Genomic DNA, 143,048 nt, shown 5'->3' on the forward strand with positions numbered 1-143,048 from the left:
TACTACCGAAGTGGCCCAAACTGTAGCATTTCACCCCTGGTTTGATGGCTAATAACACCATTTGTTTTTGGAGTTTCAAGATAATCATATTCCACTGCTGGAATGGCCTGGGAATACCCCAGATCTTAACCCAATTGAAAATCTATGGAGCCAACTAAAGAAAACTTATTAAGTCAGAAGCGACCCAGCAATAAAACCCAGTTAATAGAAGCATTCATTCAATCTTAGTTTCACATCTGCAGAAAAGACTTGGTTCACTCAATGGGAAGACGCTGTAAGACAGTAATTCATACTAAAGATTACTCAACTAAGAATTAACTGACATGGTAATAATTTTTGTATAGCTCATTTTTTCTATGGTGATAATTTTTGTATATCTCGTTTTTTCTACGTGTTTCACTTTTCTTCTTTATACTGTAACTGCTATTCTAATAGCAAATCCTTCATAAAAGTTATTGCATTACATTCTTGATTAAATCTTTCCATTGATATATAATGGAAACAAAACAAAAAGTGGTGTTATTAGCTAGTTTTAGAAAATAGTTTTCCTAAAAGGTTTCCACAATTTTGGCCACTACTGTATCCATCCATCCATCCATTCATCCATCCATCCGTCTGTCTGTCTGTGAATCAGTTACTATCTATCCATTGGCATCCTTTAGCACACCAATTCAGTACTGAATTTCAGAGAGCATTTCAAAGACTTCCCTTGTTTTTCCATGTCTATTTCCGTCCTTAATGTCTTTACAGATGAAATTGTAATACGGTGTCTAACTCTTTTAACAGTTCTCTGAAACTCTTTGTTAACTTCTTTCTGAGATTTTTGTCTTTTTTGGCGTTGATCTTTATTTTCTATCCATGTGATTTTTTTTGGTAAAAATATATGGATCGTTGTATTTGTTCATTCACAAGTCAAGTTAAAAACTAACATGACATATGAACTAAGAACCTAGAAAATATAATTTAGAGCTTTTATTCCAAAACTTTGTTATTCAGGTTCCATGGTTTCATCTATGTATGCATCATGCATGTCTTTGTAAGCCGCCTTGAGTCTCCATGTGCGAGTAGGCGGCAATATAAATTTTCTAAATAAATAATAAAATAAAAAATCTGGACTTTGAAGCCTGGCAGAGTTCTGCTACACCATAAATCATTGTTTATAATCTGTTGGGTGTATGTTTATGTCCATGTTTGCATCAATTGTGGCTCCTGGAAACTACATGGACAAGTCCCTACAATTTTCTTGGCAACATTTTCAGAAGTGGTTACATATATTGTGCTGGGCCAAAATCAAATCATGTTATTAATGCATAGTATGATATGCAATGTTACTGTATTCAGCCACCGATACCCTTTTAGGGTCAATATATTCTAATGATTTTCCACTGCCTTCCACACTTTTATTACATTGAGTTGCATCTCCAGCATTGTTCCAGACAATCCTGATTTATTGGAAACACAAGTGTACCAGGGTGGGATATGCATATTTCCTATTGGTTTAACTTGCGAGATAAAAAAAGTCACCACTGAAAATCAGCATTATTGTTATATTATTTTCTACATGTTACTGGTGCTGCATCCTGTTGAGTATTGCTGCCAATTATCCATGAGTGCTTATTCAACATGCTCTTAGTTGTATTAAATGGCCATTCTGCTATCTGCAGTCTGTTGGACACCAGACAGACTGTACCTGACAACCTAAAAGACAGCAAACTCTGGTAGGAGACAGAACTAAAAGAAATGATATGTGAAACAGGCCATACGCAAGGTGATCAGAGCAGAGCTGTAGCATAGGACCTGGTTATTTAAGTGGGGGGGGGGCTGCCTGTCTCCTATAGCATCTGCTTGGCTGGTCAGGATTGAAGCGGTCCAGGGTCCATGCTCCTTCAATTAAACAATGCCATCCATTGGGAGTCCGGAAACATGCTTTTTCTATACCAAATGAAATGAGGTGCTTCCAAAATTCAAATGGCCCTGAAGATCTGGTTCTACACCCAGGCCTTTGGCAAGCATGACTAAAGCTCCTTTTTCTCTTTAGTTCTGTCTGGTTTCATCATTTCCGCTGTCTGTTTTGTTTTTTGTAGTTTCTTTGTTTTTCACGTTTTTAACAAATTTGCAAACCACAGGGGGTAGTGGGAGTCATGTGGCATATACATTTAATTCATATTTTATTATTAATAATACTTTCTAATTAATCTCACCTTTATTATTACTCCCTGCAGCAAACCAATACTTCATCCAAATGACACACATGGGAGCATCGTAACAAAATCCTCTCCTTATAAGTAGCAATTTTTGAGGCACATTTCATCCCTTTCCCACCCCTATCCATGCATATGGCACAGAGTGTGACCTTTATTAGTTGAGTTGGAAAATATATAGAAAAGTCGATGTTTTAGCTGCCAGAGGCCCCGCGGGCTAGATTTAAGCACCCTGTGGGCAGCTACATTTCCAACATATAAAAATATAAAAAACATATAAAAATCAGTTTTTCCCAGCCCATAAAGGTTAGAATTATGATCCTCTTATAACAAGGAGCCCTAGATAAATCCACTGCGAGCATCAGAGGTAGATAAATTGCAGCATTTATGCAGGCCTCAATTTTGACATCTTTTGAGCAGCTGCATGTACTGACCCTTGTACTATATACTGTGTTGGCTAAGCAGGCAATCGTGTCTTTTCTTTTTAATGACCAAAAAAACACGTTTTTAGGCAAGGTGACCCAACCCACGGGTATACTTTGTTTTGCAATGTGAATTCTATGTTGGAAAAGCACATCTGGGGACAGGAAGGAAACAGGACTGCTCTTCTCTAAACCTTGTAAACTCCTGAACGGGGTAATGCTGGGAATACTATAGGCGCTTCCAAGTTCTGTTAAACGAGGGACAAGAAATCCACGCGTGCTTTTCTGTTCATATTTTTGGGTCCGTTCCCCCCCCCCAGCCCGCAGATGTGCGCACTTGGCAACCACTTCCAGCAGGCTTCACATTGCAAAACAAAATACACCCGCCGGAGCAGGGAGCCTGCGTGGGCGCCGCCGGCCCAATGCCGGGTTGGGCTTCTTTTGCCTTTCAGGAGTTTCACTCCAGCCCCCGCGCAGAGCCGGAGGATGAAAGAGCTGCGAAAAACGGGCGGGTCCCCACGACTGCAACCAACCCCCAACCCCCTACACACATTTGTAACCTGAGCTAAGCAGCCCGAGCCCTTCCGTCCTGCAGGGGGCGCGGGAGAGACGAAGCCCCGGAGCCGCCAAGGGCAACAGAGAGAGCGAGAGCGAGTCAGCGCCTCCGCGCGGATCTTCTGGCAAGAGTGCCAAGCACGTGGAGGAGGGGCTGGACGCGCAGGAGAGGCCGGCCTGGGCCGAAGGGCGGAGCTGGGAGGGCGGGCGGCTCGCGGGTTGCCCGCTCGGATGGGAACCCGAAAGGGGGAAATCCGTGGTGGGGGACAGAGAGGAAGGAGCTAGTTGGAGCTCCGGGCAGCTGTCCCTTGCTGGAATCCGGATCTGTCGGGTGGTGGGACAGAGCAAAGGCTGGACCGAGAAATAAGAGGATGGAGCCCGTAACCAAGTGGAATCCTAAGCAAGTTGTGGAGTGGACCAAGGGTAAGAAAGAGGACGCCGGCTGCTCCTCCCCGCTTGGATCTTTCTCCGGCGCAGCTGTTTGCTTAGGACGCTTCCAGCCCTGCTTCTGCTTCTCTCCAAACTTTCTCTGCTAACTTCCCATCTTTGTTCCTTCTTTTCCCCGGGTCTCTCGATCTCTCCTGGCAGCTCCCCCCCCCTCCCGCCTTGCTCCCGACTCCCGGGTTCTGCCGAGGAGGACGGTAGATCACGGAGGGATCGTGCCTGCCGTAGTTTGTCGCTCTTAATCTGAGAAGGGCTTCTGCAAAACCTCAGTTCCTTGGCTACGAGCAAAACACACGCGCGCACATAGTCGCCTGTCTCTAGCAGACGAGCTGGCCTCCCGCGCGGGTAAACAAACAAGCCTAACTCTCCGCGGCCCTGAGCGCCTTATGGCAGTTTGGGATGAAGGCTTGGGCTCCGGGAGCCGATCGCGAGAGTTCACTGCTTTCCAGCTTTTGATGTTCACGCAAAAAAAAAAAAAAAAGGCACACTCAGCCAAGCGTTGGCCAGAGTTAGTGGAGAACACATAACGCGTGTCCCTTGCGCTCTTGAAGGATAATAATGGGCCGTAGCGATTCATTCAAGGCGAAGATCTCAATCTAAAGGGACCCCTCTCCCCCACCTACGAGTTGCCCATTTAATGCTTGAAGCGAACCAGGGTTCAAAATGGCCCGGAACCACAGAAGATGTGCGTCATTGGAGCCTGAGAAATATGCCAGATTCCAGAGCTTCCCTTTTGAACGGATGTCCTGTTAGCAATTGAGGGTGTTTAAAGAAATAAATAATAAGTTATCTTGCATATGACTGCTAAATGTTGAGGTGGTAGGTTTTGCAAGCACCTCCTAGGTAAAATGCCAGTCTGAACGCAGCCCGATGTGCTTCTGCCCAAACATGCAGTGCTCCAGAACATTTCAACTTTAGGCGCCACTTGATTCTAAGAGAAAAGTGAATCCTAAGGGTGCATTAGTTGGTTGGCAGCATTCCCGAACCTTTATAAACACTCATCCCCCATCCCAAATAATGCACCATCTGTCTGTTTAGATCAGGCTGATATAGCTGGATGTGCAGAACCACACCACTTCCATGATTTTGAGATATCGTAGCTGTCAGAGTGGCCCTGTTGGAGTGGAGATAATGGGGAATGTATCAGTTTGGGGAAGACTGCTAGGCAGCACAGCATAGGTTAAGGATGAGTGCAATCCTGATATTGCAGAAATGCTTTTTAGGACTTCGGCTTTTTTGATAAGCTGTTTTCTTTGATCTGTAAAGCTTCTAGGATATTTGGTTAAGGATATTTATCAACTACTTGGTATTGTCAAAGATCTTCATTAATGATCAACAATCTTGAGTTGTGCTGTAGAGCCTTCCTAGTTTTTCCTCCACTATTTTCTAACTTAATCTTCATGAATATTGGATATTCAGTACATTGGGATAATTAATTTGTTTCCAGAACGTTTAAAAATAATAGAATGCCATTTCAACGGAAGATAAATTTAGTCTGGTGCCTGCAAATAAGAATCCTCAAAGGTCACTGTAGAAGAAACACCTGAGTTAAAAGAGTACTATAATTTTAATTATTTGCGTGAAGTTGTTATTTTGAAAACTTGGAAAGGAAAACATGAAAGGATATGTATGCCAGTCAGAAACCATTATCTGTGGCTCTTTCTGTGTTTTTGTTACATGATTTTACTCTTCTGGCTCATGGGCTTTAGTGGAGGTTACCACTAAAACATCTTTTATATTTCATTCAGATTGAATTGAATGTTAATCCTTTCTTTTCCCTTTGCACTTGTACACCACTTATGCCTGGGCTGTTAAAAGAGAAAATGCGATACTTTCAGTGATCCTGTTCATTTAAAGTGTCTTTCAGATATGTGAAAATACATGTAAATGTGGCTGAGTTATTTCACTCTGACTAGATGATCTGAAAACTTTTAAAATTTGTTTTTGTAAATGGAGTCTTGGAATATTTATCTAGCTCCTGTATCATTACTGGCTACAACAAATGGTAAAAATTGCCATAGCTTGCATGAAAATGGATGTTATGGCTCTGAAAACGCTTGTGCTTATTTTGTGGCTTTATCCCTTGCCTCATATGTCAGAGGTCCCTTTTAGAGCTTCCTGGTTTTCTGTGCATATCTTTCTTTTTCTGGGGAAAAAAAAAACTTCTTCAAAAGAAGAAATTATGGAAGGCTTTTAAAGGAGGGTCGAAGGAATAAAGAGGGAAATAAGAGGTGATTGGATGGAGGATCTTTCTGTATAGAAGGGAAATGTGGCTGTTTTGTCATGCTGCTTTAAAAAGGGAATTGAATATTTCACAGCTGATCTTGTATCAGGCTAGACAACAATGCAGGCAGCTGCATCCCAACAGAAGAAATCTGATTTTCTGAGCTGCCATTAGTGCAACAGCTCCTACCATAGGAAAGGTACCATCACTTTGGATGGGTTATAGTTCAGCTAAGGAATAAGATCTCAATATGCCCAAGGTTTGCTGGCCTGCATTGTCACAAGTCCCTCAGCCACTTTGATTCTTTATAGAAAAGTCATGTCAGAAGAACAGGTTAACATTTGGCCTAGTGCAATGTTTCCAGTGGATTGCATGAACCAATCTGTTGTGGATTATAAATAATGTTTTAGTGTGATATGTGAAATCAGTCTGTGGCTGGGTTGATGCAACAGACTAAGCCAAAGTTGTTTGCATCTTAGCATACTGCATGAATCAATATTTATGTTTCAGATTGTTACATATACAGGTAGTCCTTGATTTATGCCCACAATTGAGCCCAAAATTTCTGTTCTTAAATGAGAGATTGTTAAGTGAGTTTTGTCCCATTTTATGACTTTTCTTGCCACAGTTGTTAAGGGAATCACTGCAGTTGTTAAGTTAGTAACACCGTTGTTAAGTGAATCTGGCTTCCCCATTGATTTTGCTTGTGAAAAGGTTGCAAACGGTGATTACATGACTTTGGGACACAGACATGGTCCTAAGTATGAACCAGTTGCCAAGCATCTGAATTTTGACCACATGATTATGGGGCTGCTACAAAGGTCATAAGTAAAAAAAGGGCCATGTCACTTCAGCACCATTGTAACTTTGAACAGTCACTAAATGAACTGTTGTAACTTGAGGACCACCTGTACATAGTTAATTGTAGTTTTATTTAGTGAACTGTAGTTTATCTGGCCAAGCAAGTTGTGTGAATTCAGCTTTTTTTATATGTACAGTTGTTAATATTCCAAAATGGGGAATCTGGTGTTTTTTTTAACAGCATTAAACTCATTACAATGTTATTTCCTTATTAAAAAAATTCTAGGTGCTCTTTCAGTAGCTGGGGTCTGTATCATATTAAGTCATGATGGGTTTTAATCATAGTTTATTGAATGAACAATAGTAATGTTTCAGTTGTATTTTTAACAACGTTTTGCAGACAGTGGCTGGGTTCACCCTATTGTAACAATACTTCAGCCACAGAGATGGCATCAGCGTTTCTGGTTGGAAAAGTTTCCACCCACTTAGGAATCATACAGTCACCAAAGCATACTTAGAGCCTTTTCAGGGTGGGAGTTCATTTGTAATCCCGAAAATAGTTCAGCTGGATAACTCAGGGCATGGAAGGGAGGCTTCAGTCTTCTCTCTGCATTGTTAGTTAAATAAACTACACAAGTAGTTTGTTTAACTACAAGGTCACAGCAGCTTTGACTTGATTTATCCCTTATACAAACCAAAATGAATGAAACCCATCAAATTATATTATTAGCACATTGTGAACTCAGACATTGAGTGGAAGAATTATTTTAATAGTTGTAGCTATCTTTACATTTTCAGTATCTGACCAACATTGTGTGCTAGTTTATTTATTTATTTATTTATTTATTGTTTAAATTTATATACCGCCCTATCTCCCAAAGGACTCACACACAGTGATCACACAGTGTCAGTTTAAAAAAAAAATCCAAATTATTTCATGGAGAAACACTGCGATATATGCAGAATACATTCAGAATGTTCAAATTTGAAATTATACATACCCATAAATTATTGTTTAATGATTAAAACATAATTTTGATTTTTTTTTTAGACCACATTCTGACATCAGCAAGCCAGAAAACATACAATATGGATGTTAAAAGCATGAATTATGCAAATGTTACTGGTCCAGTTAGATAGTGATCTGTTTATACAAGAGCCGCGTTCAATGGCTTATTTAAGTGTCACTGTAACAAGATAAGATATCTGTTCCGATTACAAAATAATTCAATAACACAAAAAGACTTGGGCACTTCAGCCAGGGCATTCTCAGTTTAAGTTTCACTGAAGTCATGAGACTTAGTAAGTCACCTCTGGCTACTTTTATTTTTTTATAGTCTTGTAGTTTCTCCTTGTTATCCTTTCTGCAAAATGGCGATATTTACTGTTCATATACTCCATTAGGGCATGATCAAATGTCCTCTGGCTACTCCAAAGTAGATCTCCATTATTCTAAATTGGGGAGAATTATGGGAAATGTACAATTTGAAGGACTTCAGGATTCCTTTCTTCTGAGCAATTCTGAAAACTGATTTCTTCACTCTGGTGCTTCTGGGATATGGACCCACAACTCTTTGTCACCCCTAGCCAGCCCAGAGAGCAATTCATTATTGGCAGGATAAATTTGCATACATAAGATGTACAATTTAAAATAAAAAAGATTTGGAAGAGAAATGGAATCTGAGAGTTAGGACGAAAATTTGAGAACTACAGTTTGTATCCCCCTCTTCAAAAGCTAAGAAAGGAAAAGAAACTTAATCCTTACTTAAGCTTCATACCTTGAGATCCAAAACTGTATCTTTGACTGAACATATTGGAAGTTGCAATCCTTAAAACCCAAGGAACTCCAATCAGAATAAAACAGGGCAACCTGTCTGCGTCTGAAGGTGCTGTAGCCTCAGAGATAAGCTTCAGTGTCCTTATCTGTAAGCAGACTTCCACTTTCACCATAATGTAAGTATGAATCCTCTTGCAGATCTCCACTATAGATGCAATAACTCCATGCAGGTTCTTGCATCATCGGCAGTCTTAGCTACTTGCCCCAAAGTTTGTTATTTCTCCTAATAGAGAGAGCCATTTTGGTGTAGTGGTTAAGGTGCTGGCCTAGAAACGGGAAGATCTAGTTCTAGTCCCACCTGAGGCATCAAAACTGGCTGGTGACCTTGGGCCAGTCATTCTCTCTAAACTCAACCTACCTCATAGAGTTATTGTGGGGGGAAAGAGGAGTAGGAGCACTGTGTATGTTTGTTGTTTTGCATTATTTAGACAAGTAATAGAAGCTGAAACAAAACCCAATAAATAAAATAAGATGGGTAATATATCCTTAACATTGTTGCTGGACTGCAGTAACCATCTCTCTCTGATAGTAGCCATGCTGGGTAAGGTTAATGAAAATTACAGCTTAGGAAGGCCAACAAAAACTTGCAGTATCAATCAATTTTGGTCACCACACTACAAAAAAAATGTTGAAACTTTGGAAAAAATGCAAAGGAGAGCAAGTAAGATTAAAGGCCTGGAGACAAAAATATATGAAAAACGGTTGCAGGAATTGGGTACGGCCAGTCTAGAAGAAAAAAACTAGGGGTGACATGATAAGAGTATTCTAGTATTTGAGGGGCTGCCACAAAGAAGAGGGGATCAACTTATTTTCTAAAGCACTATAGAAGGCAAGACAAGAAAAAGTGGATGGAAACTAATTAAGGGGAGAAAAGCAACCTGGAATTATGGAAAAACAATAGTGAGGACAGTTAATCAGTGGAACAGCTTGCCTCCAGAAGTTGTAGGTGTTTCATCACTAGAGGTTTTTAAGAAAAGACTGGAAAGCCACCTGTCTGAAATGATATAGATTAGAATCTCCTGCTTGAGTAGGAGGTTGGATTAGAAGATCTCCAAGATCCCTTCCAGCTGTATTCTGATTGAACCTCTGTCCTACAGGGAAAAAACCCTTTATATTTGTTGTAATATGTACTTCAACTTGCTTTCTTCTGCTGTTTATTTAAACTGAATTTCCACCAATTAATCAAGGCTGGGATTAACTACATTGCATGATTTTATTTCATTGCTTTTGGGTTTCATAGGAGTCATTTAAAACCAAGTCAACAGCTGGTTAAATACACTGGTGTTAAGTTACATTTTAAATTGTTTAAGTTAAGAAAAACTGGGTATTATCTCAGCTTTGATTTCCTTCTACAGTTCTTAGATTTTCATTATATTTGGCCAAAGTGAATGCTATACATGAATGTTACTGGGGTTTTTTTTTAAATGAGAAGTAGCATTCTTGGTAATACAAAGTACAAAGCAATTATTATTTTGAAGTGGCGTTTAAGAGTAAAGAAGAAAACACTTTGTAGGTTGGAGGGAAGCAGTTGGCTCATACCTTAAGCTAAACCATTATGTGGTTTGTTTGGTTTTGGATTTTGGTGGTGTACAAAGTGACCCATTAGTACTTAATCTAAAGGACAGATTGACACCCCCCCCTCCTTGTTCAACAAATAAAGGTTTATTCATCCAATGTTAGAAATTCCGTGTTAAAAATCCCAGATTAGTATTATGGTGTTTCACAGCCTTTTGTAAGGGGCAAAAGAGCAGGACCACACATGAAGTTAAATTGATTTGTTAGTCATGTCTATGCACGGGAATCTACTCAACTAACCGTTAAGGTACTTAACTAATAGTTAGCTCTATTTTGGTGGCTAGATAAGCGTCAACAGCATTCAAGAGGTGTTGGAGTTCCATTGTGATTACCTAAAGCTTCTAGGCTGATTCTTCTTTTTACTCCACCCCCAGGTTCTGCCACTCGTTCTTCTACACTGTTCTAGATAATTGAATGTGTCTTGTTGAAGAATGTGTAACAGTTCCTACTAAACGTCACTTGCTGGGTTAGTGCCTACCAGGTTGTTCTGTGAAAGCTTTCCCTAAATTCTAAAGGTTTATTGGCTCAGGTTCCTGGCACGGCACCTGGAATGAAAAAAGTGTCTATCACTATGTCCCTTTCTGTCTGCCAAGGATACCGTCCTACTCAAATTTACCTTTTAAAGGTCTTTTTAGAGCTTTGCATGCATTGAAAATGATTCACAAGGACTTTAATCCTCATCCGAGGGCAGCAACTCTATGCAACTTTTTTTTCCAGACACTCCCAGGAAAAAAAGGGATTGCCTTAATGAATATATACTGTGCTTCTGTGAAGTCAGAAACACTCCTTGCAGATTATTTTTGAAGCCCACCTACCCTTCCCCCGTATAAAAATAAATGGTGGTTCAGATCTAGCATGAGTATACTTACTATATGTGCGAGCAACTGGATTTTTTTCCTGGGCTCTTTTGATAGCCAGGAATATACATGCTTCTGAATTGAGGGATAAGGCATGTTCTTAACTCATTTTTTTCTGTGGACTGTGAGCCCTGGAACCAGGGGGTGGGCTGCTGGGGTTCGCAGGGGTTCGGGAGAACCTCTAGCTAAGATTCTGTACAGTTCGGAGAACCTCCAAATTCCACTCCTGGCTGTTCCCGTCTACCCCTTTCCTCTCAGGAGTCCCCACCTGGCCCCTTTTGGATGCAGGTAAGTGTAGGATGTGCCCAGAGGCTCGGGGAGGGCAAAAAGTGGGCCTACCAGAAGTTCAGGAAGGCCGGAAATGAGCCCTTTTCCAGCCTTCAGATAGCCTCCGGAGCCTGGGGGGGGCGTTTTCACCCTCCTGGAGGCTTAAGGAAAGCCTCTGGAGTCCGGGGAGGGCAAAAATGCCCCCTCCCCCTGCTGTAGTGCAGGAGGCCAACTAGGCCACGCCCACCCTAGCAACCAAGCAGAGAACCCCTTGCTAAAATTTTTGAAGCCCACCCCTGCCTGGAACCACACAAGTTCTGAAGCATTTTTCCTGCTTTGGATCTCAGAAGCTCACATTCCTAGAAAATAGCAAATTTTAGAGCAGAACACTGAAATAAAAACTTGTATTTCCAACAGTGCAGAACCAGTTATCAGTCTATATTCCCATAGACTGATAACTGGTACCCTTTGTAGAAAATGAAGTGGTAAGTGGCAACAAAGACTCTTGTCTTCTGCTTTATAATTGGTCAGACTTGCCTTGGCACTCATTTTGGGAGAGTGCTTATGACATGCTGTCAAAATCCAAATGTGTTTCTCTCCCATGTTTTTATCAGTCATCCCTGATTTAGTCCCCTCTAGAGAAATCTGGATTGTATCTTCAGTCTCGATATGGTTTCCCCTCCTGTTCTTGATGGGCATTATAATCTATCTTCTTCTTGTTGTTGTTGTTGTGATTTATTTATTTTTTAAAAATATAGCTTCTTAAATTTTTGTAGAAGTTCAAACATAAAGCACAAACGAAGGAATTAGGAAGGGGGAAAATCAGGAAGGGGATAGTGCAAAGGAATAAGGGCGGGGGGGAGAAAACTTCACCATTCTTTCTTCCATTGTGAGAACCTAAGTGTTTCTATCACTGTGCATAAGACATCGGCTTGGGGAAGGTTGTTCAAAGAATTATAGGATTCCAAAACTAACGGCCAATAGAAAGTCCAGACTAAATTGGGATTAGAAAGTGAAATGCCCTTTTAGACTCATCATGTGTACACCCAGAAACATAATGATGTATTATTAAAAAGTCCCTTCTGCTGTCTTTCAGAAGTGATAAAGAGAAACCTTATCCACCTGTATAGCCCAAGATCTCAGAAGCTCACATTCCTTACGAGACCATCCTAACACTATGAGTATCCCCTCAGAAAGGCTCAGTTCACACCCTAAGGATTCTCTTGAGAATTTTGGGATGGAGAGTGGGCTAGACCAGAGTTGTGCAGTACAAGATGAAAATACTTTAGGAATGTATCAGCTAAAGGAAATGTAGGGAGTGACTATGTTCATTTTTGTGTTGTGGAACAACTAAAATGAGAGCTGCTAAAGCCCATCTTCTTTTAAGGTTTTTTTTTTTTTTAGATGTGCCAAAACATGCTATCCTTTGAAACCTGTTTGTTTCAAAAGCATTCAAACAAGCATTGTTGAATCAATAATTTGGGAAAAAAATTATATTGTTTGCTTTCTAAGCAAATGTAACAAAGGTTGGAAATTTTAAATTTTGAGAAAGTTTATATTGGCCTATTTTTCTAAGACACACAAATGGACATTCTGCAAAAATGTCTATTTGTGTGTCTTAAAAATAAGCCTTAATGGCTTCAGATTGTAAGTTACTATAACATTCCTTTCATGATGCATATGGAAAATGATATTTCATTACAACCATCTTGCAAATGAGCACATCCTGGACTCCAACTCCCAGAATTCCCAGCAGAACTTCTGAGTGTTCGGATTTAGCACATCTGGAAGACACCAGTTTGGGAAAGACTAATTAACAGTAATTGCTTTGAATAAGTTTTTGCATTTGCAGTTGCTAATCTGCAGCATATGTTTTTAAAGGGTGGCCAGACTTGTTTGCCAATCCTTTTCCCTGATTGATACCATATGGGTGGGTTGAGATTTCTTCTGGATAAAGAGATTAATCTGTATGTTTTTGTCACATTAACATCATTCACAACCAAAGATGGTAAAAGTTAGGTATTAATAAGACTTGAGTGCTTGCCAAAGGACGTTTTATATGTGAACTAAGACGAGAAGAGTATTTGATGGCGCTACAACACTTACATCTTGGTGTGTCATCAGTTGTTGGTAGCCTTAAATATCCAGTTAAATCTGGGGCATGGACAAAGTTTTTATTTTAACTTTTACTTAATAGCAATAGCACTTAGACTTTTGTACCACTTCACAGTGCTTTACAACCCTCTCTAAGCAGTTTACAGAGTCAGCATATTGCCCCTAACAATTTGGGTCCTCATTTTACCAATCTCAGAAAGCTTGAGTCAATCTTGAGCCAGTCAGAATTGAACTGTCAAACTGCTGGTAGTCAGCAGTTGTCAGAATTAGACTGCAGTACTGCATTCTAAACACTGTGCATCTCAAAATGAACAGTTTAATGTGAAATGGAATGGAATGGAATGGAATAGAATAGAATAGAATAGAATAACAGAGTTGAAAGGGACCTTGGAGGTCTTCTAGTCCAACCCCCTGCTTAGGCAGGAAGCCCTACACTACTTCAGACAAATAGTTATTCAATCTCTTCTTAAAAACTTCCAGTGTTGGAGCATTTACAACTTCTGGAGACAAGTTGTTCCACTTATTAATTGTTCTAACTGTCAGGAAATTTCTCCTTAGTTCTAGGTTGCTTCTCTCCTTGATTAGTTTCCACCCATTGCTTCTTGTCCTACCCTCAAGTGCTTTGGAGAATAGCTGGACTCGCTCGTCTTTGTGGCAGCCCCTGAGATATTGGAACACTGCTATCATGTCACACCTAGTCCTTCTTTTTATTAAACTAGACATACCCAATTCCAGCAACCGTTCTTTACATGTTTTAGCCTCTAGCCTCCAAATCATCTTTGTTGTTCTTCTTTGCATTTTTCTAGAGCAGGGGTGTGGTCTGGATGGATGAATGAACGGATGGCTAGATAGAAGGAAGATAGATAGATAGATAGATAGATAGATAGATAGATAGATGTTGTTGTTAGTTGCAAAATCGTGTCTGACCCACCGCGACCCCATGGACAACGTTCCTCCAAGCCTTCCTGTCCTCTACCATCCTCTGGAGTCCATTTAAGCTCATGCCTACTGCTTCAGTGACTTCATCCAGCCCCCTTGTTCTCTGTCATCCCTTTCTTCTTTTGCCCTCAATCTTTCCCAGCATTAGGCTCTTCTCCAGTGAGTCCTTCCTTCTCATTAGATGGCCCAGGTATTTGAGTTTCATCTTCAAGATTTGGCCTTCTAAGGAACAGTCAGGGTTGATCTCTAGGACTGACCGGTTTGATCATCTTGCAGTCCAAGGGACTCGCAGGAGTCTTCTCCAGCACCATAGTTCAAAGGCCTCAATTCTTTGGCACTCAGCCTTTCTATGGTCTATACAGCCAGACATTGCAACTGGGAAAACCATATGCACTTTTGTTGACAGGGTGATGTCCCTGCTTTTTAGTATGCTGAGATAGATAGATAAATAGAACCAAATTGAAATTGATGCATTCCCTGCTGTTACAGCTTTTCATAATTGTTTGATGGTATTTTAATATTATACTATTATTTTTCAATGCAGGCTAGCAAATAGATTTGACCTTGTGGTTCATTGAGAGTGTCTTGGAGAACCTCAGAAATCATAGGACCACAGTTTAAGAAATACTGCCCCGGGCCATATTATAACTTGTTTAGATTTTAACTGATGTGGTTTGTAAACCATAGTTTATGTCCGACTTTGACAAAACATTAAAGTAAAAAATGTGAAGCAAGTCATAAATTTCTATGGGTTGCACATTGTATTACATGCATGAAGCATGATTAGGAGTTGTTTAAAGAATTATTGGTAAGCAGTGAAGTCTAAAAAAAAAAGAATGCAGAAAGCACGGTGATAAACTGTGGTTATTTATGAAACCTGGCTGTGATATATTCTTGCATTAATGAAGGTTGACATTCCCAACATTTCTATTTGAGGGATGGGAGGGTTGTACACTAGCCTGTTTGTCTAATGCAATAGGATATTACTGGCAAATGATAATATATACATCTTGGGAAATAGGCAGAAGGACAATCCCCTGATGTTACAAAAGGTATAATTAGGTCCTACAAGAGTCTTAACTAAATAAATTAGTTGTGAAACTGCATCTGGGCCAGCTGTGTGGTTTAATTCTTATGTTTCTAACTGAGCTCACACAGGGTGCTAAGCCATCGTTTCTTTAACCACACGTTAAACAATAATTGGCTGGATCACAATCAAAGAAACTTCAATATGGAAATTAATGGGAAATGTGAATTCAGCCTGTATCTCTATGAGAGAGCTTGTTGTACTTACCTGCATTAAATAACTGCAGAAACGATTGTTATTGGTGCCTTGCTTTGGAATGAATTCTGCTAATGAAAAAAAGCTATAGATGTTAGTGTAGTCGGAGGTATCTATTAGGATGCTTTATTCAAAACAGCTCTTTCATATATGGATGAGATATTATGACATGTGATATACGACACGATATACAAAGAATGGAGCTTGCAGTATGATTCTACAATAGTGCCTTAGTGCCTTTATCATTTCCTTCTCCAATCCCTTTCCTTCCCACCTCTGGTCTTCATTTGACCTTTCAGAGATAAGGTTGGTTAAGGTACAAGCCAAATTTAGATGATAATCAGTCTGACATCCATAAGCTGCCCATACTCATTGGCTGTCAACCTGTGAACAAGAATATATTTCACTGTCCCCCTCTTTTTTTCCTATTGGATGTGGATATCTTGAAGAATAGTGGAATAAATACTTAGAACAAACATTGGGCCAAATGAAACGGTGACTGGATTCAGCACATGGGCTAGCAGTTTATTATGCCTATTTTTTGAATTTCCTATTTTATTGCCAGAAATGTGTTTATAATATAATTGGGCTAAGTGAGGTAAAGTAGTGGATCCTAAAAAGTAACAAATAAAATAGTAATAATTCACAATAAAAATCTGTTGGATAATATGAAGTGGGAAGAACTAAAGATAAAATATGTTCTTTTCTCTAAAATACTTTTTCAATTAAATATAAATTTAATATATGCAAACAACTTAAAGTCTACACGTTAGTTATCTGTTTTCTCAGACACATTCAAGTAAAGGCTCCTACCCCCTTTTCAGCAAAAATGGCCAGATGGGCAATATTTGAATCAAGCATTTTAGATATTTAAGAAGATAGTATGCATGCTTACGGGACCGCCTGCTGCTACCGAATACCTCTCACCGACCCGTGCGCTCTCACAGGGAGGGACTCCTCAGGGTGCCGTCGGCGCGACAGTGTCGTCTGGCGACACCCAGGGGAAGGGCCTTCTCTGTGGGGGCTCCCGCCCTCTGGAACGAACTCCCCAGGACTTCGTCAACTTCGGACCTCGAACCTTTCGCATGAGCTTAAAACTTACTTATTTATCTGCGCTGGCCTGGGGTAGTTTTTAAGTTTATAGGTATTTTAATGGGTTTTAGTCTCAAATTTTAATTGTGGCCAATTTTAATAAGTTTTTTAATTGTATTTTAATTGTATTTATATTGTATTGTCTATTTTACTTGGCTGTGAACCGCCCTGAGTCCTTCGGGAGAAGGGCGGTATACAAATTTAATAAATAAATAAATAAATAAATAAATGTATTTCTTAGTGAGCAAATTGTTCTTCTTTGTCAATCAAAGGACACTATTTACAACACAGATACAAGATTCCTTTTTTGGCTTTGTCTGCATGAATCTGCACATATATTTTTAGGTGTATAACAATTTATTGGGATTGCTCAGATGGCATTTGTGAGATCCTTTTCTTTCCTTTTCACAAACAATCCAGCAAGGAAACTTAAATCAATTAATCTGAGGTTATCCAGTGAGGTTCTGGATAAAGGATTTGAAGACAAATCTAATATTTTTTAATTAAAGAGTCGGTATGCTGCTTCAACTCAACAGTTCAAAATTAGGACTGTGCAGTGCTTTGAATTCAAAGGGAAAAAGCTGCTTTGGAGCACTTGAAAGGGTGTTTTTGTAGTATTTATTAGCACTTTCTTAAACCAAATGTGCTTTATGGTTGCACTGCAGCTATAGAAAGAAAAAATACAGGCTGCTCCAAAGCATCTCTTTCCCTTTGATTTTGAACCACTGCATAGTCCTAACTAAAGACCTTTTCTTCCTTTTTAACTTTATCTAACTAGAAACCCACTCAAAAACTCCCCTAAAGTAAGCATATTTTACCATAAACGTACAAAGTTGCACAGATGGATAGTTAGCGTTTACTGCCTCCTTTCTTTGAGACAATTACATCATAGTTTTTTCTTCCAAAAAGTTGCGAAATTTATATAGGACAAAGATATATTTTTTAAATTCCCTTGCATTCTGCATCATGTTTAACTTGTGTTCCCAATTTGTGGGGGGAACACTTTCATACACACTGAAAATTGGAGAGTTTCTTTTCCATCTTTTTGACACTGAAAGCTAGCTCTGTTTCAGTTCTGCTGTAGAGAATTTCCTTTGTTTTCTTGAGTTCTCTTTCCCCCCCCTTAAAAATATACTGAATATATCTTTGCATCATCAAACAGGAAAACTGCTGATGGATAGGAGGCTATCTACTTCTGTTCTCCAAAGGCCTAATCTGACCAATGAAAGTCAGATTGATATGTTTAACAATTGAAATGAAATCAAGATAGAAGTTGGGTGTTCTTTCACAATTACATTTTTTTAAATTGTATTTTACTTTTACATTTATTTTCTATTACATTTATTTTGTTCAGTCACTATCCATTTTCTATTCTTGAAATAAAGTAACTATTTTTTAGTGCAGGGGAAGAATAATTTGTATCTTAACCATTTGGGTGTTGCTTAAGACTTGTGTCATAAAACAGATCTCAGGATGGGAAAAATTATACCTTGCTTTCTTTGTTAAGGAGTTCTTTCAGATCCTTATATTTCATCCTATAAAAGGTTGTTACATTTCATTAATTATTTTTGTGGCAGGAAGAAAATTGAATGAATGAATGGAAAACACAGGTTATCAGATATTGTAAAACCTTGTTTTAACCAACCAAAGGTGAGGGAAGGTATCACATTTGAATGTTGTGATATTCAAATGTATATAATTTATTTGCATAATTATACCATCACCATTTATGTTATTTGAAACACTTTATAGCATCTAGGCATGAAAATAGTGTAAAAATTGTGGTAGTATATATTTTATTCTTGTAGACTTCATAGACAAGTCTCCAGGCAAATCAACAGTCTTTTGCATATTGCTTTAAGTTCTCTAAAATGTGAATGGTTTAGTTGCTTGGACCATCCAGTTCTTTTTGGCTATCAAGTAGAAGGCCCATAAGAAAAATGGCGGGAGCAACATCCTCAAGCACTGGAGAGCTTTTCTTCTTTACGTAGATATATTTCTCTATTACTAATAAAGAATAAGAAAAGTAGTATAGGTTTGTAATGGAATTTATTTGCATTAATGGCTTATGCATGCTTTTAAGATGCAAACCTTTAATTACAGTAGATAAGACACAGTATAATGGCAGTACTCAGATAATACATTTAGTGAAGTCAATTAAAAGTATTAGATACAACATGGTAAGCTTTGTTGGTTTTGAGATTAGCTTTCTTTTATGATCGCTCATGTTTAAATCAATGCATTTGGAAGACTTTTGTGTGTTTAATCACACTTGGCCAAATAAAGGAATAGAGTAGAGTAGTGAGTAGAGTAATGAGTAGAGTAGAGTAACGAATAGACTACACTAGACTAGACTAAAGAGTTGGAAGGGATCTTAGGTCTTTTAATCAAACCTCCTGCTCAGGCAGGAAATCCTATACCATTTCAGACAAATGGTTCAGACAAAAAGATTAAGATTATGGTTCAACATATTGTGAAAAATCCAGAAAAATAGCTGTATTAAGAATGTTGTATTAGTATGGGCAATGTATATCTGCTTACTACAAACCCAGCAGATCCTCCAGATGTATTAGGTCTGCTATTCTCAGAATTCCCAGCAACTGTAGCCTTTGCTGGCTGAGAAACCTTTGACTTAATTCCCAACACATATGAAAGAAAGAATAGATATCTGTCAAACTATTGTAGTGTATTGATAAAGTACTGTGGCTCAGTATACTTCATGGGCAATAGCCATCCTTCACTAGGGTACAACAGCAAAGCTGGCTGAGGAACTCTGGGAGTTGAAGTCAACAAGTCTTAAAGTTGTCAAGGTTTGGAGACCCCGTCCTTAGAACATGACCCCTATTCGCTTGGGACATGTTTGTACCCTGAGAAAATACTAAGTGGTTGTCTTACTATTCTGGCTCCAGTTTTGCAAATATAGGATTGTCATGCATAGTGTTGAAACTAACCATATGTTGAAATGACAGATTGCTGCCAGCTTGTTATCTATATTTTCCTTGGATCTTTATTGTATGGTTTCAGATTTATTAGTGAAGGACTGCAGTATGTGTCTTTCAACTATTTTAATTCTGTTTGGTGAAAGAGAAATGGGATTTATTTTTTTCCTTCCTAAAGATAAGAAAAATTTGCTGGAATTTTCATGAGTGAGGTGGAAGGCTCTTCACTTGGTTATATAAGGTGGGCAGAATGTATGTAAACGTCCTTATAATTAAATAATCCTTTCATTTCTGGCTTTCCACAGTTCAACTAAATTGTAAGAACACATGATGAGGGCATTCCATATATAGGTCTTTCTGTTCAGGAAGCATGCAGCTACCAATAACATCAGAGGGATGGAAAGATTTGTGACAAACACCAACAGAACTAATCTTATCCCTGATAATCTCTTATCAGTTTATAGTAATCAGAGACAGGTAAGAAATGTCTTTTACATTCCAGATCAACCTGAGATGAATAAAAATAAAATCTATTTTGTCAGTGAAGAAAACATTCGAGAATTTGGAAGACAGATTTGTCATGCTATTAATGTTATTGATGCAAAGGAGAAAGGATGATTGGTTTCAGATAGTCAAATAGTCAGTGCTCTCATTGTTGCATTGTGTTTTGTCCTAGGATATTCAGAAGCTCCTTATCACCGTGGGAAAATAAAGCACCCACAAATATGATCTCTGATCTGCATTTCATTGGATCCTCTGTGTCTGCATGTACAGATAGGCAGATAGTCTTGTGAGGCTGTCATGAGTCTATCAGTCTCAGTGGTTTGATGGATGTTGCAGTTAACTGAAAGGCTTCTGTCAATTTACCAATATTGTAGAACTTTTTAGTTAACTAACCCCATAATATTCAACCTTGGCTGTCCATGGAATGATCATAAACAAGGGAGATTTTGGGAAGAGGGGAAGGTCAATAAAGTCTACCATGACTTTTTAATCTATATGAACAATATATGGGATCTGTAGCAATGACTGCATGGTAACTTAATCTCTCCCTAAAATGCCTTGCCTTTGGTGGGATTAATTAAGATTTAATACTTTTTAAAAATGTGTATCCATTTATTTATTTGCATCCTGCCTTTATTACTTTAACAAATAAGTCAAGGCAGCAAAAATATCCAGCACACCTTTGGTCCGCCTGTTTTTCCCACAACAACAACCCTGTGAGGTGAGTTGGGCTGAGAAAGAATGGCCCAAGATCAACCAGTCAGTTTGCATGGCTAAGGTGGAACTTGGACTCACAATCTCATGTTTTCTAGTCTAATGTCTTCACCATTAATTGGCAGACAGCTGTAGATCCTGAATGAGGATGACATCCTTAGAGAGCTTAACCCAGTGCTGTCATGAAAACCATGTATAAGTGGGAGCTTTTGTCATTGTTTGTTACCTCCTTCGCCAGAAGAGTGTTGTGAGTAGAACAAGTTGAGGCATGCCTAAAGAATGTAAATTAGAAACAAATCTGTCACCAGTAGCAGACAGTTTGTAAGAGACAGAAATATTTAGGGGGAAAAAAAGCAATGGGGTTGGATTAGCTTCATTAGAAATATTTTAAAAGGAAATGGAACATTTCCGTCAAGTCATATGGTCACCTGCTTTAATCCCACTGAATATCATATGATCTGTGAATGTACATAAATATGAGTTCCATTCCTCCTAAAAAGTTGTATAGAATAATACTTTTTTTTTACATTGATGTGAAGCATTTAGTTTTTATTGTTGACACAGATTCAAGGATTTCTTAATAAGAATGGATGCTTGACGTTTACTAAATAAGAGAGAAAGTTGATTTTTTAAAATACTTCAATGTGAATAACTTGGAGATATAAAGTTGAAGATTTGATGTTCGGTGCAAGAATATTTAGTGCCCACATTGAATAATTGCTGAGTTGTCTGCTATGTGTAGGGTGGGGTGTATACAATACTACAGTAAAGTAACTTTTCCTGAGAAGAAGTGCAGGCTGCATATGATGAGCTGAATAGAGACAAGTCTGGTTTTTCTACTAAACCTAACATGAAGCTGGGATTGTTCTTCAAGAGAATTTCTGAAGTCAGAAATTGGTTTTTCTGACATTGAGAGGTTGAAAAAGCAAGGGAGCAAATAAAGAGCTTCTTCCTTTATCTGCAATTAGATTTCTATGTAATTCATGGGTATCTATGAAATTCCTGGCAGCTCCAGCCAGTAATAATAAATGCTAGGAGTTGTCATACAGCAACATCTGTAAGCAGCAGTTCTTCCCGCTGATATCCAGAATAAAATAAATACCAATTGAAGGGAGTAGGGTGACATTGGGATAATAAAATAGGAGGTTTATATGCCATGTAGGACACTAAAGAACTAAATGATAGTTTTCAAGTATGGTCAGTTGGTGGCCCTCCAGATGTTTACTTACTTTAACTTCCAGGAACCCTGGTTTATTAGGTATGTTGAGGACTATTCTGAAACATCTAGAGGCCCATGCAGTGCTTACACTTAATTCAAAGTTAGAGCAGCATGGAAGGGAAAATGTAAAGCATGGAAGAGGAAAATAGACTTATTTTGCACAAATGCATTTGGTATTTCTAAATTAGTATATACAAAGTCATTCTCTTGTGGGTTAGTTTTAGGTTCTTGGCAATCTGAGAAACTATTTGTGGAATGCACAATGATTTCCAAGTTCTCAAATTTATCTTCTTGGAAATTTAATCCATATAACTAATCTGGCAAGCTTTTCTTCGAAAAAAATTAGTAGGCTTTAAGGCAGTAATGGAGGTCTTTCTTGAACTGTAACTACCACCTTTAGCTTTGTCTGTTAAAGTTATTGAGAAAATTAATTCCTCATGACACACTCTCTTCCATGGCTACGGGTGGATTTAGACCTGAGGCTTTCCAGTCTTAGCCCAGCACTTTAACCACTAGACCAGGGGTCTCCAACCTTGGCAACTTTAAGACTTGTGGACTTCAACTCCCAGAATTCCTCAGCCAGCTTTGCTTGGAGTTGAAGTCTACAAGTCTTAAAGTTGCCAAGGTTGAAGACCCCTGCACTAGACTACACTATCTCTTGTTGCCTGCATTTTATTTTAAAGAGTATTTTATGGTACAACATTCTCTTGAAGTAAGCACAAATACTCAACAAACTGATGGCTGAAAATATTCTTAAGCCTTAAGTATGCCAAACTACTTTTCTTTCTGATTATTGTAAACTTAACAAAACGTCGCCAAGACACTTCCAATTTTACGCGGGAGAAAACCCGAATAACCAAAGATCTACACACACACACACATATATATATGAGAATAAATGCACGCATAGCAGAACACAAGATTGCAGTCAGAAAAGAAGAAAAAACTTCATCTCTTTTCCAGCACCTTAAAGCAACAGGACATGACATTGATTTTGAAGGAACCAAATTAATCTCCAAAACTGAACACTACCACAAGAAAATAATTATGGAAGCCATAGAAATAGAGAAACACCCCCATAACATGAATAAACATGATGATACCTCCCACTTACCAAACATCTGGAAACTAGCCCTAGTCAAGAAACGAATCCCAGCTACAAAAATTGACACCAACACACGACAGGACCTTGAACTTGAAACCAGACCAGGGCCCAAAATGCTACTTCCCACACAAACATCAACACATGACAAGATCTCAAACTCGGAACCAGACCAGGGCCCAAAATGCTACTCCCCACACAAACATCAACACATAACAGGACCTCGAACTCGGAACCAGACCAGGGCCCAAAATGCTACTTCCCACACAAACATCAACCCCATTAACCAATTAGCAACACAGCCAACCAATCAGCCTGCAGCAGCTAGGCCAGCAATTTAAAAAACTCCCATTAACCAATCAATATGTAGCAACACAGCCAACCAATCAGCTTGCAACTGACGTTTCGCTTCAGAAGCTTCTTGGATGAGAAGTGAAACGTCTTCAAAGAAAAACCAGAAAGTCCAGTTGCCTCTTGAAAAAAAACATCTTTGGGATTTCAAGAAAGCATCTGTTTTGCCACCGTGTGGTAAAGCAGGGAGGTCGCTTCACTTCTCTGAATTAGCTGAAGTTGCTGCTTTGGTTCGTTCTTTTCTGCAGCAGCTTCTGGCAACTGCCCATCCAACCAAGGTTCTGTGAATGCCCTAGCTTGGAAAGAGGAACTACATTCTTCTTTTGCAAATTGTGTAAGAAGGCAGATGGTGTTGCCACAACATGGTGAACGACATTATTTATTAGCATGAAGCACCATTCCGAATGGGAGTTACCTTATGTAGGCTAAATTGCAACTATTGCATCTCTTTGATCCCTCGCCTCCTTTTCATGACTTTGAATCTATATTGACTCCTAGAACTGCCTGAATGAATCTACTTTCTTGGCATGGTTCTGGAACTAGTTTGCCATTGCTTTCTTCCTAGGACTCAAAGACCTTGGGTAATTGGCCCTAGGTCACCCAGCTGGCTTTGTGCCCAAGGCAGGACTAGAGCTCCCAATCTCCTGGTTTCTAGGCGCCTTTAATATCTACACCAAACTGGCTCATTTTCACACACATAATATGGCTAAGAGGTGCTCTGAAGTGTGGCCCCATCCGTGATTCCCCGCCCTCTAATCAGTTGCTTCCAAAGGTGTACAAATCTTGCATTGTTAAGCTGCTCATTGACTTATTTAGGCAGATTTAATAGGAGCATGGTGGGGTGATAGCTGTATTTTCCTGCAGATTTTTAACCAAGCAGAAATTGTGCTTGCATAAAATTAAAGTATAATTGGAGAAGAATGTTAACTCCCCATAATAATGTCCCATAACTGGCACACCAGGTCTTTTATTTACCTCTCATTCACTTCCCACAACTTTCTTGAGAACCTAATGATTTATGCTTGCATTAATGGAGCTTGCATAAATGCAAGCACTTAAATTGCTTCAGTGAGCAATTTAACAGGCCATGTTCTGTTAAATATAAAGTGTAGTTCATCCAGTAATTCTTTTTGCAGGAAATAAGAATGGGGTTGAAATTGATTGAAAATTATATGTCTATTGCAGGTTAGGAAAACTAGATTGAGTGGGATGAAATATTACATTTAAGCATTAGTTTTAACTATGATTGATGGAACTGTAATTTGTGGCCTGGTGTATATCTTACACTCATATCTCATACTAAGGCAGAACTACAATATCTGGCTGAGGATGAATATATATTCACATATACAAGTTTTGGACTCAGCATGGTGGTGAAATGGTAATATTGAAGGATTCAGAGCTTGTAAATGCTCATTATAGGTAGTTCTTGGCTTATAACCACAATTTAGCTCAAAATTTCTATTGCTAAGCAAGACAGTTGTTAAGTGAGTCATGCACTATTTTATGACCGTTTTGCCACAGTTCTTAAGTGAATCATGTGGTCATTAAGCAAATCTTCCCTCATTGACTTTGCTTGTCAAAACCAACTGGGAATATTAGAAATTGTGATCACATGATCCTGGGACACTTCAACCATCATAAATATGAGTCAGTGGCCAAGTGCCCAAATTTTCATCCTGTGACCACAGGGATGCTGCAATGGTCATAAGTAGGAAAATCAGTCATAAGTCACTTTTTTCAGTGCTGTTGTAACTTTGAATGGTCAATAAACGAATGGTTGTAAGTCAAAGACTGCTTGCATTAGTGTATTCTAAGGGTTTCATCTCCAAAAGGAGCTTTGGACCATGAAGGGCTGCGGAATGTATACAGTATTTCACCTTGAAAGAACCCTGGAAAAAGATGGATTTTTGCTTTAAGGTGCTATAGACAGGTGTTTTTCACAGACCTACTTAGTGCATCTATTTTGCATGGGTTTTTTTCCCCCCTTTGATTTCAAAATCATTACATGCAAATGTGCACTTCCTATGGCGCTCTTCTGACTTGTTTATTGGTATTACCACAGTTTTCTGTGGGCACTCATACATATGTGCATAATCTGCAATCACATCAAATTGGGAAGGCAGACATTACGGCGATTCGAACAATTCTTCTGTTGCAATCTTCCAAACTTGTGTCACGCTGCAGGAGTAGACATCCTATACCAACCCAGGTGTTTCCTCATGTCAAGTAACATTGCAACATAGCTTCCTGATTTCGTTACGGGAATAAGTGCCTACCTATATTCATTATTAGAGTTCAGCCAAAGGAGTCCTCGTGATTCATAAACAAGTCTTGTTATATCCACTCTCAATGGCAGGCCGCATAGGTATCTTGAAAGATAGGGTGTGATCCTTCAACTCTAAGCAGGATATGTTTGGTGATACCCAACTCTCATATGAATGAAGTACAAATAGCAGCTTGTAATACGATAAACAAATCTCTGCTGTTGCTGTTAAACATTAAAATAAACTTGGGCTTGACCAGCAAAAATATAGAACATTCGTTGACTTAACAGATGTTTGCTTGGAATGCTATAAATAAAAGTCTAATTGGAAAGGTTGAACCTGGTCTTCCTGGATGCCACTAGTGAAACTCAAATGTTTCATAGGCAACTCCAGAAATAAACAAAAGCATTTAAAAAGAGTGACTGACTGACTGGTTTTTTATCTTTTTTCAAAATCTGGTAGTTCCTTAAAACAGTTTTCAACAAAACAAGATTAAATTACTCAGGATTATTTTCTAAATGATGTATTCCACATCAAAAAACCTTGTTTCCAAAGTCATATTTTTTTCTTAATTTTCAAAGAGATCATCTTTTTTTATCCTGTTGCAGCAAAAATGAGCCACAAGGTACCTTGTGGCATGTTAAAATATGGCATTAAAAAAAAGATGACATAATCCTTCATGGATTAATCTGTTTGTACTTCTGTATTTGGATTTAAACAAAAAACATATGGATATAGAAATGTACACTGAAAAATTGCTGTGTGGACATTTGAGTATGTTTACTTTTCTGTTTCTGTATGCAGCATTTCCAGATTCTTGACCCATAGACTAGTCCAAAGTATAATAGATCTAAATCTCCTAGAATCTAAATATTGAATATTGGTTTCAACATTTCAGGCTGGGTGGGACTGGATTATTTTGTGGGAAAAATGGTGGTAATGTAGGCAGCAAAGGTGGGGATGCTCTGTTTTGTTTTTTTTTTAAAAAAATACTTCACTTCCTCTTTGGTCACCCCAGCTGAGTAATAATTCAAACCACATTAATGTTTATAAACAAAAGTATACTGGAGGAGCTTTCAAATACTGAAGTTAGGAGTGTTGGTCTGATTTGAAGGAGGGAGGTTCCCGAAATTCTGCTAGTGTGCAAACATTAAATTGGTACCAGCAGGACAAAGTTGCATTTTCTTTTTCTAGAACATTTAAATTTGCTTGTCAATTAAAATGATGTGCTAAATAGAGTTTAGGGATGAGAGGCATTATGTATATAGAATCAGTTCTAAAGATACTTCACTGGAGCTTGGCTCTACAGCAGTTGAGTAGGGCATTGCTACAAGACTCTAACCTTTTTTCTTTGCTCTTTAATATCTAAATGAAGCTACTTGATGAAAGTACAGGTAATCCTGAAGTTGCAACAGTTCATTTAGTGACCATTCAAAGTTACAATAGCACTGGAAAAAGTGACGTATGACTATTTTTCACACTTATACCCAGCATCCCCATAGTCACATGATCAAAATTCAGATCTTAGCAACTGACTCATATTTACGACGGTTGCAGTGTCCCAGGATCACCTTTTGCAGCCTACTGATAAGCAAAGTCAATGGGGAAGCCAGATTCACTTAACAGCTGTGTTACTAACTTAATAACTGCAGTGATTCACTTAACAATGGCGGCAAGAAAGACTGTAAAATGGGGCTAAACTCATTTAACAACTGTCTCGCTTAGCAACAAAAACTTGGGGCTCAATTGTGGTAATACGTTGAGGACTACGTGTATCACTGTTTAGAATAGAAAGCCAGTATCAATAAAATATTTGAGGCTTTATAAATGCTGGATTGTGCAATAGACAATTTAATGATCTGGATGAAAGCCTTGAAGTTTTCAAAACAGTCTAAGCCATGGATTCTTAAATAAGTCATAGTTGGCTATGGGTTCTCATCATACATCCAGTCAAAGTCAAACAACATTATGGCTTAGCCTGATATGTGAGTCTAGGCTTTAACTGGCTTAACAGGATCAGGACCGATCCTGAACTAATTTTTTTAGTTTAAAACAACTGAGAGCCGGGATATTTGAGAGCTAGGCTCTCCACCTACCCATATACAGGTAGTCTTTGTTTAGCAACTACCTTGGATAATGACTGTTTGCGGTTATAACGGTGATGAAAATATAACTTTGTTACCAGTGCCCACATTTATCATTTTTGCAGGCCTGTAAAACAAAGAGAAGCTTGAAGTAAGATTGTAAGCATTGTCACAGTTTTATTTAATGACTGCTTTGCTTAGTGACTGCGTTACCAGTCCCAGTTGTGGTCGCTGAAGGAGAACTCTACATGTATTACGCGGTGGCGCAGTGGTTAGAGTGCAGTACTGCAGGCTTCTTCTGCTGACTGCCGGCTGTCTGCAGTTTGGCAGTTCAAATCTCACCAGGCTGAAAGTTGACTCAGCCTTCCATCCTTCTGAGGTGGTTAAAATGAGGACCCAGATTGTTGGGGGCAACATGCTGACTCTGTAAACTGCTTAGAGAGGGCTGTAAAGCAGCCCTTAAGTGCTATTGCTATTATAATTTGTCAGAGAGAGGCTCTTTTACCTCCCATTGTTGAGAGTGCTACATTATGTGGCACTGAGTAAAGGAATGCTCTTTCTTTGGAGGTTGGTGCCAATGTGGCTGTTCGCTCAATCATAATGTGGTTCTTTATGAGCAGTAATGTTGCATGGTGAGGTTTCTGCCAAGTTGGGTTTAGTGTGCTGTGTTGTACTGTTGAGCCATTGTGGTTTGTAAGTTATGGCTTAGTTTTTACCTGCTAGTTTATACTTGCTTTGACTGATTTTATTGAGTCTTCAGATTCTTCTTGTGCTTCAAATATTTCAACGGATATCTTTCTTTTCACTACAAAATGCAAGAGGTAAAATTAAACCACATTTTCTCCTGAATGATACAGAATGAGGAATTTGAAGTATTTTTCCCCCCGAATTTGCCTGTTCTCTTTTTTTCAAGAAATCCTGAAAGAATGGAAGCTACTAGTTTGGGATCTTTTTCTGACAAGGCAACATTTAGCTTTAAATGGGTGTCATATTTCAGCAATACCCATCCAGATGGTTTTGTGGTGGCACAAAACACTGCCCAGACTTGCTTCTCTGGGCAGGTGTTTCTTTAGTTCAGTTGATACTGCATCTGATAGTTGCAAGCCACCAGCCTTTGTATATGCTTTTGTTGAAACTTGAAATACCAGGTGTCTGCAAAAAAAATCGGTGAATGTGCTTTTGTTTCCATTTTGTTTGTTCAACTCCAGCTCATGTGCCATGCTGAAAGATTATGTTTTGGGCAAATATGGTAGGTTGGTGAACTGTTCCTAATCTTGCAATTACTACAGAAGTGTACTTCCAAAGCTCACTTTATTAAGTAAACCAGGAGTCAAAATCACAATCATAACAGGCTTTATTCAGCTCCCATTTACGTCCCTTGTTACTCTGGGATCACATTGCAAGTACGGGGCACATGCATCCTACAAATGGTGCTGATTTACATTTCCCAGCAGCCTTAATATTAACATCAATTATTGTTGTATTATAAATGTCTTATTATAATAAGGAATGGTAAGAGTTATAGCAACATCTGGATGGCTGTGACCATTCAAAGTGACAACGGCACGGGGGAAAAAGACTTCTGACCATTTTTCGCACTTCTGACCGTTATAGTATCCCCACGGTTATGTGATTTACATTTAGATGCTTGACAACTGGTTCATATTTATGACGGTTGCAGTGTCCTGGGGTCGTGTGATCCCCTTTTGCAACCTTCTGACAAGCAAAGTCAGTGGGGAAGCCAGGTTCACTTAACAACTGTGTTATTAATTTAACAACTGCAGTGGTTCACTTAAAGAATGTGACAAGGAAAGTCATAAAATGGGGCAAAAGTCACTCAACAAATTTCTCACTTAACAGCATAAATTTTGGGCTCCGTTGCGGTCCTAACTTGACGACTGCCTGTAATTTCTCTTTTGTTTATTCCTAGAATTGATGTATAGTTAGGCCTTTTCGAAGAATACGCCTCAGTCCTGCTTTAGGCGGGTGAGTGGGTGTCACAATTTTAAATGACCTTGGGTGAGAGAGATAAGAAGAGAAGGACATTTCTTGTCCAAGATTTTATTGCAGAAAGGTATTAATTATAAATGGTTGATTCCAGAGGGCCTGTTCTTTACCTGGCAGCAGCAAAAGTTTAGAATAGATTCATTAGACAAAGCCAAAGAATTTTATGCTGAATACTTCAAAGAAAAGGATGTCAACACGAGTGGAGAAACTATTTTGGTTGAATTACAGGAGTCCAAGCTATTGGCAATGATTCGTATCGGGGGAGAGATAGAAGTTAAATCACAACGTGAACCAAGATCGACAAGAGCGAAAAATCCTAATTATAGAGTATGAGAATGGAAGAGAGAAAATGGATAACAATAAATATTAATGGACTTAATTCGGCTATTAAAAGAAGGAAAATATTTCATAAATTAGAGAAATTGAAATTGGATATAATTTGTTTGCAAGAAGTTCATATTAAAAAACAACATGAACAATTATTAATTAGACCAATTTTAAATGACCTCATTGGGTTTCCAAATAAATATATGTACATGAGCTCATCGTTTCTTAGTCAAAAGTGATACTAATGTCCGTTTCAGCGGCACAATCCTTATACATAGTAATAGCTATAATATTAGTAACAACAACCAATTTGCCTCTGTGTAAATTGTTGAGTTAGAAAACACATTTTTTTCTGCTTTCGAATAATCAAATAGGAAGTTTTTTTCCCAGTCATTTGACATTGTAATTTACATGACCTAACTAATCTGGCATTGTTGAATGATAATTTCCCTCCAGCAAAGGGAGTTGCACATGGAGGCTACTAGAATTTATGAAACATCAGCCTTCTCACTTTTAAAATTAGTCTGCTGCTACCAGTTTCTTTCAGTTTTGTTGGTGAGAAAGCTCAGATGACATTTTCAGCTGTTACTCATTGAGGAACTAGCACACTGGATCAGCAGTGGTTTCATGACCTGTTCCTTTAAATCTGTTATGTTAGTGTAGTCTGGTTCAGTCATAGAAATTACTCAGACGTTAGAATTCCATTTGGGTTACCCTGTGCTTTCAACTGTCTCATTCAGACATAACAAGCTATGCTTTGAAAGCCATAGTCTTTGGCTTAGCATGATTTATGGACTCAGCCAGTAAAATAAATCATGATTAGCGAAGCTTCCTGACACAGCACAGTGTTTAAACCCTGTTGTTTTATCAATCCTATATATGCACTGGTCCATCACAACAATGATGTGTAAGTGATGGCAAAAAAGTGTGATTCAGTATATGTTGGACTTGAATGCATGCACATTCATTCATTCAGTTTATGTGATTGCAGCAATATTATAGTAGGCATGATTTTAATGTGCATTTGGATTCTGAACATCTCAATTTAGATTTCTTTGCAGAGATCCATTCAGTTTCCTCAAAAGAGTACCCTGAATATTAGAAGCAAAGCAGGTCTTTCTGTGTTAACATCCTCCTCAAAACACACATCTGTGAATTAGCGTTAGTGTAAATTATTCCTGTAACAAGATTTACTTTAAAAATGAGTGATCAAACAGATTTCCCCCCCCCTCTCTTCTTTTGGTGTTTGTTTATATGGAACATGATGGTTTAATTTAGTTTAGTGAGGGTTGTTGTTGTTTTTTTGTATAGCCCTGGAAGCAATTGTGTTGTTAATTCAGCTACAGTGCAAAAGGTGGTTTTTGCAGTCCTTTTGTAAAGCAACATTTTACAATGCACTGCATTTTAATGAAAAAATCTAGGATGGTAATTCCCCTTTACTTAGCACTTGGATGAGATATGATTTCTTCCATACACACCTGTTTGAGGATGATGTACCCGAGTTTATATTCAGTACTTATACTGTACTGAAAACCAGAGTTCTGGATTTTTGTGTCTCCCACATATATTGTATAACTTGCCTAAGAATTAAAGCTGGTTACTTGGTTTTTGCTGAACTAAACTGTTGAAAGATTCTTTGTTAGGTGGCCTATTTTGATTATCTGATTGTTGCCCTCGAAAAGAATTTTGTTCAGACAAAGAAGCTTTTAGCACATTGAACTAATGGATTAATAACAGTTGCATTGTTTTCTTTGGCATTCCAGAGTTTCATTTTATCCCATTTCTTCGTTATCTGTAGGGTGCTAAATGAAATAAGGCACAAACTCCTGCACTTTTAAAGACTGATAACTAATCCAAAGTTTTATGTAACTATTCAGGGTTCACACAATTTGACCTTCAGAGCAGAAGTACCTATTTCCCCCAAAATAAGACATCCCCTTATAATAAGCCCAATTGGGCTTTTGAGCGCATGGCAATAAGGCCAAGAGCTTATTTCAGGGTTCAAAAAAATATATAAGACAGGGTCTTATTTTCGGGGAAACATGATAATAAATTGGATGGCAATAGTTGCCAAAACTATTGTGTTCAACCAATGTTCATTATAGAGAATTTTAGATAAGATTTGTGTGTGTGTGTGTGTGTGTGTGTGTAGGATCAGTTTATATTTAAAAAAAAAAAAAACCAAAGACAAAAGCAAAACTTGATGGTTGGAATGGCCTATTAGCTGGAAGGAAGGATGGATGGATGGATGGATGGATGAAGAACTTTACTCCATGGGTAGAAGACATATTAAGGCTGCAGATAGTGTCTGAATACCTTTTTTGTTTTCTCCAGGGCTTTCCCAATCCTAGCTGTAAAAATTAACCATACAATATTGTGGCGGTAAGTTTATATTTTAAAAAAAAAAAAAACCAAAGACAAAAGCAAAACTTGATGGTTGGAATGGCCTATTAGCTGGAAGGAAGGAAGGAAGGAAGGATGGATGGATGGATGGATGGATGGATGGATGAAGAACTTTACTCCATGGGTAGAAGACATATTAGGGCTGCAGATAGTGTCTGAATACCTTTTTTGTTTTCTCCAGGGCTTTCCCAACCCTAGCTGTAAAAATTAACCATACAATATTGTGGCGGTAAGTTCATGAAAGTTGCACTATAAATGCTTAAAAAAATCATTTAGAAAACCTCCTTTTTGAACCCAGTGGAGGAATAAAAAAATAATGGTTTTGCTCTGGTGCATAGACCAAATCCTTTCCATATTACTTTCAGATTTTGTATCCTATTGTCTTTTTGGTGCTATTCTCCAGGCACCAAATAGTTGTGCATTTGTAGAATCTGCCTTTTGCACAGGCACCTGATGTGATGAAGTCACAAAACTATTCACAAGCAACCCAGTTCAGGTCCCTAACTGAAATCTTCCTGTTTTATTAGCATACTTAATTTGGGGAAGAGAATGCCAGCTATCAGCTCTTTCTTAAATCCCATCACAGTTCACTTCCCTCTAGTTTCCTTATGAGTGAGAATGCTGTGGTCACCTGGCCCCTTGGGTGACCAGAAAAATTGGATGTTCTATTCTGACCTTGGTATTGTTGGTATTAAAAATTAAAAATTCAGTCTGTAATAACAGCAGGGATGAAGGTTGTTTCTTGCCAACTTTGGAAAATGGAAATTAAGTGTTACTCTGTCCCTCTCATTACTTTCCATCATAACACATCACTAAAACTAGGACCAGACAGAGAAGTCCTCATGTCATGATCTGTGCAAGTTGATTGTAATACAGGTAGATCTCAATTTATTTATTTTTATTTATTTTTCACATTTATATACCGCCCTATCTCCCTAGGGACTCAGGGCAGTTCACAGGCAAGTAAAAAGTACATATAAATACAGACTAAAATAACAATTAAAAAACTTATTCTACATAGCCGAATTATTAAAAAACAATATAAATAATAAAACCCATTAAAACCAGTAAATTTAAAATCTAATCCAGTCCTGCGCCGATGAATAAGTGTGTTTTAAGCTTGCAACGGAAGGTTCAGAGGTCCGGAAGTTGACGAAGTCCTGGAGGGAGTTCGTTCCAGAGGGTGGGAGCCCCCACAGAGAAGGCCCTTCCCCTGGGTGTCGCCAGACGGCACTGCCTAGCTGACGGCACCCTGAGGAGTTCCTCTCTGTGAGAGCACACGGGTCGGTGAGAGGTATTCGGTAGCAGTAGGCGGTCCCGTAAGTAGCCCGGCCCTATGCCATGGAGCGCTTTAAAGATGGTTATCAAAACCTTGAAGCGCACCCGGAAGGCCACAGGTAGCCAGTGCAGTCTGCGCAGGATAGGTGTCACACGGGAGCCACGAGGGGCTCCCTCTATCACCCGCGCAGCCGCGTTCTGGACTAACTGAAGCCTCCGGATGCCCCTCAAGGGGAGCCCCATGTAGAGAGCATTGCAGTAATCCAGACGAGACGTCACGAGGGCGTGAGTGACCGTGCATAAGGCATCCCGGTCTAGAAAGGGGCGCAACTGGCGCACCAGGCGAACCTGGTGGAAAGCTCTCCTGGAGACGGCCGTCAAATGATCTTCAAAAGACAGCCGTTCATCCAGGAGGACGCCCAAGTTGCGCACCCTCTCCATCGGGGCCAATGACTCGCCCCCAACAGTCAGCTGTGGACTCAGCTGACTGTACCGGGATGCCGGCATCCACAGCCACTCTGTCTTGGAAGGATTGAGCTTGAGCCTGTTTCTCCCCATCCAGACCCGTACGGCTTCCAAACACCGGGACAGCACTTCGATAGCTTCGTTGGGGTGGCCCGGTGTGGAAAAGTACAGCTGGGTGTCATCAGCGTACATCAGCGTGCAGCTGGTACCTCACACATTTATGACCACAGTTGAGCCCCAAATTTCCGTTGCTAAGCAAGACAGCTGTTAAGTGAGTTTTGACCCCATGGTATGACCTTTCTTTCCACAGATTTTAAATGAATCGCTGCAGGAATTAAGTTAGGAACACAGTTGTTAAGTAAATCTGGCTTCCCCATTGACTTTGCTTGTTAGAAGGTCACAAAAGGTGATCACAGGACCCTAGGATACTCCCATCGTAATAAATACATGCCACTTGCCAAGCGTTCAAATTTTGATCACGTGGCCTTTTTTTTTTAATTTGAATTTATATCCCGCCCTTCTCTGAAGACTCATGGCGGCTTACACAGCGTTAAGCAATAGTCTTCATCCATTTGTATATTATATACAAAGTCAACTTTTATTGCCCCCATTTTACCTACCTTATAAAGGATGGAAGGCTGAGTCAACCTTGGGCCTGGTGGGACTTGAACTTGCAGCAGCTGTGTTAATAACAGACAGACTTAGTCTGCTGAGCCACCATGAGGATGCTGTAATGGCTGTGTGGAGAGAAAAAAAATCTTTTTTCAGTTCTGTTGTAATTTTGAATGGTCACTAAATGAATGGTTGTAAGTCGAAGACTACCTGTATATGAAAGTAGTGGAGGTAGATGTAGAAGTGATATAAAATGGAGACAAAGGAAAGGTGCAGGGCTATGTGACTATGGGTCACTTAGAGCAGGGGTCTCCGACCCTGGCAGCTTTAAGACTTGTGGACTTCAACTCCCAGAATTCCTCAGCCAGCTTTGGCTTTTTTGAAGTCCACAAGTCTTAAAGTTGGCAGAGTTGGAGACCCCTGACTTAGAGAATTATCCAACAAGGTTATCCCAAGTAAGCTTTTTTTTTTTCCCCAAAAGAACATTTGTATTCAAAAATACTGTGTTTCTCTGCTTTCGTGATTTTCTTTTGCCTTTCCTGCTTTCATTTTTAAATTGTTTTTAATTTGACATAAGAGGTGCATGGAATGTTTTATTTAGGCAATATTAACCAGGGTAAGAGTTGTGTGGATATTTAATGTACATGATTTTAAATTAAAACTAAATAAAGAAATACAATTACATCGGCTCTGTTTTTTGGTTTTTTTTAATGTAGGTCTGGATGATTGTCTTCAGCAATATGTCCAAAAGTTTGAACGCGAGAAGATAAATGGTTCTCAGCTGTTACAGATTTCCCATCAGGATCTTGAAGAACTGGGGGTCACCCGGATTGGACACCAAGAGCTTGTTTTAGAGGCTGTGGATCTCCTCTGTGCACTGGTCAGTTGATAAAATCAATGTCGAGATGCATTGTTGACCTTCTCATCCTTTCTCATTTTTGTCAGCTTGAATAATACTTGTCAGAAGAGAGATACTGATTGCGTTGAGAAAGGTTGAGCAACTTTGCCAAATCCTTTCTCAATGCAGTCAGTATATATATCTCTTTTACATTTAGACCGGTATTATGGTTGCAAGTGGATTAACTAGATGGAGAAGTTGTTATACATGTGTTATCCAGTCATTCTGATTTTAATTCATCTTGCCTCCTCCAATGCTTCCCATTCAAATCAAAGAAGATGGCCATGGAAAACCTTGAGTTTTCTGTGGGGTGCATAGCAAGGGTGGCTAACAGGCCTCCAAATATTACCTTTCCAGCATTTTTCAGCTGGCCTAATGGTGAGGGATGATAGGGATTGTGATTTGGTCATATCTTGTTTGTCATACCTTGTTCATCTATTATAAAGGGGCTATCCTGTTGATTCCAGGCATGGAATCCTGTTGCATTCCATGTTCTAAGTAATGCGTGAGTGAGAGGGCCCAGAGTTTTTTTTTCCTGGGAAGTGTTTATATGGGGAATTGTGTATTTTGAGGATTGGGAAGGATCATTTTCTTTTCCTGGAAAGGGTTTAGAGCTTTTCAGCTCGTATGACAAAGCAAGTTCATCGAAAAGGGAACTCTTTCATGGATGACTTTTTCACCTCTTCCCCTCATGCAAAAATATATATTATACAGGGTTGTCTCTAACTATTTAAAGTAAGATGCTTTCCTCCAGCCCCCACCCTTTTCATTAACGGCTGTTGTGCTTGTGCAGTTTATTTCACAGTAGGAATACATTTGGATGAAATGCTTGTTCAATCCTGTGAGCCAGTGCCAAAAGCATATACTGTTTCACCAGTGAGAATGGTGGGAAAGAATTTTTTGTCACACTTTTGCCCTTAACCGGCTGCATTCCATTTATTATGTAACACCTCTTGCATTTAAGTGTATTCTTAAAATGGGCAGAGCTTTGGATTCCCTTTGCAAATCGCATTCAGAGGACTAGGACAGAAATAATTTGCAGTTGATCAACTGGAAGCTTTGAAATGCTTTTTGTTCTGTAACAGATCCATTAGACTTGCAACTAGGGACTTAAATCAGTCCTATTCCTTGCAATTATACAATTCCAGATAATTTGGGTTAAAGGATGTTAAGGAAACATATTTAATCTGGCAATTTTCCATAAATACAACTCTCCATTTGGAGTAAGGGAGTTTAGGGTTATACAATTAAACATGCCTGTCATACTGAAATTATTGAATACCATCTTGTTTTGAATAATATCTATGGCATCCATCTAAGGCAGGGGTGTCAAACTCGATTTCATTGAGGGCCGCATCAGGGTTGTGTTTGACCTTGGGGGGCCATGGTGGGCGTGGCTAGCTTGACATCACTAGTGTTGGGGGCGCCTGTGGCGGCCTGAGCACTCTGCCAGCAAAAATTCCCTGGCAGAGGCACTGCAGGCCAGTCCTTTGCTTTTCCAGGGCGGCCCCACAGACCAGATCTAAGTATCCTGTGGGCCGGATCCGGCCCTCAAGCCTTGAGTTGACACCCCTGATCTAAGGACATTCTTCTGTTCTATTTTTAATCAGGGATATAGATTGAAAAGAGTCCAGCATTTGTCAAAGTAGTGTCCTTCTTCAGTTTGGCCCTTCAACTTAATCTTTCTTGCTTAATGCATTAGGCAGAATTAGTTGAAATGCCATTCCATCTCCTGTGGAAAGCAGAATTCATGAGCTATATGCATATATATGTACATATACATATATAGAATAGACTAGATAGAATAGAATTTTTATTGGCCAAGTGTGATTGGACACACAAGGAATTTGTCTTGGTGCATATGCTCTCATAAAAGAAAAGATACCTTCATCAAGGTACAACAATTACAACACTTAATGATAGTCATAGGGTACAAATTTAACACTTAATGATACAACACTTAATGATAGTCATAGGCTACAAATAAGCAATCAGGAAACAATATCAGTATAAATCGTAAGGATATACATATCCTTACGATTTATATCCATGATTTCCTTAACTTTTGTTTATTGAACAAATCATAGTGCCCCAAGCCATAAACCATGGTTTTTGTATTACAGAGGCTGAGTTGAACCCTCAATGTAAGCCACAAACAAAGAAGCCATGCTATAACCTGGTGTGGTATAACTTAGTCATTTTGTATTACTTCAGAGGCAGACAATTATTTTGAGATGGAGACGGGCCTGAAATTTTTTAGCTCTCCTGGGTACCCTCATAAAATGGCTGCTATTGGGGTTGAGGTTTGCTCATTTTCAGAAGAACTGGTCTAGTTGGCATGGGCAGTCACAAAATGCTCATTTACCAGAAGACAAATGGATTCTTGTTTCATTCTAGCTCACTCCTCCCTCTTCTTCCTTCTTTTTTTTCCAGAGTTGGTAGGCTATAATCACATTCCATTTTTGTTTTCTAGAAATTTATGATGAAGAACATCTAAATTGATAAAAAGTCAGAGGTAGAGAGCCTGATGAGCACATAAACAAATGTCTGTGGGCCAACTCCTGTTCATTCAAGAGTCCTTGTTCTGTTGTAATGCTCCTTTTAGAAGTACTAGAAAATGACAAGACACCTAGCACTCCCATATACTATAGTCTGAACTGGGTTTCCTTTTCGGAATCATTGTAATTAAACACATTTTGTCCACGTTTGGATGATGAGAAGCTACCATTAATCTAAAACAGAAAGGAGCCTTTTATAAAGGCTCTTCTCTTGAAATACTAATCCAGAGTTTCTCAACCATTGCATCTTCAAGATGTGTGGACTTCAACTTCTAGACTTCCCCCAGCCAGCTTGAAGTCGACACACTCTTAACGTTGCAGGAATTGAGAAACACTGTGTTAAACTTACGGTTACTATTAGGTCAAACCCACTCTGTGATTCATATTCCTTGTGTTAGCAAGAAAGACCAGCTCCCAAAAAATTTCTAGACAATTAGAAATGTTCTTATCTCCTGCTCAGAACACACTGGGGTTGGTGCCACACAAATCATTGGAAATGTGTTCTGTGAGTGATAAATCAGTTTTGGTAGAAGTATTATCAAATGTTATCCATGAACAAGATGTCCTGTTCATCTGTTTTGAAGGTGGTTCAATAATTGATATCGTTTAGGTTAAATCTATCTAATATGCGTAGAGAAATTCTGCATTTTTTCTTATGAATGGTCATTCAATCTGGAGAAACAGAATTTCAGAAAAATAAACAGTGATCTTGGATTTAGTTAGTTATGAGATGGTAAAGAGCTTGTGTTGATGTCCTGCCATTCGTTCTACGGTCGCCTCTCCAGCAGAGCGTGGCTTACCTGCCTCCCTGGCTTGGAAGATACTAAGATGTACAGTGGTTCTTCTCATTGGACTTTTCACTGGTGGGGTTACTATTTATTTATTTATTTATTTATTTATTTATTTATTTATTTATTTATTTATTTTGATTTTTATACCGCCCTTCTCCCGAAGGACTCAGGGCGGTGTACAGGCAGAATAAAACGAACAATACAAAATACAATTAAAACGGAATTTAAAAAACTTATTTAAATTAGCCTGAGAATTTAAAAATTTACCATATACTAAAACCCCTTTTAAAATTAATACTATCCTCACTAAAGGGGCATCTTCTCCCCTTGTAGAAATTCAAAGAAATCATCTATTCAATTTCTCAGCCCAAAAATTGCATAGGCCACTCCTGCCCAGCTTCAACTCTATTCCATCTGCTGAACAATTGAAAAAGTGAGTATATATTAAGATAGATGGCTTGGTGTAGTGCTTAAGGCACTAGACTATAAATCAGGAGACTGTGTTTTCTGCTTTTGCCTTAGACTCAAAGCCAGCTGGGTGACCTTGGCCCAATCCTTTTTTCTTAGCCCAAGATAGAAGGCAAAATCTTGCCAAGGAGATTTAAGAGACTGTCTAGGCAGTTGATAGAGAATCAGCTTGAAGGTAATTGATGTGTGCGTGGGTGGGTAGGTTGATAGATAGACAGACAGAATTCAGAGCCACGTAACTCTCCCTACCTTCTAAGAGCCTCTATGAGAAATTTAAGAGGATTGGAGTGTTAGCTGGTTAATCCCTACTTACTCACAGATGGCCTTAAGGGAAAATTAGTTTCATTCCCTTGAGAGGAGAGAGTGGAAATAATAGCAATACACTGATGGCTGGTTGACTGTTATAAGGCTGACTATAATACAAACTGCTGAGTTAAGCCTGCAGCTTTGAAATGCCGCGTAAGTGCTAAATAATAATAATAATAATAATAATAATAATAATAATAATAATAATAATAATAATAATAATAATAATAATAATAATAATAATATCACACAGGGTGCAGGTTGTTTTTCCTGGCTATCTTTTAAAACACTGAATACTAAAAGGCAATGTCCACTTTTCACTGTCCTGTCTGGTAAGGTGCATCAGATACATGCGTTACAGCCCTCTGCATTATGCCCGGGTAAATTCTAATAAGCTTTACGGAAACCCTGTCAAACGCAACTTGATCCACAGTTACTTGGATTAATGATTAACAAGACAGGAATGTTTGACCTTGGTGTGTTCCCAGTGATGTGTGTGTTTTTCTCCGTGTGATGAAAAGGTGTATTGAGCTTCTGAGATGTGCTATGCAACTGCCCACATAAATAAGGGGGGTGGGGAGAAATATTTCTAGAAATTGCAAATTTTGCATAGAGTGGATTGAGGACATGCATATAAACTCCATTTTATACTCTGCCGATTTTTCACCATGAAAAGGATGAAGTTCAGCATGAGCATGAAGTTCTCTGTTGAGCAAAGAGATATTTTAAGGGCTTGTTTCACACATTATTCCTGTCTGAATGCTACAGTTTCTTCCTTCTCTCAACCACCACTTATTTATTATATTAATATAATGAATATGCCTGCTTCAAAACAGCTCGATATAGTAGTGTGCACAAAACTAAACTAAAAAATAAAACCATAAAGGAACAAGAGCCTAAACCTAAACTTAAGCAGCTACGACATTCCAAAGAGGAAGCCTACAGAAAAGGTGATAAAATGCTGTACAATCAGGCCAGAAATGCACTAACAAGGGAGATAAGAGCAGCAAAAAGAAGCTACTCTGAAAAGCTAAAGAATCAATTTTCAGCAAATGAACCAGCAAACATGTGGAAAACTCTTAAAAATATCACCGGCTATGGCAAACCTCCTTCCCAGGCTGAAGGTAATCAACAACTGGCAGATGACCTGAATGAGTTTTACTGCAGGTTTGAAAGGAAACTACAGCCACCTATCTCCACAACCCCCATCTCAGACACACCAACAACAGCCAAGCCTCCTACAACTGACCCCATTTCATTGGGTTCACAACCCCTAGTGATCACAGAAAAGGAAGTGCAGGACCTATTTCACAGACAAAAGCCAGGAAAAGCTCCAGGCCCAGACAAGATAACTCCTTCTTGCTTAAAAGTCTGTGCTGACCAATTGGCACCCATCTTCACACATATTTTCAATAAATCACTAGAGATGTGCTATGTTCCTTCTTGCTTCAAACGCTCTACCATCATCCCAGTGCCAAAGAAGCCCACCATCAAGGAACTGAATGACTACAGACCAGTTGCTCTAACATCTGTAGTCATGAAAACCTTTGAAAGGCTAGTGCTTTCCTACCTGAAAACCATCACGAATCCGCTCTTAGACCCCTTGCAATTTGCATACCGAGCAAATAGATCAACAGATGATGCTGTTAATATGGCTCTGCACTACATCCTACAACATCTTGAGTCTCCAAAGACCTATGCAAGGGTCCTTTTTGTAGACTTTAGTTCAGCATTCAATACCATCATTCCAGACATTCTTCTAACTAAGCTAAACCAGCTACAGGTACCGGAACAGACTTGTAAGTGGATCACAAGCTTCCTAACAAACAGGAAGCAGCAGGTGAAGCTAAGCAAGATCACATCAAATACCTGTACAATTAGCACAGGGGCCCCCCAAGGCTGTGTGCCCTCCCCACTTCTCTTCTCTCTGTATACCAATGACTGCATCTCCAATGATCCATTTGTTAAGCTACTGAAGTTCGCAGATGACACAACAGTGATTGGTCTCATTCGAGACAATGACGAATCCGCATATAGACGAGAGGTCGAGCGACTAGCCTTGTGGTGCAACCAAAACAATCTGGAACTGAACACACTCAAAACCGTAGAAATGGTGGTAGACTTTAGGAAAAACCCTTCCATACTTCCACCTCTCACAATACTTGACAACACAGTATCAACAGTAGAAACCTGCAAATTTCTGGGTTCTATCATATCGCAAGATCTCAAATGGACAGCTAACATCAAAACATCATTAAAAAGGACAACAAAGAATGTTCTTTCTGCGCCAACTCAGTAAGCTCAAACTGCCCAAGGAGCTGCTGATCCAATTCTACAGAGGAATTATTGAGTCTGTCATTTGCACCTCTATAACTGTCTGGTTCGGTTCTGCAACCCAACAAGAAAAACACAGACTTCAGAGGATAATTAGAACTGCAGAAAAACTAATTGCTACCAACTTGCCTTCCATTGAGGACCTGTATACTGCACGAATCAAGAAGAGGGCCGTGAAAATATTTGCAGATCCCTCGCATCCTGGACATAAACTGTTTCAACTCCTACCCTCAAAGCAGCTATAGAGCACTGCACACCAGAACAACTAGACACAAGAACAGTTTTTTCCCGAAGGCCATCACTCTGCTAAACAAATAATTCCCTCAACACTGTCAGACTATTTACTGAATCTGCACTACTATTAATCGTTTCATAGCTCCCATCACCAATCTCTTTCCACTTATGACTGTATGACTATAACTTGTTGCTGGCAATCCTTATGATTTATATTGATATATTGATCATCAATTGTGTTGTAAATGTTGTACCTTGATGAACGTATCTTTTCTTTTATGTAACACTGAGAGCATATGCACCAAGACAAATTCCTTGTGTGTCCAATCACACTTGGCCAATAAAATTCTATTCTATTCTTCTATTCTTCTAACAATTACCAATATAGCCCAGTTTCATAGTTCATACCAAGAACCTGTCTGAACAGGACGGTTTTAACTGCATTATGAAGTACAAATAAAGCTGGATCCCCTTGTATTTCAGGGAGTAAGGTATAGAGGGGTTGTCTTTGGATTCTATGCTTTTTAACTCACACGAGTTGGAGACCTGGAGTGCCCTTCTCAGGACACGTACATAGGATGAGCTGATTCTTGACCAGCGATTCTTATCGAGGTGACTCTGCTAAAACACAGGTTCTAATCCCTTTAATGCTTTAGAAGTTAAACTCAGTCCTTTAAATTGATTCAGAAGCCTGTTCGTAATCAATGACTTCAGTATGGCTGCATCTCCTAATCAAGCCACTGAGTTTTGAATCAATTGTAGCTTCTCGGCCACTTCTTCAAAAGTAGCCTCATGTAGAGACTGTTGCAATAATCTAACCTTGAAGTGATGAGAACATGAATAAATCCTACGGAGTCTTCATCCAGAAAAAACACACACAGTTGCTCAAGCGATAACTGCAGGTACAGGAGGGCCCCCAAAGCAAGGATCTTTTCTTTCAAGGTTAGGGCAACCTCGTCTAGAACTGATTTAGGGATCAAGATGAAACCTGTTTGATCACCTACAGGCAGTACTTCCTCCTTTTAGGGTTTCAATCTGATTTTGGTTTGTCTTACGTAGACTCAAACTATCACCTTGCAGAGTCAAGATCTCTATATAATCCCAGGTTTGTCTGTAGTTGAAGACCAGCATACCGATGTTATTATACTCCTGAAGTATCAATCCTGAAATTTCATACAGATATTGAATAACATGAATGAAATTACAGAGCCCTGGCTCAGTGGCCAAGTGGTGGTGCAGGTGGTTAGTATTGCAGGCTGATTCTGCCTGGAGTTCGATCCTGACCAGCTGAAAGTTGACTCAGCATTCCATCTTTTCTGAGGTCAGTAAAATGAAGACCTAGATAGTTGGGGGCAATATACTGATGTTGCAAACTGCCCAGAGAATGCTGTAAATCATTATGAAGTAGTATGTAAGTCTAAATGCTATTGCTATACTGCAGGCCCAATAAAAATGAAGAAATAAATCTGCTTCACTGCTGTTATTGCCATGATTCCATGGTGCAACCATTCATTCACTATTTGTTTTCTGCAAATGTCATTCTAGGTGGGCTGTTTCCATTGCTGATGCTCCTGAGATAGCTAGGGAGTTCCCTCTGAGTGTGGGGCCAGCAGTCAGGAATGGAATGGGTTAACTCTGTCATCTGATTCAGGACTGAATCTGCAAGATGTTAAGCTCCTCCTCTTCCTCTTGCTTCCTAGCTTTCAGACTTAGTCGATCTGTAGGAGATGCTATTAGGGACAATGGTGCCTAGTCATCTTTTAATTCCAAAGAACTAAGTGCACAATGAGACAGCAGATCTGATCATTGGAAAAGGCTTCCAGTATCTTCCGGCAATAATGTTAATTTAGACCATTTTGTACCTAAGTTACTCCATCTTAATTAATTATCATTGGTGTGGAGGTCAAGCAAGCAAGACAATGATTGACATGTGAACCAGAAAGTGATCCAATAGATCAGTGGTAGGTTTCAAAAATGTTTACTACCGGTTCTGTGGGTGTGGCTTGGTGGACGTGGTGTGGCTTGGTGGGCGTGGCAGGGGAAAGATACTATAAAATCTCCATTCCCTCCCCAATCCAGGGGAAGGTTACTGCAAAATTTCCATTTCCTCCCGATCAGCTGGGACTTGGAAGACAGAGAATAGATGAGGGCGGGGCCAGTCAGAATTTTTACTACCGGTTCTCCAAACTACTCAAAATTTCCGCTACCGGTTCTCCAAAACTGGTCAGAACCTTCTGAAACCCACCTCTGCAATTGAGGTCTGATGAACTACCATCAGAGAATTTGATTAGGTAGAGGATTGGAGGTTGTGGTCAATCCAGTTTGGGGGGTTTTTATTGCTTAATCCACAACAGCCTGGGCACACTTGGCTGATACAGAAAAAAGCTAAGCAGTATAATTTGCTTATTATTTGGATGTGAGACCACCCACGAGACCCAAATCTGCAGGCTGTCCTGGGAAGTTGTAAACAACTTTCTAGAAGATGGTAATAGCACACTACTTCCAAATTGATACCAAGCAAACTTCATGGACATATCTGTAAGGTAACAAGTAACTGACGTGACTCAAGGGACCCTTTACCTTTTATTGCTCTTTAATTCGTACCCTGAAGAAAGAAAACCTAGTTTTAGAAAGCATGACTAGTAATAAAGAGAAATGAAAATGATGGAAGATTATATACACAAGCAAATGTGAGCCTCAGATCTAAACCTCTCTACGTGTGTAGTTGTGTTTGTTTTTTACTTATTACTTAGACTTTAACAAATGCATTTGCCAGTACATGTGCACATAACAAACAAACAATAAGATCAAACTCGGTAGTAAAGATATTCTGCCAAAGGGTATAGAGGCAACTTCTGTTTGGCCATACATAGTCATGGTGGTGAAGTGGTTGGAATGTAGTATTGCAGGCTAATTCTGCTGATTGCCAGCTCAAGGTTGACTCAGCCTTCCATCCTTCTGAAGGCTGTAAAATGGTAAAATGAGGATCCAGATTGTTGGGGGCAATATGCTGACTCTGTAAACAGCTTAGACAGGGCTGTAAAGCGGTATATAAGTCTAAGTGCTATTACTATATAGTTAACCCCTAGTGCCTAACTGCTCCTTGGTGCAATTATTAATAGTTGGAGTGGGTACCTGTAGATTAACCTACTGCTTCAGCCCACATGCCCCAGATGTTTTTAAAACTACCATAGGTTTAAGGTAGTTTTTCTAGTGTTTTTTAGTGTTTGCACTTGAGAATGCATAGTTGAGAGTGAATAGTTTGGTAGAAAAAAAACGTAAGTATTACTTTTTCTCTTTAACATATTCCTGAACTTTTTTTCATTTTTCATGGAGGCCCATATTGTAGTTTGAGACAAAATATTTTGGGTGACAGAATTGTCGTGCTGATTTTGAACTAATAACCATTATTTTAATCCCCCTAAGAGGATTACATTCACCCTCGAGGGATGAATTTAAACATATGTAAGTGTCTGAAGCAATGTGCGTTGATCAATCAATCAAATGTCATATATGAAATGCAGCTTAATTATGGTCAAACAGATGAACAAAAACTGATTGAAAGCACTGTGAAATTATTTAAATCAAGTTCTCTGATTTAAAAGGTCGTTTAAATATAATGCTGAGACAAGTATAAATTATTTAGTTTCCTCTTTAAACTGAATGCCTGAGTATTACATACAACTGGGTTTTTTTTAAATGTTATTTTTATTTTTAAAAAGAAAAGCAAGAATACAGTGTCTTTTTGGGGGGCAACAGGAGGGAATTTGTGATTAATCTATGTCTATAAATCTGAGAACATTCTATCCAAAATATTATCCATTAATTGGCATTCCTGCTTCCGAAAAGTTTTAGCACTAAACTAGCTTTGGTTGCTTGTGTTTAGCTGTCTTTGTGAGCATCTTTTGATGTGAGCATAAAAATATTTAGATGTAATAATATGTATGGGGACATGCAGTAATAGAGTTGAATTGCATATATTATTATTCACTTGTAAAAATGAATTTTGTCTGTGAAATGACCTATTTCACAGACAAAAGCCAGGAAAAGCGCCAGGCCCAGACAAGATAACTCCTTCTTGCTTAAAAGTCTGTGCTGACCAATTGGCCCCCATCTTCACCCATATTTTCAATAAATCACTAGAGATGTGCTATGTTCCTTCTTGCTTCAAACGCTCTACCATCATCCCAGTGCCAAAGAAGCCCACCATCAAGGAACTGAATGACTACAGACCAGTTGCTCTAACATCTGTAGTCATGAAAACCTTTGAAAGGCTAGTGCTTTCCTACCTGAAAACCATCACGAATCCGCTTTTAGACCCCTTGCAATTTGCATACCGAGCAAATAGATCAACAGATGATGCTGTTAATATGGCTCTGCACTACATCCTACAACATCTTGAGTCTCCAAAGACCTATGCAAGGGTCCTTTTGTAGACTTTAGTTCAGCATTCAATACCATCATTCCAGACATTCTTCTAACTAAGCTAAACCAGCTACAGGTACCGGAACAGACTTGTAAGTGGATCACAAGCTTCCTAACAAACAGGAAGCAGCAGGTGAAGCTAAGCAAGATCACATCAAATACCTGTACAATTAGCACAGGGGCCCCCAAGGCTGTGTGCTCTCCCCACTTCTCTTCTCTCTGTATACCAATGACTGCATCTCCAATGATCCATTTGTTAAGCTACTGAAGTTCGCAGATGACACAACAGTGATTGGTCTCATTCGAGACAATGACGAATCCGCATATAGACGAGAGGTCGAACGACTAGCCTTGTGGTGCAACCAAAACAATCTGGAACTGAACACACTCAAAACCGTAGAAATGGTGGTAGATTTTAGGAAAAACCCTTCCATACTTCCACCTCTCACAATACTTGACAACACAGTATCAACAGTAGAAACCTTCAAATTTCTGGGTTCTATCATATCGCAAGATCTCAAATGGACAGCTAACATCAAAACCATCATTAAAAAGGACAACAAAGAATGTTCTTTCTCGCCAACTCAGTAAGCTCAAACTGCCCAAGGAGCTGCTGATCCAATTCTACAGAGGAATTATTGAGTCTGTCATTTGCACCTCTATAACTGTCTGGTTCGGTTCTGCAACCCAACAAGAAAAACACAGACTTCAGAGGATAATTAGAACTGCAGAAAAAATAATTGCTACCAACTTGCCTTCCATTGAGGACCTGTATACTGCACGAATCAAGAAGAGGGCCGTGAAAATATTTGCAGATCCCTCGCATCCTGGACATAAACTGTTTCAACTCCTACCCTCAAAGCAGCTATAGAGCACTGCACACCAGAACAACTAGACACAAGAACAGTTTTTTCCCGAAGGCCATCACTCTGCTAAACAAATAATTCCCTCAACACTGTCAGACCATTTACTGAATCTGCAGTAATTAATTTAATTTAATTAATTTAATTAATCGTTTCATAGTTCCCATCACCAATCTCTTTCCACTTATGACTGTATGACTATAACTTGTTGCTGGCAATCCTTATGATTTATATTGATATATTATCATCAATTGTGTTGTAAATGTTGTACCTTGATGAACGTATCTTTTCTTTTATGTACACTGAGAGCATATGCACCAAGACAAATTCCTTGTGTGTCCAATCACACTTGGCCAATAAAATTCTATTCTATTCTAAAAGACTTAATACGACAGTGTTTGGAATAGCATATACTGGAAATGAAAAGTATGAGTTTAGTTAACTTATTAAAACTAGTATTTCTAGTATTGATAATTTTCAACTGCTGACTTGGCAGGATGATCCTATTCATAACTGTTTAGAAGTGAGTCCTATTCAGTTCAGAGGAGTTTTCTTCCAAGAAAGTAGATATTAGATTACTAGCTTTAAAATGTCAAAATAAACCATTTAGAACAGGGGTGTCAAACTCAAGGCCCGTGGGCTGGATCCGGACCCGCAGGGCCGCCCTAGAAACAGTGAAGGACTGGCCCACAGTGCCTCTGTCAGCAAAAGCTGAGCTCAGGAGGGCGGCCCACTGGGCCTCCTGGGCTTCGTTTTCACTGGCAGAGGGCAGCAGGAGGCCATTGCAGCTGAAAACGGAGCCCAGGAGGACCGTGCGCAGGCTGTAGGATGTTGAGCTGGCCATAGCCGCCCTGGCCACACCCGAGGTCAAACACAACCCTGATGTGGCCCTGAGATGCTTGGCCCCCCGAAGTCAAACACAACCCTGATGTGGCCCTGAGATGCAGAAGGGCTGAAAATACATGGTTTTAAGTTTGATTACCAGCTTATGCAATGGTTTTGAGTATGGGCTGTGCAGTGCTTTGGTTTCAAAGGCTAAATGGTATTTCACAGTGTCTTAAGGGGTGGCCGCATGGTACCTTAACACATCTGCATCTCTCCTGTAAATCCTGCATCTGTGCTTTCCCTTCCCCACAGCTGTAGTGACATCATTGGAAAAGATGTGTACCACTTCAGGAGTTGCACTCAGATAATACAGGTAGTCCTCAACTTACGATCACGATTGAGCCCAAAATTTGTGTTCCTAAGTGAAACTGTTGTTAAGTGAATTTTGCCCCATTTTATGGCCTTTCTTGCCAGAAGAAAGTTAAGTGAATCACTGCACTTGATAACCCATTTGTTAAGTGAATCTGGCTTCTCCGTTGCCTTTGCTTATCAGAAGGTCACAAAAACTGATCACATGACTCTGGAACGCTGCAACCGTCATATTTATGAGTCAGTTGCCAAGCATCTGAATTTTGATCATCTGACCATGGCGATACTGCAATGGTTGTAAGCAGGGGTGAAATTCAAAAATTTTCCCTACCTGTTCTGTGGGCGTGGCTTGGTGGGCGTGGCAGGGAAGGATTCCGCAAAATCTCCATTCCCACCCCACTCCAGGGAAAGGATATTGCAAAATCTCCATTCCCACTCCACTCTGGGGCCAGCCAGAGGTGGCATTTTCTGGTTCTCCAGACTACTCAAAATTCCCGCTGCCGGTTCTCCAGAACCTGTCAGAACCTGCTGAATTTCACCCCTGGTTGTAAGTGTGAAAAAATGGTCATAAGTCACTTTTTCAGTGCCATTGTAACTTTGAACGTTCACTAAATGAACTGTTGCAAGTTCAAGACTACTTTGTATGCAGGTATATGGAGCATGATAGGTGACTCCCAATAATCTACCTTTGCTTCCACCTTGGAAACACAGTGAATATTTTGAGAGACCAGGACACTCATTTTAAAAAATATTCTCTTTTCTGTAGAATTATGGCCTTGAAACAGACAACATGAAGAACTTGATTCTTAAGTTACGAGCTGCATCCAACAACCTGCAAAACTACATTGGTACCCGGAGGAAAAGTTCAAACTACGATGGAAATAGCTCACGCAAACCTCCTAATGAATTCCTTACCTCTGTGGTAGAACTCATTGGTGCTGCTAAGGCTCTGCTGACATGGCTGGACAGGTAGGAGTCTGTATCCTGTTAAACTCAGCAAACAAGGAGGTAATTCATGTGTTTAGGGGTGATCAATTCCTGGCTTATTAGTAATGTTTTTTCCCCCCCTCTTTGCCCATCTTTTTGCCAAGGCAGATATTTGAGTGAGCCAACAAAAGTACTTTTAAAAATATCTGCCTTTTTATATGAAACATTTCCAGTTAACACAGTTAACTGTGACCAAAATCCTTATGATGGTTACTAGGCTGGCTTTACATTTTGCAATTGATTCTTAAACAGCCATATGGGAATATTCAGAAGGCAGTATGATTGTGTGCAGTAGGGATTGTTCCCAGGTGAGAAGATGCAAGATTGTAGCCTGGATTGCCTAATTCCTCACCAAGGCATGAAAGGAAACCAAGTCAGAGGCCTAAAAAGAAATATATTAAGAGAAATATCTACTTTCTAGCTAATATTATGGATTACAGCAGGGTTCCTCAAACTTTTTAAACGGGGCCAATTCACGGTCCCTCAGACTGTTGGAGGGCCGGACCTGCTGGGTGGGTGTGTCTGGGTGGTCATGTGACTGGGTGGGTGTGGCTAGGTGGGTGTGGCTAGGTGGTCATGAGACTGGGTGGGTGTGGCTAGGTGGTCATGAGACTGGGTGGGTGTGGCCAATTCAGCAGTCCATTAAACATTAGACACAAATTAAACTTCAATATGTTATGCTCCTGGGGGTGGAAAGCAGGTTAGTAACGGGCTGTAGCTGCCTTGGGGGGGCAAGGAACTTCTGTTTTTGTGTGTGTGTGTGTGTCTGTGGAGGCTCCACACGTTCTGTTTTTTAGCCTCCTTGGCCTCCAGAAAGCAGTTGTCCTGTGCTGTCGGGTAGGTGGGACGATGTGAGCAGGGCAGCTTTGTCCTGCGCGAGCCGGATTAATGGCTTCGGGGGACCATATCCGGCCCACGGGCCATAGTTTGAGGACCCCGGATTACAGTGTAGTGACAACTGCAATGGAAGATGGCAAGTATCTTGAGAAGATCCTGCTAGCGTCTGAGATTTGGAGATAGCACAGAACATCTTGCATTTTTCCAGCTTGTGAGACAGGAAATATAGAGGAGAGACATTCTGAGAGAAACTTCAGGGTGTCCTTCAGTTGGACTTCATTCCCAGACTTGGGTCATATTTGTTGTTCCTTCCTTTCTACCTGTCTGTCTACTTACATACCTGCCTGTCTGTCTACTTACGTACCTTCTAGAAGGCTGAAATGTCCTTTTGCAAGCAGAGAAGTACGCTTGCATTTTTGTGATTGCAAACTACATTCAAAGATTAGACCTAACCAAACAAGGACAAAAGAGTTAACATTCAGTACAACCATTGGGGTGCAATATTTGGAGGTGAAGCAGCCAATGGTACTTCAGATCTGGCGTCAGTTCTCTTACCTTACCTGTTAGCTATCCTTCAAGGAACTGCTTCTTTTTCCTTAATCATCAGCTGTGAAAACTTAGGAAAATAGTTCAGTTCAGGAATATTCTTAACTCAAACATTTTCTGGAGCCCAAACCTTACCAGCCCAGGAAAGGTTATGACTCTTTCAAGGAGCTGCAAAAAAAGCAAGGGACAGCAAGGGACTCAGTCCTAACCCTTAGCACTTTGATTGCTTCAAATCCAAACTCTGCTCATATCATTTTTGTCCTCTCAAGAGCCTTCTGAAGCAATTTATGCTGCTGAGAGAAAAACGTCCTGCATCAGATCCTTTGGTGCAGGGGTCTCCAACCTTGGCAACTTTAAGCCCGGAGGACTTCAATTCCCAGAATTCCCCAGCCAGCTGGCTGGGGAATTCTGGGAGTTGAAGTCCTCCGGGCTTAAAGTTGCCAAGGTTGGAGACCCCTGCTTTGGTGAACTTCACAGATGAATGAAAAGGTGATCCTGGGTCTTCCAAGTTGTAATCCATCAGTTTTGCAGGGATCCCATTCAGTTTCTCACTCACATAAAATTGCTGTTTGAGTACAAAGGGGCTACAGGGAAATAGCTTTACCTTTGCATTTTGCGGTATATTCTTTTTTTTCTGTGTATACACATGCACACAAACACACACACATCAGTAGGGAGTGGCAGGGCAAGTTAACTATATATATATATGTGGAGCAAACCTCACACTCATCAGCACTGATGATGTTACATAGTTGGATAACTTTATTTATTCATTACATTTATAGGCCACCCGTCTCACCAATAAAGTGACTCTGGGTAGCTTCCAAAATAGTAAAAATATAAATATAAAAAGAGATACGATCAAGACTTAATTTAACTAAAATGAAGGGGGCAGATGGCATGGGGTTCTTCCTTACAAGCAAGCAACCAAACTCAGAGAGCACTACAGAGTCCATGTTGCTCTTTCTCCAGATTTCAGAGCAGCCGTTTCTAGCAGGATAACCGCTACATCAGAGCAGACTCCCCACTCCAGTTTAGCGTGTTGGAGGCTTCCTGGTACAATTGTTTCCCCTGGATTTATCAAGAGAGAGATGTTTCTGCAGGATGAAAGGCAGCTCATATACCATCGCTACCTCCCAGGCTGATTTTGTCTCTGCCTTGACCTCTCCTGCAGATACTGAGAGAATCAGGTGACTGGCTCTCTAAAAGGGCTTTTGTTTTCCAAAGCAATTCTATTTTAGAATGAGATTAAATACAAATATTATCTTTAAAAAGTAACTTTGTATTTTAATACAGGACCTTGCGTTTCTGTGGGCTGTTCATAAATTGCTATGAGAATTGACTTTCAAACCAAACACGTTCAGTGGATGTTGTCGTTCATTAATTTGTATCCTTTGGTTTTGCTGCCAAGAGATAAGTGATGTTTTCGTCTCTAGCCTAGCCAAGCGTTCATCTTTGTTTACTTTCTCCCACAGATCAGTCAGAATCATTTGTTCCTATGTGAAAAAGTGGAGTGAGGGGCAATTGATAATGCTATGGCAGCGGGAGCATTTTTAGCTACTTTTAATGCCTAATTTGGGAGCAAATAATCACTGGATCCGGGGTTAGAAAGTACTTCTCTTTGAGGTCTCTGCTGCTCTCTGAGCTTGGTTGTTTTCTTGCAGATGTTTCATTACCCAAATGTAACATCATCAGTGCTGCACATCAATTAATGTGCAGCACTGGGTTGCTACCAGTTCGCCCTTGATCTTGAATTACTGACAGCAGATCCAGCTGAAGAGAATTCAAAGTGGGAGGATCCTCGCTTCTGGAGATCTGAGAGGCAACGCCAGCAGAAGGAAGGGAGGGGCAGGCCTGGATAAATGCTGAGTCATGGAACCACACCCCACAGCCTATATAAAGGACCTGCTTTTGGCATTCCAACCTTGAGTTAAGCAAAGTCTCATCTAGTTTGCTGATATCGGACTCTATCGCTGAAGTCACAACTTGGACTCCTGCCTGCCCTGAGAAACCTCGAAGGAATTTGGCAAACTGCAGAGGCTTCGTTGCCACGTTTTAGCTGCTTTTAAAGCCTAATTTGGGAGCAAATAATCACTGGATCCGGGGTTAGAAAGTACTTCTCTTTGAGGTCTCTGCTGCTCTCTGAGCTTGGTTGTTTTCTTGCAGATGTTTCATTACCCAAATGTAACATCATCAGTGCTGCACATCAATTAATGTGCAGCATTAATGCAACAATCAGTAATGAAACGTCTGTAAGAAAACAACCAAGCTCAGAGGACCTCTCATTTCAACCCTAGACTGCAAATATTCTCCTTTATTATAGTTCACTTGTTTTTCACCCATGCCAACTTGGAGATGTGTGGACTTCAACTTCCAGCATGCTGTCTGGGGAATTCTGGGAGTTGAAGTTCATACCAGTGGTGGGTTGCTACCAGTTCGCCCTTGATCGGGCGAACCAACAGCATTGGGTGGCTGTTGTGCCTCGTCCTCCCTCCTCTCCTCAGCCGGGCCTCTCCCCAGCCAGGCCTCTCCCGTCTCCACCCGGGCCTGTTATCAGACTCGGAGTCTGATAATGAAGATGAACAGCCTGTTATGCGTCCAGCCCCTGGCCCTGGCCCCATGCCCGGAGAGGATGTCAGGAGTGAACAGAGAAGCCCGAGAAACTTCACTCCTACAGCATGTGAGCAGGAAGCCAGCCACGTGCTGGAATTACTGTCAGCAGATCCAGCTGAAGAGAATTCAAAGTGGGAGGATTCTCGCTTCCGGAGATCTGAGAGGCGACGCCAGCAGAAGGAAGGGAGGGGCAGGCCTGGATAAATGCTGAGTCATGGAGCCACACCCCACAGCCTATATAAAGGACCTGCTTTTGGCATTCCAACCTTGAGTTAAGCAAAGTCTCATCTAGTTTGCTGATATATCGGACTCTATCGCTGAAGTCACAACTTGGACTCCTGCCTGCCCTGAGAAACCTCGAAGGAATTTGGCAAACTGCAGAGGCTTCATTGCCACGTTTTAGCTGCCTTTAATGCCTAATTTGGGAGCAAATAATCACTGGATCCGGGGTTAGAAAGTACTTCTCTTTGAGGTCTCTGCTGCTCTCTGAGCTTGGTTGTTTTCTTGCAGATGTTTCATTACCCAAATGTAACATCATCAGTGCTGCACATCAATTAATGTGCAGCATTAATGCAACAATCAGTAATGAAACATCTGTAAGAAAAAAACCAAGCTCAGAGGACCTCTCATTTTGACCCTAGACTGCAAATATTCTCCTTTATTATAGTTCACTTGTTTTTCACCCATGCCAACTTGGAGATGTGTGGACTTCAACTTCCAGCATGCTGTCTGGGGAATTCTGGGAGTTGAAGTTCATACCAGTGGTGGGTTGCTACCAGTTCGTCCTTGATCGGGCGAACCAACAGCATTGGGTGGCTGTTGTGCCTCGTCCTCCCTCCTCTCCTCAGCCGGGCCTCTCCCGTCTCCACCCGGGCCTATTATCAGACTCTGAGTCTGATAATGAAGATGAACAGCCTGTTATGCCTCCAGCCCCTGGCCCTGGCCCCATGCCCGGAGAGGATGTCAGGAGTGAACAGAGAAGCCCGAGAAACTTCACTCCTACAGCGTGTGAGCAGGAAGCCAGCCACATGCTGGAATTACTGACAGCAGATCCAGCTGAAGAGAATTCAAAGTGGGAGGATCCTCGCTTCCGGAGATCTGAGAGGCAACGCCAGCAGAAGGAAGGGAGGGGCAGGCCTGGATAAATGCTGAGTCATGGAGCCACACCCCACAGCCTATATAAAGGACCTGCTTTTGGCATTCCAACCTTGAGTTAAGCAAAGTCTCATCTAATTTGCTGATATATTGCTGAAGTCACAACTTGGACTCCTGCCTGCCCTGAGAAACCTCGAAGGAATTTGGCAAACTGCAGAGGCTTCATTGCCACGTTTGATACGGACTTCCTTGACCCGGTCATCGGAGGGGGAGTGAGATACGACAGTGGCTCTGCCCATTTGCCCATGTGAGTGCGAGCGCGCCCATGAGCGAACCAGTAGCAACAGGTTTTGAAACCCATTACTGGTTCATAAATCTTATAATCGACAAGATTGAGAAACACCGCCTTACAGAAACAAATGAAATACACCAGATATATTACTGGCAGGGAAGCACTTGTTAGAACATTAAAGAACCCTGCAAGATGGAGAGATTACTGACTTACTTTGTAGATTCCCAATTATAGTAGGCTCAAGGACTCTTGTTGGTGGACAACAAGATCATTGTATCATTAAGCCATCCAGTTGAGCTGATATTATATACCATGTCATGATAGCCATGAAATGACCATAAAAAGAGATTGTAACTGAGTAAACAGACATGTACTACAAATACCTACTGTTTTCTGCTGGATTCCCTTTTTTCCCATTTTTCTGTCTCTCTTTTTTCTTCTTCTCTTGATCAGTATTGGCTGTCTGTTGTAAACATAGCTGCTTCTCCTTTTTCACTGAGTTGCAATGTATCCAGCTTTGTGCCACAAGCTGTAATGCAGCCTCTATAGAATCTTCATTCTTTCAAAGGTTGTTGTTGTTCAGTATGTGTCTTTGCTGACTGGCAACACCTCTTTAGGGTTCTCAGTTTCAGCAAGTGGTCCCACATTTGAATCTGGAATTGCTGAGGATAAAATGTGCTATATAAATAAGGTTCTCTTTCATTAACGAGATGTTCAGCCTCAGGAAATTGTGTATGGACTAGAAAATGGAGAGGAATTTGGTTTGTGAAATGTGTCACTCCTTCCAAATACTCTCCTGTCAGTTGGATTCGTATCACGATAATAGCTGTTTTTGGTGGGCTACCTCCAAAGTAAATCTTTTTTGATTCTTGTGTTTTTTGTGTCTTAAGAACGGTGGATTTTGATTTATTCAGTCAAGTGTATTGATTTCCTAACAGGCATTGCAATAGCCAATGTGAACTAACTGAAGGCACACACAGATAGGCCTGGAGTAATATTTAAATGGGAAGAGGCTATAATTCATTGGAAGATTGTAGTGGGAGTTTATCTCAGATCAGAAAGCCATAATCAGTGAGAATAGACAGTATTGACTCAAGATGTATCCTGTGGTGGTGGGTTTCAAAATTTTTTACTACTGGTTCTGTGGATATGGTTGGTAGGCGTGGCATGTCTTGGTGGGTGTAGCTTGGTGGGCATGGCAGGGGAAGGATACTGTAAAATCTCCATTCCCTCCCCACTCCAGAGGAAGATTACCCCAAAATCCCCATCAGCTGGGACTTGGGAGGCAGAGAATAGACGGGCGGGGCCAGTCAGAATTTTTACTGCCGGTTCTCCAAACTACTCAAAATTTCCGCTACCGGTTTTCCAGAACTGTCAGAACCTGCTGAAACCCACATCTGCTGTAGGTAGACTTCTTCAACTTAGGCTCAACTGTTGGTGACCTCATGGGCATTTCCAAATAGGTAGTAATATGGAAATAGTTTGTCACTCTCTTCTGGATTTTTTTTTTTGGGGGGGAGGGTGGGTTGTATTTCAGTTCCTTCCCAGTTTAAACATTAATAACCCTGGGATTTCTTTGTAGTCTCTTATCCAGCCGTTAACAAAGTCCAGTATTGCTTAGCTTCCAACCTCAAGACAGATACCATCCATGTGAATGTTTTATGTTTGTAAGAAAGCTATTCCCTGTTCAGCTGCTGGGGTCAAGGATGATGGGGAGATCTGTTCCCAGTCAGAGGTCTCTGCTGCTCAAAACACCCCGTTACAGATTGCGTTTATAACTTGTTCTAACCAGGGTGAAAAAATACCTTTCTTTTCCCCTGGGTGGCATCAATACTTTCTTGGTATTATGTGTTAGCTTAGTTTTAAAAATAACTGTTAAATTTGGACTGAAGTTTGCATTTTAACAAGCTTAGCTTTTAGGGAGTAATTACATACTTAGAACAATTGCTTCTATTTTTGTTTTTCCCTATTCGCCTATGGAAATTCCTTGTCATGCCTCATAAGTTTTGATCAGTGGTTCACGGATCTGGTAGCATATTACTAGGAGTAAGCTCCATTCTCTTTCACCACACATAATATAGGTGGTTCTCAATTTACAACCATTCGCTTAGTGACCATTTGAAGTTACAATAGCACTGAAAAAAAGTTGACTTAGAATGGTTTTTCACACTTACAGCCATTGCGGCATTCTCATGGTCATGTGATCAAAATTCGGACGCTTGACAACTGGTCCATATTTATGATGGTTGCATTGTCCCGGGGTCATGTGATCACCTTTTGCGACCTTCTGACAAGCAAAGTCAGTGGAGAAACCAGATTCATTTAACAACTTGGTTACTAATTTAACAACTGCAGTGATTCACTTAATAAACAAGATTGTAAAATGGGGCAAAAGTCATTTAACCTCTGTCTTGCTTAGCAGCGGGAATTTTGGGCTTAATTATGGTCATAAGTTGAGGACTATCGGTACCTGTATGAGGGTTGGTCTCTTGAGCTTGCAATGGCATAAGGAAGGTCATCTTTAACCCTTAATGTAGGCTTTGGAAAGGCCTACAAGAGGAGCGTATCCTTTCCAATGCGCAACTCCACAAATATGGACGTTAGGGGAAAGAATTAGAATTAGAACTTGTGCCCTTTCGTTTCTTCTGAACTACTCGGTTTCTGCACAAAAGATACTTTAGTTGGAAAACTACAGTAAAATAGACCTTGCCTTTTCCCAGATGTAGTAATCTTCAGCAAATCCCCAAAACTCTGATTATAAGTTATTGTAAATAGTCATGAAGTGTGATATGATGACCCTGCACAAACCAATATATGACAATCAACACATAGTAGCACTGCAGGGGTGAGTTCTACTTACCTTTACTACTGGTTCGCAGTGGGATACGCGCAGAAGCTTCCTGATGATGTCGGGGTCAGTGGGCGGAGCCTCTCCCGGTTTTACTACCCGTTCGCAAGAACCGGTCTGAACTGGGGGCAACCCACCACTGTAGCACTGTCATACAAAGTAAGATTCTAGTAATGACTGTTGTTGTGTGGCCTCTTCTTTCCTTAAAGGCTCATTCTTGTCTTGCCACAGGACTCCATTTACTGGGATAGCTGACTTTTCTGTGACAAAGAATAAAATCATTCAGCTGTGTTTGGATCTTACCACCACTGTTCAGAAGGTCAGTTTAAGAGAGTGTGTATGTCTGTTCTCTTTCTCCGCTGTTATTCTTCCTAAATTTCCCAAAGGAATGCAGAACAGTAGATATACAGAAATAATTGTAATATAATTTAATGAGCAGCTTAGTGATACATGTGAGTTTTGGATTTTGTATGATCAGATCAAGCAGCTTTGGTTCAAACTGTTCCCTGTTATTATTGTTTTGGTCTCCCAAAGCTAATACTATTATTTTAACAAGGATTTTTTTTAATTAACTAGTTACTTAGGAATTATAAGTTCATTAGATTTTTAATTCTAACAGTATCTTTGTAGCAGCTGTTCGTTGCTAACTGCCACTGTTAGAATCTATAAAAACATAAGGCCTTAACATATAATTTTCTCCAGGTTTTTACTGGTAATACCTCGTAATTTTTTTGAAAAGGCCAGAATAGTAGGAGGCATTCCATAAAGCAAAGCAGTTACAGCCCTGAGTAATTTATACACAGCAGCTCATTTTTGCTAGCGATCACCATGCCTCTGCAGCAACAGGCGGGCCAGGGCCACCTTGCCCGCCTACACCACCTCCGTGTGTTGTGCATGGAAGGGGCCTCTGCCGCTCTCGCCACCCTCCCTTCCCACTTGGCTGCAGACGTCCGGCTGCCAGAAGCAACCTCCCAAAGCAACCCCACCACAGTTCGCTTTCGTTCCATGGTGCGAGAAGGAAGAAAGTGAACGGCAGAGCCGGGATGGTGCTCCAGGAGGGCAGACAGGCCGTGGATGTCCTGGGGCTGCTGCACATGCACATGCACACGTGCATGTACCGCACCTCTGCCGTTAGATTTCTTCCTTCTCCCACCACAAAACGAAAATGAATGGCAGCACGGCCAGTGCACATGTGCAGCAGCCCCAGGACGTCCGTACAAGTGCAGTGACCTGCTCTTAGTCAAGATGAAGGGTTACCCGCACTGGCCCACTTGGGTAAGCACTGTCGCCCAGGCCAAAGAGAAAGTGCTGTGGGATCCGCAGTGGTGTGGCTGGGCCTGGCCCTCTCCCATACGGGGGGGCTGCTGCCCCGCCGGCCACCACCAGCTTCCACCCCTCTTGCTCTACTTCTCCGCCGCTGGGAAGCGTTGCCACAGCTGAGCCTCCTTCCCTCAGAGCGCCGGACTTCATGGGCCGAGTTCCCAGAGTGGCGCTGGCAGGCAGGTGGCTGGGTGGGAATCCAGTGGGCTGCTTCCGAGCCCCAAGCCCTGTGGAGCCGGCCCGGGTGGAAGGCGGCCTTTTCCGCAGCATCCCCCTCCCCTCTTTGGATCACCCTGTGAGGGGGCAACGGCTCTGCCTTTGCAGAAACGGTGCGGGATGAGTGAGTGGCAACTGAGGGCGTGATCAGCCAGTGATCGCTGGCAGTTTGGTGACCCAAGCCACATGTCCACTACCGAACCGGTCCGGTAGCGGAGTCCGAACTGGTAGCATTTCACCCCCGGAATGACGTCGAGCTGGCCACGTCCATCCCAACTCCCCCAACACAACCCTGATGCAGCCCTCAGTGAAATCGAGTTTGACACCCTTGAAATAAGAGATGCATTCAAATGTAGAAACAGTTTAAAGTCAGACTAAACATAACAGCTGAAAGATCCAATAAATATTTTAACTCATGGCTCATGGCTGGGTCTAAAAACCTCTCTCTGAATGTATAGGGCTTATGGGCGGCAGTAGCTTCACTCTATTCAGTGGCTGCTAATATTTGTTTTTTCTCCAGCCACCCTTGCCTTTATTGTCACTTTCTACAGTAGACACACACAGGATTAAAAAGACTATGCTCTAAATATAGGTGTGATTATAGCTATTTTCAGCTGAAGCCAACTTTCCAGGACTGCGCATTTTAGGGTCTTTTCTTTTCCCAATAATGGCATGGTCATTTCTTCTTGCTTGGATCAAGATGAATTATTTTAAGCTGTAACCAATTGAGGTGACTGCTGACAGAGAGCCATCAGGTGATCCAGGTGAGATTTTTGCCAGTGGAACAAGAAGTAAAGACTATTTTTATCTCCTTAACTCCCATATCTGTTGTGCAGAATTATCTGTGCAGTAGGGAGAGGAAAATAGCTCCCCCTCCCAAAAATCCAAAAATCCATTTTCCTCTTCCAGTGACAGGAATCTCTGATGGTTATCTGATGTTATCTGCTGTTGAAGACTCTGGGATGCAGCACTTAATTGGATACTACCTTAAAATCTTGTGCTTGCTAGCATGTCTACTTTGCCATTCTGGCTCAGATAGTTCCTTAAAAGGAGAAGAAAGTGAAATCTTCTAATTCTTCATTGCTCCTGTTGAATAAATGATACCTTGTATCAGGGATGAAATGTAAAATTTTGATACTACCGGTTCTGTGGGCGTGGCTTGAGGGGTAATGTGATTGGGTGGGCTTAGCCAACTTTTTAAAAAAACTTTTAAAAGCATTTTTTTCTACAACCTTTTCGGCTGAAGAGGTTGTAAAAAAATGCTTTTAAAAGCTTCTGGTGATCAGGCAACTCAGCTGGGATCGCCAGAACCCTTTAAAAGCATTTTTACAGCCTCTTTGACTGAAGAGGTCTGAAAAGGTTGACTGAAGAGGTTGTAGAAAAAATGCTTTTAAAGGGTTCTGACGATCCCAGCTGAGTTGCCGGATCATCAGAACCCTTTAAAGGCATTTTTTTTAACAGCCTCTTCAGCCGAAGAGACTGGTAAAAAAAATACTTTTAAAGGGTTCTGATGATCCCAGGTGAGTAGCGCGCTCATCAGAGGCTTTTTTTACTTTTAAAAGAAAAAATGCTTTTAAAAGTTAAAAAAAACCACCTCTGATGATCACATGGCTCATCTGGGCATGCCGGGATTGATTTGACAATGAATCACTAAAGCTGCTGCCCATTATTTTTAAGTGGATGGATGATTTGCCCATAAGAAGCCCTTATTTCGATGAAAATCATTGTTTTACATTACTTTTTTTTACATTGTGTGTTCGGAAGATGGACTGGCGTTATTGTAGTTGTAGAGCACATGCCTGACATGTTAGATTGAGTGCCTTGTTCCATTGTCCTGATTCTTCCTTAGCATCTCTGGTTAGAATTGGGAAATAGTTGCTTCTGAAGCCCTGGAATATTACCTAGTTTGGGTTATGGAACATCTGCAAGAAAACATCCAAGCTCAGAGACCATCAAGGACCACTCATTTCAGCCCTGAGTTTTTAAGTATTCTCCTTTATTGATGCTTCCCTTTTCTCTGACTTACAGCAATGTTTTTCATCCGTGTCAATTTAAAGAGGTGTGGATTTCCAGCATGCTGTCGGAAGAATTCTGGGAGCTGAAGTCCATACTTCAAGTTGAAGTCAAGGTTGATTTTAAGCTGCCAGTCTATTGAGGAACTAATAGTTCAACTTTATGCTTCCTTTAACCAACTATTTTATTTTATGCGAGGCTTTGACTAAATGGCTTATAAAAACATTTTGAAACCAACAGTTAGGATTCTTGCTGAAGCTTCTGCAGAGAATTAGATTTTTGGTTCATTGTTAAAAAAACTTCTGCATTGTCAATCTCTTATGCTGCAGACATATTTTAGTGACTATCAAGTCAAAATTACAGTTTGATGCTATATAAGGATCTTCCAGTAATAGAATACATTCTTTTCTTTTTAAAGGACTGCCTCATAGCTGAAATGGAAGATAAAGTTCTCAATGTAGTAAGTATAAATGTTTATGTTTAATTCATTTTTTGAATTCCTTTCTGTTAAGGACTTTTTTATGATTGAAAGCAGCTTTACTTATTATGAAGCTCAATAGGAAGAGCAGGCATCTATGGCTCCTTATTGCATAGTTTCCAGGCTTATCTAATCGCCTAAAATGAGAAAGTCCAAACTATTTTTGGATCCAAAAGTTTTGATATGTAGCTTGCCTAGTTGAAGGCTAAAAATGGGACAAAGTGGAGGCTACATTCAAACATTTTCCTATATTCTTTCATGGTTTTCATCTGCTCTGAAATGCAAATACAAGTCTGCACATTATTCTGGATTCTCAGTTGATAGCATTTTTTGTTTTTCAAAGAAACACATAACGACTCCTATCCTGTCATTGCAAGACTCATGACTAAATACACCAAGGTTGAATATAAAGGATATTGGCCCATCGAATGGGGAGTTTATATTCCTTTTCTGTGTGAGCAGAGAAATTTCAGGACAGGAAATAGAAAACAACGGAAGCTGCTTGTAATGTGACCCACAGAGCAAGCAAATGAAAGATCCTTGTCCAGTTGCATTGTTTCTGCTCTCCCTTCAATCTACTCAACCCTGCTGAGTTTCAGGAGAGCTTGTCAAACCTGGCTCTTTAATAGAACCATGGATCTGTTGTAAGTTGGGGACCTCCTGCCTAGGTTGTATGGATGCTTACTTATGGTTCTTTATGGTTCTTTGTAATTCTTTTTCCTGCTGTGGCTCTTTTGTCATATGGCTTTATTGTTTTAAACGTCTTACTGAAAGAAGAGGATACTACACATTCAGAATCTCACTGGACCGCAGTGGCATATAAATCCCAAGGAATAGTATTATTAATGTAATATAGATGGAAAGGATTTCTGTTCTTTTTTTTTCTTTTAGTCACTGCCTTGCATACAATTACTGGTGCAAAGGGATGCTGGCGTGATAGCGTGGCAGTGTGTTTTGAGGTCTCCAATGGAGGAAGGAGGGGAACAGTTTTGCTTCCACAGAGCTCAGAACTGTTCTGGGAATGGAAGTTTAAGGGGATCACACAACAATACATTAGAACAGTAGAAAAATGCTCTTTTGAATCAGAAGTGATGTGAAAGGAGAATTTTTCAAATACATTTGAGGCAGTCTTGTGACTGGAATAGGGATGCAGTGACCTGCATTCAATATTTTGTAATGGTTAATCATTGCTTCCTCCTTTTGACATGAATCAGGCTGTGTTCTTTGATAAGACCTTCCGCCTGCCAGAGAGATGGGGAGGAATTCACAGCATCTAAAAATACTCACACCTCCATTCAAAACAGAACAATTGTTGATTACCCTCCATAAAGAAAATCCACACGCCCTTCTATTTATGCATTATGGTTCTTTCAATACTCTTACTTTTTATAGTAACATTGTTTGGTGTGTGTCTGTGTGTAAGCGTAATTGCTTTCAGCAACTGTGTTCTAACAACATGAGAAGCTTACAATGCATGTCTATCTGGCTCACTGGCTCCTTTTCATTGGCCCATATCCCTTTCTGGTCTAGTAGTCATGATTGTTTCATTAGTGTCATAGTGTGTGTTGGGTTGGAGTTTTAGACCCTGACATGCGTCCTGTATCAGTAGCAGGGTGGATTTGATTTAAATCAAGTCGATTTAAATCAAGATTTAAATCACAATTTAGATCAGGATTTAAATCAGTATTAGAAAGGCTTGATTTAAATCAACTCAATTTAAATCATATTTTTTATGTCATCTCTTCCACAGAGGCTCCTCCTCTGACCTGCTGTTGACTCACTGACAGTCCCATTCACTTTAATGGGACAGCTGGTGATGCGGCAGTGACACAACAAGGTGAGGAACGTGGCAGGCAGCAGGTGAGTGGATGCCTGCTGCCATGATGGATCTGAAATGACAGATGCTCTTTAATGTTACATATACGAGTTGCTTAAGGTTCCACTTTCATTTTTACTGCTTGCCCTTCCTTCTCACACTTAGAGCCTGGTGGTACAGATGCATTTCTCTTCAAACAATCATACAGTTTGTAGTGTACATAGATTTGCAAAACAATGGGATAAAGGAATATTCCTGAATTTTGTTTTATGATTTATCTCATGGTTATTATGAAATTGTGTGAATGCATCAATGCAGGACATGTTATCTCAGCTTGCAGAGCTTGGATTCATTGAATAAGTTTATCAAAAATTAACTATTGCAGAATATACAGCTTCATGCTACATAGCTAAGCTTCATTTCATGCTGAATAAACTAAATTATTAATGTATTAAATAGAAAACTAACTTTAGAAAGATTTTTACTCCAAAAGCATTTTATTAAAATAAATGTGATTTAAATAAAAAAAAATCCAATTTAAATAAAATCCGATATTTTTGATTTTTAAAAAATCATCGATTTTTATCCACCCTGATCGGTAGTAACATCACCACAAGGGAGATGTGTTTTGGCTTTGGGGCAATTTTCCGAAATAGTAGGTAAGAGTCAACTTACTAGTCAAATTCCAATGTTTGTATACACTGTTCCTGGCTTTTGCAATATGAGGTGGCAGGAGTGAATATTACTGAGGCTGTAATTGTTTGTACTAGATGCAAGACACAGATAAATGCTGTTTCTCTAATAAATTATGGAAGTGGAACTTGCAACAATACAGTGTATTGTTATATATGTACGTATTGGTGAATAAGGATAAAAGCTGGGCACTGATTGCAAGGAGAAGCTGGAAGTACAAGGCTGAATAGGTATTAGATAAGTATTGGAGAATTACAGTTGATTGATTATTGGGATTAATAGATTATTCTGACTGACAGTGGAGATGCACATGTAGGGTGATTGCATTCATTTGTTATAGTGGGCTGTAAATAAAAGCATCTTTTCTTTAATTTTTGGGATGTTTGTATTTATAAACTCAGCAGATCTCAAAACTGATTCCTCTTCTTGATTATTCCTTGATTTTCTGAAATAATGTTTCACAAGGGTCTTTGAAGTTTGTTCTGTTGATTTCATCTTTTTTTGCCTCATATATATATGACATTTGCATCCTTTTAAAATGTGAGATGATGTGGAAACAATTCTGACTGTTTATTATTCAGGGAAAACATTGTAGACATTGATTGTGCAAAGATGCATTCCTTTGAAAAGATTGTCTCTTGGTCTTTCCTTCCTGAACCTTCTACAATTGTGTCAACATCTTTCCACTTCCCTGTTTGCTGCTGCCTTCATGTAACCATACTCTTGGCTAGCAATAGCACTTAGACTTTTGTACCACTCCATAATGCTTTACAACCCTCTTTAAGCAGTTTACAGAGTCAGCCTATTGCCCCCAACAATCTGAGTCCTCATTTTACTGAAGGATAAGAGGCTGAGTCAACCTTGAGCTGGTCAGAATCCACACCTCATTTCGGACATTAATACAATTGAGCGTGTCCAGAAATATTTTGCAAGAAGAGTTCTCCACTCCTCTGATCACAACAAAATACCTTATGCCACCAGACTTGAAATCCTGGGTTTAGAAAATTTAGAACTCTGCCGCCTTCGGCATGACCTGAGTATAACTCATAAAATCATCCGCTTCAATGTCCTTCCTGTCGAAGACTACTTCAGCTTCAATTGCAACAATACACAAGCACACAATAGATTTAAACTTAATGTTAACCACTCCAATCTTGATTGCAGAAAATATGACTTCAGTAACAGAGTTGTTAAAACTTGGAACACACTACCTGACTCTGTGGTCTCTTCCCAAAATCCCCAAAGCTTTAACCAAAAACTGTCTACTATTGACCTCACCCCATTCCTAAGAGGTCTGTAAGGGGCGTGCATAAGAGCACCAGCGTGTCTACCGTTCCTGTCCTAATGTTCCCTTTGATTGTATCCAATTCGTATGGTTATTTCATGCTTATACTTATATATACTGTTGTGTTTGACAAATAAATAAATAAAAATAAAATAAATAAAAAAGAATCGAATTGCTGGCAGTCAGCAGAGTTAGCCTGCAATACTGCATTCTAACCACCAAATCACCGCTGTGGCTGTTTTTCCTTATTATTTGACAGGAGGAAAACTCTTCTTGGATCCTTCAGTTGAGCATTCTATGATTGTTAATATTCTCTCAAATTACTTTGGGAGAACTTTTTAGTTCAGAAGGAAACACAAGTGTCTAGAAGAAAGAATCATATATTAATAGCCATTCAATATATGTACAGAGTAGGGAAGAGAAGAGATTTTTCTCTATGATCTTGATCTGTGGTTATGTATTTTTTTAAAAAGAAAGTTGTACACTATGCATTTGATGGAAGAGAGAAGTTTGACTTTTTTCTCTCCCATTTCATGCTGTAAATATCCTGCTGAAGCGAGGTAAATAGCAACTGAGAAGCAGGGATCACAATAGCAAAATTCCACAATGGGAAGACTTTGTTCTTCAACGCCTTTCTAAATCTGCTTCTCCTTGCCCAGCTTCAGTTTGCTCTAATTTTGATTCCCCCCCCTCCGTATTGTTAAATTTGCATCTCCAAGCCAAAAGTTTGGGATTCCAAACAATTCCAAAGCAATAAAATGTACTTTTCATTTGAAATATGCATCCATATTTGGGAATCCAAGGCAACTAATCTCATTATTTTTGAAATAAGTAAATACTATAAATGTTAAAACCTAAATATTAACATTGCCAACTCAAACAGAAATACATTTAAATTTTATTTAAATGTGCATTAAATGATTAATGTTGGATTTTCTTGGCGTATTCTATAATTTGATAACCACTAACATAATTAGACTAACTTTTTTTTCTTTAGAAAAAATCAGGTTTTTGGTTAATGTTGGTGACCAAACTTTTGGAAAATGTTCTCCTCTAACTTGATTTTCTGGGTATGTGATGAGATTGTAAATCTAGTAATTCCAGCTCTTGTCCGTCCTGATTGGAAATTTGCAGTACATCTGATGGGTATAGATGAGGGAAAGCTGATTTAGATATAGGAGAGGAGAATCTCCTGGTTAATTCAGGGTTTTCAGGTTAATTGGACTCGGCCTATATGTTATCATTTGTCCCAGAGGATTGCCAGTAAATATTATTTACTATCTTCCAGGCTTGTGAATGATAAACAGTTATAGCCATTTTGGATCATTTGTGTCCAAAATTAAAAAAGGACTTGAATTATGACTATATAATTTTTAGTTTGAAATAAAGTACCACAGCTTTATTACCAATGAAGTTAATGAAAGTTAACTTTGAGCAGATGATGTATCCTATGAATCTGGAACTAGCACTAAAGCTATTCTTAATTTAGGTTGCTATTTTCTTTTTTGGAGGGGCTGTGCATGAGACCAGCACCCCACCTCCTGAAATAATGTGTAAATCATGTTATTTTTTTTCTAGGCTAAGGTTTTGAATGGAATCTGTGATAAGACAATCAGGTCAACAACTGATCCGTTGATGAGTCAGGGTGCCTGTCTCGAAGAAGTTCACTTAAACAATATCAAACCTGGAGAAGGCTTGGTAAGAATATTTGCATTTCCTTGCTCTTCTAAATTGCTCACAGCTACTACTATAAAGTTTATTTAAAATAACGAAGTCTACTTTATTTTCTCAAAGCAGGAAGGGTAAAAAGAAAGTCAACATGGAGGCTATAATTGCACAATAGAAATCCTGCCCATTTTTTATATGTATCTTGTCCACAACATGTATGCACATATGAAAAGGAGTGGGCCATTATCTTGACATTTCTCTTTCACTGTCTGCCTCTTACACACATATAAACAAACAAACACAGAGACAGACAGACCAACAGACAGACAGACAGACCCGTGGACACACCTACTTAATTAGTTTGAATAATTCGTTTACATTGCAATCTGAAATATAAAAGTTGTAATTCTTCATGTCCAGGACTTTAAATTTTTTCCAATAGGGATTCCCACATGAAGTATCTTACTATATACAAGAGAACAGAGAAACACTTAAAAACAGAGTATTGGCCCTGAAAGGTCATTATGGAGTCCTATTAAGATTTGTCATTGCTAAAAATGTGAATATCAAGAGAGGATTGTGTGATTAATATTAAAGACTAATTATATTAAAATTGATTTGTTTTAGAGGAACATTTGAAATATTACGAACCTCTTGGTGGTCTATGCTCTCGCTTAGAAAACAATATTAAAAAGCTAAATTTGACAACCAGCATGTACTCTATTTTTTGGACTATAAAATGCTCCAAAGTATAAGATGCACCAAGCTTTTGGGGAGAAAACAAGAAAAAAAAATCTTTCTCCAGCAGGGCGGGACCAGCAGCCAGGCATGGGGAGTGACTCGGTCTGTATCCAATGGGATCGAGTCTGCTAGTTGAAAAGCACCTCCTCCTCCTGGTGCCTTCCAGCTTTCAGACTCGATCTGATTGGGAACAGACGCACTTCGGAGCTGCTTCCCTTTGAATTCTTCCCAAAGTAAGCTTTTCTTAAGTAATTAGGAGGGCGATTCAGCCCTATTTATTCCTTCCCAGCTGCTGGTATAGGGGTTGAGGCTCCCATTGTAGGTGAGCTCTCCCCCTCCCCAGCGAGAAAGGGCGATTCAGCCCGATACCGCTGGGGACAGCATAAGAAGCTGCTGGAAGAACGGGGAGGCTGTTAGGCCTCTATTACGCCTCCCGTGGCTGGCAAATTCGGCTGCCGATTTAAAACACAGCCGCGTGGCGGCTTTAATTAATATTAAGTTTGGGCGCTCCGGGTGCTTCCCGATCGCCTCGGCCTACCCATAAAGGGTCTAGGCCGCCAGCCTGCCCTTACCTGAGCTCTGGGCGTCTTTAATCAGGCCATTGATGGGCCTATTTTCCAGTCACCGGATCTTCGTGGGCGCTCCGGGCTTCATTCGATCGCTTGGTGACTCAGCAGGGCCTCTGCATCGATCTTGACTGGCTCTCCGGCCACTCACTGAGGCCTTCAGTCTGTGAGTATGATTACCCTTTTAGCCACCTCCGGTTTTACTAGCCACGTGGCAAAATACCTAGTAGGCCCTAGAGAATGGAAAAATTTCCCCACTGAATTTTTATTTAAATGGTAATTTAATTATAATTTGTCCTAGGTCATTTCTGTAATAGGCCTTGGCTTGGGCCTCTAAAGGCTCATAGGCCTCGCATCCAGGCCTTGTCCACGTGGGGTTTGAGGCCTAACTATCGGTTAGGCCTTTCAAGATGGCCGCCGTTCCTCCAGTCCGGCCTAGTAAAGGAAGCAACATCAGACCAGTCCAAGCCCAGGGCCTAGTGCTTGAGCTCTCATGCACCCACAAGGTCAGAGACACTTCAATCCTCCATTTCTAAGCCCCAAAAGGCTATTTCTAAGACTTCTGAAAGAAGGCCCTCCAACGCCAGAAGGCTATGGATAGGGCCATTGCTAGGGCAGTGAGGGAATCTGCTGATACTATACAGGAACAGCAATCCACCTCCTTACCAGTTCAGCCTCCTGTGCAGTCTCCTGGGGCTCCATTAACTTTATCTCCTGATATATCTGTAGACTCATCCCAACCTCTGCCCAATTCTGATTTATTCTGTCCTATTTCTGTATCTGAAATGGAGGTTTTACCTGCAGCCCGCCAGTACTTGAGTCAGCAGAGGTTCCTTCTAGTGCCACTATTCCAATGGGGCCTGTGAGTCACCAGGCAGTTGCCCCAGTGGCTAATGACCCTGCAGTTATGGCAGAAATGATTGCAGCTGCTGTTCAGAGGGTATTACTGCTTCCAGGCAGACAAGAACCCATTCATGGGTTTCAGAATATGTAGCATCCCAAACTAGTCACGATTTGGTGCAGGACTACTCCACACCTCAAGCTGAAGATTTCCAGGCTCATTCTCCATCTCGGGCCTCACTGGGGGATGAAGGGGACCTTAGGGATGAGAACCTCTCTGAGGATGAGGATTTGGTTCCAGACCAACCCTCCTTTGTGGGTCTCTTCAACCCACAATTATTTCGGTCTTTGCTACACAAGGCCAAGGTCACTACCCGGCTGGGAGTGGCCCGACCGGCCCCAATTCCCACCTCAGAGACCACTGATCCACCCATGGACTTGTTTTCAGTTCCGGTGGTCGAGTCAGAAGAGGTGCCTGCCCCCAAGCTCTTTGTGGAAGTAGTCGATAGGCAATGGAACACTCCTATAACTGGTCCTAATCCTAATGCCTTGGACCGTCGCTTGTATAATTTGGAACCTAACTTCCTTAAATTACTGCAAATCCCCACAGTTGATGCCCCAGTAGTTGCATTAGCAGGGCCATCTGTGGTCACAGGTCCTCCAGAGGAAACCCTTCGCCCGGAAGACAAACGGGCCGAACAAACCCTGATTAAGAGTCATCAGGCGGCTGCCTGGGCCGTTAGGGCCTCTTCCTCGGCCTCTTTCTTTAATAGAGCGGCCCTTTTATGGTTAAAACAGTTGCGGGACCGTTTACCAGTCACTGACTCCCGGTCACATCAGGACTTAAACAAGATTATAGCTGCCATCGAATACTCAGCCGATGCCACCCTGAATGCTTCTCGATTTGCTGCCAAATCGATTGGTTCCACAGTATCCTCACGCCGCCTTCTCTGGCTTAGGCGTTGGCAAGCCGACGCCAAAAACAAATGGAGGTTGGCCTCAGCCCCTTATTCGGGGACCTCACTCTTTGGAGCAGCCTTGGATCCTTTACTTATAGAGACCAAGGACAAGCGCAAAATCCTTCCAAGCATGTCCCGTTCAGACTCCAGACCAACCCCATATTTTCGTCCCTTCAGGCGGCTGATTCTAACTTTGGAAACTCCAGAACCCAAAGACCCTTCTCCCCAGACAGGGTAGACAGGATAGGCAGGATAGACAGGCAGGTCAAGGTCAGAGGGTTCCTTCAAGCGGCCCTTTCGGGAGAGGTCGCCCATTCAGGCGCTCACGTTGACTGCTTGCCCGTCCCTCCCATTGGGGGCAGACTGGCGCTCTTCGCCAGCCAATGGGAGGAGTCCACCTCGGACTCCTGGGTCAGGAGACAATCAGGTTCGGTCTATCCTGGAATTCCTCTCCACCCCCGGGCCATTTCGTCAGGTGCCCGTTATCTTGCAACCCGACGAACGGCTGCTCGTGGCATCGGCCATAAAACATCTTCTCTCAATTCAGGCCATCCAAAGCGGTGCCACGAGATCAGCACGGTCGGGGTTTTACTCCCGACTGTTCATAGTTCCAAAGCCCTCGGGGGGATGGAGAGCAATCCTCGACCTGAAGGCTCTGAACCGCCACATAGTCTACAGGCGGTTCAAGATGCAGTCACTCCAGTCCATCTTGGAGAGCATCAGGAGGGACTTCCTCACGTCAGTAGACCTGACGGAGGCATACTTACACGTCCCTATCCTTCCGGCTCACAGACGATTCCTCCGCTTATGCCACGGGGGTCTCCATTACCAATATTGTGCCCTTCCATTCGGGCTCTCCTCGGCCCCAGGGTCTTCTCAAAGCTAATGGCCGCTCTCACAGCGCATCTCCGGGCTATTCAATCAGAATCCAGGCTTATCTGGACGATCTCCTTATTCAATCTCGATCAGAGACCCTGGCGGCAGCGGATTTGTCCACAACCATTCAGGTTCTAGAAGCCCACGGCTTCTCGATCAACAAGGCCAAAAGTCACTTACATCCTACGAATCGAATCCAACACTTAGGGGCCATCATAGACACGATGAGGGCCGGGTCTATCTGTCACAGGAGCGTCTCACCAATTTACAGAATCTAGTCAGGGGTAACCAAGAGACGCCTTATTCCTTTAAAGACCCTTTCCCAACTCTTGGGAAACTGGTCTCCTGCATCGGCATTGTACCTTGGGCTCGTCTCACTGCAGGACACTGCAGTGGTTTCTACTCCCCTATCAAAAGGCACACACAGCTACGTCACCAATACTTGTCCAACTTCCACAACAAGTCAGACACTCTCTTTTATGGTGGATCTCCCCAGCCCTGTCAAAGGGCAGAGAGTTCAGGGAACCCCAACGCCTAATCTTGACAACAGATGCCAGTCTTCATGGCTGGGGCGCCCATCTGGGATCAAACATGGCTCAGGGTCAGTGGTCCCCAAGGGACCTGACCCACAACATAAACTGGTTAGAACTCAGGGCCATTCATCTGGCCTTACTATCGTTCCAGGACATTGTTCTCAATCAAGACATTCTAGTATTAACGGACAATGTGGCCGCAAAGGCTCATGTGAACCGCCTGGGGGGAACCCATTCTCAGCCTCTCTTGCAAGAGGCAGTGCAACTGGGTCTCTGGGCGGAGGCTCACCTGAGGTCCATACGGGCCTCTCATATATCAGGGGTGGCAAACACACAGGCCGACTGGCTCAGCCGAGTCTCAGTCGACCAGGGGGAGTGGCGACTGAATCGGATATGTTCCTCGAGATCACACTCCGCTTGGGAACCCGCTGGTAGACCTCTTTGCCACTCGAGACAATCGTCAACTGGATCGGTTCTTCTCAAGGTACCCAGTCCAGGGGGCGGAGTGCATAGACGCCCTGCGCAGCCCTTGGCCCCCCGGCCTCCTTTATGCCTTCCCTCCCATTCCGACAATACCCAAGGTTATCAGGAAGATGCTGAGGGAACAGGCGGAACTCATCTTGCTGGCTCCACACTGGCCTCGGCGCCCGTGGTTTGCGGACCTGGTGGCTCTCTCAGTGGCTCCCCCGTGGAAACTTCCTCAGACCAAGATCTCGCTCAGCCAAGGGCAGCTGACTCATCAGGACCCTCAGTGGTTCAAGCTGACCGCCTGGCGCTTGAGCGGAGCCTCCTGAGGAAGAGACATGTACCTGCCAACGTCGCCAACACCATCCAGGCGTCTCGTCGTAGTTCCACCATTCGCATCTACGGCTCGACGTGGCGCACCTTCTACACCTGGTGTTCAAGCAAGAACATAGACCCTACCAACGCTTCTCGATCACTACCCTGACCTTCCTTCACCACGGATTGGAACAAGGTTTGGCAGCGAACACGCTTCGACGACAGGTAGCTGCTCTCTCTTCTATTTTAACTTGCGGTGCTAAACGCTCCCTAGCCCACCGGCCCCTCATCCGTCAATTTCTGAGGAGCAACCAACCTTTGTCCTCCGGTAGTCCACAGGTATCCATCTTGGGACCTCACGAAGGTTCTAACATCCCTCACCAAGGGCCCCTTGAACCTTTGGAGTGTGGCCTGCAATATTTGACATATAAGGTGGCCTTTCTAGTAGCCATTACTTCAGCTCGCAGAATTTCTGAACTTGCTGCCCTTTCCACCAGGGCGGATCTCTGCGTTTTCACTCAGATAGGGTGGTCCTCCGGCTAGATCCTACCTTCCTGCCTAAAGTTAACTCACTGTTCCATAGATCACAAGAGCTCATTCTTCCCGACTTTTCTCCAGATCCGGTACACGGCTGGAAAGGTCCTGGCATACCCTAGATGTCCGGAGAGCCCTCCGTATTTATATCAAGCGTACCGCCTCTCTCAGGAGGACGGAGGCTCTCTTGTGTCCTTTCAACCAACCACCATCGGCCTTAAGGTATCTTCCTCTACCATCGGTAGATGGCTTAAGGCATGCATTGCCAGAGCATATCAGATTCAGGGAATTCCTGTTCCAAGTCGCATCACTCGCATTCTACTAGAAGCGGCTACTTCAGCTGCGTGGGCCACTCAGGCTCCGTTAGAGGAAATCTGCAAAGCAGCCACATGGTCTTCTCCGAATCCATTCATACGCCATTACAAGATCGATTCCTATGCATCTGCTGATGCGGCGTTCGCCGCAGGGTTCTCCAAAGGGTCCTAGAAGGGGTTCTAACCCGGACCGGGCGGATCCTCCCGATAGGACTTGCTTTGGTATGTCCCATGCCTGGCTGCTGGTCCCGCCTGCTGGAGAATGGACATTGGTCCTACCTGAATGTCCTTTCTCTGTTGGCGGGACCAGCAGCCAGCCCCTCCTGAACGCCCGGTTCCTGTCTTCTATAGAGGTCATTCGGGCTCTCATGGTCATATGCCGGGGAGGCATAATAGCATATTCTTGCAGTTCCTGTTTTACAGCTCAGTGCGTCGGTCTGCCGCATCATCCTCGTCCGAAAGCTGGAAGGCACCAGGAGGAGGAGGTGCTTTTCAACTAGCAGACTCGATCCCATTGGATACAGACCGAGTCACTCCCCATGCCTGGCTGCTGGTCCCGCCAACAGAGAAAGGACATTCAGGTAGGACCAATGTCCAGTCTCTGCCGCCCAGCAATTTGCCTCCTTGCAGCAAACAGCAAACAGTGTGGTCAGCTTCAGCACAACCTGATTTAGCATGAGCAGCTGATTGGCGGGTGGATCTGTCTCCTGGAATACCTCCTATTAGATGTTCCAGGCTGCGGGGATCACCGCCGCCCATTGGTGCCATTGGCACCCATTGCCGCTGCCACCTATCGCCGCCTTCACGCGCTCCATTTTTGGCCTCTGCGCATCTCATTTTCAGCCTCTGCATGCCCCATTTTTGGCCTTGGCTGCCTGGAATGGGCCAAAAATGGGATGCACGGAGGCTGAAAATGGGGCGCATGGAGGTGGCAATAGATGGAGGTGGTGATGGCGCCTATGGGCAGCGGCGGTCCCTGCAGTCTGGAATAGCTGATAGAAAGTATTCCGGGAGGCAGATCCAACCGCCAATCAGCTGCTCATGCTAAATCAGGCTGTGCTGAAGCTGACCAGGCTGTTTGCTGCAAGGAGGTAAATTGCTGGGAGGCAGAGGCTGAAGGGTGGGAGCCGGTGGGTGGGTGGGGCTTATTTGCTGTATAAGACGCAAATTATCCTTGAATATTTATTTTATTTATTGATCACATACGCTTATATACTGCTTCAATTACATGATTCAAAGTGACGTTGAGCATAACAAGCAATGCATATAGTATGTTACGATAAATCAAAATTTATCAACTTTTATAAACAGATAAATAATTTTATGCTTATTCATTAGATTATCTAAGGCTGCACAATTCCAATCAATAATAACAAAAGTAGGAGTAAGTACTGCCAGCACAGATTCAATAAAACTATACTATCCAAAAATAACATGAGGGACACTGGAGGAGATTGGCGATTCAGAAATGTGAAAAATAGATAAACAAAACTTCAAACCACCTCGTCTAAACATAAAGATTCCTTTTTCTTCCCCATGTTAAAGATCAAAATAAACAGTTGTTCCCTTGGGCCATTCAAGAATTTTCTCTTTGTGACGTTCTCCTAAGAAATAAGTTGAGATCACTTTTCCTCCTTGATTGATTTGGAGGGTCTTCCTGTTAAGTGGTTTTTGTTTAGATTCTCACCTCCATAGGTGAGGAGGGATTCCCGCCCCCTTTATTTTTCCTCCAAAAGGAGACTATACTGTGTTTACACAATTCAACAGGGCTGGTTTGGGGCAGGTGCCAGCATGGTATTATCAGCCACGCTGTTCCTCAGAAATAATTGTATGAAAAACATTTGAGGTAGAATTGTGGATGTGCTGTAATTATTCTTATGCTTATTTTATCTTTCCATTTCTCAATGTAGGGAATGTACATAAAATCTACTTACGATGGTTTACATGTTGTTACTGGGACAACAGAAAATGTAAGTATTCTTAATGACTTCATCAAAGGGAAATTAACATAAACTATTTGTGATAAAGTTGAACCCAAGGCAAAACCTTTTTTTAAATAGTAGTTTTATTAAATGTTATAATTAAAAAGATAAGAACTAATAGAAACTGGAAAAAGAAAGTGCAGGAAAGAAAAAGAATAGAAAAGAAATTTTAAAAAATGGAATATATAAAGAAATAATTTTTCCTTCATGACGTATATAAACAATTTTAGTAACTTATTTAATAATTTATACATTTAGTAAATTATCACCTTTTCTTTTCCCCATTTTCCATCTCTTTATACATAAATCTTTAAAGCCTTGGCATTCAGTCCTGGTCAGCAAAAGTCCATAAGGATTACCAGAGATAACAGCATATCTATTTTAATCTTGGTCAAATAAATCAACTTTATATTTCTTTTACTTTACTTGATATTTTTATATTTCTTCCCTTCATTTTTAACAACTTTGATCCTTTATCCTCTCAGAAATTTCCTAGAACTTGATTTCTTTTCATTTTTTTCTTGTCCCATCTTAATAATTTTTTTAAAAAAACTTTAATAGGTCTCTTTTGTAAAATAGCATAAGAAAGTTATCCAGGTCATTCTTTTAATCTGTTAAGCCAATCGGGCAGTTTCATTTGAATATCCAGTGTAATGTCTCCTTACATCATTTCCACAGCCCTTGGTCATTTTAAAATCCACTTTCAGATCAGTCTCAGTCCTATCTTTTAAAATGTATTCCTCTTCCATATCATCTTCCAAATGCAGTCCTTAAATTTGTATTTATAGGAAACTCATTTGGTATAGTAAATCTTGCCACTTGAAGGTTGATAAAATCTGAAAAGCAGTTAACAAGCAATTTCCAAAATCGGTTAAGAAAGGAAGTATTTGAACCCTATGTACATAAAGACACAAACCCACAGTTTGGGCAAAGATCCCTCATCTAGAGTTCTAAAGCTGCTGGAGACCACCATCATTGTCTGGAGTATTTGTGGACAATTCCAAGTTCTATCCTAGTCCAGAATCTCAAAGGGCTAGTCCGTTTGTTGGAACTTCAGTCTACTGCAGTCATCAGCTCCACTGTTTTCAGTTGTGCCATTTCTTCTCTCAAAAGTGGCAAAAAGGGAATAGAAAGCAAATTCTTGTTATATTTTCATTTATTTTGGTTTCATAATGTTATAGAATAGAATAGAATAGAATTTTTTTTTATTGGCCAAGTGTGATTGGACACACAAGGAATTTGTCTTGGTGCATATGCTCTCAGTGTACATAAAAGAAAAGATACCTTCATCAAGGTAGGTATCTTTTCTTTTATGTACACTGAGAGCATATGCACCAAGACAAATTCCTTGTGTGTCTAATCACACTTGGCCAATAAAAAAAAAATTCTATTATCATTATCTTATTGCTGACAGCGGTAATTTGGTATGTGCATGACTGATTCTATCTCTTCTATATTCACCCTTTTAGTTCAGTTCGCTATATGCAAATCAGTAAAAATGTTTCTAAATCCTACTTGGGGTTTTACAAACTGGAATTCCCAGAATGAGCAAAATGCTTAGACTGTAAATGCAGGTTCAGCAAATACATGCTTATGTAGTGCACTTTCTTCCTTCTGAAAACACCAGCAGGATATTTAGACTGGGCCTAGAAGAGTCCATATGCTTCCTGGGAATCAAAGGAACTTATTAAAATAAGAGAAAGAGAGTTCTTTAACTGCAAAGCGTCTCTAGAATTGAAAAGGAAAAGCCATGGAGATATAAATAATGGGTGGGAAAACTAATTATGAGCTCCAGCTTCATTTTTGACTTAATAGAAAGATAACCATTCTCTTCTATATACCCTGTCCTCTCCCATTGACCTGCAGATATAGAACTGGATGACAGTTCCCATTCTCTCCAGCCAGTGTGGCCATTGGTCATTTGAGAATATTGTTTTGCCTCCTATCCCAAACATTTAAAATACCCAAGCAATGCAGATGTTCAAATCTTTCTCCTAACCATGCCAAACTGGCTCTTTAGATTTACTGTTATGTTTTCTGTTTGAACGAACTCAGCGCTAGGAACCGTAGTCGGCATTCACAAGCATGTAACCTTCTTTTCTTGGATTTCCAGATCTCTGCTGAGGAATCATGTTGCTAAGATAAACGTCCTTTCCCTTCTTTGTAACAGTATAATGACAGCGTCTTGCCTCTGGTGGCTTCCTGTCATTTGGTATCTGTCCAGCTGCATCTCTGACATAGCAGCTCTGAATGCCATGGAGAGATGTGTCCAATTCCTGTCAGGTGACAGGATTTCCAAGTTGTTTTTAATGACTTGTGATTTCCTGCTTTTGGTGGGAATGTTTTGACCCAAACAAAACTTTTCCAGTCACTTTCCAAATCCTGGTGATGAAAGCTGAGTGGGCTTCCCCCCCTTTTTTGTTTATTAACAAATTAATTCTCAATTCAGAAAGAATGTCTTTTGGATACGCAATGTCTACCATTGTCTGTTCAGAGAGAGATCGGCTAGGTCCCCGAAAGGAATGTTGTTACTAAGAAAAGGAAGTTATCTTGGAGTCTGTATGTTTCTCAATGTCTCTCCTCTCTTTCGCCAGAGCTTCCATTTATGAAAATGCAACGTGTATAGTTTTGCCTCTTAATGCTGATGTGTAAGATCGGAATGCCTTAGATCAGTCCGATGACAGTGGGAATCTCTTTCCTAGTAAGATTTTCCATCTCAGGTGGTCCTAAGTGGATTTTTTTCTTGGCCTGCATTGCACCTGATAAGGGAACAAGGGAAATGAGCCATTTGTTTCAGCTGATTTGAGTCACATAGGTCAGCTCAGGACCTTTTCTCTTTCTCTATGATGTGAACTGTCAGAGAATCACTGGAACAGATTTGCAGCCGCAGAGCCATTTTAAACAAAGGCTGCAGCAGTGCTTTCCTTGTAGTGTAGAACTGAGGAAAAATTTTCCTCATTGTCTTACTAAATTTGCCAGCACAGCAGAACTTTCTCCTCTTCATCCCACACCCTGATGGGAGTCCCTCTGCAGCAGACTTTAAAGGCACATAAAGAAGTTCTGGAATGATTTCCTTCCTGTTTCTTCAGCAAAAATAGTTTCCATCAACATGAGATGTTGATGGACTCCAAAGCTGCCTGCTAATCGAGAATCAAACAACTCACCTCTTTTCTTAGGATATCTGAACTATCAAAGTTTTTAACACTTCTCTCTTTCAGGTTGTATATTGTCAGGAATCGAGACAAGCGGTTGTTAGGGATGCCTAATTAAATTTCAGATGTCTTATTAGAGAAGTAGAAAAGAAATTCTGCAGACTGAAATGACCTCTGTCCTCTTTTCCCCTACCCAATTGCTAGCCTTTGGCTCAGTGTAAGAAAAGTCCTTTTTGGTTTTTAACAATTGGCTAGTTATTTAATGACTAGTTAGTTGTAGGAGGATCCTGCCTTTGTAGCTCACACAGAAGCACTGCAGACATTTCCATTTATATAGCTTTTCTGCCAAGAGTGGTGAACCATTTGAAGGTTTTTAAATTGGAAATGTTTGCTCGCTTTGTTTTCATACTATGTAGTCTCCTGCTGATCGGTCTCAGAAAATCCATGCTGGTGACGAAGTGATTCAAGTGAACCGGCAGACAGTGGTAAGTAGACGGCCACAGCAAAAGTGGTTCAAAAGATACCACTTAGAACCAAAATTTAGCCTGATTTACTATTGTATTGAGAGATGCGGTGGCTTAGTGGGTAAGATGCTGAGCTTGTCGATCAAAAGGTCAGCAGTTCAGCAGTTCAAATCCCTAGTGCCGCGTAATGGGGTGAGCCCCCGTTATTTGTCCCAGCTTCTGCCAACCTAGCAGTTCAAAAGCACGTAAAAAATGCAAGTAGAAAAATAGGGACCATCTTTGGTGGGAAGGTAACAGCGTTCCGTGTGCCTTTGGCGTTTAGTCATGCCAGCCACATCACCAGAGACATCTTTGGACAGTGCTGGCTCTTCGGCTTTGTTTTAATTGTACATATTTTGTATTTTATCTCCGGCTGTACACCGCCCTGAGTCCTTCGGGAGAAGGGCGGTATAAAAATTCAATAAATAATAATAAAACAGAGATGAGCACCGCCCCCTAGAGTCAGGAACGACTGGCACGTATGTGCGAGGAGAACCTTTACCTTTTTACTATTGTATTTCTTTATTTTTATACTGAAACACTGCTTACACCTTAATGTGTTCAGTAGCAAAACCATCTGTTAAAAAAAGAATGAAATGTCACAAACCACTTTGGTTAAAGAAAAACACAGGCTGGAATAGTTGATTCTTATATTAAAAAAAACTAGAGATACTTAGAGAAATAATATTCATCTTGAATGTTGGCTGCTGAGAACATTTCATGGATTATTAAGTGTTTTGTGAATTTATCCAAGTGAAGTGTCTAAGATCATTATGCAAGACCAAGGAATGTTATAAATGTTCATAAATGCAGCCTCTGGCATCTTTACAATTACAAATCATTACAATTATGATGAATAGTAAACTTTATAAATAAATATATCTATATTTAGGAGAATTAGCATTTTATTATGGGAAGTATTTCCACTTCAAAGAAAGGGTTCTTGTTTGTCGCTTTACAGTTTCTCTCTGCCTTACATGATTTTGTGCCTCTGCTGGTTGTCTGGCAGCCTACAAAGTTTTGAGCAATATAGTCAAGCAGCACAAACACTGAATATTATATTCTTGGCCAGTTAAGCAAAAAATGCTTTGTGCCTTTCCATTGTAACCAAGGAGGGGTTTGGAGGAACAGGAATTTGGCTGACAGTTTCCGTTTTGTAATTGTATTGAGGTTTAATTGCCATCATCATCCCCATCGTTATTTCTCCTTTGCCCTAGGATAGGAGGAATTGTTCCCTATTTATTATTTGCCTTCCCTAGCCTAACAGTAATCATAGTCTCTGCTAAAACAAGAAAAAAAGAAAAACCAAGATGATATGGTTAGTGGTTAAAAAAGACAAAATGAAAATCTACTTTTTCTTGTATTGGCTATTTTTTTTTTGCTTCTTTAAATGTCCAAATGGCTTGAAAGTTTATAGAACTAATGGAAGTGGTCTGTTAAGAGAAAAATACTTAATATCCTCAAGAAAACTGGAGAGAGTTTATTGGTGTAACATTTCATCTTCCACATGAATTAATCATATCTACCTATTGGGGTGACATAGACCCCATAGATATATTATTTGTTCCACAATGGTTCTTCCTCTAAAGCCATTCAACATTTGACATCAAAGGGATTCACAGAAACAATATACCTAAGACTAGTGAAATCCTATTTGTCCATAACTGTTTCATCTCAAAGGAGAAGACTGTATTCATTGAGACTTTGCACTTACACCGTTGAAAGCATGCAAAATTAAAAAAAAAAAACCTTGGAAAGGGGAAATGTTTTGACTTTCTTCTGATGTATTGAAGATGCCCTTATTTTAATTCATTTCTTAAATTGGGTTTAATGAAACAATTTATATGTTGTGTATTTAAAAGGTGGGGTGGCAATTGAAGAATCTCGTAAGGAAGCTCCGTGAGAATCCTTCTGGAGTTACTCTCCTAGTAAAGAAACGCCATACAGGGTCTTTTAATTTTACCCCTGCGCCACTTAAAAATCTGAGGTGGAAACCACCACTTGTACAGGTAATATGAAGTTACACGAAAGTTTTTGTTTCCTCTTTACATATACTCTTTCTTTCTTTCTTTCTTTCTTTCTTTCTTTCTTTCTTTCTTTCTTTCTTTCTTTCTTTCTTTCTTTCTTTCTTTCTTTCTTTCTTTCTTTCTTTCCTTCCTTCCTTCCTTCCTTCCTTCCTTCCTTCCTTCCTTCCTTCCTTCCTTCCTTGAATACATATACTTTGTCCCCATAATTGGTCATGTGTGACAGAACTTTTTAATTACATTTTGCTATTATGCAAACTGCCTTGGATTTTACAAAGCTAGAGTAGGATAGAAATGTCATAAATACAGTTTTCATATTGTTTTAATAGGGATTTTTATCATTAAAAAAGTTTAAACCTGCATAGCAATCATTTCAAAAAATAATTATTTAATGTTGCGTAATGAAACTGTACACTACCTAGTCTTGAGGGACCTGCAGTCAGTTTTCATATTGTAAAAATATGTACTTTTTTTATCCATTTAAAGATGCAAAATAAGCACTTGATAGAGTCCTTATTGAATTGTTATTTTTCATACTGCTACTGGTTAAAGTTGTTTGATATCTGGTGATCTTCACTTTAAACAAAAAACAAAAATATAGCTTCTCAGAACATGAAAAATTAGGACATCAGAAACTAAGATTTTTAGATTAGCTGTGATTCTTATATTCCAATTTCCCCGAATGCAGTTTTGGGAATTGGGTTTTTTTATTTTTTAATCACTGGCATTTGACTCCATGATCGTTCATCTGCATACATTCCTGCAGGAAGGACTGTCCTACATAACACAGTTTTGAATTGCTTATATCTCTCTTCCCCTATTTCCTTTGAAACTAGTTAAAATGTTCCAACTTTGATCTCAGAAAATGAAAATGAAAGGAAAAAAAGTCAACTCACAGGGCCTCTGGTGGCTCAACAGACTAATGCAGTCTGTTATTAACAACAGCTGCCTGCAATTACTGCAGGTTCTAGTCCCACCAGGCCCAAGGTTGACTCAGTCTTCCATCCTTTATAAGGTAGGTAAAATGAGGACCCAGATTGTTGGGGGCAATAAGTTGACTTTGTATATAAATATACAAATAGAATGAAGACTATTGCTAACATAGTGTAAGCCGCCCTGAGTCTTCGGAGAAGGGCAGGATATAAATGCAACAAAACAAAACAAAAACAAAAAAACTCTAATAATAGCATACTTAAAGTACTATACTTGATTGTTATAGATTATAATGGGATGTGGAAATGAAGCAGTCTCTGTGACTGAAACATTTTAGAGTATTATTAGTTCTAACAGAATTTTTCAATTAACCTAAGAAGATGATTTATTACACGTTTTAAAAAATTACAGTATAAAAAACACAATATAGTAAATACAAATCAACCCAATCAAATTAGCTCAAAACCCAGTAAATATATATTAATTCTAAGATAACTATGGTAAGACAAAAACAGTACATTGAAACAGTTCCCTGAGATAGGATGAAGTATTTATTTACTTGATATGATTGCCCATTTTAAACAAATCTGGGTGGCTGAAAGCAATTTTTTTAAAAAAATCAGCAAGGAAATCAACAAAAAATACAAAATAAATATATAATCAGCAGTTGAGATAAAACCCACCCATCAATACTCATTCAAGATACATATTTAAATAAAACTAATTCATAGGGTCCAACAGATACTCTGGTCCAACATCTGGGAACATAGCCATGACCTCAGGCAAACAGGGTTAAGCCAATCTGATATACATCCATACTAATTTAAAGCAGATGTTAACCTAGAATTGTCAAGGAAGCAAGAATAGGATAGAAGAGCCAAATCTTAACCTAACTGACTAATCTTTTTTTTTTTAGGGGGGTGGTTTAAATGCCTTTAAAACACCACATTTCTACAGAAATGGCGAAAGAGAGGCTACTGATTTACAAACTTGCAGGGCCAGGTTATTAAAAAGCTAACACTTGAAAACCTTGACCTTGGAAAGAAGAACTGAAATAAGGGGAATATAAAGAACAAACTGCATTGTGGGAAGAAATAAGGGCAGACAAATCCAAGAAGTTTATGATCAAAGGATTCCAAAGACAAAACTTCAGTTGTTTAAACTAGGCGTTGTCTCCAATAGAGAGCCAGTGAAAAGGTCTGAAATGTACTGATATATATTAATATAATTAGTAGCAAGTGTGTATATGTTTATAAATAAATAATACCAAAAACTAATTTAATAATTGGTAGATCATAACAACTGATTTTATCAAAATAGTTTTTCAGTCATTTTTTTAAAAAAAAATTTAAATGAATTTGTGAAATCTCCTTTTATAGTAATCTCATTTTACTGCACAAAAGAAATAAAAGAATAGGGAAATATAATTTTTTTTCCTCAACTTCCAGGACATTCTTAACTAGGGTGGATATCTAAAAGGCTATTTGAGCTGAATTGTTTATACTCCTTTGGAAAAGTTGAATTCAGGAAATAACCATGGATAATTGCAGAGTAGAAAAATTGTGACCAAATATTGCATTTGTCAAAGATTAATCTTTATAGCCTATCTGAATTATGCTGTTGTGCTAAATTATGGTGTTTCCCCTTGAAGTGCCAATTGCTGATATTAGCAAAATTGGAGGCATTGTGAAACCTGGGAGGGAAAAAGGGTGTGGAAGATATGGGGATTAAAATCTTTTCAAAGAGAATTTCTTTGGGGTCTAAGAAGATAATGGCAAGGAAAGGGGGAATTCAATATCTCTAAGAAAGAATCCATGGAGGAAAACAGTTTGTCTTAAAAATTAAAATACAGTATCTTATTTTCTTTTACAATATTCATGCTATAAATGGAACAAAATCTATATTCTTCTGCAAGTTATTTAGCATCTGAACCATATGTAGAGGAAACACTTGGAATCTAACTGAATCACTCTATGAGATTAATCATTTGAATGCTTGAGGAATGCTTAGGGAAAGATCACATTGGAGAAATGGCTTCCATGCTGATGAATAATCTTCAACCATCCACAGAAAGCATCTATCTCTAGCAGGGTAGAACCTGAACTTCTTCCCAATGCTTAATTCTTAATTTGTGCTTAATTTTTAAAAGCAATTCTGTATAAAACAGTAATACCTAAAACTGCTTCTGTACTTCAGGCTTAAAGACTTTGGCCAAAATTCCAAGTACAATATGATAGAACACAAAAAATGAAAAGCTGTGTAGGACGGGCTATTTATTTTTAAAATATTGTGCATGCCTTTATTGTCAACAATCCTAGGTAGTTAGCATATGATAAAATTCCAAGAATAATTATCCTAAAATAAAGTATTTAAAGAAATCATTGTTTCCAGTTTCCGGTAAATCAGATAAAAGTAGGGAATGGAGAATAACATAAGCATATGATAGAGGAACTGGCCTGACTGCATTTTGTAGTATTAAAATTACTTAAGAACTGTTGTATCTTCTCCGTGTAGACCAGCCTACACCCAGCGCAGTCATCAGAAAACACCAAGGAGACATCACTAAAGAAAGAGAAACCAGCCATTCTGGATCTTTACATACCTCCACCGCCAGCTGTTCCCTACGCACCTCGGTATGCCAGCAGCTACATATTACTTAAAAGAGCCGCTCATTATTATCTGGCTATTTTGCATTCATTCTCCAGATGAATTACTTTGCTGTAATCAAGATTTACTTTGTATTTCATACAGTTTTGAGCTCTTAAATTTACGGCAGTCTTATTTTCTCTTGGCTGAAAAAGTCTTTGTCGATAGAATTATAGCACAGGTTTTTGCTACAAAGAGAAATTCCTAGAAAATCTTTAGTAGAAGATATATCATTTGGTTAGGGGTAGTGCTTGGCAAAACTCTTAAATTTTGTCCGGTATGTATCTCTGCTTCCTAAAAAGTTCCTGTCTAGCCACTAGACGTTTTTATTTCTCTTTTCTAAATGGTTGTCCCTCTAAAGCTTTTGAATCCAAGTTGGTCTGCTGAAATAACTTTAAGCAGCTGAAATGACTTAAATTGCTTCATCAAGGCTCAAAGGATGTGAGCATTTGCAATGGCCTGATTGCAGTAGATTTTAGTGGAGGCCACGTTTATTTATACTCAAATAAAAAAAGCATGTGCAAATAAAAAGAGATGCAACTGTCTGTGCATGTCTTCACTCGTAAATGTTTTAAATGGTTTACGTTTAGAGCTAGCGTTGGTTTTGCTTTTCAGAATGAAGAAAAACCAGGAAGGGCATTCTTGGGGCATGTCAGAAAGGAAAGGTGTGAGCATGATTGCAGAAGAGATGATGTAGTGGAATGTGTAGATGGCCTCGAGGAACAAGGGGAAAGAAATCTTGCCTAGGAAATAACCAGACAAGAGAGGAGGAGCCCTCAGTGGCTTAATGGTCAAAGAAAAACTTAGGAAGAACCCAATCTAATGGATCAAATAGTTAAAAGTGGCAGTGGGTAATTTGTACTTTTAGACTTGCTGGATTCTATTAATGTAGCCTTACAATAAAGTAGAATTAAATCATCAGGTTGTGATTCCTGTCCAGTTTACTGGGAAGACTGTCAGAAGGTCCCACTTCTATTCTGGGGGTGGAGCTTTGATCACACAGGGACTGCTTGCCATCGTGACTTACTGATCACCTGCCTTCCAGATGCATCTGAGATATAGAATCCTGTATCTCAGGATTCTGTACTCCCAATACACAATACTGTGTATTGGGAGCCAAAATAGCCATGCCAAAGTCACTAAAAGTGCAAAGGGATAATTGTCTTCTGATGTTAGTGGGGAGACTTAAATTAAGCACCATATTCACGCACAACACTTGCAACATAATTCTTGACAGGAGTACTAACCAGTAATTCCCTTCAATTGGAATCTTTTGCTTTGGAGAAAAAGTCTACATGTTGAACACTCCATTCAGATTCTACTTTTCAGAGATTTGTCAAATACATTTCTGTCATATGAGTGGGAGGGTGAGTGGCCTAGCTCAATCATTTATGTCCCCAGAAGCAAATTACTCTTTAAGTATTGTTTTATTCTTGCATATGGATGTTCTCACCTGGATATTCAGCAATAACTTAAAATAAATGTAAGATGTCAGAATCAATCTTACAGAGTAATTCTATGACATCTCTAAATGATTTATTGAAACGGCTTCATTTTTTCCAGCTTGTGATAACAAATCATTCTGTCTTTCCTTTTCAACTTTATTTATTACTTGAATTTGCTAGCTTGGGATGTTATAATTATAATTGGTTTTGAATACTGGTTTTTTACATATTGTAAAAGGAAAAAGTAAGCCACCTTGAAGATACTAATGGAAAAGTGCACAGCATTTCTTCCTATAAAAAGGGTAAAGGTTTTATTTTTTTTAAAAAAATCCTTATAATTCTTGACAGGAGTACTAACCAGTAATTCCCTTGTTTTTTTAAAAAAATCTTGTATAACATTAATAGAACACTAAAAGAAGGTAAACATTGAGTTCTCTCGGTATAAATTAGGAAATGATACATAGATTATGATTGTGTAATTTATTAAAAAATTATGAGTCAGGTCTCTTGCATAATTTATTGAGTTGCCGCCAATATTAGGGAAGAACAATTGAATTGCAGAATACTTAGGCCATTCTTCTGATCAGAGAGATTTATTCAGCCGCCTGTCTGAGTACTATGTGATAATACCTTGAGTTATCTTTAAACATGCTGTTGCTTGCACCGTAAAAGCCAGGGACTTTATAAAGAAAATAGAAAAGAAGAAAATGAAATTCTGGGGCTGTCCCACATTTTCTACTTTTCCCTGCAACTTGCAAAATTGCAGCACGAATATGAACTCCTGAGTTCCTTTTGTTTTCCTTCTTTGTTTACTCTTTTCAGTATATCTCAGGTGGCAATCTAATAGCATTAGAATTGTTCAGGGTTCAGGGTTGCAGGCCCTTTGTTTATGTTGCTAATTGAATCTAATTATCTTTTCAGGGACGAGAAGGGGAACTTCATTTATGGAGGAGGCAATAAACCTAGACAGCCTCTCCCTGGTTCTAAAGGTGCAGAATCTCCTAATTCTTTCCTTGATCAGGAATGTAGAAGACGAAGGTTTACTCTGATAGATTCTGATCCATTGCCTGCCTATCCAAGAGAAACAAATATTCCACTAGCAAAAATGAGGGAGAAAACCCCATCTTATGGTGAGAACACTCTGAACCTATATTTGGTTTTTCTTCTTCCGACAGTTAACCCCCACCTTTTTTTAAAATGTCTTAAAAAGTCTTCCTTTTTAGAAGACTAAAACAGAGAATCTGTAACTGATGGAAATAGTGTATTATGAAAAATTATGAACAATACTTAAAAGGTTTTTAAAATATAAGCTCTGCTAGCGTGTTTTCCCCAAAATAAGACCAGGTCTTATATTAATTTTTGCTCCAAAAGACACATTATGGCTTATTTTCTGGTTAGGTCTTATTTTGGGGAGAATACACACCTCCGTCTGGTTGACCATCTTAACTGGGGCTTATTTTGGGGGTAGGGCTTATTTTATGAGCATCCTGAAAAACCATGCTAGGGCTTATTTTCAGGGAAACAGGGTATGTATCTGCAGTTCATTTGCAGTCTTATACTCATTGACATGGGAACAATTCCCATTGAACCTATTGGGCTATTTCTGAGTAGACCTGCAAAATCATGTGTTGCTGAAATTTAACTCAATATAATTAGTTCCGTTCTCACGCTCTGCCAGAGACAAAAGTAGAGGACCAATTAAGGTGGTCCATCTCAGGTGCTTGGATCCTTTAATAGCAATAGCACTTAGACTTATATACTGCTTCACAGTGCTTTACAGCCTTCTCTAAGTGGTTTACAGAGTCAGCATATTGACCCCAACAATCTAGGTCCTCATTTTACTGACCTCGGAAGACAGTCAGTTGTGCCACATAAGTCTAGGAATATGGAGATAGAGTGGAGTGAGTGGCTTACCAAGGAATTGTGAGAAACAGAACAACTGCATGGACATGTACAATAATGGTGGCAGAAGGTGAAGAATGAAAATAATTGAATACAACTGCATGCCCCTGTTTAGATCTAGGCTGTGGTGATAAGAGTGGTGAAAGTCACACTTCTCCACACTTATTGCATGCATAGAAATTCATCCAATGGTTCTGTTTAAGGTTATTTGCTATCTGTTGCACAAGAACAGACTGGAGGATTCCCCTGCAGACTGCTCTGATATGTTAACTAGATTTTTCTGTATGTATAAAATTAGTTGTTTCACTTTGAGTTGCATGGGATAAATGCATGGGATTTTTAGGTCTGGGAATTATCTCAGGCTGTGGTGTCGGAGGGACTGGATAGGCATAATGGCTTTTAAGGTATTTTTATTATGTTATTTTCTGTAGGCTAACTAGGATAGCATACAAATTAATGTAATAAATGAAAAAATAATTATCAGTTCATCTGCAGATTATTAATGACTAGTAAAACAATATCTATGAATTTTGTTAATTTGAATAAACTTCCATATACTGAAGTAGTCTAACTTTAGATATTAGGAAGTAAAGAGCTCTTGCTTGTGAGAATCCAGTGGTCTCTTGATGGGAGATGCTGGCCTTAGATGAACTTCTTTAAAGTTGCCTTCTCACAATAATTGCCATCACACAGATCACATGGAGGAGAGTATAGGTAGCTCAGCGTTGAAGTGTTGGGTTCTTGTTATCATCAAGACAAAAATATGCCCCTCTTACACTGATGATGTTATTATTTTATTTATTATTATTTATTTGATTTTTATACCGCCCTTCTCCCGAAGGACTCAGGGCGGTGTACAGGCAAAGTAAAAACAGGCAATACAATATACAATTTAAAATGCAAATTAAAAAACTTATTTTATAATTGGCCTAAAAATTTAAAATATATAATAAACTAAAACCCCATTTAAAATTATTAATAGAAAATTTAAAATCAATAAAATTTAAGCCAGCCCCGCGCGAATGAAAAGATGTGTCTTCAGTTCGCGACGGAAGGTCCGAAGGTCAGGTATTTGGCGTAAACCCGGGGGAAGCTCGTTCCAGAGTGTGGGAGCTCCCACAGAGAAGGACCTTCCCCTGGGGGCCGCCAGCCGACATTGCTTGGCGGACGGCACCCTGAGAAGTCCCTCTCTGTGAGAGCGTACGGGTCGGTGGGAGGCATGCGGTAACAGCAGGCGGTCCCGTAAGTACCCAGGCCCTAAGCCATGGAGCGCTTTAAAGGTCGTAACCAAACCTTAAAGTGCACTCGAAAGGCCACAGGTAGCCAGTGCAGTCTGCGCAGGAGCGGTGTTACGTGGGGGCCACGGGGAGCTCCTCTATCACCCGCGCAGCTGCATTCTGGACTAACTGAAGCCTCCGAGTGCACCTCAAGGGGAGCCCCATGTAGAGAGCATTACAATAATCCAAGCGAGAGGTAACGAGCGCATGAGTGACTGTGCACAAGGCATCCCGATCAAGGAAGGGGCGCAACTGCCGAACCAGGCGAACCTGGTGGAAGGCCCTCCTGGAGACGGCCGTCAAATGATCTTCAAACGACAGCCGTTCATCCAGGAGGACACCTAAGTTGCGCACCCTATCCTTTGGGGCCAGTAACTCGCCTCCAACAGTCAGCCGCGGCTGCAGCTGACTGAATCGGGGTGCCGGCATCCACAGCCACTCCGTCTTGGAGGGATTAAGCTTGAGCCTGTTTCTCCCCATCCAGACCCGTACGGCTTCCAAGCACCGGGACACCACCGGTGTGGAAAAGTACAGCTGGGTATCATCAGCGTACAGCTGGTATCTCACCCCAAAGCCACTGATGATCTCACCCAACGGCTTCATATAGATGTTGAACAGGAGGGGCGAGAGAATCGACCCCTGCGGCACCCCACAAGTGAGGCACCTCGCGGTCGACCTCTGCCCCCCTGTCAACACCGTCTGCGACCGGTCGGAGAGATAGGAGGAGAACCACCGATACACGGTGCCTCCCACTCCCAATCCCCCCAATCGGCGCAGCAAGATACCATGGTCGATGGTATCAAAAGCCGCTGAGAGATCTAATAGGACCAGGGCAGAGGAGTAACCCCTGTCCCTGGCCCTCCAGAGATCATCCACCAATGCGACCAAAGCTGTCTCCGTGCTGTATCCGGGTCGGAAGCCGGACTGGAACGGGTCTAGATAGACGGCTTCATCCAGGTATTGGGATAGCTGTCGCGCCACTGCACTCTCTACAACCTTCGCAACGAAGCGAAGGTTGGAGACTGGACGATAATTACCCAAAATAGCTGGGTCCAGGGAGGGCTTCTTGAGGAGGGGTCTCACCACCGCCTCTTTCAAGGCGGCAGGGAAAACCCTTTCCAACAGAGAAGTGTTGATAATCCTCTGGAGCCAGCCTCTGGAGCCAGCCAGCCTGGAGTGGCCAGTACCAGCCAGGAAGGACACGGGTCCAGTAAACATGTTGTGGCGTGAAGCCTCCCCAACAACCTGTCCACGTCCTCGGGAGCCACACGTATCTAGCCTGTGCAAGAAAACAACCAAGCTGAAAAAGCACCAAGAACCTACACATAACTTAATAATATCTTTGCAATAACACTATCTGTGGTTTTTAGGAAAACCTCGGCCACTGTCTATGCCTGCTGATGGAAATTGGTCAGGAGCTGCAGAATCTTTCTCTAAGCCGCGAGCGATGGGGAGAAAAGGTAAGGAACTTGTTGAAGTTCAACTGATTTTCCCAATGAGGATATCTGTTCATGGTCCACGCTGCAGTTTAATGTTAGATTTTCCTCTGTGCATTTGCCAAGCAGAGAGGAACAGTTGTCATATTCATTTAATCAGATAGCCTCCCTGAGGTGAGCAAACTAGACATTGTTATGGCAAATGTCAAAGCAATATTTGACTCTTAGTTTATATTATGCTAATCTAATAGGAGAGGTGCTTTCGATGATACTTTATACTCTAGATATTAATGTAATAACCTGTTATTATACTGAGATGAAAAGTGCACAACCCTGGCTGCCTATGCCTCCCGAAAGCCCTGGGTGCATGCATCAGACACCTCTGGAAACGCTTACCAAATTTTAATTTTTAATGTGATAGCTTGAGGAAATTATGAAATGCTTGATTGGAGAGTAATCACATCAAGACCTATGTTTAATTTTAATGAAGCGTAAATGAAATCACAATATAGTTTGATGTCACCCATATTGGGGCCCTTAGCCTAGCAGAAATTGTGGACTTCTGCACAAGTGGTGGTTTTAATGTCTGAGTTGGGACATTCCATTGTTGCTAAAATACTGCTTAAAATGCTCGCAGCCAGCAAATCTTAAGTACTGGGCCGAAATAGGAAAATATCTGTCTCCTAGAGCATTGGTGTTTGCAAGGGATGTGTGTATATATTTGTATGTGTCGGGTCCAAAACACGCACCATGATGCAGAAAGTGACTTGCATGCTTGCAGCAAACATTAGGATGCAAGTGTGCATCATTACATCGCTGTATCTGTGTCAGGTTTTGAAGCAATCTCAGTTTGCTATATTTCAGAAGCTTGTTTAAGAAGGAAAAACCATGGAGATAGCAGTAGTGGTAAATGAAAGAGTTCCAAAAGAAAGACTGAGAAATTAAACATTTCCCTTGCAATTCGTGTATTTCAATTTGTCCCTTACTAAATTTATTTTCTTTCCCAAAGGAAACAACAATGGAATTTTAAGAATGCATGTATTTATGTATAGTTTATTAATTCTAAAGTAGAAACTTTACTCATTAACTTAAATTCGGGCTGGTGCTGTTCCCAAAGATTCAGGTTTTAGCGGATTAAGAAAAAGAATGTCAGTATTAAAAAAAAAGGGGGAGGCCAGTTCAGATTATATTCCTTTTGCAAAACAAGAGAAAATAATTTTTACCACGTCTGCTGGAGAGTGGCCTAATATTAAAAGCTGCTTAGACTTTGCAGACTTTTTGATTGCAAATTCTTATAAGACTTTTCTGCTTGGTTTTCTAGCTGAAAATGCCCTCTGCCGATACTTCAGCAATGAAAGAATCCCACCCATTATTGAAGAAAACTCCCCTTTGCAGCATCCGTTTCCCAGACAAGTGGCGGAAAAACAGTTAGTAAAAGGCGCCGACTACATCAGGGGAAGCAGGTGTTTTGTTAATGTGGATCTCCACAACAGCGCAACCATCCCTTTCCAGGAGGATGCTGCTAAAAGGCCGCCTGTGACCACACCCACAAAATCTTCCTCCACAGAACCCTCTTTGCTGGTTAGCTGGATCACAAGGTTGAGGTTGTTGACTCATTGAGTAGATTGGATGAAAAGTGGCTGAATGTCTCACCGAGTGCCTTCTTTTATTCTCCAGTCAGAGGGATCTCGTATTTCCTAAAGAGTTATTTAGTGACTACGTCTTTTATTCCTCCCCAGTCCTTCAGTGAATCCTTCTTTTTCCTAAAGTTGATATCTCAGATTCGCTGGTGGAGGGGATGGGAAGTTAATGGAGAGGCAGAGGAGATCTCAAGAGGTTTAAAACAAACGAAAAACGCCGGCCTATGAAGAGAACTTCCATGTAGACCTCCAGAGAAATCAGTCCAGGTTGAGAACTTCAGGAGTCACTGCTAATGTGAAATCAATGGATTCTGGGCAGAAGCAGCCTCTGCTTTGGCCTAAGGTCAGATGGCCTTTCATTTGGTCAGATGCTATGCAGCTACTCAGATGTGGAGGCTTTGTAGCACTGAGAGAAAAACCTCCAAGCTACAACTCTGACCAAGGAAGAGGAAAGGAGAAGGGGTCATTCTGCTTCAAAACTATGCAACTTGCAAGTGCCTGCGGAAAACAGCTCTAAGGAAAGAGAAGGATTTCTTCAGTTCTTCTGGTTCACCACAAATATCACTATTTTGGGTACAGTCCCAATTATTAAAACCTCAGTGCCGTTTTTTGTTATCCTTGCCTTAACTGCTGCAGTCTTGATCCCCTTGACATAGCTTGGCACCACATGTCACGGATATGCCTTTTTAGTGACAATGGCAAAAACTAAAGGAATGTATCTTTTCTTGTGGGAGGGGAAAAAAAGAAGACTGAATAGCTGTTAACCAAAGTGGTGTTTTAAAACCCTGCCGACTTCTGGAGCATCATGGTGGGTCAAGGTTGAACTGGTTTGATGTTGTTTGTGTTATAAAGATTGAGTTCTGATAAATGACAATGTTGTTAAAACAGTTTGTTATGTTAAAACACTGGTAGACAAAATCGTGTCTGTCCCAATTATTTCTATAGCATTGGGTTGGAATGGAAATCATTTATGGAAGGAAGTATTTGCAAAACCACTAAGAATGTGTTGTTGTTTTTAATGTAGAAAAGAGTGTTGGTATAGTTCCACAAAGAGCGTTCATTTTTAAAATAATTTAAACATGACATTGTGCTGTATTTTTCTCTTTAAAGTTTATTTATTTGGATTTAGAGGTCATTCAGTATTTACTCCCTTAGTTATGATTACTAATGAGTACAAACCAGGGGTGAAATCTAAAAACTTTCCCTGCCGGTTCTGTGGGCGTGGCTTAATTGGTGAGTGGCTTGGTGGTCAGGTGACTGGCTGGGCGTAGCCAATAACAATAAATAATAAAAATAATAAAATACACAAAACAATAAGAGGTACCAAAAACCAACTTTCACACTTTACACACACACAACACAACACAACACAACTGACTCACGCACAATGTAAAAGCAGCTGCACTTCACCCAAAATGGCCCCTGTAACAAGCAGGAACCTCACACAGCCACAAAAAGCGAAAAACCAACTTTCACACTTTACACACACACACCACAACTGACACACACACACACACACACAAAATGCCAAATATAGCTTTGTGAGATTTTGTGTGTTTGTGTAGTTAGAGTGAAACACTACAGAAACAGCAAATCTCAGAAAGCTACAAATATTTTATTATTTTATTTTATTTTATTTTATTTATATTTTTAGATAAAAGCAGCTAAATTTAAAACTTCCTTAACGGGTTTTTTTTTTAATTTGCATTTATATCCAGCCCTTCTCCGAAGACTCAGGGCGGCTTACACTATGTTAGCAATAGTCTTCATCCTATTTGTATATTTATATACAAAGTCAACTTATTGCCCCCAACAATCTGGGTCCTCATTTTACCTACCTTATAAAGGATGGAAGGCTGAGTCAACCTTGGGCCTGGTGGGACTTGAACCTGCAGTAATTGCAAGCAGCTGTGTTAATAACAGACTGTCTTAGCAGTCTGAGTCACCAGAGGCCCTAACGTTAAATTGCTGTCTTAAAAAAAAAAACTCCTTAAAAAAACCCAATTAACTATTTTTTTTAAAGCTCTCCCCCCCTTACTTACCTAATTCAAGGGAAAAGGCAGGCAGATTGAGCTGCTCACTGATGAGATGGATTGCAGGCAGGCAGATTCAGTTGCTAGCTGATGCAATTGATTGCAGCAGCCAAAGCAAAGCCGGAATAGCGAGTGAGACCGAATGAAACAGGAAGCTGCCAAGAAGGCAAGTGGGGACTGGGCGATTGGGTGGGCATGGGCGGGGAGGGGGATTTTTGCTACTGGTTCTCCGAACTACCCACCCTCATCGCTACCAGATCGCGCAATCCGGTCCGAACCAGGAGCATTTCACCACTGGTACGAACCTATTGTTACCTTATCTCACTTAACTAACTCATTTAGATGATTTCAGGACAGCTGTGAAGGTGTCATTGTTATTAGATTTGTCATGGTCATTTACACCAAAAACCTCTTTTGGGGTATACTATTTACAATGAAAAAGAAAAAGGTAGATTTTACATTGCTTTCAAATATTGGATTGACAGATTGTACTGAGCAGTTCATGACAAATCTATCAACTAAAAATACTAGTTTTGAAACTAATAAGGCTTTTTTTTTACATTTGGAAAATAGGCCTTACATTAGCTATGAAGCCAAAACAATTTAGATTCTTTTCAGACTGCTAAATGGAGCTGGTGATAATATGCCTTGTAGGCAAGAGCCAAAGATGAGACAGCAATATTTCTTTCACACCCAACCTGATAGTGGTATCAGTTCAATAAACTCCAGTCATGCTGGAGTCATCATGCCTTATTTTGTTTGTTTTACTATCATATCAAAAATATTCACAAGTAGTCTTTGATTTACAACAGTTCATTTAGTGACTGTCCAAAGTCACAAAAGGGCCCCGAAAAAGTGACTTATGGCTGTCCCAAAGGTGCTTTTTCAAGAAGCAACTGGACTTTCTGGTTTTTCTTTGAAGATGTTTCACTTCTCATCCAAGAAACTTCTTCAGCGCTAACTGAATGATGGGGAATGGAAAGATTCCATTCCAGCACCTTTGGGACAATCATGACCTGGATGACTGAGAATCTCTATAGACATGTCACTTACAGCCGTATTTCACACTTATGACCATTGTAGTATTCCTATGGTCATGTAATCAAAATTCAGACACTTGGCAACTGACCCATATCTATGACGGTCACAACATCCTGGGATCATGTGATTGATTACCTTTTGTAAGTTTCTGGCAAGCAAAGTGAAATGGGGAAGCCAAATTCACTTAAGAACTGTGTTACTAACTTAACAATTGCAGTGATTCGTTTAAGAATTGTGGCAAGAAAAGTCATAAAATGGGGCAAAGCTCACTTAACAAACTTTTCATTTAACAACAAAAATGTGGGGCTCAGTTGTGGTCTTAAATCGAGAACTACCTGTATTCTACTTTTATAAAAGGAAAGCTACTTCCTCCACGCACCTTTCTCCAGAAACTAAAATGGAACTGAAATTCAGAACTGTCTATAAACGTTTGGTTAAGTCCATCACAGAGAATTCTCATAAAATTTAAACAGTTCAAATACAATGATAGAGGAGGATGTTTCTAAGACTAGCAAGTTATCTTGGGGGTTTCAACAAGTTGGACAAAGGACCTAACATGCTTTTGATATATCTGTTTAATCAAACTAATAATTTTTCTGCAAGTTGAGACAGAAGCCACTGTTGTGGCAAAAGAAGGAATCTTGTTTCTTAAAACCTTTCCCAGCTTAGCTAGCAGGTAATGGAAGGTACATACTGAAAATAATAAAGAGAGAAAAAGATGACTGTGCTACTGATTGTGAGTCAAAAAAGTCCTGAGTTCAGATGTTACCTGACGTTTAATATGTAATCCTAATTGAATTTCCATTTAGTCTTTTCCTTCCATCTGCAAGAGTGGGGTAATGCTGGACATGCTTACACTGAATGAAGATTTGACTATTTTAATTTGTAAATAGACCGATGAGACTTGGCGGAGTCTAATCCTGATTTTACTATTTTTAGATGAAAAGTTCTGAAAAAGCGTTCAAAGGTTATTCTGAGGGGAGGCATGGAGAATTTTTATGGAGATGTTTGCATCACTCAAGCAGTGTGTTTCCCTTTATGGGATATAGAGTACAGATTCAAAACATTGCAAAAAATAGTAAAGTAAAAAACAGTACAGTTGACTTATTTAATGACCGTTTGAAGTTACAATGGCATTGAAAAAAAAGTGATATGACCAGTAAAAAGGAGAAAAAATATCCGCTCACAATTATCCATTGCAAAGAATATTTGTACATGGAAAGTGACTAGATACAGTAGGAGGTCTTGCAGATCTAAACTATAATATAGTCTTTACATTTTATGCATGCAGCAAATATACCAGAAAAATTCATGGCTTTGCTCCATGGAGATTCGGTCATCCAGGTCATGATTGTTCAAAAAGTGCTTTTTCAAAAGGCAACTAGACTTCGTTTTTTTTCTTGAAGACTTCTCACTTCTGATCTAAGGAGCTTTTTCAATTCCCTCCAGTTCTTCATCCAAGAACCAAAGAATCTTCATGGATGAGAAATGAAACGTCTTCAAGGAAAAACCCAAGTCCAGTTGCCTTTGGATATAATCATGCACGTAGTAAAGTTCAACTGTGTTTAGCCCTAAGCGTTTATGTACTTTCTTGTACACACTAGTAAGCTACAGTTCCACAATGAGAAGTAGGGCAAAACATATGAGTGAATGGGGGCCTATGAGGCTTTCCCAGTTGGTCAGAATCTGCCTACCCTTGGGATGGCACTCTTGGTGGGAATCAGCCGTAAAATTAGCCTTTCTTTATGTGGTTGCTGTAATTTGCAAGATGTGTGCAGTTCTATAGTGCTGCTTCTGTGATTGCAGAGGCGGCCATAGCTTTGCTGCAGAATAAATTTAACTTGCTGAGAAGTGGAAGCCAATTAAAATTTGCAGTTCTAATGCAAGATTTTAAAAATGAGGTTTGCCAGCCTCCTTTATTTATAATGAACTGCGTATTCCTGCCCAGGATAAGATAGCTGACCCCAACTTCACAGGTCCTTCTAGGTTCATTTAGAATTCAAAATCAGCTTGTCCTTTTTTGTATGTGTGAAAAAGCCATTTTATTTTAATTTTGCTGAAGTGAGTGATAAAGTAACAAATGGACCCTCCTATGAATGCAGATCCTCCGCCGGACGCCACTGGTTCACTGCCTGCACATGCGTGGTGTGTGCATATGCGCAGCACACACCAAACACATGCGCATGCATGCACAGTGCGCACCAAACGCATGTTTCATGTGGAAAAAGGAGGCGTTTGAAGGTAAGTAGAACAGCTGGGGGGGAACAGCTGTGCCGCAGGATTTCCATACAAATCGCACGGCACAGCTGATCATCGGAGATACCGGTTCGGACCAACCAGTAGCTTTTTTTCACTATTGGTTTGCCAAACCGGGAGATTTTATCACTACTGGTTCGCCTGAACCAGTAGGATTTCACCACTGGTCTACATCCAAAGGAAGTGACTACTTTGGGATCAGCAAAAAAAGTGTTCAAGTAGATACCAATAGTTTTAAGTCGGTGTTTGCATTTTTGTGGAGTATTGAAACCAGCTGTCTCGTTATCTTAAACTTTGTCTAAGTTTTCACACTTTAAATCAATTCATCACAGTATAAGCAGGTTTAGTCTACCCTGCAATTCCCAGGCGCCCTCAAAATCTGCTCCCGGGAAAGACTGCCCAAGGAGAGGAAATTCCCACACTTTCCAGAACCATTATGGAAGGGGATTGAAAACCATCTCCCTCCAATTCCTTGTTCATGTAAATCTCATTAGGACAATTGTGAGAGGGATCTTGGAGTCCTAGTGGACAACCATTTAGATATGAGCCAGCAGTGTGCAGCAGCTGCCAAAAAAGCCAACACAATTCTGGGCTGCATAAACAAAGGGATAGAATCAAGATCACGTGAAGTGTTAATACCAGTTTATAATGCCTTGGTAAGGCCACACTTGGAATATTGCATTCAGTTTTGGTCGCCACAATGTAAAAAGGATGTAGAGACTCTAGAAAGAGTTCAGAGAAGAGCAACGAAGATGATTAGGGGACTGGAGGCTAAAACATATGAAGAACAGTTGCAGGAACTCGGTATGCCTAGTTTAATGAAAAGAAGGACTAGGGGAGACATGATAGCAGTGTTCCAATATCTCGGGTTGCCACAAAGAAGAGGGAGTCAAACTATTCTCCAAAGCACCTGAGGATAGAACATGAAGCAATGGGTGGAAACTAATCAAGGAGAGAAGCAACCTAGAACTAAGGAGAAATTTCCTGACAGAACAATTAATCAGTGGAACAACTTGCCTGCAGAAGTTGTAAATGCTCCAACACTGGAAATTTTTAAGATGTTGGATAGCCATTTGTCTGAAATGGTGTAGGGTTTCCTGCCTGGGCAGGGGGTTGGACTAGAAGACCTCCAAGGTCCCTTCCAACTTTGATATTATTATTGTTGTTGTTGTTGTTATATAGAACTATTGTTTCAGTTCGACCCATTACAGAGGTACATATTCACAACTATAAGAACTGAAATGTAAAAAACAAGGTACTTGGTGCAGAACTTAAATTTCTGGCAATCTCCAATTTTAAATATGGAAAGCATGCTTCTAGCTCTTGTACCTGATGCCAATAAAATATAGATGAAGTTTCTTGAATTCCGAAAAATCCTAATAACATTTCCACTCAAGGCATGGAGGTCTAGTGTTATGTATTAACAGTTGTGCCTTTAAATATTTGAGCGGGAAATCAGCACGTTGCTGATTGGACGAAGCCTCCAGCAGAACTGTATAAAAGGAGAGGTTTTTGGCCCCAGCCGTTGCTGGGTTCACCCTATATTAAAGAGCTGTTGTCACTACCCTGGTCTCCAGCCTCGTTACTTCCCGAACCTAACATTGGCGACGAAGGTGGGATCTCGAGGCTAAAAGAGAACCAGAACCGAGCTGAAGCACGCTAGTTCCGAACCCAGCAAACTCAGGGCAGAAACGCGGAAATGGCAAACACGCCACCCGCACCGTACAACCCGGGCAAGGAGAAATGGGGAACATATATGACCCGTTTCGAAAGCTTTCTAGAAGCCAACGAACTACAGGATCCTGATAACCGCAAGCGGGCTTACTTCCTAAGCCATTGCGGGCCGGAGGTAATCGAGATTGCGGAAGCCCTGGCAGAGCCAACGCCGATACAATCGGTATCGTGGCCGACTCTGCAGACTTTGCTGAAGAACCATTTCGCACCGACGCCGTCCAAATACGTGCAGCGGTTTGAATTCGGAGAACGTAGACAGATGGAGGGCGAGTCCATCGGTGACTACATGGCCGCTTTAAGAAGAGCGTCCAAGGACTGCGGATACCGAGACTTAGACGAAGTGCTACTTGAGCAACTCATCCGAGGGGTCAAGGACATCCGCCTACGGCGACGACTGCTAGCCAGGAGCAACCTGACACTAGCCACCGCTCTGGACGAGGCCAGAGCACACGAAATGTCTACTAAAGCAGCAGAGACTCTGCAAAAGCCTCTTCAATCCAAGGCGGCGCAAAGCCAACGCCAGTACACCAGGAGGAGATTCAGTCCGAATCCGAAGGTGAGGCGAGGATGAGGAAGGGTCTGCCGGACGAGAAACGCGACACGGAGGACCGTGACGAAAAGCGGAAGCTGTGGAGGGCAGCATCAGCGCCAACGCTGCAGGTTTAAAGACGCAACATGCCGGCGGTGTGGGAAGAAAGGACACTTAGCTCAGGTTTGCAGAGCGCCCAACCTTCCCGCCGAAAATTCAAATCGGCCAATCAAAACGCTGGAACCGGAAAGGCGGCCCGCGATTGGTTCAAACAAGAAAGGCGCAAGTCTAACCAAACGACTGTCATTATAGGCGCGCCTCAACCAAAGTGGAAAGAAGATTTTCACAAAGCCCAAGATCGAGGGAGTACGGTGCAGGCTTGAAGTGGACACGGGATCAGCGATCACCATCATGTCCTGGGACACCCTGGCGAAGTCGCTGCCGTCCGTCGCGGAGCGCCATCTGCAAGCACAGCGGCTACGAGTGCACGACTACCAGGGAAATCGCATCCCTGTTCGAGGGACCACCTCCGTCCGAGTCGAGTACGGCCCTCATAAAAAGACCCTGCCCATCACGATCGTCGAAGGAACTCTGCCCAGTCTGTTGGGACTAGACTGGTTTCGTGCCCTGGGCATGGGAGTGACTGGCATCTACAGAAGTGACTGCAATTTGAAAGACATTCTCTTTAACGAGTTCAAGATGTCTTCAAGGACTGCCTGGGCAAGTACAAGGGGACCCCTATTTCCTTCAACTTAGACCCCCAGGTAGCCCCCATTAGGCTTAAGGCGAGGAGAGTCCCTTTTGCCCTAAAACCAAAAATTGATAAGGAGCTGGACAAGCTCATAAATCAGGGGGTCTTGGTGCCAGTCGATCACGCAAAGTGGAGACGCCAATCGTCACCCCATCAAATCGGACGGGTCAATTAGAATTTGCGCTGACTACAAGGCGACGCTTAACAAAGCCTTACAGAAAAGCGCATACCCGGTTCCCGTAGTGCAACATTTATTGCACTCCTTGGGGCAAGGGCAAGTCTTTGCAAAGTTAGACTTGGCCCAAGCCTACCAACAACTGCCAGTAGACGCCCGCACAGCCGAAGCCCAAACGATTGTGACGCACAGGGGCATTCAAGTGCACCCGATTGCAATTTGGGGTTAGTGTGGCACCAGGGCTGTTCCAAAACCTGATGGAACGACTACTGCAAGGGCTCCCAGGGGTAGTTCCCTACTTCGATGATGTCCTAATTTCAGGGGAAAACATGGAGGAATTGGGGGAGCGGTTAAGAAAGGTCTTGAGCATTTTCCGGACAGCCGGATTAAAAGTCAAGACAAATAAATGTCAGATAGGGGTCGAATCGGTCGATTTCTTGGGCTACCGGATAGACAAGAAAGGAATTCACCCTACTGAGAGCAAAGTTAAGGCAATTAGGAAGGCTCCAGCGCCCAAAAACAAAGCAGAGCTGCAGGCATTCCTGGGATTGGTTAATTTTACGCGGTCTTTTAAAGAACAAAGCAACTGCTATGGAACCGCTGCATAGGCTCTTAGGGAAAAATACTGTTTGGTCTTGGGGAAAGTCAGAAAATAGGGCTTTTGAAGCAGTAAAGAACCTGCTCTCAAGTGATAGCCTGCTCATCCAATATCACGACTCACTACCCCTAGTGCTGGTTTGCGATCGTCCCCTTATGGGGTGGGGCTGTACTCAGCCATAGACTTCAAACGGCACAGAAGCCCCTATAGCGTTCTACTCTAGAACGATGTCCTCCCAGAGAGGAACTACAGCCAATTAGACAAAGAAGCATTAGCCATTGTATCAGGGTCAAAAATTCCATGAGTATGTCTTTGGGCGGAATTTTGAAATCGTGACTGACCACAGACCGTTACTGGGATTACTGGCTGGCGACCGCCAACGCCTGTGGCACTTTCGCCACGCTTGACTCGATGGACTATATTTTAGCCGCTTACTCATACAAGCTGCAGCATCGACCGGGAAAGAAGTGGGGCATGCAGACGCATTGAGCCGATGCCCACTGCCAGGGCGATCAAGACCCCACTCCGGGACACCCATCCTCCTTATTGACTCGTTGGACTCTGGCCCAGTCACATCAAAGGAAGTGGCTCGGGCATCATACCGACATTGTGTTAAGGACTGTACCGGTTGGGTACAGAGAGGGTGGCCCGCTGCGCCGGGCGAACGGTTCAAAGAATTTGTTAAGAAACGTGATGAGCTCTCGGCTCAAGGGGGGTGCCTGTTATGGGGTGATCGTGTAATAATTCCTGCTAAGTTAAGGGGCAAGGTATTGGACCTCCTCCACGAGGGTCACCCAGGCATCGTAAGGATGAAGGGGTTAGCTAGAAGCTATGTATGGTGGCCACTCATGGACGCAGAGATTGCTGAGAGGGTAGGGAAATGCCAAGCTTGCCAAGAGTCCAGACCGCTACCCCCAACAGCCCCAGTCAGAGAATGGGAAAAGCCCCAAGGGCCTTGGTCAAGAATCCACATTGACTTTGCTGGCCCCTTTCACGGCCAAACGTTCCTAGTGGTGGTGGACGCATTTTCCAAATGGTTAGAGATCATACTTATGAAGTCCACCACAGCCGAAGCAGTAATCGCAACCCTGCGCCACCTATTCGCAACTCACGGGTTGCCGGACACTCTGGTGTCCGACAATGGGCCCCAATTCACGGCAGCCCAGTTTGAAGAGTACCTGGCAGAGGAAGGCATCCGACATGCCCTCTCTGCACCTTTCCACCCTGCGGCGAATGGCCTTGCAGAGCGTTCCGTCCGGAGCGCTAAGGAGGCATTGTCCAGGCTCAAGCCAGGTGACTGGCAAACGAAAATAGACTTTTTCCTAGCCGTCCAGCACAGAACCCCAAGCACAGCCACGGGAAAAAGCCCAGCCGAATTGCTAATGGGACGAAAACTCCGGTGCCCACTTGACCGTTTGAACCCACATTACACACCCGAGGGTTACAAGGGGGAGCTAGAAAAAACAAGAGAAATGAGCATAGGCGACCGGGTGTGGGCCCGAAACTATGGGGACGGCCCGAGTTGGTCGCCGGACAAGTAACAAAGTAACAGGGCCAAAATCGTACGTGGTAGAGCTACCAGACAACCGAGTGTGGCGGCGCCACATAGATCAGTTAAGGAAACGAATAACTGACCAAACCAAACCAACAGAGACAGGTAATGACCAATACCACTTTGAATCCACAGCTGACAATGACCCGGGGGAGGCGCAAGACTTAGCTGAGGTTCCAGAGTTCCAGCGACGCCATCAGGTCCCCGAGGGAAACAGCAAGGAAAATTCAAAATTAATCCAAGGCCGGATGGCCAAGAAAAGAGTCGGCCAATAATCCAGAGCCCGATGGCCTAGAGAAAGAGCTGGGAGGAGAAAACAGCCCCTCCGACCAGCTCAAAACACCACCCAGAACTGAACCGCGCAGGTCAGAAAGAACTAGGAGACGCCCAGGTTATTTGCGTGACTACGTCGAAAAATAACATGTGAATAAATATGTAAATAAGACCAAGTGTTTTCTGGGAGGGGAGGAGTGTTATGTATTAACAGTTGTGCCTTTAAATATTTGAGCGGGAAATCAGCACGTTGCTGATTGGACGAAGCCTCCAGCAGAACTGTATAAAAGGAGAGGTTTTTGGCCCCAGCCGTTGCTGGGTTCACCCTATATTAAAGAGCTGTTGTCACTACCCTGGTCTCCAGCCTCGTTACTTCCCGAACCTAACATCTAGTGACCTTGCTGCTTCCTTTGCCTGAAGTACATTATACCAAAGCAGCAACACATATACTGTATAACTAAAACATACAGTATGTGGAAATGGAGCAAATTTCCTAATTTGACTTGATTTGTACAGGTAAAGTTCAGAATGCACATATGAATACAAATTTTATAGCACCAGGATGTCCATATCCTAAGATGAGACACTAAACGGGAATAAGATAGATAGATGATAGATAGATAGATAGATAGATAGATAGATAGATAGATAGATAGATAGATAGATAGATAGATAGATGATAGATAGATAGATATTAAAAAGCGATTCTGGAAAAGTTTCACCAAAGTGCTCCATAAAACTAAAATTGCAGCAATTCTTGGTTGATATAACTTGAATGAGAGAGTCTGTTTACTTTTCCTTGGCATCCTTTTCTTAATCTGCAAGGTGGTTACACAAACAGACTTTTCCATTAAACCTGACTTAGTATTTAGTCAGAGATTTAATGAGCTGCTTTTCTTTGTAAATTCTTTCCAAAGGGAAAACATTAAATGATAATTTAATTGCCTACTCAACTCATTATTCCTTCTCCTGAGGAGATTATTTTCATGCCAAACTTTTGAGTAAGTAATCAAAAGTAATCACTTTTAATTTTGGTTTGCTCCCTTTTTCTCTGCCAAGCAAAAGATAGCAGAAGGAGACTATCATTCCTCCATTTTTTAAAAAAATGCCTTATTTTGGAATTCAAGTCTGAATTTGTCTCATTAATTAAATATTTAGATCCAGATCCTATAAATATATAAAAAGTGTATATTTGTTTTAACCTAATTTATCTTATTTCAAACTAACTTAGAAATAACTGATACATTGCTATAAGTAGGTTAGTTTTAAAAATTAAGCAATAAGTTTAAAAATAAGTTTAAAAATAAACTTTTCTAAATGTGCACATATAGCCTTTTGAGTGCCCAGGAACTGAAAATATGAATTAGAAAGTCCATTATTAAAATGTTGCCAGCTAGGCAAATATGTTTGGAACTGACCTAATGGGAAGAAAGGAATTATTAAACTGCGTAAGAAAAATGGAAGCTATATTTACTTTTAATGGTTATAGAAAAGCTCATTACAGAAGAAAAGTATAAAAAGTAGCACATTAGCATCCTCAGAATCATGGAAATGAATTAACATTTTGTTTTGTCTCTGAAAACATTTTGTTTTGTCTTTTAAAACAACATTTGTACAATATCTGGGGGTGGGGAGAATCAGTTTGGATTTTCTACCAAATTAGGAAATGGATGGTAAAAATTGACCTTTCCTAGTGTAAAACATTTTATTCCATTGGTTTTTTTCTTTAAAAAAATTCTTAACATTTACAATAAAGATATCCAGAAGAGGCAGAATTGGTTTCAAATGTCAGCTTTGGAGCCACATTTATTTGAATTTTGAATAAAATCAGAGGGTTGGAAGGGATTGTGGAGGTCTTCCAATCCAGCATCCTGCTTCATCTAAGTTATTTACGAAGATGCTTTAGAGTCCTGGGCCTAGAATAGAATCCTAAGGAACTCTACTGTATATTTCCCATTATGTGATCATAGACCTATTAAGAACCATGTGTTGCTTATGATTGTTTAGCCAACCACAATTCCATCTGATAGTAGTGCCAACCATACCAAATCGATCTAGTTTATTAAGATGGAGACTATAGTCTATTTTATCAGATGCCCTACAGAGGTCTAAGTACAGTACACCTACAACATTCCCTTGGCCCGCTAATCTAGTCACAACAGGAAAGAAAAATACATTGTCTGGTGCAAGCTGTTTTTAATAAGCCCATGTTAATTCAAATAACAGCTTTATTCATTTCTAAATAATTGCAAGCCCACCACTTGATTCTTTTTAGAATTTTCCAAGATATTCGTATCCTGCTAAATGATCTATAGTTTCCTTTTTCCCATTTAGAAGAATATTGTCTCTTCTCCAATTTTCTGGCACTTCTTACCCTGTGCTCTGGGTTTGCTCCTTTCTCTCTGTGGCTCTAAGACAACATCTAGCAGTTCTATTACCATCCAGTACAGGAGATTTGAATTCCTTCAAAGCAGCTACCCTGTTCCCCTGAAAATTAGACCTCCTGGGATAATAAGCCCAATCAGGTTTTTGAGCTCATGTGCTAAAATAAGCCGCCCCCAAAAATATTTAAATGCATGCGCAGCTGGTCCCCGCCATTTCCTCTGGTTAGGGTTAGGGAGACAGAGCTGGAAATCAGGTAAGATGGCAAGAGGAGCCTTGTCTTGCTCCATGTGCCCCAGAATAATAAGACCTCCTCGAAAATAAGGCCAAGCGCTTATTTCAGGGTCTTATTTTCGGGGAAACACGGTAGGTGTTCTCTTGCTTACCTATTTTGACCTGCATTTCTCTTTCACCCCAATTGTGCAGTTCCTGACAGGATGGATCACTTTTCCTTTTGTGAAAAGTCACAAATTAAGCAATTCAGCCTTTGCCCTGTTCCCTATTACCATCTTGCAGTCTTCTCCATTTAGTGGGCATCTGTTTCCTTGTCATCTGGAATCTGTTTCCTTGTCGTCCTTGTTTCTTGTCGTTTGAGTCTTCTGCACAAACCCAAACAACCCTTTCCTCTTGTTGTTTTTTTGGCATTCATCACAAACCTCAGCTCATGCTGACCTTAGCTTTTCTAACTGGACTTGTTGGAGAACTGGGCTAGTTCCTGTTACTTTGCTTTTTTTTTTTACATTTTTAAAATCCTGCCTTTATTATTTTTTATAAATAACAAGATGGTAAACCTATGTAATATCCCCCCCTCCTGTTATTTTCCTCATAACAACAACCATTATTAGGTGGGTTGGACTGGTCTTCATACCTAAGGTGGGACTAGAACTCACAGTCTCCTAGTTTCTAGCCTAGTCCCTTAACCACTATTTATTTATTTATTTATTTATTTATTTATTTATTTATTTATTTATTTATTTATTTATTTATTTATTTATTTATTTCGATTTTTATACCGCCCTTCTCCCGAAGGACTCAGGGCGGTGTACAGCCAAGTAAAAATACTATATAAACATTAAAAGAAATTAAAAAAACATATTATAATGTGGCCGAAGTAATTAAAACAATTTAAAATCTTAAAATATAAATAACCCCAATAAAATTTCAATCCAGTCCCGCTTGAATAAATAGGTGCGTTTTCAGCTCACGGCGAAAAGTCCGAAGATCAGGCACTTGACGAAACCAGGGGAAGTTCATCCCAAGCGGTGGGAGCCCCAAGAGAGAAGGCCCTCCCCCGGGGGGCCGCCAGCCGACATTGCTTGGCGGACGGCACCCTGAGAAGGCCCTCTCTGTGTGAGCGTACGGGTCGGTGGGAGGCAAAAGGTAACAGCAGGCGGTCCCGTAAGTACCCGGGTCCTAAGCCATGGAGCGCTTTAAAGGTGGTAACCAGAATCTTGAAGCGCACCCGAAAGACCACAGGAAGCCAGTGCAAACTACGCAGGATTGGTGTTACATGGGAGCAACGAGTTGCTCCCACTATTACCCGCACAGCTGCATTCTGGACTAACTGCAGCCTCCGGGTGCACTTCAAGGGCAGCCCCATGTAGAGAGCATTGCAATAGTCCAAGCGGGAAGTGACAAGGGCATGAGTGACCGTGCATAAGGCATCCCGGTCAAGAAAGGGGCGCAACTGGCGCACCAAGCGTACTTGGTGGAAGGCCCTCTTGGAGACGGCCGCCAAATGATCGTCAAACGACAGTCGCCCATCCAAGAGGACACCCAAGTTGCGCACCCTCTCCGTTGGGGCCAATAACTCGCCCCCCACAGCCAGCTGCGGCTGCAGCTGACTGTGCCGGGGTGCCGGCATCCACAGCCACTCCATCTTGGAGGGATTGAGCTTGAGTCTGTTTCTCCCCATCCAGACCCGTACGGCTTCCAGACACCGGGACAGCACTTCGACAGCTTCGTTGGGGTGGTCCGGGGTGGAAAAGTACAGCTGAGTATCATCAGCGTACAGATGATAACTCACCCCGAAACCACTGATGACCTCACCCAGCGGCTTCATGTAGATGTTGAACAGGAGGGGCGAGAGAATCGACCCCTGAGGCACCCCACAAGTAAGGTGCCTCGCGGTCGACCTCTGCCCCCCTGTCAACACTGTCTGCGACCGGTCGGAGAGATAGGAGGAGAACCACCGATAAATGGTGCCTCCCACTCCCAACCCCTCCAACCGGTGCAGCAGGATACCATGGTCGATGGTATCAAACGCCGCTGAGAGATCTAATAGGACCAGGGCAGAGGAACAACCCCTATCCCTGGCCCTCCAGAGGTCATCCACCAACGCGACCAAAGCTGTCTCCGTACTGTGACCGGACCGGAAGCCGGACTGGAACGGGTCTAGATAAGACGGCTTCATCCAGGTACTGGGGAAGCTGCCATGCAACCACACTCTCTACAACCTTCGCCACAAAGCGAAGGTTGGAGACTGGACGGTAACTTCCCAAAATAGCTGGGTCCAGGGAAGGCTTCTTGAGGAGGGGTCTCACCACCGCCTCTTTCAAAGCAGCGGGGAAAACCCCTTCCATCAAAGAAGCATTTATAATTCCCTGGAGCCAGCCTCGTGTCACTTCCTGAGTAGCCAGCACCAGCCAGGAAGGACACGGGTCCAGTAAACATGTGGTCGCATGTAGCCTCCCCAGTAACCTGTCCACGTCCTCAGGAGCCACAGTCTCAAACTCATCCCAAACAACCTCAACAAGACGTGCCTCTGCCATCCCACTTGGATCATCGCAATTTTGGTCTAAACTATCCCGAAGCTGAACGATTTTATCGTATAGATAACCGTTAAACTCCTCAGCACGTCCCTGTAGGGGGTCATCCCGCCCCTCCTGATGAAGGAGGGAGCGAGTCACCCGGAACAGGGCGGCCGGGCGGTTATCTGCCGATGCAATGAGGGTGGAAACGTAAGAACGTTTCGCCTCCCTCATTGCCACTAGGTAGGTCTTAGTAAAAGATCTCACTAGTGTCCGATCAGCCTCGGAACAGCTAGACCTCCAGGTACTCTCTAGGCGTCTTCTCCGGCGTTTCATCTCCCTCAGCTCCTCAGAGAACCAAGGAGCCAAGTGAGATCTACGCTGGGTCAGAGGCCGCAAAGGCACGACACGGTCCAAAGCCCTAGCCGCGGCCCACTCCCAGGCCACAACTAGTTCTTCAGTCGTGCCGTGGGCAAGATCCTCAGGGAACGGCCCAAGCTCCGTCCGGAACCTCTCAGGGTCCATCAGGCGCCTGGGACGGAACCAACGCATTGGCTCCGTCTCCCTGCGGTAGTGAGCGGCGGTCCGAAAGTCCAGGCGAAGGAGAAAATGATCCGACCATGACACCGATTCTGTCACTAAATCACCTAATACCAGATCATTAATCCACTGTCCAGAGATAAAAATCAGATCTAGTGTGCCTCCCCCCATGTGTGTAGGGCCATCAATTACTTGAATCAGGTCCATGGCTGTCATGGAAGCCAGGAACTCCTGAGCTACCGTTGATGACAAGCCGGCCGATGGCAAGTTGAAATCCCTCATGACCAAAAGTCTGGGAGTCTCAACTGCCACCCCGGCCAGCACCTCCAGCAGCTCAGGCAGGGCTGTCATGCAGCAAGGAGCCAGGTACGCGATCAACAGGCCCATCTGATTCCTATGGCCCCACTTCACAAGGAGGGATTCACAACCAGCTATCTGAGGCACAGTGGACTCCCTCGGCTCTAGACTTTCTTTAATCACAACCGCCACCCCCCCACCCCTACCTTGGGCCCTCGGCTGATGAAATGCACGGAAACCCGGAGGGCACAGTTCAACCAGGGGAACACCCCCCTCTGTGCCCAACCAGGTCTCCGTAATGCCCGTAAAGTCCGCGGACTCCCTCTGTATAAGATCGTAAATCAAGGGAGCCTTATTTACCATGGACCGGGCATTGCACAGCATCAGCCGAAGACCCAAGCTCTGAGGATCTTGGCCATCCGGGGAACGAGTAAGGACTGAGGGGCCGGAGCACGTGATCGCTTTTAAACATCGAGCACGTGCTCCCAGGGAACGATACGACCCCTTGCCTCCGCCATATCTGCCTCTCCCACTTACCGTACAGATGGAATAACACTCTACGCTCTGAACATCCCCCTCCCCCCCTGTCTTCGGACCCGATGAAATGAAGCCGTGAGCACGCACTGGGACTAGACATACCCTCCCCCCCACCCCGTAGGTTTTTCCCCACCCATCTCGACCCTCCCCTCCCCACCCTTAAGATCCCCATTAAAACTCCCCTTAAAAAATCTATTAAAACAACTAATTAAAAAGCCCCTAAGCCTCCTATTTTTAGCATGCCACCTCTCGGGGCTCCAAAGCCCGTCCTCAAGGTGGGCCCTCGATAATATGGAGGGCCAAACCCGCAAGAGAGGGGCATCTCGCAGGGCAAGAAGGTCAGCCGCAGTAAACGTTCGCATCACAGAAAAAGTCCGGCAGGAGGCCCATCCTGGGCCGGTCAAGATGGTAACAGATGATAAAGTGACCACGACCAGTCTGTCCTGATGGGAAACAGTCAATGGTAATCCTTAAGCGGTAGAGGATAAAACCGCTAATTCAGTCAGTTCACCACCCCTTATAGATAACCAGGGGTGGACTATGGAAGAAGGAGGAGGGGGGAGGACCGATGATAAAGATGTTAACCTGTTAAATAACAAAGGGATGTCTGCTGGGCCCGTGGGCCTTCCTCAAGGCAACCACCTGGTATCCACGCCACCCGCTGGGTCAAGGCTACCCCCACATCGGGCCTACCAGGCCATCTGCCGCCTCGAAGCACCGAGGCAGGCCGCCGCCGCCACCCACCTCCGCCTGGACATCGCCGCCGAAAACGTCCCATCGCCGCCGCATGAAGGCCACCGAAATCCCCACCATCTAGGAAGGGACACCAGTCGCCAAATCGTGCCAGCAGTCCCGGGGCTCCACCGGCGCCAACGCCAAACGAAGGAAAGCCAGGCCGCCGCCGCTAGAATGCCGAAAAGGCCGGCGGGAGCTCGGCAAGCCACAGGCCGCCCGGCAAGCTGCCAGGTCACCACTGCTTCCTCCAACAGGGCAGATCACCAAACTGGCTCTCATTTCTTGATTTCTCATTTCATTGCATTTCATGAACTTGTCCTTTTTGTTTCTTAGTTTATTAGAGAGATTTTCATGCAACTACGTTGGCCTTGTTAGTGGCCTCCCCAACTTTATTATTGTTGGTGATTAAGTTTTAAAATTATTTTTCAGAATTGCTCAGATCTCCTGATCTTTTTTCCCTGAATGATTTTTTGTTTCTGGAATCTTTCCTATTTTCCTCTTTAGTTTATTGAAGGCCTCTTGAAATCTAGAATTCTTAACTAGCTATCTGCAGTTTTCCATGCCTAAATTCCAATATAGTGAATTTTTGGATCATATGGTCACCTTCACCCGAGGTTCCTACTGCTTCCACTTCTTCCCTCTTGGTAATATTAAACTCAATTTAGCTGACTCTCTTGTTCCATCTTTCACCTTCTGGGCAATGAAATTGTCAACAGAGCATACCAGTTTTCAAAATAAATTCCTGTAAATAAACTCCTTCCTAATGTGGAAGACTGGAATTATGTTTTGAAATTAGCAACATTCCAGAGGCTTTTGGAGTTCATATGTTGAGTTTAATACTTGGGAGTGGTGGACAGCTACTTCCTGGCTCAGTTGTTTATAGTGAAGTATCTTTTCAGTGATATTATCTGAATGGATCCATTCAGTTCCATCTTTCACCTTCTGGGCAATGAAATTGTCAACAGAGCATACCAGTTTTCAAAATAAATTCCTGTAAATAAACTCCTTCCTAATGTGGAAGACTGGAATTATGTTTTGAAATTAGCAACATCCCAGAGGCTTTTGGAGTTCATATGTTGAGTTTAATACTTGGGAGTGGTGGACAGCTACTTCCTGGCTCAGTTGTTTATAGTGAAGTATCTTTTCAGTGATATTATCTGAATGGATCCATTCAGTTCCATCTTTCACCTTCTGGGCAATGAAATTGTCAACAGAGCATACCAGTTTTCAAAATAAATTCCTGTAAATAAACTCCTTCCTAATGTGGAAGACTGGAATTATGTTTTGAAATTAGCAACATCCCAGAGGCTTTTGGAGTTCATATGTTGAGTTTAATACTTGGGAGTGGTGGACAGCTACTTCCTGGCTCAGTTGTTTATAGTGAAGTATCTTTTCAGTGATATTATCTGAATGGATCCATTCAGTTCCATCTTTCACCTTCTGGGCAATGAAATTGTCAACAGAGCATACCAGTTTTCAAAATAAATTCCTGTAAATAAACTCCTTCCTAATGTGGAAGACTGGAATTATGTTTTGAAATTAGCAACATCCCAGAGGCTTGTGGAGTTCATATGTTGAGTTTAATACTTGGGAGTGGTGGACAGCTACTTCCTGGCTCAGTTGTTTATAGTGAAGTATCTTTTCAGTGATATTATCTGAATGGATCCATTCAGTTCCATCTTTCACCTTCTGGGCAATGAAATTGTCAACAGAGCATACCAGTTTTCAAAATAAATTCCTGTAAATAAACTCCTTCCTAATGTGGAAGACTGGAATTATGTTTTGAAATTAGCAACATCCCAGAGGCTTTTGGAGTTCATATGTTGAGTTTAATACTTGGGAGTGGTGGACAGCTACTTCCTGGCTCAGTTGTTTATAGTGAAGTATCTTTTCAGTGATATTATCTGAATGGATCCATTCAGTTCCATCTTTCACCTTCTGGGCAATGAAATTGTCAACAGAGCATACCAGTTTTCAAAATAAATTCCTGTAAATAAACTCCTTCCTAATGTGGAAGACTGGAATTATGTTTTGAAATTAGCAACATCCCAGAGGCTTTTGGAGTTCATATGTTGAGTTTAATACTTGGGAGTGGTGGACAGCTACTTCCTGGCTCAGTTGTTTATAGTGAAGTATCTTTTCAGTGATATTATCTGAATGGATCCATTCAGTTCCATCTTTCACCTTCTGGGCAATGAAATTGTCAACAGAGCATACCAGTTTTCAAAATAAATTCCTGTAAATAAACTCCTTCCTAATGTGGAAGACTGGAATTATGTTTTGAAATTAGCAACATTCCAGAGGCTTTTGGAGTTCATATGTTGAGTTTAATACTTGGGAGTGGTGGACAGCTACTTCCTGGCTCAGTTGTTTATAGTGAAGTATCTTTTCAGTGATATTATCTGAATGGATCCATTCAGTTCCATCTTTGCACCTTTCTCAAAAAGCAAAATGAAATACAAAGACTTCTCCAAAGATTAAAACAAAGTTACAAGCCTGTGAGATTAAACAATAAAGTTGAGATTAGTTTTGCTTTGCCACTGTTCTTCTTTGAATCGTTTTTCAAAAATTCTTGCAGTTATATATCAGCATGAAGCAAGGCCCTGAAAATTTTTTTAGGAAAAACTTCCCCTCCAGATGATACATTCCAGTTCCCACCTGAATGTCTGCACATTACCCAGCTTCACTCTAAAATTAAACATACATCAGCCATAATACATCACACTGGCTATACTACAGTGTAGGAAGAAGGGTCAAAAATCAGAAAAGTATCACTTCCATTGCTGAGTTTTTTGTCCAGCTCTGAATATTCATAGTGTCCTGATGAGCAATGGTATGAAATCAAGTGATGTCAAGTTATGTTCCTAATTCAGTGCCTTCCTTTTTTTGGTCAGATTCACACTGCAAACCATGCCAGACATAACATTTTGGAAGAAAGAAACAAGTGGTAGAAAATCTACCATGGCTTAATATAAGTGAAATATTTTAGCCTTCCTCAAAGTAGCCTTTAACACAACATGGTGTTCTGCTTCCTTATTCAGCTCAAGCGGCAGTTAAAATAGATATATGGAAATAGTCCAGCGATATTGGATTGAAGCATTTAACAAATATAGTCAAACAACCAGTCAATAAATTAGTCAACAGGTCTCCAAGTTTGCTCCATTTTTGTTTACTTGTATGATCTAGCCTTTTCAGTCAAATACAGACAGGTGAAGCTAAGTCTTAATATTGAATGTAACGCAACTCAGGAGACACCTAAATTCCTGGGTTAGCTTTAAAAATTGAACAATGTTGACCGCAGAACAGAGACTGAGAATTCAGCCCTTGACTTTGAAAGGAAAGTAACAAATGCCCATTCTTTCATGTTTAGATAGGAAGAGAGAGAGAAAAACCATTTGTCATGTGACATATTTTAGAAGGAAATGGGATTACTGTACTAGGGACTTTTCAGTGAATTTAGTGGCACAAAGTATCTTTGTATAACGATTTGCTTTTGTATGGGTATTTAAAAAAAACAAGATAGATTTCTTTGGGCCTTGCTCACTTCAAGTTCTGGCTTCACTCACCATCACCCCATGTTCTTCATTTGCTTTCCCCTGTAGGTTGGATGGAGAAAAGCTTTTTCACCCTAAGAAGAATTAGATTATTATATATTTTTCTTCAGTTTATTTAACCTCATCCTAACATTTGCTCTTTTCTTTCTTGTTGCTGCTTGTCCTTATTTTTTTACCCTCCCCCCCGCATTTTTTTTGAAAGATTGGGATGTACTCCAACTGTTTTCCCTGTTTCTGGCATATGGATACTATCAAGGAAAAGGAGTCAAAGTAACTTGCTGTAACTGGTAGGAAATGCAAGATAGAGCCAGGGGTGGGCTGCTGGCGATTTGCAGGGGTTTGGGAGAACCTCTAGCTAAGATTCTGTGCAGTTTGGAGAACCCCCAAATCCCACTCCTGGCTGGCCCCATCCACCTCCCCTCCCAGAAGTCCCCACGTGGCCCGTTTTGGATGCAGGTAAGTGCAGGCTGCACACGGAGGCTCGGGGAGGGCAAAAAGCGGGCCTACCAAAAGTTCAGGAAGGCTGGAAACTGGCCTGTTTCCGGCCTCCAGATGGCCTCTGGAGCCTGGGGAGGCCGTCTTCACCCTTCTGGAGGCTCGAGGAAAGCCTCCGGAGCCTGGGAAAGGCAAAAACGCCCCCCCCCGCCCACTGTGGTGCAGGAGGCCAGCTAGGCTATGCCCACCATGGCCAGGCCCACCCAGCAACCAGGCAGAGAACCCCTTGCTAAAATTTTTGAAGCCCACCCCTGGATAGAGCCATGGTTAGCTGCCCCTGTTTCCTCATTTCCAGAGCAGCTTCAACTCTGGATATTCAACTCTGAGGTAATTTGCTTAATATGGAAGGAATAAGAATTCCATATATTGATATTGAAGGAGTAAGAATTCCATAGCTAAAGGTAAAATGACATCCTGCTATCTCTACAACTTTCAGCAAGAGAAATGAGAAAGAAATGCATGTTTGCAACTTTGTATGGTAACCAAAGTTATTGTTGATGAAAAATACCCCCCTCTCCTCACCATAATAAATGTTCAGCATAACAATAGTCACTGTATAAAATGTCATGGTCTGTTCAAATCTTGGCCTAGGCAAACATCATTTTCCAGAGTGGTTAGCAGAATATTTTGATACAAGGCCATATTCATAGGAAATAACACAAAATGTGGCTATTACAGTGTGTTGTGGATTACCTGACAGTTCAAAAAGATTTGTGGAGTGAAGTAACAAGGTCACTGATCATCCATGTGAGAGGTGCCTTCAAGGTTGAGGGCTATGCTACACATGCCAGGATTTGTTTAACTTGGCAAGAGATTATAATGATTTATTAAAGGCTGTTTTTCTTTTCATCACTGTTGTATTGAACTGCTGGAGTTTCGAGGAGTGATAAAGTATTTCTGGCTGAAAACATTAAGTTGACTTGCAGCAAAATTAGTTCTCCTGTTAGAACAGCAGCTCAAGGAGAATTTAAACATCAGCGAACTATACACCTACATAAATTGTAACTCCTATTTTGAACAATATGATTGTAAATGATTAACTTAATATTAAGAAAAGAAATATATAAGGAAACAATTTTCTCATTCATCACAAGGAGAAACAATATTACTAACTTATCACTTTCTTCTAAAATACAATGAATGATCTTTTCTTCCCGTATCTGATGTCTTATTCATAAACAAATCCTTAAAACCAGGTCAGCAAAGTTTCGTTATGGGTTACCTAAGATAACAATGTATCTGTTTAACCTTGATTAAGTAAGCCAATGTTATATTCTTGCCTTTTCTTTACAATCTTAATTTTTAGTCCCTTCAAATAATGTCTTAGAACTTGATTGCATTTCATTTTTTCTTTGTACTTTCTTAGAAAATTCTTCAAAGATTTAACAAGTGGTGTTTTTTTTTGTAAATCCAATATAGAAAATTATCAAATATTATTTCTTGGTACCATTGTCTTGTGATTTCCTCAAAAGAAGCAACTATTTGGAGCACTTATGGGTGCTCCAAATAGTCCTTTTCTTGTCCAGACAGAGGAATTATGTCACCAACTATGGTGGTGACTTTTCTTTTAGCGGAGCTGTCTTCAATTCACCATTTCTTCCCTGAAGTCATCCACACATGTTTGTATTTTGTTCTTTGTAAGTCAGACATTGTTTGCATCTAAGCCTTAGTTCTGACATTGTTTTCCTAACTGTGGGATCAGGTGTATACTCTTAACTTGACCTAAGGGAATACTTGGAGAACAACATTTTGTTAACCATTTACAAGAAAATATTATCTCTCCCTGCTAAATAAAACAGTTGAAGCATGTACAATTTATGTACGTGTGAGAAATAAAGTAAGAACAATAGGTATAGGTGGAAAGATATGTATATCTAAAAACATGAAAACAAAACAAAACAAAACAAAAGCCTTAGAATGATGGCACTGTGGATTTAATGTTGTATGATGTGAAGTTCTTCTCTGTTATTATTTCTTTTACTTCTATTGGTGGCTTCTTGATTATTGTGAGCTGCTTAGAGTTAGCCATATTCAGATAGCATAAAAAGTATACATACCAGGGGTGAAATGCTCCCAGATCAGATTGGATCGCACAATCTGGTAGCAATTGTGTCTGGTAGTTCGGCGATCCAGTAGCAATGGCGGAGCAAAGCTCCGCCCATCTGCCCGGGTGTCATTACTTCCTGGTTAAATGTGTTTTTTACCTTCTATGCATGTGCAGAAGATTTTGCGCATGTGCAGAAGATCTGTCCATGCATGTGATGTGTGCACATGCACTTCCGAACCGGTAAGGAAGGTAAGTAGATTTCACCCCTGATACATACATCCATACATCGCATATAGATTATTCTAATGTATTGTCTATATAATATCCAAGCAAGGGAATTATCTACAACAGAGCCGTTGTAGATGAAGCCGTTGGGCAAGGTCATCAGTGGCTTTGGGGTGAGTTATCATCTGTACGCTGATGATACTCAGCTGTACTTCTCCACCCCAGGCCACCCCAGCGAAGCTGTCGAAGTGCTGTCCCGTTGTTTGGAGGCCATACGGGTCTGGATGGGGAGAAACAGACTCAGACTCAATCCATCCAAGACGGAGTGGCTGTGGATGCCGGCATCTCGGTACAGTCAGCTGCACCCACAGCTGACTGTTGGGGGTGAGTCATTGGCCCCGACGGAAGGGGTGCGCAACCTGGGCGTTCTCCTGGATGGACGGCTGTCGTTTGAAGACCATGTGGTGGCCGTCTCCAGGAGAGCTTTTCACCAGGTCCACCTGGTGCGCCAGTTGCGCCCCTTTCTGGACTGGGATGCCTTATGCACGGTCACTCATGCTCTCGTCACTTCTCGCCTGGATTATTGCAATGCTCTCTACATGGGGCTACCTCTGAGGTGCACCCGGAGACTTCAGCTAGTCCAGAATGCAGCTGCGTGGGTGATTGAGGGAGCACCACGTTGCTCCCGGGTAACACCACTCCTGCGCAGTCTGCACTGGCTGCCTGTGGTCTTTCGGGTGCGCTTCAAGGTTTTGGTTACCACCTTTAAAGCGCTCCATGGCTTAGGGCCCGGGTACTTACGGGACCGCCTGCTGTTACCTGAGCTAGATTTTAAATTTATGGTTTTAATTGGGTTTTAGTTTTATTTTTATATTTTAATTAACGGGCTTTTAGAATAAGTTTTTTAACTGCTTTTATATTGTATTTATGTGTTTTTTAAGTGCCTGTGAACCGCCCTGAGTCCTTCGGGAGATAGGGCGGTATATAAATATGATTAAATAAATAAATAAATAAATAAATAAATAAATAAATAAATAAATAAATAAATAAATAAATAAATAAATAAATAAATAAATAAATAAATAAATAAATAAATAAATAAATAAATAAATAAATAAATAAATAAATAAATAAATAAATAAATAAATAAATAAATAAATAAATAAATAAATAAATAAATAAATAAATAAATAAATAAATAAATAAATAAATAAATAAATAAATAAATAAATAAATAAATAAATAAATAAATAAATAAATAAATAAATAATAATAATAATAATAATAATAATAATAATAATAATAATAATAATAATAATAATAATAATAATAATAATAATAATAATAATAATAATAATAATAATAATAATAATAATAATAATAATAATAATAATAATAATAATAATAATAATAATAATAATAATAATAATAATAATAATAATAATAATAATAATAATAATAATAATAATAATAAATAATAATAATAATAATAATAATGCCCCCTCCAGTCTGCGAAAAAACCTCTCTCCACGGAACTGGTAACCTAGTGACCAAAAAGTTGGGAGCCGCTGATCTACAACATATATCCTTATTGTAGTAGAGATTTACTTTCAGGCAAGTGGGTATGTGATGGCAGCTTTATAAGTATGACAATAACATAAATTCAAACCACAAATTATAATCCCAAATGCTATGTCTCTTAAGCTCTAGTGATGATAGTAGGAACTTAGCAATGGTGTAGTTTATTAGCAGTAATGAAGCAGACTGTGTAGGCTACCCTGGTAGGGAATTGAACAAGATTAATAGAATTTTGGTCTGATAAATCTGCAGATCTCATGCTTTTACCAGAATCGGCTGCTGGCTGCCCATTCAACAAGCTCTTTCTCTGTTTCCTAAATAGACACGGTGCTGATATTTACTTGGACCAGTAACTGTGGACCGCATTCAGGGCAGCACAAAGCCTTATTTGTGTGTGTGTGTTTTTCTGTAAAGTTCAAGTGAGGGGAAAAAACAGATACATACTGTAGTTTGAATAAAACGGGACTCCATTTTTTGGCTCTGCTTTACTTTTCCTGCATATGGCTTTTAGTATATTGGGCTTTTCCTTTGTGCAAAAGGAACAAACTAGATGAATGAGGAATGCAAATTAAAGGTGCAAAGAACACCTGTGAGCAGCTCTGTGTACCCTTACACAGAAGCCCAATTGAACAATGAATGAATTACTTATGAGTAGAAATACACAGAGTTGTTCTGTGCAGTCTTTCTGCTAGGTGCACCTGAACTCTTTAAGACATGTTCTGATATAAACGCTTTGCACAGGACTGAGTGGACATATTAATTTAATGTATTCTTACCATGAGTCATCGTGAGTATTCTTACCCTGAGGCATCTTCACATGATCAGAAAGGAGTGCAGTGGCTCGTGAGGTTAGAATGCTGGGCTGATGATTGACAGGATCGCGTTCGAGATCTGTTGCTGCTGTGGGGTGGGGTGAGCTCCCATCACAGGGTCTAGCTCCTGCCAACCCAGCAGTTCAAAAGAGGGCGACCACATTTAGATAAATGGGTACCTCTTCAGTGGGCAACTTAATGGGGACACAGAGGAGCTCCCAACTGGGCATTCCCCTGGCAACAGTGATGTCACTGGAAAATCCTTTCACCACAGAATTAGTAGTATGTGATCAGAGGCACTTCTTTATGCATGAAAAGCACATTGCATGTTGTGTGACTTCTGGGTCTCTTTAGTTCTTTTGTAGTAGGAAAAAAAAGATGCATCAGGAGCTGGAAGCTTCTATACAGGCAGTCCCTGACTTACAACAGTTTGTTTAATGACTGTTCAAAGTTACAACGGCACTGAAAAAAGTGATGTATGACCGTTGCAGTATATCGGTAGTCATGTGATCAAAATTTGAACATTTTGCAACGGGTATGTATTTATGACCGTTGCTGGGACCCAAGGTCATGTGATCACCTTTTGTGACCTTCTTAACAAGCAAAGTCAATGGGGAAGCCAGATTCCCTTAACAACCATGTCACTAACCATGTCATTCACTTAGCAACTGTGGTACAAAAGATCGTAAAGTGGAGCAAAGCTCACTTAGCAAATGTTTCTTGTAGCAACAAAAAATTGGGGCACAATTGTGGTCGTAAGTCGAGGACTACCTACATAAGGATTGTTGTAGCAGTGTCTGTGGCAAAAATACACAGCGCAAACCAAATCTGCCATATCTCTGCCTGGGATTTCTGCCCTGCCATCCCCTCTACCTGACATCCAGGCTTCTGTGCACAGCCGTTTCCCCAAGTCAAAAGAGTTTTACTTGGGGTAATATTTAGTTTGCTACCAAGTGTTTCTGATTGGGAAGCTCATTCTTTACTGGGAAGCTGGATCTGGTAAAACTGGAGATTTACCTTCTAAGGCACGATGTCAAACTTGTGGCGTCACATGACGTTTTGTGACGTTTTCCCTCCCTTCGCGGAGCTGGGGTGGACGTGGCCTGTGTGTAACGCATCTGGCCTGTGGGCCGTCAATTTGACACCCCTATTCTAAAGCTTGTAGAAATGGAGAAAATCTATATTGCTGCAACATGCCCTACATATGGCTGCCCTTGAAAGAACTTTTGGAAGTTTCAACTGGAGCAGAATGTAGTTGCATGGGCAGTAAATAGTGACAGTTACTCGGCACATGTAACCCCATTATTCCATGAGTTGTACTGGAACTTAGTGTGGTTCCGGGTATAATTTGAGATGCTAGATGCCACCCTTAAAGCTCTTCATGGCTTGGGACTGTGTTTGTTATGTGTCCAATCCAGTGTTGTGTCTCGTCCGATCTCACCACAGCCGGGGCCTTCTTATCTGCTTCCGAACACGGAGGAATGTCCTAGTATGCCTCCCGGCCCCAGCCCTGGCTCCATGCCCAGACAGGCTGAAGAGGAGGAAGTATCTCCAGCCCCCAGCTCTGGCTCCATGCCCAGGCAAACGGAGCAACTAGACCCCTCCCCCTCCTCCACAGCATGTGAGCCTGAGGGAGGTCAATTGCCAACAGCTGCAGACTGGAGTGACCCACGCGTCAGAAGACTTGATAGAAGGAGGCAACAGAAGGAAGGGAGGGGCAGGCCTGGATAAGTGCTGAGTCATGGAGCCACACCCCATGGCCTATATAAAGGACCTGCTTTCTGGCATTCTCTGAGTCAGGCAAAGTCTAAACATATCTTGCTGAAGTCACTTTCTGGTCTCCTGCCTGCCCTGAGGACTTTGCTAGGACTTTGGCAGAGCTGTGGAGGCACGCCTGATTTGGATTTCCCTGACCCGCCGTCAGCGGAGGAGTGGGACACAACATCCAGTCTGGTAGGAAGGGCATGCTCTGGATCCCATCAGCCAGGAAATCCTGGCTGGAATGGCCCAGAAACTGTGCCTTTTTTTGTCCTGCCATCTACCCTACAGAGCAGGGGTCTCCAACCTCGGTCCCTTTAAGACTTGTGGACTTCAACGCTGGCTGAGGAACTCTGGGAGTTGAAGTCCACAAGTCTTAAAGGGACCAAGGTTGGAGACCCCTGCTACAGAGCATCCTCTGCCAGAGTTAGGATAACCCCAATCCTGTTGGCTTTTCGTAAGATTTTAAAGACCTATTATATGCCTGTGTCCCCAAATATGTAAAGGATTCTGTCTCCTGGTTGGGTTAATGCTGTGTGCATTTTAATTTTTGTACAGGCAGTTCTCAATCTACAATAGTTTATTTAGTGAACATTCAAACTTACAACGGCACTGGAAAAAAAGGTGATTAATGACCTTTTTTCAGACTTATGACCATCATAGCATAGCGTCCTGATGGACTTCATGGACAAAATTCAGATGCTTGGCAACTGACTCATATTTATGACGGTTGCAATGTCCCAGGGCTCATGTGATTGCCTTTAGCGACCTTCTGACAAGCAAAGTCAATGGGGACACCTTAACAACCAGGTTACTAATTGAACAGCTAGAGTGATTCACTTAACAACTGTGGCAAGAAAGGTCATAAAATGGGCCAAAATCATTTAATAACTGCCTCACTTAACAACATAAATTTTGGGATCGATTGTGGTCATAAGTCGAGGACTACCTGTAATTAAGATGAAAATTGTTTTTAATTTATTTTACGCTTGTTTACCACCCATAGTCACTTGTTGAGATGGACGGCCAAACAGTACAAATTGAATGAATAAATAATACCCTAGGAGAAAAATGTTCCAGAGGTTTCTAAGCTCAGCTTTGACTATATAGGTATGCTAAATTGTAACCCTCATTAAATCTAGCTGGCATCGATGTGAAGAGGAGAAGAATTATAATCTAAAACTTTCTGAGGGAATCGGGGTGGGGTAGGCTATTTCAATATGCAAATAATCATCTGTGTTTCTATGGAAGCACAGATGATTATTCGCATATTGGAACAGCCTACCCCACCCCGATTCCCTCAAAAAGTTTTAGATTATAATTATCTTGCTTGATTTAATCAGAAGGCCATGCCATAAGCAGTCAGTGTATCAAGAACTTACAGCAAATCCCCAACTTATGACCATAACTTATGAGCCCAAACTTTCTGTTGCTAAGTGAAATGGTTGTTAAGTGAATTTTGCCTCATTTTATGATTTTTCTTGCCACAGTTGTTAAGTGAAGCACTCTAATTGTTCAGTTAGTAACCTGGTTGTTAAGGTTTCCCCACTGACTTTGCTTGTCAGAAGGTCGCAAAAGGTGATCACATGAGCTCTGGGACACTGCAACCGTCATAAATATGAGTCAGTTGCCAAGCATCTGAATTTTGTTCGTGAGTCCATCAGAATGCTATGCTATCATGGTCATAAGAGTGAAAAAAAGGTCATTAGTCACCTTTTTTTCAATGCTGTTGTAAATTTGTATGGTCATTAAATAAACTATTGTAGATTGAGGACTACCTGTACAAAAATTAAAATGCACACTACAATTATTAAACTAGTAACACACTTGTTAAATGAATCTGGCTTCCCCACTGAATTTGCTTGTAAGAAGGTTCCAAAAATTGATCACATGTCCTTGGGACCAGTTGCCAAATGTCTAAAGATCACATGACCATGGGGATGCTGCAATGGTTGTAAGTGTGAAAAATGGCCATAAGTCAGTTTTTTCAGTGCCGTTGTAACTTTGAACAGTCACTAAATGAACTGTTGTAAGTTAAGGACTACCGTACTTGACTATGAAGATTGTAGCTACAGCTAGACAAAAGGAAAAGGGAGACTTGACTCTAAAACAAGAGGCTGGACATGATGAATATACAGAAGGGGCTCTTGAGGCAAGCAACGAGAACAGGAAATCTAATCTTCCATTTTTTTCTATATATAGTAAATGCCTCAAAGATAAGCACATAATGGCTTGTATAAATATATCTAAAATGTGTTTGCTAGGCACATATTTTCAATATGTTGTCATGATAAGAACCACATGTAGAACTTGAAGAGTGAAGCAAAGCTACTTTGAGTGTTTGCCTCTAAGTAAAAGTTATGTGCAGTTTATGTGTGTGTAAATATTTAACTGGAAGAATGGCCACATGAGAACTACTTCAGAACAATCTTGGAGACAGGAAGCCACAAATTAAAGCTCTGAAATTTAGCATGCTTGCATGTCTACATAAATAAAACCAACTGGAAAGTCTGAAAGAAAGAAAGAAAGAAAAATACAAATGGGGGAAGGGCAGATCAGAGAGAAAATGATGTAAAAATCTCCTTGGCTCAGATAAGAGGACTTAGAGCTGATTAAAAGCTGGAATCACAGCCTGGGAATAAACAATCTTCTCAGCTTTAGTCTACATTCTGGAAAGTGTTAGGCCTGCTCTCAAAAATATTTATTTTCCATGTGAGCAGCCTCTGTCATTCTTGGCAATATGGATAAATGTAATCTGTTGATTGTGTAAACCTGGATAAATGCCATAGCTCCTTCCAAGCTTTTAGGTGGTGGCCTGTAAGAGCTCTTCTGGGAGACCATCATTAATTATATTTGTGCGGAATGCTTTGAAGAGTAGTCCAGTTTATTGGGGTATATAAAAAGAATGGCATTAATCAGTGGTTAAATAAAGAATTCTTCCTTTTTTGATATACCCCATTTGGGGTTTTAAGTGCTGAATTCTGCAGTGGGAATAAGGGAAGTAGTCATAGCTTCAAATCTAACCAACAAGATAATAGAATGGTCTAGGACACCTCATCATGGCCAACTCAACATGACCAACTTGCTGTGGCCAACTCGCCGCAGGACAATTCAACACTGTATTAATTGTTTCATACAGGTACTTTTGTTATTGGTGATCACGTTTTCATTGAAATGATTGTAACTTTTGTATTTCTTGTATTGACTTTTATTTTATTACAATTGGTCACAGTGCCTTCGAAATTAATTTAACTTTTGTATTTGTTGAATTGTCCCGTGATGAGTTTTCCCCCAGCGAGTTGTTTGATGGCAGTTTGCACATGGCGAGTTGTCCCATTTGCAATAGAGAACAAACCCAAATTGCTTGTCTGAAGCTTATAGAACCTTTCAAAATTGTATCATCAAATTTAGCTGCCATGAGTCCAACCATACTGCCATGTTTTTATCCATCAGTAAAAATGAACCAGGCTTAATTAGGTCTTACTGAATTGCACTTAATTTCCAGTAATCTTATGGGTAAATCCTTACCAATCTGACCGTTTCCAAGAACATTTCCGCAATCTCTTGACCCTGTCCATTCCCTTGATCTGTTGCTTTCTCTTTCTTCTATGCACCTCAATCTTGCCAGATTTTTAGATTAATCCCAAAATACTCTGAAAATTGATGGAGGATGTATAACAAAATCACCTTGACCCATATATGAAAAAAAAGGTTTTCAAACCACACTTAGTTCTTTTGATGATCTCATTGCCTCACAGACCCACAGCTGTCATCATCATCATCATCATTTATTTTTATTTATTTATTTTTATTTTGTCACAACAATATATGTAGGTATCATACAAAAAGATTATATAGTATATAAATACATATATGAGTAAATATAAGGAGGTATAAGCATATATATATATATATAGGAAGAAGAAAAGAAAAACAATAGGACAGGAACGGTAGGCACGTTTGTGCGCTTATGCACGCCCCTTATGGCATCATCATCATCATCTTTCATAATTACAGGGTTTTCCACATCCAAGAAAACTCCCAAGTTTTTGTTCCTTCCTGACTTTAATCACTGAATCATAGGCAGAAGGTAATGACTAGAAAATTAATTCCTGGCTGCTTTGCTTCAAGTAACTATGTAGGAAAAAATCTGTGGCAAATAGCATCTCAGGTTGTTCTTTACATGGTTGTTCTTATTTCATGGGTAAGGGGATCATTCAAAATTGCTTTCTGCATTTGCATCTCCTGTGATTAGGAAATAAAGTAGACTATCTATCTATCTATCTATCTATCTATCTATCTATCTATCTATCTATCTATCTATCTATCTATCTATCTATCATCTGTAGGACTGGGCACGAGAAAACTGAGAGGTCTCCAAAAGCAACTTTAAAGCCATTTTAAATTGGAATTAGAGTTAGAACGAATGAATAAATGAATAATTCAATCCACGCCCTTGGCTGTTCTGCTACCAAATAACAGAACAGAATAATAGAATAATAAAGAAGGGACTTGGAGGTCTTTTAGTCCAAACCCTGCTCAAGCAACTCTATACCATTTCATACATGGTTATCCAATCTCTACTTAAAAACCTCCATTGTTGGAGCATCTACAACTTCTGGAGATAAGTTGTTCCACTGATTAATTGTTCTAAGTGCAAGGCAATTTCTTCTTAGTTCTAGTTTTGTTGTCTCCTTGATCAGTTTCCATCCATTGCTTCTTGTCCTACCTTCAGGTGTCAAATAGGTTGATCACCTCTTCTTTGTGGCAGCCTCTTAGATATTGGAACTCTGCCGTCACATCACTCCTAACTCTTCTCTTTATTAAACCCAATTCCTGCAACCATTCTTCATATGTTTTCGCTTCCAGTCCCTTTATCTAGAAGAGGAGGCATCCCTTAGCAGTGGCCAGATCTTGACTATGGAGAAATTTCCTTTTTGCTAAAGGTCACTTTATACCATAGTGGTAAGAATGATGCTTTTGAATGAACAAGGAGGGTCTCACAGGCAGGCAGTTCTGTTGCTATGATAGCTTTGGAGAAGGGAGAGACAGACACAGCCTGTATGCGTGAGAAAGAATTTGGAGCTGGAATGGGCAGGGACAAGAGAGAGAATGGAGGGCTTGGTTGAATTAGTGTAAACTTGTTGGGGAGGGCGGCTGCCGTCTTGGCAGTGAGCCTCACTTGTTATCTAGGGATCATCTGCCTGTAGTACAGAAGGAATGCCTGTTTGCCTCTACTTACGCTGTGCCTGAGAGGCTGTAAATAAAGTCAGTTTCCAGATTTCCAGTACTCTTTCACATAAAGGAAACTAAATATCTGTAGTGGTAACTCTGGAACGCCTGATGGTTGGGGAAATGGGGGTGTATGACTTGCTGAATGTGCAACTCTAGGGATTGAAAAGGAAGCAGCTAATGCTGAAGAGCTTCTGCTCTGACTAAGCGGGGGAGACAGAAGGACATCTTGGATTTTTCCAGCTGACCCTTGGCACTGCCACAGGGCAGAAGGAAGCAACTGACTCAGACAGCTGGGGTTGGGTTGGTGGTGAGGTGCAAGGCAGGGATGGGTTCTACTTACCTTTACTACCAGTTCGCATTGTGCCTGTGCGAACCGGTAGTAAATGATGTTTGGGTCAGTGGGTGGAGCCTCCCGCCAGTTTTACTACCGGTTCTATAGAACCAGTCTGAACTGGGGGCAACCCACCACTCCTGGTGCAAGGAGATAGAACTGGGTCAACCACATTACTGTAACTGTCCTGCACAATTATCTGTGTCGTGACTTATTTTATTTAAGAATAAACAGGATACCATGCCATCAAACAACAGCATATTGGCTATCAAATGTTGGCCTTGGAATCTTGGAAGGGGAGGGGATCAGGTACCTTGGACACAATAAATAAGTAAAGTGTGTGTGTGTGTGTGAGTGTGCATGCATGCGTGTTATACGCAATCTGTAGGCAACACATATAGGCAATCCTTCAGAAACTGTAGGAACAAAACATAAATTGCTTTAAAGAGTTTCACCCCCGTGTTGAATTGCTTCCAAAATTCAGGAGCCAAAGCAGCTCTTTCTACAAGGACTTTTAGCAACCTTGGCTGCAGGTTTAGACAACCCCACAGAGATCCCACTGAAATAGTCCATAAGTGATGGAAACTAAGACCTCGAATTGCCATGGCCAGATCTGTGGTTTACAGAAATTACATGTAATAATTTGAAAGCCGAGGAAAAGTACAAATAGTCTCTGCTTCAAATGTAAGGCTAGGATAATCTTTTCTGTGCTGGATGGGGCTGAAAGATGGCTTGTCCATTATGTAAAAGCACCCCAACTTGCAAACCTGTATTTTTAAAGAATATGCAGTCCTATTCTATACAAGTTGAATCTCTATTCCCAGAGGAAAGGAAGGATATCAAAATAATAATGTGTAAATGCAAAACTTATCCAGTGAGCAGTTTATCAGGAATGGCTCTCTCTTGTCTGAATCCATTTTCGATTTGCCCATTTTGAATTCTTCACTGTGTCCTGGTTGAAATTCTTACCCAGAACCAGAAGTCACTGGAAAGGAACAAGAGAGTCAAAGGCCTTCACTTGAAAAAGTTGAAAGACAATCACCTCACCCCATTCCTAAGAGGACCATAAGGGGCGTGCATAAACGCACAAACGTGCCTACCGTTCCTGTCCTATTGTTTTTCTTTTCTTCTTTCTATATATATGCTTATACCTCCTTATATTTACCCATATATGTTTATATACTATATAATCTTTTGTATGATTCCTACATATATTGTTGTGACAAAATAAATAAATAAATAAACAAATGCCATTCCTAATTCTATGCTTTTCTTATTGATTATAGAGAAAGTCCTGCGAGGAATGCTGTTCTTTCCTTCTGCTAAATGCAAATAATTAACCCAGAGCAGGAATAATTCTCCTTATTTCTGTACTGGTGCCTAAATCTTCACCTGACATTGCTGACAGCAGCCATCATTCTAAGTAAACACGCCATGCAGACTTTCAGTTGCTGTGCCCACACTGCAAGCAATCTTTAGAGATAATATAGAAATTTCCCAAATATTGCCTTACGACTTTTGTAAGCCGCTCTGAATATTTCCACAAATACAAAGTTGTTATCAATTTAATAACAAGGCAATTTTTTTTCTTACATCAGCATGTTTGTTCACAAAATCCTTTCGGCTTTACCATTAGAAGCTATTTTGGGAAGCATTATCATAAGTCATAGAGGATGTCCTGAGGACTAGTTATTTATTTTCTGGGAGTTGTGTCTTGTGGTAGGGCTTTTAAATGGAATACTTAATCAGCCAGCTCTTGAACAGACCCTGCAGTGCTTACTGAAGACGTTTGCCTCACAGATATGGAGTTGATAACATGGTTACTTCAACTAGCTAATAATGGTTCATAACCCTCAGAATTCAGCCCAAGGCGTCCAACTATTTTTACATGCTCAACTTCAAAGGCTTGCTATCTCTGAAAGCCAGAGAAATTCAACTGCTATGTATTGGGCTGTTATGCAAGGAAAAGGAAATGGAAGAACAACAACCTAAATAGCTGGCCTATTAAATGACCTATCAAGTCCCTTCTAATTCACACTTTCTGTGATTTAGTAATACTGATGACAAATGTGATCAAAGGTATGCTCAAATTATAGCACAAAATGAATGAAAGAAGAAAAAAAAAACCCAGCGTTTTAGCTTTGCCTGTTCACTGTAACAGTATTTTGATTTGCTGGAATATATTACTGAATCTTGGAATTTCCAAATATTTTTAAATGCTGACATCATACCAAAATTTGTCCCTACCCTTACAAATTATTGTTGTTGTTGTTATATCCTACCATTCTTTTGTGCAACTCAAGGCAGTTTATATACAACATTCCATCTTTCTTCTGTTTTCTCCCAGCCTTGTGAGTCAGGTTAGGTTGAAAGAGAGTAACAGAATAGGAAGGGACCTCGGCGATCTTCTAGTCCAACCCTCTGCTCAAGCAGGAGATCCTAAACCAGTGATGGCGAACTTTTTCAGCACCAAGTGCCCAAACTTGCACTTTGGTTGCATGCACGTGAATGTGCGCACACTGGAACACCGAAAACCCGAAGACCAGCTGGCCGGCGCTCACATGCCTGTATTTCAGGCCATTTTCAGGTGCTCTGATGCCTGCGAAGACCAGCTGGCTGGTGCACATGTGCGCATCAGAAACTAGAAGAGCAGCTGGCGATGGCACGCGTGTCCACAGAGAGGGTTCTGCATGCCACCTCTGGCACGTGTGCCACAGGTTCGCCATCACGATCCTAAAACATTTCAGGCAAATGGTTGCCCAATCTCTTCTTAAAACCCTCCAGGGATGAAGGAAGGCAAGCCTTCCTTCTGAAGGCAAGCCATTCCATTGGTTAATTGTTCTCACTGTTAGGAAATTTCACCTTAGTTCTAGATTGCTTCTCTCCTTGATTAGTTTCCATCCATTGTTTCTAGTACTGCCTTCAGGTGCTCTGGAGAATAGATTGACCCCCTCTTTTTGTGGCAGCCCCTTAGATATTGGAACATGTGTGTATGTGTGTGTGTGTGTGTAACATGCCAGCAGAGTAGGTATTTTCCAAATTTTTGATACACAGAGTCCAAAAAGGTTTAACATCCCTGCATTAAGGAAAACAGTTTGAAACTTATGTACATTGTGAATTTGTCCTATATTTCTATATCTCAATTTTATATTTTAAGAAAATGAAAATCACTTTAATCAATCCGTTCCTAGAAAAATATGTCAATAGTTTCTGTTTCTGAAAAAAAAAAACCATAGCTGCCTTTATTTTATTTTTTTTATTTTGTCACAACAGTATATATAAGCATAAGCATGAAACAACCATACAACATATAAGCGTATATATAAAGAAAGGAAACAATAGGACAGGAACGGTAGGCACTTTTGTGCTCTTATGCACGCCCCTTATAGTCCTCTTAGGAATGGGGTGAGGTCAATGGTAGACAGTTTTTGATTAAAGCTTTTGGGAGTTTGAGAAGAGACCACAGAGTCAGGTAGTGTGTTCCAAGCGTTAACAACTTTGTTACAAAAGTCATATTTTCTGTAATCAAGATTGAAGCGGTTAACATTAAGTTTGAATCTATTGTTTGCTCTTGTATTATTGCGATTGAAGCTGAAGTAGTCTTTTACAGGAAGGATATTGCAATAGATGATTCTGTGTGTTAAACACAGATCTTGTCGAAGGCGATGGAGTTCTAAGTTTTCTAATCCCAGGATTTCAAGTCTGGTGGCATAAGGTATTTTGTTGTTTTCAGAGGAGCGGAGAACTCTTCTTGTAAAATATTTCTGGATGCGTTCAATTATATTAATGTCAGAGATGTGGTGAGGGTTCCAGACAGATGAGCTGTATTCAAGAATAGGTCTAGCAAATGTTTTGTATGCTCTGGTTAGTAGTGTAGAGTTTTTGGAAAAGAAGCTACGCAAAATTAGGTTTACAATTCTTAGAGCCTTTTTTGCTATGTAATTGTAGTGGGCTTTAGTTGGAAAGCAATTGTTAATATGAATTAACTTCAATGAAGTAAGGACAGAATTCTAAATATATCTTTGAATGCACTGATAAAGGTGACCTTTGTATAGTTTTGTCTTAAATATCCTCTATGGGGATATCATATGTGTTAAGTTCGGGAAGTAACGAGGCTGGAGACCAGGGTAGTGACAACAGCTCTTTAATATAGGGTGAACCCAGCAACAGGCTGGGGGAAAAACCTCTCCTTTTATACAGTTCTGCTGGAGGCTTCGTCCAATCAGCAACGTGCTGATTTCCCGCTCAAATATTTAAAGGTACAAACATGAATACATAACACTCCTCCCCTCCCAGAAAACACTTTGCCTCTATTTACATATTTATTTACATGTTATTTTTCGACGTAGTCACGCAAATAACCTGGGCGTCTCCTAGTTCTTTCTGACCTGCGCGGTTCAGTTCTGGGTGGTGTTTTGAGCTGGTCGGAGGGCTGTTTTCTCCTCCCAGAAAACACTTTGCCTCTATTTACATATTTATTTACATGTTATTTTTCGTAGTCACGCAAATAACCTGGGCGTCTCCTAGTTCTTTCTGACCTGCGCGGTTCAGTTCTGGGTGGTGTTTTGAGCTGGTCGGAGGGGCTGTTTTCTCCTCCCAGCTCTCTCTCTGAGCCAACGGGCTCTGGATTATTGGCTGACTCTTTTTCTTGGCCATCCGGCCTTGGATTATTTTGGAGACTTTCCCAGCTGTTTCCCTCGGGAACCTGATGGCGTCGCTGGAACTCTGGGACCTCAGCTAAGTCTTGCGCCTCCCCCGGGTCATTGTCAGCTGTGAATTCAAATTGGTATTGGTCATGATTTGTTTCATTTGGTTCGGTTTGATCAGTTATTCGTTTCCTTAACTGATCTATGTGGCGCCTCCACACTCGGTTGTCTGGTAGCTCTACCACGTACGATTTTGGCCCGGTTATCTTTATTATTTGGCCTGCGAACCAACTAGGGCCGTCCCCATAGTTTCGGGCCCACACCCGGTCGCCTATGCTCATTTCCCTTGTCTTTTCTAGTTCCCCCTTGTAACCCTCTGGTGTGTAATGGGGATTCAAACGGTCAAGTGGGCACCGGAGTTTCCGTCCCATTAGTAATTCGGCTGGGCTTTTTCCGGTGGCCGTGCTTGGGGTTCTGTGCTGGACGGCTAGGAAAAAGTCTATCTTTGTTTGCCAGTCACCTGGCTTGAGCCTGGACAATGCCTCCTTAGCGCTCCGGACGGGCGCTCTGCAAGGCCATTCGGCGCGGGGTGGAAAGGCGCAGAGGGCATGTCGGATGCCTCCTCTGCCAGGTATTCTTCAAACTGGGCTGCCGTGAATGGGGGCCCGTTGCCGGCCACCAGAGTGTCCGGCAACCCGTGAGTTGCGAATAGGTGGCGCAGGGTTGCGATTACTGCTTCGGCCGTAGTGGATTTCATGAGTATAATCTCCAACCATTTAGAGAATGCATCAACAACCACTAGGAGCGTTTGGCGTGGAAAGGGCCAGCAAAATCAATGTGGATTCTTGACCAGGGCCCTTGGGGCTTTTCCCATTCTCTGACTGGGGCCGTTGGGGTAGAGGTCTGGACTCTTGGCAAGCCTGGCATTTCCCTACCCTCTCAGCAATCTCTGCGTCCATGAGTGGCCACCACACATAGCTTCTAGCTAACCCTTCATCCTTACGATCCCTGGGTGACCCTCGTGGAGGAGGTCCAATACCTTTCCCTTAACTTATCAGGAATTATTACACGATCACCCCATAACAGGCACCCCTTGAGCCGAGAGCTCATCTCGTTTTTAACAAATTCTTTGAACCGTTCGCCCGGCGCAGCGGCCACCCTCTCTGTACCCAACCGAGTACAGTCCTTAACACAATGTCGGTATGATGCCGAGCCACTTCCTTAGATGTGACTGGGCCAGAGTCCAAAGAGTCAATAAGTAGGATGGGCGTCCCGGGTGGGGTCTTGATCGCCCCTGGTAGTGGGCATCGGCTTAACGCGTCTGCATGCCCCACTTCTTTTCCTGGTCGATGCTGCAGCTTGTACGAATAAGCGGCTAAGAATATAGTCCATCGGGTCAAGCGTGGCGAAAGTGCCACAGGCGTTGGGCGGTCGCCAGCCAGTATTCCTAGTAACGGTCTGTGGTCAGTCACGATTTCAAAATTCCGCCCAAAGACATATTCGTGGAATTTTTTAACCCCTGACACAATGGCTAGTGCTTCTTTGTCTAATTGGCTGTAGTTTCTCTCTGGGGAGGACATCGTTCTGGAGTAAAAAGCTATAGGGGCTTCTGTGCCATTTGGAAGTCTATGGCTGAGTACAGCCCCCACCCCATAAGGGGAGGCATCGCAAACCAACACTAGGGGTAATGAGTTGTGATATTGTATGAGCAGGCTATCACTTGAGAGCAGGTTCTTTACTGCTTCGAAAGCCCTATTTTCTGACTTTCCCCAAGACCACACAGTATTTTTCCCTAAGAGCCTATGCAGCGGTTCCGCAATGGTTGCTTTGTTCTTTAAAAAGACCGCATAGAAATTCACCAACCCCAGGAATGCCTGCAGCTCTGCTTTATTTTTAGGCGCTGGAGCCTTCCTAATTGCCTTGACCTTGCTCTCAGTAGGGTGAATTCCTTTCTTGTCTATCCGGTAGCCCAAGAAATCGACGGATTCGACCCCTATCTGGCATTTGTTTGCCTTGACTTTTAATCCGGCTGTCCGAAAAATCCCCAAAACCTTTCTTAACGCTCCCCAATTCCTCCATGTTTTCCCCTGAAATGAGGACGTCATCAAAGTAGGGAACTACCCCTGGGAGCCCCTGCAGTAGTCGTTCCATTAGGTTTTGGAACAACCCTGGTGCCACACTGACCCCAAATTGCAATCGGGTGCACTTGAATGCCCCCCTGTGCGTTACAATTGTTTGGGCTTCGGCTGTGCGGGCGTCTACGGGCAGTTGCTGGTAGGCTTGGGCTAAGTCTAACTTCGCAAAGACTTGTCCTTGCCCCAAAGAGTGCAATAAGTGTTGCACCACGGGAACCGGGTAAGCGCTTTTCTGTAAGGCTTTGTTAAGCGTCGCCTTGTAGTCAGCGCAAATTCTAATTGACCCGTCCGACTTTATTGGGGTGACGATTGGCGTCTCCCACTTTGCGTGATCGACTGGCACCAAAATCCCCTGATTTATGAGCTTGTCCAGCTCCTTATCGATTTTCGGTTTTAGGGCAAAAGGGACTCTCCTCGCTTTAAGCCTAATGGGGGCTACCTGGGGGTCTAAGTTAAAGGAAATAGGGGTCCCCTTGTACTTGCCCAGGCAGTCCTTGAAGACATCTTCGAACTCGTTAAAGAGAATGTCTTTCAGGTTACAGTCACTTTTGTAGATGCCAGTCACTCCCATGCCCAGGGCACGAAACCAGTCTAGTCCCAACAGACTGGGCAGAGTTCCTTCGACGATCGTGATGGGCAGGGTCTTCTTGTATGGACCGTACTCGACTCGGACGGAGGTGGTCCCTCGAACAGGGATGCGATTCCCCTGGTAGTCGTGGACTCGTAGCCGTTGTGCTTGCAGGTGGCGCTTTGCGACGGACGGCAGCGACTTCGCCAAAGTGTCCCAGGACATGATGGTGATCGCTGATCCCGTGTCTACTTCAAGCCGGCACCGTACTCCCTCTATTTTTGGCTTAGTGAAGATCTTCTTCTCCACTTGGGTCGAGGCGCGGCCTATGACCACCGTTGTTTGGTTGGAATCCGCGCCTTTTTTGTTTGAGCCAATCGCGGGTCGCCTTGCCGATTCCGCGCTCTGATTGGCCGATTTGAATTTTCGGCGGGAAGGTTGGGCCGCTCGACAAACTTGGGCTAGGTGCCCTTTCTTCCCACACCGCCGACATATCGCGTCCTTAAACTTGCAGCGTTGGCGCTGGTGTTGACCCCCGCAGCTTCCGCTTTTCGTCTCGGTCCCCTTTGTCGCGTTTCTCGGTGCGGCAGACCCCTTCCTCATCTTCACCGTCGGATTCGGTCTGAACCTCCTCCTGGTGCACCGGAGTTGCCTTCGCGCTCGCCTTCTGTGGGACCGGCTTCTGCAGTGTCTCTGCCGCTTGGGAGGACATTTCATGTGCTCTGGCTTCGTCCAGAGCGTTGGCCAGCGTCAGGTTGCTCTTTGCTAGCAGCCGTCGCCGCAAACGGATGTCTTTGACCCCTCGGATGAGTTGCTCGAGGAGCACCTCGTCTAGGTCACGGTATCCGCAGTCCTTGGGCGCTTTTCTTAGGGCGGCCATGTAGTCACCGATGGATTCGCCCTCCATCTGCCTTCGCTCTCCGAATTCAAACCGCCGCACGTATTTGGACGGCGTTGGTGCGAAGTGGTTTTTTAGTAAAGTCTGTAAAGTTGGCCACGACACCGACTGCAACGGCGTTGGCTCTGCCAGGGCTTCCGCGATATCAATGACCTCCGGACCACAATGGCTTAAGAAGTAAGCCCTTTTTCGGTTATCTGGAACTCCTTGCAGTTCGTTGGCTTCTAGAAAGCTTTCGAAACGGGTCATATACGTTCCCCATTTCGGTGCGGGCGGAGTGTAACTGGCCATCTCCGCTTTTCTGCCCTGGGTTTGCTGGGTTCGGGTCTATCGTGCTTCAGCTCGGTTCTGGTTCTCCTTAGCCTCGAGATCCCACCTTCGTCGCCAATGTTAAGTTCGGGAAGTAACGAGGCTGGAGACCAGGGTAGTGACAACAGCTCTTTAATATAGGGTGAACCCAGCAACAGGCTGGGGGAAAAACCTCTCCTTTTATACAGTTCTGCTGGAGGCTTCGTCCAATCAGCAACGTGCTGATTTCCCGCTCAAATATTTAAAGGTACAAACATGAATACATAACAATATGAATTAAGTTGGCCACACAGAGTTTGTAAGCAAAGCAGTGACATAACCTATTCCTTCAGAGCAGAAAAGCCATCAACTGCACAAAAGGTAAAGTTTCCTTCAAGTTGTCCTCAGCTCTTGATAATTTTATAGAAGATTGATTGATCATGTGCCATTAAATCAAGGTTGACTCTTAGTGACCATATAGATTTCCCCCCACAATGAATTGCTCCTAATTTGGGTCCTTCAAGTCTGCCAGAGATATATACCTATCACCCAGGGGTGGGTTTCAAATTTTTTTACTACCAGTTCTGTGGGTGTGGCATGGCTTGGTGGGCATGGCTTGTGGGCGTGGCAGGGGAAGGATATTGTAAAATATCCATTTGCACCCCACTCCGGGGGAAGGATACTGCAAAATCCCCATTTCTTCCCGACCAGCTGGGACCTGGGAGGCAGAGAATAGATGGGGGGCGGGGCCAGTCAAAATTTTTACTAACAGTTCTTCGAACTACTCAAAATTTCTGCTACCGGTTCTCCAGAACTGGTCAGAACCTGCTGAAACCCACCTCTGCTATCACTACTGTAACTGAATCCACCCATCTTGTTCCTGGCCATCCCCTTCTCCTTCCTTATAACTTATTTTATTCATTCATTTATTTATTTATTTTAATTTTATTTTTATTTATTTATTTTGTCAATCATATATAAGATAACAGGTAAAAGTATAAACATAATTTGGATACATGAAAAGAGTAAGTAAAAAGGAATATTAGGACAGGGATGGTAGGCACGCAAGTGCACTTATGCACGCCCCTTACAGACCTCTTAGGAGTCGGGTGAGGTCAACAGTAGACAGTTTAAGCTTAAAGTTTTGGGGGTTTGAGGAAGAAAAAGGTTCTTCATAACAAATAACCTTTTTCTTTCTTCAGTCTGGAAATGCTTTGCTATTACCTTCTGAGATGCTTTTCTGCTTCCCGAATTAACCTATAGCTCTGACCGTTCCTGGTGATTTCCCATTCAAGTACCAGCCAAGCTGGATCTGCTTAGCTTCTGAGTCCAGAGAAGGTCAGTCAGATGCTGGATTGAAATTATAGATATTTGGGTTGATCTAGTGTAAATGTTTTACTTTTCCCTCTGATTGTCTACCTGCTTACATCTTCCCCTTTCAAATTACTAACTTTGGTTGGATTGAGGCCACTATTTTCCCAATCTAGATTGTTTCCGGTGCTTAGCAACTAGCTTATGGCTCTTGTTTTCTATACATGGCTTTGCTGCTTCTATTCAGAGAAATATTGTAAGCTCTCTTAGCTAAATGGAAGCTATTGGATTGCATAAAGTAGACACTGCCACCTTGTGGAAAATATAGGAAGAACCTAAGGCAGTACAGGTAGGCCTCAAGTTATGACCACAATTGAGCCCAAAATTTCTGTTGTTAAGTGAAAAATTTGTTAAGTGAGTTTTGCCCCATTTTACAACCTTCCTTGTCAAGAGTTGTTAAGTGAATCACTGCAATTGTTAAGCAACATGGTTGTTAAGTGAATCTGGCTTCCCCATTAACTTTGCTTGTCAGAAGGTCGCAAAAGGGGAACACTTGACTTTGGAACACATCAATGGTCATAAGTATGAATCAGCTGCTAAGATTCTGAATTTTGATCACATGATCATGGGGATGCGTCAAAGATCATAACTGTGAAAAATGGTCATAATTCGCATTTTCCAATGCCGTTATAACTTCAAATGGTCACTAAATGAATTGTTGTAAATCAAGGACTACCTGTATTTAAATTTCTGTATTATTATTTTAATAACAGGTCATGAATGCAATAACAGACAGATATTAAAAAATAATTGTGGTCCTTTGTTGATATTTTCAGGGCTATAAAATATAAAGTGCTTAAAATCTAATTCATGCCTTTTCAGAAAAATAGCTGAATGTTTATAAATACTAATGTGAGATTTGACAGATGAAAATAAAATAAAAAGGAAATGGTTTATATATATATTCTGAAAAATTTAATACAGTAAAGGTGATATAACTTCTAAAAGCACAGTACTCAGTTCACAACTGGAAAAGAAAATCTTTAATTATGCGCTTATATGTTCTTTAGTGTATGCACAGAATTTCAAACATATATAAATGCTGTCATGGTGTGACTTAACTTTTAAGTTTATATAACATACTAAACCATTGCCACTTACAGAAATGGAAATTTATTTACTTTAGTGAAAAAACAAGGTTTCAATGTTAAATTTGGAAAACTTCAACGTCTATAAAGTTCCATCTTGAAATATATCTGAATACTATAGTTACAATTTGCAATGCTTTAAAAAAAAATAAAGGAAACACAACTTTGTAAATGTAAATTTTTGTGCTCAAATATTCAAGAAACAGTACTGTATACTTTAAATATCTGAAAAACTTCCATTGATTTGAGAATGAAAAGTAAAAATAATAGATGTCATGAACTTGAAATCTACTTATCCATGAGATTTTCCTCAGTAAGGCTACCAGTACCCAGTTCAAGTGCTGCCTTCACACAAGGCACTGATTCACCAACTAGCCAAGCACATTTTATGTAATGTGTGAAACATCTAGCATCACAATACATTCAAGTAACTGGATTAATTACCTATAGCAGGGGTGTCAAACTGGCGGCCACTGGTCGGATGCATCATATGCAGGCCATGCCCATCTCAGCTCTGCGAAGCAAAAAAGTTGCAATATGTCATGTGACATCAATGTGATGCGGCGATTTTGACACCTGTGCCTATAAGGTGTTTATTTACGCACGGATGACTGAGGTTGACTCAGCCTTCAATCCTTCCGAGGTTGGTAAAATGAGGACCCAGATTGTTGGGGGCAATATGCTGACTCTGTAAACCGCTTAGAGTGCTGTAAAGCACTGTGAAGCAGTATATAAGTCTAAGTGCTATTGCTATTAGGAAAATTGCCCGGGTAAAAGGATTAAACATTTCCTCTTTATCTCTAATGAAACCTGTCACTAGCTCCCTCCTCACTACATGTGAATACCATTGGGAGGAGAGAGGGAAAAAGTTAGATCTGTCCCATGAGCTTAAGTGTTACATCTATATCAGCCATTAATTACCTTCTGGTGGAAAAATTGAGTTTGAAAGAGAACAACCTGTTTAGGTTTGACACTGCCCACGCTTGAATGATGTGAATTGCCTGAAGAGGCAACTTTTTAAAGTTGGTGGGTGACTTTAGTTTCTATTGGTATTCCAGTGGTAGGTGGGGGGGTGACTTGGTGATTTGGAGAAGAAGTCAGAAGAGAGGGCAACATGCTGTCTGAATCATTCCACCTGGGGAGGTTTCTCTGTGATCAAATGGGTTGCATGAGTCATTCATTAAGCCACATTATGTGGGTTTAAGAACAGCAGAAGAGAGGACTTTTCCCCCTTGAAAATCTAACCACAAGACAAACATACTTTTCTTCTGTCCTGCTGCTCTCCATGACGTTGCCTTCATCTTGCCCTCTAGCTTGTCAGTGAAACAGGCTTAAGTCATACTTAGTTCTATTGGTGTTAAACAAATATTTTCCTCCTTATTGTGACATGGTCAGAGGGCAGCCCCAAGGTATGTATAATTTACTAAAGTGAACTGACTGCCATGGCTTCAAACAAGGTCCGTTGAAGCAGGTTAGCTGAAGCAGAAGCCAATCTTTATTCTTTCAACAATGAGGACAACCAGTGTTATGCTGTGCAGTTTCGGTCAATAGAAGGAGGGCTGGAGAACATGTCTGCTCAGGAGTCTTTCTAGGGCTTTAAACGTGTCTCTCTAGGGCTTTAAACCCTTGCCAGTGACAATCTGTTAGAAAAATAAGATAAATTGGGTCAGTTGATATGGATACATGTGGGATCGTCTCATCCCATTGGATTGCCCTGCCCCACCCGTGCTGGCTGAGGAGGCATGCCGATGGCCCCATCAGCCATGGTATTCCAGCAGGTGGGGTCCAGGAGAAGAGCCTTCTCTGGCATTGCTCCTACCCTTTGGAACATCTTATCCCTTGGAAAGAGGTTGGCTCCAACCAGAGGTGGGTTTCTGCAGGTTCTGACCAGTTCTGGAGAACCGGTAGCGGAAATTTTGAGTAGTTCGGAGAATCGGTAGTAAAAATTCTGGCTGGCCCCGTCCCCATCTATTCTCTGCCTCCAAAGTCCCAGCTGATCGGGAGGAAATGGGGATTTTGCAGTATCCATCCCCTAGGAGTGGGGTGAGATGAACAGTTCCTACTGCTCATCCTATTCCCTCCCTCTTCATATTTTAGTTAGGGTTGTGTACTTATCCTTTTTATAATTTAGTCTCTATTGTGTGTAGGTTTTGTAAAATTTTATCTTTTTAATATCATAAACTGCCCTGAATTACTTTGTGGTAAGATGAGCAGTCAATAAATTTAATAAGTCAGTAAATAAATAAAAACTAAAGAAATGCTAGCTGTGATTTGAGCTGAAAAAATGTACCGAATGATGTATGTAATGTAATCTAGTCAAAAGTTAGGAGCTTGTATTCCGTGAGAACATCAGAAATTTGAAGACTTACCCAGGATTTTAGTTTCCTTAAATAAGGTTATTAGAAATGGGAACATTTGTACTATTTATAAATATTTATGAAAAATATAATATAATACAATATAATATAATATAATATAATATAATATAATATAATATAATATATTATAATATAATATAATTTAATATAATATAATATAATATAATATAATATAATATATTTCATAAATATTTATAAATAGTACAAATGTATATAATATATTAAATAAATATATAATAATATTATACAGTTTAGGCAGCTGAGCAAAACTATGTCACAATCAGAGATGTAAATGTGGGCAGCATCCAATCAATCCTGGCTAATCTAAGCAAGAGATACTTGATGAAGGAATCATCAGAAAATGTAAAGTCTTCAGGTTGGGCTGGGAATTTGAAAGAGAATTCTGGAAGGAAGCTATGACACATCAATTCCATATTCTTGACAAGGATACTACAAGAAAATTTTCATGAAGCCACCGGAATGGAGCTTAATCTGAGAGTACCATATTTTTCGGCGTATAAGATGCACTTTCCCCCCCCCCCCCAAAAGAGGGTGGAAATGTTGGTGTGTCTTATACAATGAATACAGCCATGTTTAGCCTCCCTGCTGCTTGTTCCATTTTCGCGAAAAGGAAGGCATTTTTTTCCGTTTTTGCGAAAAATGGGCTGCGCAGAGGGTTTGGGTGGCTTGCAGAATACTCCTGAGCAGGGGTCTCCAGCCTTGGTCCCTTGTGGACTTCAACTCCCAGAGCTTTGCTGGCTAAGGGACTCTAGGAGTTGAAGTCCACAAGTCTTAAAGGGACCAAGGTTGGAGACCCCTGCTCCTAAGGGCTGGGGGAAGACAAAAACACTCCCGTTTTGGTGAAAAATGGGCCCATTTTTGCAAAAAATGGGGTGTGCAAAGGGTTTGAGAGGTCTGCAGAGTGCTCCTGAGGGCTGGGGAGGGCAAAAACTTTTTTTTCTTACCTATCTCTTTGAAATCTTGGTGCATCTTATAGTCCAAAGAATACGGTAATTACTTTTTGGGGAAAAAAGAAGGAACAAATATGTTGAGAAGCAGACTCATAAAGACTGAGGAATTATTGAGGAATACATCAGACAAAACATCTTTATCAATTTGTAAATGTGGGTGTTTACTGGTTATATTGCATATCATATTAAAACCCAAAGTGTGATATGTTTGCAGTGATACACTAGCACAATGTTTGCAGTGATATGTCACTGTACTGTACTGGCTAAAGTAATAGAAACTGGTCTGTGTCTGGACTGCTACCTGTTGCCCATTCTTAGTTTAATAGAATGTACAGAAATAGAAAAATCAAAGAAAAGTTTGCAGATGACACAACAGTGATCAGTCTCATTTGAAAGAATGATGAATCCGTATACAAATGGGAAGTTGAACAACTAACCTCATGGTGCGACTGGAACAATCTGGAACTGAACACACTCAAAACCGTAGACATGGTGGTAGACTTTAGAAGAAACCCTTCTATACCTCCACCTCTTACAATACTACACAGTATCAACAGTAGAGACCTTCAAATTTCTAGGTTCTACCATATCGCAAGATCTAAAATAGACAGCTAACATCAAAAACATAATCAAAAAAGCACAATAAAGAATGTTCTTTCTGTGCTAACTCAGAAAGCTCAAACTGCCCAAGGAGCTGCTGATACAGTTCTACAGAGGAATAATTGAATCTGTCATCTGACTTCTATAACTGTCTAGTTTGGTTCTGCAACCCAACAAGACAGACACAGACTTCAGAGGATAATTAGAACTACAGAAAAAACAATGGCTACCAACATGCCTTCCATTGAGGACCTGTATACTGCACGAGTCAAAAAGAGGGCTGTGAAAATATTTACAGACCCCTCACATCCTGGACATAAACTGTTCCAACTCCTACCCTCAAAATGATGCTATAGAGCACTGCACACCAGAACAACTAGACACAAGAACAGTTTCTTCCCGAACGCCATCATTCTGCTAAACAAATAATTCCCTCAACACTGTCAAACTATTGACTAAATCCAGTGGTGGGATTCAAGTTATTTAACAACCGGTTCTCTGCCTTAATGATTTCTTCCAACAACCAGTTCATCAAACTGCTCAGAGAGTTAACAACCGGTTCCCCCGAAGTGGTGCGAACTGGCTGAATCCCACCACTGACTAAATCTACACTACTATTAATCTTCTCTTCATTCCCATCACCCATCTCCTTCCATTTATGACTGTATGACTATAACTTTGTTGCTTGTATCCTTACGATCTATATTGATATTGTTTCCTGATTGCTTATTTGTACCCTATGACTATCATTAAATGTTGTACCTTAGAATTCTTGATGAATGTATCTTTTCTTTTATGTACATTGAGAGCAAATGCGTCAAGACAAATTCCTTGTGTGTCCAATCACACTTGGCCAATAAAAATTCTATTCTATTCTATTCTATTCTATTCTATTCTATTCTATTCTATTCTATTCTATTCCATTCCATTCCATTCCATTCCATTCCATTCCATTCCATTCTATTCTATTCTATTCTATTCTATTCTATTCTATTCTATTCTATTCTAATAAGCTTCAAAAATTCTCCAGGAAAAAAATGTTGTGTGGATCTTTCTCCAGGAAGGAATCTCTTGTATACTGTGCAGTACTTGGATCCAAAGTGGGAGATGATATTTGTTGACGTCCGGGTGGGTGGGTGGAAC

The 143,048-nt window shown here is 41.2% G+C and overlaps 1 protein-coding gene across 3 annotated transcripts; it reads left to right on the forward strand.

The window, feature by feature from the left end:
• The first annotated feature begins 3,306 nt into the window (after positions 1–3,306).
• Positions 3,307–93,662, forward strand: CNKSR3 (CNKSR family member 3). 3 transcript variants are annotated; one of them, XM_058169105.1, is made up of 15 exons: positions 3,307–3,601; positions 18,189–18,261; positions 19,856–20,027; positions 35,600–35,763; positions 49,721–49,923; positions 58,404–58,491; positions 62,140–62,181; positions 67,572–67,691; positions 75,715–75,774; positions 79,355–79,423; positions 81,304–81,450; positions 84,913–85,031; positions 87,411–87,619; positions 91,039–91,128; positions 92,426–93,662. In XM_058169105.1, exons 5-15 carry the CDS (start codon positions 49,745–49,747, stop codon positions 92,722–92,724), a joined length of 1,422 nt encoding a protein of 473 aa, XP_058025088.1. In that variant the 5' UTR covers positions 3,307–3,601; positions 18,189–18,261; positions 19,856–20,027; positions 35,600–35,763; positions 49,721–49,744; the 3' UTR covers positions 92,725–93,662. The 3 variants fall into 3 exon arrangements, with proteins under 3 accessions (XP_058025088.1, XP_058025098.1, XP_058025078.1); XM_058169115.1 differs by lacking the exon at positions 18,189–18,261; XM_058169095.1 differs by lacking the exons at positions 18,189–18,261; positions 19,856–20,027.
• Positions 93,663–143,048: the final 49,386 nt, after the last annotated feature.

The sequence above is a fragment of the Ahaetulla prasina genome, chromosome 1 (assembly GCF_028640845.1).
Source record: "Ahaetulla prasina isolate Xishuangbanna chromosome 1, ASM2864084v1, whole genome shotgun sequence".
In the NCBI taxonomy this organism is placed as follows: Eukaryota; Metazoa; Chordata; class Lepidosauria; order Squamata; family Colubridae; genus Ahaetulla; species Ahaetulla prasina.

Coding starts and splice junctions, on each gene's coding strand:
- CNKSR3 (XM_058169095.1), top strand. CDS start 3,550: ATGGAGCCCGTAACCAAGTGGAATCCTAAGCAAGTTGTGGAGTGGACC. Junction 3,602..35,599: donor AGTTGTGGAGTGGACCAAGG/GTAAGAAAGAGG, acceptor TTTTTAATGTAG/GTCTGGATGATTGTCTTCAG. Junction 81,451..84,912: donor GGAAACCACCACTTGTACAG/GTAATATGAAGT, acceptor TTCTCCGTGTAG/ACCAGCCTACACCCAGCGCA.